Source organism: Microplitis mediator, chromosome 7 (assembly GCF_029852145.1).
Source record: "Microplitis mediator isolate UGA2020A chromosome 7, iyMicMedi2.1, whole genome shotgun sequence".
In the NCBI taxonomy this organism is placed as follows: Eukaryota; Metazoa; Arthropoda; class Insecta; order Hymenoptera; family Braconidae; genus Microplitis; species Microplitis mediator.
In genome coordinates this window covers 11,098,797-11,242,975 of record NC_079975.1, presented here as the reverse complement: position 1 = coordinate 11,242,975, position 144,179 = coordinate 11,098,797, and the positions used below count along the sequence as shown (strand labels likewise).

General features: G+C 31.2%; 4 protein-coding genes across 4 annotated transcripts; 2 read left to right on the top strand and 2 right to left on the bottom strand.

Annotated features, from left to right (window-relative positions):
• Nucleotides 1-32,734: 32,734 nt before the first annotated feature.
• Nucleotides 32,735-41,017, bottom strand: LOC130671178 (uncharacterized). The gene is made up of 4 exons (XM_057474907.1): nucleotides 40,866-41,017; nucleotides 34,202-34,792; nucleotides 33,734-34,017; nucleotides 32,735-33,649 (listed from the first exon to the last, which is right to left on the bottom strand). The coding sequence occupies exons 2-3, from the start codon at nucleotides 34,668-34,670 to the stop codon at nucleotides 33,764-33,766; spliced, it is 723 nt and encodes a 240-aa protein (XP_057330890.1). The 5' UTR covers nucleotides 34,671-34,792; nucleotides 40,866-41,017; the 3' UTR covers nucleotides 32,735-33,649; nucleotides 33,734-33,763.
• Nucleotides 41,018-41,648: 631 nt separating this feature from the next.
• LOC130671154 (choline transporter-like 1) lies at nucleotides 41,649-102,548 on the top strand. Its single transcript, XM_057474874.1, has 10 exons — nucleotides 41,649-41,915; nucleotides 43,292-43,437; nucleotides 43,535-43,923; nucleotides 81,255-81,344; nucleotides 81,440-81,766; nucleotides 81,843-81,971; nucleotides 82,044-82,188; nucleotides 82,266-82,406; nucleotides 82,487-82,646; nucleotides 102,127-102,548. Exons 1-10 carry the CDS (start codon nucleotides 41,802-41,804, stop codon nucleotides 102,496-102,498), a joined length of 2,013 nt encoding a protein of 670 aa, XP_057330857.1. The 5' UTR covers nucleotides 41,649-41,801; the 3' UTR covers nucleotides 102,499-102,548.
• Nucleotides 102,549-134,244: 31,696 nt separating this feature from the next.
• Nucleotides 134,245-135,581, bottom strand: LOC130671156 (uncharacterized). The gene is made up of 3 exons (XM_057474877.1): nucleotides 135,390-135,581; nucleotides 135,223-135,292; nucleotides 134,245-135,139 (listed from the first exon to the last, which is right to left on the bottom strand). The coding sequence occupies exons 1-3, from the start codon at nucleotides 135,479-135,481 to the stop codon at nucleotides 134,429-134,431; spliced, it is 873 nt and encodes a 290-aa protein (XP_057330860.1). The 5' UTR covers nucleotides 135,482-135,581; the 3' UTR covers nucleotides 134,245-134,428.
• LOC130671155 (uncharacterized) lies at nucleotides 135,111-138,961 on the top strand. Its single transcript, XM_057474876.1, has 6 exons — nucleotides 135,111-136,445; nucleotides 136,568-136,764; nucleotides 137,267-137,408; nucleotides 138,203-138,318; nucleotides 138,410-138,641; nucleotides 138,711-138,961. The coding sequence occupies exons 1-6, from the start codon at nucleotides 136,208-136,210 to the stop codon at nucleotides 138,830-138,832; spliced, it is 1,047 nt and encodes a 348-aa protein (XP_057330859.1). The 5' UTR covers nucleotides 135,111-136,207; the 3' UTR covers nucleotides 138,833-138,961.
• Nucleotides 138,962-144,179: the final 5,218 nt, after the last annotated feature.

Genomic DNA, 144,179 nt, shown 5'->3' with positions numbered 1-144,179 from the left:
AGTTACATCGAAAGGTAGGTGAAAGAACTATTTTTCTATCATTCATAAAATACTTTTGGCTTAAACAAGAGCACCGGTCTCTTTAAAGACGTTTGGGTTCTTAATTTTCGAGAACATCCACTATAAATAATAAATTATAGGAAGATAATTTCTTCTTCGTATTCTTTATTGTTGTCCGCACCCTCCAACCCGCTTGTCTAAAAATTACTATCGCTACCAAAGGGAGAAATCCCGGATAAATAATTAAAAATTAAGCGGCGGACATAACATTTTGAACGGATGAACCGATTTTGAACTTTAAAGTGTCATTCGACGCGGCTTAATTAATATCTTAAAGCTGTTAAAAATTTGAGCTTAATCGGTAAGGTGCGTTCGGAGATATTTCAAAATTACAATTTTTGAAAAAATGTTTTATTCGGATAACTTTTAATGTGCTCGATGGATTGATTCCGAAATTGACTGGACTCTAGAACTTTATAAGCCGCGTCGAATGCCATCCCAACCATCAAAATCGGTTCATTCGTTCAAGAGAAACCGTTGTCGAAAGAATTAAAAAAAATGTTTTTTTTATTTTTTTTTAAATATCTCAAAAATGACTCGATAAATCGAATTCAAAATTTGATCAGCTTTAGAACTTGATGAAACGCGTCGATTGCCACCTCAACCGTCTCAATCGGTTTATTCGTTTGAGAGATATCGTTGGAGAAAAAATGGTAAAAAACTATTTTTTTCAAAAAGAACGGCCTACAAAAGTATTTTCGAGCTTGAAGAGCTTTATTAAAAAAATTTTTAAAAATTAAAAAAATAAAGAACAACAAATTTTAATGAAAGAAAATTGTATATAATTTAAATTTATTCGTGCTTCCCGCCATTTTGTTATTATTATTTTATTATTTCATAATAAATGAGCATTATGAGTCATGTACTTTTGGATTTTCCAAAATTTTTTTCCTTCAATTCATAGTGCAAAATATTTTGTGCGACAAGAAATACTTTTTTTTCTGTGTGTGTTTAAGATCATCAAAAAAAATTTGTTACTTTCCAAATAAATTTATCGAAAAAGATATAAAAAAATATCAGTTGTTAATTTGAATGGAACGAAACAACAAAATTTTTGCGTTCCTTAGGTATTTGTAGTCTAGTCGAGAAGATGAAAACCTGCGAAAAATAGTTACAGGTCTCCTAAAAATATGGCTGATGGCCTAAACGATCCGGAATGGCGTCTAGCAAAAAGCGTTTTTTGGATTTTTTTAGGAGAAGAAAATTACAATTGTTATTTAAAAAAAACCGCAAAAAAAATTAGCCGTCCAGCTTTTTGGCAAAATCTCAAAAAGTATAAGTAATAGCTCAAATATTGAAAAAGTTTCTGAAAGAGCAGGAACTTTCAGTACAAGAGTTCTTGACTCCCCGAATTGTAGCTCCAATATTTATAATTTTTATTTAACGTCGAAAATCGGCTTTTGCGCGGCAGTTTCGGCATGCGCGCGCCGCCGCTCTGATGAGCGTAGTTGTTAAATAATTTTTTTATGCAACTAAATATTAATTAAAAAATTTGAAAAAATTCTGGTGTTATCTAGACACTTCAAAGAATATGATTCCGCGGTACTAAAAGTTGTATCACCATTTTTCAAAAAGTTATTCAATAGTTAATTAACATTTTGTTTACAGGTATGTGTTGTCATAAAAGGCGGTATAAAAGTTTAAATAATTAATCTATAAATTTTGTGCTTCTTGGAGCCCTTTTTATAAACATACTCAACAAGATGACGTGATAAAAGTTTTTAAAATATTTATATTTCATTAGTTATTAATTTTTGAAGTGACAAAAAAATTCAAAATTTAAATAATGTATGTTAAATAATTTTTTTTTTTAATTTTAAGCTATTACTGATTTCATATCCTTGTTAGGCATTACATTTTTAATTTTTTTATGCCATTTGTTTATAAGTTTTTTATAAACAAATGGATTAATTAAATATTTTTGAAAAATTTTTTTTCACCATATTGTTAGCGTAAGAAATTAATGATTTAAAAAAAAAATTTTTTTCTTAAAAACAATATCTTATTGTTTATAATCGTTTTTTTCATATTTGGATTATTTAAGTAAATAATAAAGGAATCGTTTTTTTTTTAAATCGTAATTTGCATTTCTGAATATAATGACAAAACGAAAATTTTTTTGTCAACAATTTATTCATTTATTTATTAGACAATTTGTTATGTTACATTCTGGCTTCTCAACATATGAGACAGAATATTTTTAAATTTACCAGGTTGACGTCGTTAGGGTGTCGATAGACCCCAGGTGCGTCAGCTGTTGACCTTCTTTTGTTTTATGCAAAAAAAAGTTTATTGACTTACCATGATGACGATTGTGGGCCCTATAGCTCGCCCCAAGTAATTCCTTTGATGCCTCCTCTGAACGCGAACAAGACGAGCCCCGAAGACTCGGTTCCTTCGTAGAGGAAAACAATTTTAATTTGTCGATCAAACCACCAGAGCTCGAAGGCTCAACAACACAAGAGCTTGAAAGCTCAACAACACAAGAGCTGGAAAGCTCGACAAGAACTTCCACCGACTTAATTTTCGGACGACCTTCGATGAGGTCCGCGATGACACCTCGAATCTCGCGACCGAGCTGTACCGCACATCCTGACCTCCTGCGTCATCAGCCTCGAAGCATGAATTTCGGATTCGGAAAGGAAGCGTTCAGGCTGCCAGTATCGGCGCCCGGAACAGGTGAGAGTATTGGGCTGCCAGTAGCGGCGCCCAATACGAGGTATGTGATTTTTGGGCTGCCCGTAGCGGCGCCCAAAGTTTAAATAGGGAGTGCGTATTTAAATAAAATACGGATAAATATTTTGCTTTAAGTCCGAGTGACAGGATCAAGCCAGCAGGTTTGTGTAGAGTTCTGGGCTCTACCAGATCTTGTGATCGACTGCCTGAAAACGACCGACTTGATTCTGTCGCTCCTTGGTATTATACATTTTCAAAAATGTTAACGTTGCATCTCAGGTTTCCTATGAGAGAATCGTCGTGGCCCGGATCTCATGCATCGTCATCTGTTTGGACTATCCGCGAGCCACGGCGACTCTCTTATCGCAAAAGATTTCCGTTACATTGTTGGCGGTGAATAAAAATAATATCGCCAACAAAGTAACGATTTATTAATTTATAAATTAATTATGATTATAAGAAGTGTCGAACCGTTTATTCGCTCACTGCGGCGAATAAATAATTCGAGACTTCAAAAAAAAAATTTCTAAAAATTTTCATTTAAATTTAATTGAAGCCAGAACGTAACAGTTATAAACAATTTTTTTTTTATTTTAATTTTTTTCTAGAACATAAAAAAAAAAAAAATCAGCAATCTGCAACAATATGGCAAAAAAAATATTTTCAATTTTTTAAAAAACAGTTGGATTTTGAAGCACGACAAAGTCCAAGCATTAACTCGATTTGTCAACAAACAAATTGCTGTAACTTTGCAACTATTGCAGATACAGTTTTCGACCTTCAAGTCGTTTTTATACAGTATGAGTTAAGCTTTCTTATCAATTTTTAACCTAATGTTTATCTGTTATAGTTCTCTAACTATACGCATTTATTTATAAAAAATTAGCATTTTCTATTTCTTACAGTGCTTATATCTCATAAACAATATTATTTATTTATTTATATATATACACTGGTCACAGAAATTAAGGGATAGAAAAAAAATCCGAAATTTTTAGGTGATTTTCAACATGCTGTAACTCGGTGAAAAATGGTCATATAAAAAATCTAAAAAAAGCAAATTGTAGCCTCAAGTTTCTAGTTTTCAGATCTGGACCTCAAAATTTTTTATCATGTACGGTTCCGGAGTAATCATAAGAAAACCAACGAAAAAAAAATTTTCAAAATTTTTGCTGGTCTTTCAATACCTCTATGGGCGACAATAAATTGTTTTGAATAATTCGACTGTCTGACTTTTCTCGGAAATTTTATGCCCTTTAATTTGGTGGCCTTAAAAAGTCTCTACGACGATTTGGCGCCGAGTTATCATTGATCAAAGCAAAAAAGTCCATTTTGGCTTTGATAATCAATAACTCCGGATGTATTGGTCGTACAGAGAATGGAAGCAAGGTTTTGAAAACTGGAAAACATTCTCTATAAGGCAAAATTAGTGGCATTTGATAGAAAAATTTTTTTTAAAGCGATATTGTTTGGTAAAAAACAGGTCGAAATTCACAGATTTAAGGATATTCGGAAATCTTGCTATACTTTTGGATATAACGGATGAACAAAGGATATCTTCGACTTTTTTTCAACCTCAAAGTATCTTGAGAAAAACCCTTAAAATTTCAAATCGCTGCGATTTTTCTTTCTTAGTGCCCCGAAGCTTTAAATTTATCGATTTTGTCAAAAATCACCATAATTGGTAGTTTCTCGGTTTTTGTTCATTTTTTCGATTTGAAAATGGTTTTTTTACCGACAATCTTCATTCCTTCAATCAAAAAGATGGATTATCGAAAAAAATTAAAAAAAAAAAAATTTTGAAAAAAATTTTTTTTTTTTTTTTCAAAATTTTTTTTTTCCAAAATTTTTTTTTTCCAAAATTTTTTTTTTGTTGTATCTGCAATGATTTATCATTGTCAAAAAAAATTCCTAAAATTTTTTTTACCGCTGTAACTGCATCTGCTTTAAATTTCAACTTAACAAACATACGCTTTGGGTAACTCTAATGCCGGCGGTAAAAAAAATTTTAGGAATTTTTTTTGACAATGATAAATCATTGCAGATACAACAAAAAAAAAATTTTGGAAAAAAAAAATTTTGGAAAAAAAAAATTTTGAAAAAAAAAAAAAAAATTTTTTTCAAAATTTTTTTTTTTCAATTTTTTTCGATAATCCATCTTTTTGATTGAAGGAATGAAGATTGTCGGTAAAAAAACCATTTTCAAATCGAAAAAATGAACAAAAACCGAGAAACTACCAATTATGGTGATTTTTGACAAAATCGATAAATTTAAAGCTTCGGGGCACTAAGAAAGAAAAATCGCAGCGATTTGAAATTTTAAGGGTTTTTCTCAAGATACTTTGAGGTTGAAAAAAAGTCGAAGATATCCTTTGTTCATCCGTTATATCCAAAAGTATAGCAAGATTTCCGAATATCCTTAAATCTGTGAATTTCGACCTGTTTTTTACCAAACAATATCGCTTTAAAAAAAATTTTTCTATCAAATGCCACTAATTTTGCCTTATAGAGAATGTTTTCCAGTTTTCAAAACCTTGCTTCCATTCTCTGTACGACCAATACATCCGGAGTTATTGATTATCAAAGCCAAAATGGACTTTTTTGCTTTGATCAATGATAACTCGGCGCCAAATCGTCGTAGAGACTTTTTAAGGCCACCAAATTAAAGGGCATAAAATTTCCGAGAAAAGTCAGACAGTCGAATTATTCAAAACAATTTATTGTCGCCCATAGAGGTATTGAAAGACCAGCAAAAATTTTGAAAATTTTTTTTTCGTTGGTTTTCTTATGATTACTCCAGAACCGTACATGATAAAAAATTTTGAGGTCCAGATCTGAAAACTAGAAACTTGAGGCTACAATTTGCTTTTTTTAGATTTTTTATACGACCATTTTTCACCGAGTTACAGCATGTTGAAAATCACCTAAAAATTTCGGATTTTTTTTCTATCCCTTAATTTCTGTGACCAGTGTATATAAACGCCAATCGGCAATATACATTAATTCACATGTTCCTTAAATTTAAATTCATAAAATATAAATTAAAAATTTATTGAATTTACAAGTTTTAGCTTGAAAATTGTACAAATATTTGACTAGTGAGAATCAATTGCAATTGACTAGTAAGAATTAGTAGCAATTGTTAGTGATATTTCAAGATATTTTTCTTGAGGTTGGAGCGAAAAGCCTGGAAGGATCCACCAAAAAAGTCCACTGAGTCATGCAGGGAGTTCACCAAGTTGGATATCCTGTTATTTGGTCCATTTATCACGTAGTTTCGATTTGAGTTAGTGGTTTTCAACAGGCGGTTATGCCTGAGCATAATGATAGGTTTCAGGTCGGTCTCTTATTATTTAAGATTTAAAATTGGCAGAGCCAGCTGACGAGCAGGCTGCGACGTAACAATTTAATCAAAACTCTCAACTTAACTGATGGAAATCTATTATCAGTTGAAGAATACTAATTGGCCAAAATTGTTTTTTATATAGTGGAAACCTAAAACATGCAAACCTCTCAATAAGACAATTTATAGATAAATTGAGAAAAATATAGATAGCCCGAACTGGGAATCGAACCCAGACCAATTCGGTAACGCGCCAAGTGCTCTACCAGTTGAGCTATCCGGCCCTATACTATATTCCGTTCAATTTGATCTATAACTTATTGAGCCACACCGTCCTTCTTACGGTAATACACCATTTTATATAGTGGAAACCTAAAACATGGTATATATGCAAAATCGGAACACAAGGAAATTACAAGTAAACTCTGATGTCAAATAAGTGAAATTCATCTTAGATATGAACACGGATTTATTTATGATAGCATTAATATCTAAAACGTTTTTGCCATCGATTGGTTAGTCGTATCCTGATATTAATAATTTAACTATCGATACAGACTAAAGCACCGCTGGTGGCGAAGAAATTAATCATTGCTGTAGAAAAATTTCAATATTTTCTGGATCGTGACATTTCTTACATCTTTTCATTCTCTGGCAATTGTGGAATTACTTCCCATGACTAAAATGGGTAAACTTTCATAATTTTAAGACGAACAATCATCTTTCGACTGAAAAAGGATTTCTTAGAAATTTTTTTTTTTTTTTTTCAAGTTCTAAAAAATTGGAGCTCAATACCGTTCGGTCTACAGTGAAGAGAAACGGTAGGCTCGCGCCATGACACTTCACACATATACATGTGTTTGAACGTGTACTTGACGCGAGACACTACCCCTAGTAGCTATCTTAGACAAGATCTTGAAATCACAAAATATACAGATATAATATTTCGCTGTATTCTCTTTGACTTGCTCAAGATTTGCTCCAGAATTGATCAATGCTGCCACTAGGGACCGTGTCTCCTGATGTGACGCCTCCATTACGTAGCCGTGTTCACTGGGATATTTTATAAAAAACCAAAATATTCAGACTTAGTATAATTTAATAGTTGAACATACACCTTGCTTAGTCAAGATGAATGTGTTAAAAACTCAAATCTAAATTTATGTTTCATTGATAATTTCAATAATTAAAAAGGGAATTCAAATAAAAAGGATTTATTATCATTCATAAATAATTTTACAATTTTTTAATTCATTATCGAGTGTTTTCTTCATTAAATTTTTATTTTTAATTGCTGGTAAATTTGCGAGCTCTAGAGTTTTTAAATTTCTGAAACAAAAATTATGAATTAATCACAACTAATAGCCTATAATTTAACCATCCCAAGCCGGAAAAAAATATGATCATATATATTATGATGAAATTATATATGATTATACTAAACAATATATGAACATACAAGACAATACATGAGCATATATAATAACATATAATCACATAAGATTCTATAGGGCCAATTTTCTTGTATTATCTGATATGAACCCTGCATGTAGATCATATGTCATTTTTTTTCTCGGGTAAATTAAAAACGCTATCTAGTAGCTAAAATGGAAGGTGGATTTATTAAGAAATATATTAAAAATTTCAACAATTTTAATGCGGCAGAAAAGAATAAAAACAGTAAAAATAAGTATAGAGTAAGATCACGTCAAGTGGACCCCCATTTTCCACTTGATCATGAAAATTAAGTCTATGTATTTTTTTCTTATGTAGTCACTATTATGACAGAGTGATTAGCTTGCCAAGTCTGGTCGCACCTAAGTATTATAGTCGAATATTAGGGCGCCACTGGAAGATGGACTCGGCCTTCCAGAACCGGATGTTAATTGTAATTTTTGATTCTCAGGGTCGTTTGTAAATTTTTATTTTGTGAGAGAGGAGAGGAATAGTGAACAGGCTGAAATAAATTTTACTTTAAACTTCACTTTTAAATTTTAACAATTTCAAGCACCTTGCTTATTATTTATTTAACCTTTAATAACAATTAATATACTTATGACAAACTATATTCTTATGACAAACTAAATATCTTATGACAAACTAATATTCTTATGACAAACTAATTTTCTTATGACAAACTAACTTATCTCGTCCCCTGGACGGTTTTCCTTATGACGAACTAACTTATCTCGTCCCCTGGACGGTTTTCCTTATGACAAACTAATTTATACCTCGTCCCCTGGACGGAATCTTATGACAAAACTAATAGCGTCCCCTGGACGTTTCCACACCCACACACTCCCGTTAAAATACCGTCCCCTGGACGTTAAACCTTATTAATTTGTCCCCTGGACATTAACTAAACTATTATAAAATCATCCCCTGGATGTATACTAAAATTTACTATAAAATCATCCCCTGGATGTATAACTAATCTAATCTTAACATGCCCACCGGACCTAAATCACAGACACAGTTTTCTTTATTCTAATTGACTCTATAACTAAGTGACTCTACTCATTAACTTTCTCACTCAATTTTTCAACACTTCATAATTTCCAATACTCAATATAAATTTTTTTCATTCTATAACTTACTGTCCTTTCCAATTAATTTATTTAATTTTTTTTTTTGTTTAATATAATTTATAAATTAATTAATCTTTTCCCCTTTATAAATTTTCCTAATTAACTTTCCCTGATTAACATTTATAATTACTTTGCCACAAATTTTATACATTTATTATTTCCAATCCCTAAATTTTTCACTAACAATTTTCACAATAGATTTATTTCACTTTAAAATAATCCGTTATACTTTTTACTCACAATTTAATTTATCCAACTCTAGTATCTTTTAATTAAATTTTAGATATTTTATTTAACTTAAAATTAATCTAATGATCACGTTCTGACTAGAATTTGTTTTCGGGTTGACTAGAATTTTTGACCGGTGAATTGGCGTCACGCGGTTCCCGATTTTATTGACGTTAATTCGAGTAGTTCGAGTAAATTAAAGAATTTTAGAATTAATGCGGCCGACGGAATAAATTCCAGCCTGTATTAATCTTAAGATCAATTAATAAATTAATTTATAACGGCTGGAGAGCCTGGAATAAATTAATAAATTAATGGTTTTAATTACCGGATTATGTACGAGATAAATTTAGTTTTATTCCGGCTAGGGAGCCTTGAATAATTATTACAGAGTTTAAACCAGATATTGACGACAAATGACGCGACGGAACTTTCGAGAACACGAGATTGAACGGCTGGAGAGCCTGAACTATCCGTTCTTTACGCGAGATCAACGGAAAGATATTAAGTAATGTTTTATAATTAATTTGCCAGATTAATAGAATTAATCAGCGGCTTGAATTAATTATAATTTACCTCCAATTTTAATTCAGCAGTCCTTGGAAATTTCAGGTGATGAATTACTTCGGGCTGCTCCCAATTTCACTGCTGTTCGTTATTTTCCAGGTTTTCCGTTGTCCTGCTTTAATTGTCCTCTTATTTCCCTTTCCGCCAATAACTATATAAGATCCTTTTTTTTTTTTTGGAATTTATAATTTATAACCTTGAATTTGTTTTGCGTCCGATCCTTTTGGTCGTCTGATCAACTCTAGAACTTAACTGATGATTCCATGTTCCGCAGTCCTTTTTATATTATCATTCCCTCTATTCTGGTTCACTCCCGAAACTTAGACTAGGGGAGTGGCGAATGTTCGGGCCTTAGCGATCGTGCGACACCCGGTGACAAGTCGCAACCCTAACTCGCAACTTACGAGGTCATTGGCCGGTTAACGGCGGGAATAATATTCAAATTCAAATATTTAATTTCTCAAAAATTTATAATTCGCCCTGTTACACTATGAAAAATTAATCCTTCAAACGATTTTTCAAAATTTTTCATTTTAACAACAATTTTTTTTACAATGAAAATTTTGAGTATTTTTAATTAAAAAATAGATTACAAAACAACCGTTAGAGATAAATTAATTAAATTTTCAGGATTTGTTGTCAAATATCTATATTTTATAAAAATGTTAATAGCTTAAAATTTTTTGTTTATTATCCTATTGTTAATGAACTTTTAAGTAAACAAATAAAAATTTCATTGATTACTCGTTAAAAAAAATGAAGTTTTTTTTTCATGAGATACATGCGTTATTTATTAAATTTTAAGATCCCGAAAGAAAATTTCACTGCTCGCGATTAGTTTAAACAATATGAATTTATTTACCACTGCGCGCCGGCTGCTAAGCGCTCTCAATACAGTGCGCGGCAGAGCGTCTGAGGCTCTATTGCAGCTTTGGTCAGTCATAATTGAAAGTAACATTTAAAAATATTATAACTAAACAATTTTTTCTTTTTTAAGCAATATCGTGAAGAATAGAATAAAATAATTTTTTATTATTAAACTAAAACAGGGAAAACTAACTAATAATTAAACTTAATAATTAGTAAATAATAATTATTATTAAATTATAATTTATAAATTATTAAGTAATTATTAATACATTAATTATTTATTAAACAATAATCAGGGAAAGCTAACTAATAATTAAACTTAATTATTAGTTAGTTTTCACTGTTTCAGTTTAATAAGAAAAAATTGTTTATTCTATTATTCATGATATTGTTTAAAAAAAAGATTTGTTTAGTTATAATATTTTTAAATGTTACTTTCAATTATGACTGACCAAAGCTGCAATAGAGCCAGAGACGCGCGGCCGCGCACTGTATTGAGAGCGCTCAGCGGCCGGCGCGCGGTGATAAATAAATTCATATTGTTTAAACTAATCCCTGTTTAAATATATTGATTGAAAAGAATTAAACGTGATGAAATTCGAATTCTTTTTAATAATTTCAATTGATTTCAATTTTTTTGTTTTTATATATAGATATACAGGTTGCATAGAGCGACCGCTTCTCAATTGTTTTCAATCAATATTTTTAATCAGGGATCGCGAGCAGTAAAATTTTCTTTCGAAATCTGAAAATTTCATAAATAACGCATGTTTCTCATGAAAAAAACTTCATTTTTTGACCGAGAAATCAAAGAAATTTTTATTGGTTTACTTAAAAGTTAATTAACAATAGGATAATAAACAGAAAATTTTAATCTATTAACATTTTTATTGAATATAGATATTTCACAATAAATCCTAAAAATTTAATTAATTTATCTTTAACGGTTGTTTTGGAATCTATTTTTTAAGTAAAAATACTCAAAATTTTTATTGTAAAAAAAATTGTTGTTAAAATGAAATTTTGAAAAATCGTTTGAGGGATTAATTTTCCATAGTGACTACATAAGAAAAAATCTGTTCATCAGTTAACCCTGCGGGCCAGCCCCAAAACTTCCCGCTGTTTTCGAGCTCAAAAAGCTCGAAAACATTATTGTAAATACATTTTCGAGTTCTGCGAGCTCGAAATACTTTTGTATGCTATTGTTTACAAAAAAACCATTTTTTAACATTTCTTTCTCTTACGATATCTCGTAAACGAATTGACCGATTAAGACGGTTGAAGTAGCAAACGATGTGTGTTATTCAGTTCTAAAGCTGATCAAATTTTGAATTCGATTTATCTAGTCGTTTTTGAGAAATTTCAAAAAACCCAAAGAAAAAATTATTTTTGAATTTTTTCGTCAACGGTTTCTCTTGAACGAATGAACCGATTTTGATGGTTGAGGTGGCATTCAACGCGGCTTATAAAGTTTTAGAGCTGATTAGATTTTGGAATCAATCCATCGAGCAAATTAAAAGTTATCCAAATAAAACATTTTTGAAAAAGTTTTATTTTTGAAATATCTCCGAACGCACCCTACTGATTAAGCTCAAATTTTTACAGCTTCAAGATATTAACAAGCCGCGTCGAATGACACCTTAAAGATCAAAATTAGTTCATCCGTTCGAGAGTTATGAATATTTGCATACATACGTACGTACGTACACACATACATACACTCGGACATCATCGTGAAATTAGTCAGGATAGCTTCCTAGAACCTCAAAACGTCAAAATCTGATAGAAATTCGGTTTTTGCAAATCGGACCAAAACCAATAACTTCCCGAATTTTTGAAAATTTTCAATTTTCTTAGCGGGAAGTTAAAAAACTTTTGCGGGAATGAATCACCCTAATATATTACTAACGCTGCTAGTTCCTTCCTCAAAGTTTGGATAAATCGTATCGGGCCCGTCAGGCTCCAACTCCACGGCATTAGTAGGCCGAGTATATCATACGAACATTGATGCTGAGTTCTACGCATCACTCCAGAGGTTCTGGCATTTAGATGAAGTACCTAGAGCTCACAACTCAGGGCTTCCGAGGACAAGGAAAAATGTGAATCTTACTTTAAAGCTACGCACTCCAGAGACGAGATAGGACAATACGTTATGCGTCTACCTTTCAAAAACCTACCTGACCAACTTGGAGAATCACAATCTAAGATCTACAAAATCCTGTGTAGCCTTTCCAGAAAATTCCCGGGCAATTCAAACTTTCAGAAGGCATACACAGCCTTCATCGATGAGTATGGCAGCCTTGACCATCTCACGCAAATTCCTAGCTCAGCTCTAAAGCCAGTCAGTAAACTACCTACCCCATCACGGCGTACTCGGAGAAAGCAGCTTGACGATTACGCTACGCGCAGTTTTCAATGGCTCTAGTCACACTAGCACCGGAAAGTCACTGAATGACCAATTAGCTTTCGAGCTAATCTTCGAATAAATCTGTTTGATGTTCTGCTGTACTTCTGGCACTCCCGAGCTGTGCTCTGTCTGTTTATGGCTTGAATAATTAGAGTGCCCTACAGCTTGGAAAGTAGAAAATTTATCAGGGAATGAACGAGCGGATAATAGCTTGTTGGGAACCCGAAAGAAAACAAGTGGAGGAAGCTGGTTATATAGGGTATGGGGTGAAGTTGGGTCCCACCACTTCTACAAGCAACCATGCTGATCAAAACTGGGAGTCTGATAACACGGGGAGCTACTTTTAAGCCTACTCCGGCCAGAGTCTCATCATTTCCTGAGATGGTAGGAATGTTCGGCCCAAAAGAGGTAGGACGTGTGGTGGATGTGGTTAAATACCACGCGCAATGAGGATTTTTGATTTTACCTACGATTAATGTCCAAATTAGTTGTCAATTGATTACATTTTTCGACTAAGAGTCGTCTGGGTAGGAAGATGGAGATGACTTCGCAGCGCGTGGATTCCCAAAAGAGTGAGGAAACGCCCTCCGGTTGGCGGAGGTGGACTGAGGTCCCGTTACATTAATTAATTATTTGTACTTCCAGCTCAACCGATATGTGTTCTCTGCTAACATAAAGAAATTTTATCGGCAGGTCAAGCTGCACCGAGATGATTGAAAATTCTAGCGTATCCTATGGTATTCAGGCGGTCACATACGAGCTTACTACCGTCACCTATGGGCAAGCGTGTGCTGCTTTCTTGTACCTACGAGCCTTCCAGCAACTTTCAGCAATAATCATGAATGAAGGAAATAAAATTCTACTGGCAATACCAGCCTTAAAGAGAGGTCGCTTCGTAAATGACATCATCAGTAAATCTGACACCATTGAAGAAACAAGATCCCAAATCGCTCGAATAATCGAGCTCTTTATCTCAGACGGCTTCCCTATTCGAAAATGGAACAGTAACTACTCTGGAGTTTTAAGTAAGGTGCCAGAGGAGAGAAAGCTCGCAGCGCTGTTGAAAGCGCTCGACAAAGACTCAGTACCTCATGCTCTTGGCCTGGAATAACAACCTGATACTAACAGCTTTCACTTCACCATCAAGCTCAGCGCTACAGTGCAAGGTAATTTCAACCATTGCTTAGGTGTTCAATCGCTGGAGGTTTATATCTGCAGTCATCATAATCACCACGGTATTCGCTCAAAACTTGTGGGTCATGAGTCTCACGTGGGATGTGGAGATATCTCAGGAGTCATCCAGCAAATAGAGCAGCTATGTACAGCAGTTCAAGGATCTTGAGTAGCTTTCAACGGCTCGCTGGACCAGCCTAACTTCAACATCGACAGCAAAAAACCATGGCTGCTGTGGTCTACATACGCGCCTGTAATCAAGATGGCGTTTCTACCAGTCTCATATGAGCCAAGACCAAGGTGGCACTACTCAAGGGGCTGACCAACCCACGTCGCGAACTCTGTGGAGCAGTGCTGTTGGTGAAACTGCTCAAGCATGTCATAAGTTCATGAGCTGGGGAGACTTACCGGTCAACTGCTGGACTGATTCAGCGATGACCCACACCTAGTCAACGCTCACCCATCTCGATGGAAGGAATATGTACACAATCGAGTCTGCTTTCTCCAGGAGTCTGTACCACAGGGGCAATGGTGATTTGTCCCAGAAAGACAAATCCTGCTGATTGCGCGACTCATGGATTAACACCTGATTAGCTGTGATCTCATCCAATCTGGTAGAGCGGACTGACCTGGCTAAACAGCCAGCTGAAGATTGGCTACAAGAGATACATGCACACTCAGAATGTCCACTGCTTTTTTGGAAATCAAGGATGAAGGATGAATAGCAAATACCAAGGACCAGTCCTTTGATACGACTGACACCTAGGGTGATCCAGAAATAACAAAATTTTTAACTTCCCGCTAAGAAAATTGAAAATTTTCAAAAATTCGGGAAGTTATTCGTTTCGGTCCGATTTGCAAAAACCGAATTTCTATGAGATTTTGACGTTTTGAGGTTCTAGGAAGCTATCCTGACTAATTTCACGATGATGTCCGAGTGTATGTATGTATGTACAGCGATTCGCGTTTGGGATACACTTCTTCCGAGCATTACATCTCTCCCTACGTTCATGGAATTTCGCAGTGCTGTATATAATTATTTTTTTGAGATAGAAAGCACGAGTTGCCGATGGAACTTATTTTTATTTTAATTTTTATTTTTATTATTTTTATTTTTCATTATATGATCGAATATTGTAATTATACATGCAAAACTAATGTAAATATTTTGTTTTTTGAGAAGCCACAGGAGATCAAGATCTCATGGTCGAATAAAATTCATTATCTATCTATCTATCTATCTATCTATCTATCTATCTATGGACGTACGTACGTATGCATGTATGTAAATATTCATAACTCTAGAACGGGTGAACCGATTTTGATCTTTGAGACGTCATTCGACGCGGCTTATTAATATCTTAAAGCTGTTAAAAATTTGAGCTTAATCGGTAAGGTGCGTTCGGAGATATTTCAAAATTAAAATTTTTTCAAAAATGTTTTATTCGGATAACTTTTAATTTGCGCGATGGATTGATTCCAAAATCTAATCAGCTCTGAAACTTTATAAGCCACGTCGAATGCCACCTCAACCATCAAAATCGGTTCATTCGTTCAAGAGAAACCATTGACGAAAGAATTAAAAAGAAATTTTTTTTTTCAGTTTTTTCGAAATTTCACAAAAACGGCTGGATAAATCAATTTCAAAATTTGATCAGCTCAAGAACTTGATAAAACACCTCAATTGCTGCCTCAATCGTCTTAATCAGTCCATTCGTTTACGAGATATCGTTGATTAAAAAAGTAGTGAAAAACTTTTTTTGTTTGGATATCTACAAAACAATTGAATCATTCGATTTCAAAATCTAATCAGCTCTAGAATTTCATAAAACGCGTCGATTGCCGCCTCAACCATCAAAATCGGTTTATTCGTTCGCGAGATATCGTGGGAGTAAGAAATGCTAAAAAATGTTTTTTTAGAAAACAATGGCATAAAAAAGTATTTTCGAGTTCGAAGAGCTTGAAAATGTATTCACAATAATGTTTTCGAGCTTAACGAGCTCGAAAACAGCGAGAAGTTTTGGGACTGGCCCGCAGGGTTAACCGATAGACCGATTTTTTTTTCTCGGAAACAGGTTCAAAAATTTCATTCAGATAAAAAAAGACGCCTGTGAAAATTATAGCTCTTAATATTAACATTAAGAGGTTCTTCATCGCACTTTTCTATTTTTCGTAAGAATAACATGGAAAACAATATTTTTACGTCTTCTGAATTTCATAAGTTGTTGCTTTATTTTGTAGGTAATTGAATGCGCTACAAAAACAGTTTCTTATCATTTTTTGATAAATCTATTTGTTCAAAAGGTTTCACCCTAAATATTTGACCCTGAATATCTAACGTCAAAAGTTTCTGAGGAATTAGATCTAATCCAAAAATGTCTTGTACCATAATATCTTATACTAAAATATTATGTACTAAAATATCTATACCAGGAATATCAACGTATAAAATATCTCTATCTAAGTGGCCGATGTAGACGAATAGATATAATCAATTAGGAATATGTGCACATTAGGGTGTCCGTTATTTACCAAATTAGATTTTTTTACTTGGGTATGATATAAATCATATATTTGTGATCCAAAAATAATAAAAAAAAATAAATAAGTTTATTCTAATCCCGTTTAACCCTGCCTAAGTAATGATACATTCTCATTTCAGTACAATGAGAAAAATGTAATTACTTGCTTAAAAATAAGTGCACAATAATGGCTAATACATGTTTTTGTAGGAAATTTCCCGCTCTTCAAAAAAGGTCTCTTATGTTTTTTTCGTGAATCCAACTGTTTAAGAGATATTGAAGGTCAAAGTTAGATTTGTTTAAAAAATTTGCGTTTTTGTTGGAAATTTTATAACTCTCTGACACCTAGACATAAAATTAAGCGCTGTAAGCTTTCTTGTAGGAAATTTATTGCTCTTCGAAAAAGGTATCTAAAACTTTTTCCCTTAATCCAACCATTTGAGTGATATCGAAGCTCAAAGTTGATAGATTTAAAAATGAATGTTTTTCGATTAAAATTTTATAACTCTCCAACAAACGAATATTTACGTAGGTTTTCAACAGTTTTTTGTCGGAAATTTACCGCTCTACAAAAAAGAATTCTTTAATTTTTTTGATAAACTCAACCGTTTAAGAAATATTTAAGCTTTAAGTTGAAAGAAAAGTTTCACAAACCAACACAAAATTTTGCTCTGATGATATGAAAAATTTCTTTTTTTTTTAGCTTAAATATCTCCTAAACGGTTGAGTTTATCGAAAAAATTAAAGAATCCTTTTTTGTGGAGCGGTAAATTTCCGATGAAAAAATGTTAAAAGTCTACGTAAATATTCGTTTGCTGGAGAGTTATAGAATTTTAATCGAATAACATTCATTTTTAAATCTATCAGTTTGGAGCTTCGATATCACTCAAATGGTTGGATTTAGGGAAAAAGTTTTGGATACCTTTTTCGAAGAGCAATAAATTTCCTACAAGAAAGTTTACAGCGCTTAATTTTATGTCTAGGTGTTAGAGTGTTATAAAATTTCCAACAAAAACGCAAATTTTTTAAACAAATCTAACTTTGACCTTCAATATCTCTTAAACAGTTGGATTCACGAAAAAAACATAAGAGACCTTTTTTGAAGAGCGGAAAATTTCCTACAAAAACATGTATTAGCCATTATTGTGCACTTATTTTTAAGCAAGTAATTACATTTTTCTCATTGTACTGAAATGAGAATGTATCATTACTTAGGCAGGGTTAAACGGGATTAGAATAAACTTATTTATTTTTTTTTATTATTTTTGGATCACAAATATATGATTTATATCATACCCAAGTAAAAAAATCTAATTTGGTAAATAACGGACACCCTAGTGCACATAGATGGCGTGGTTGGTTTATTGATTATCAATAACTCAATAAACTTAAATTTACTTAATAATTAATTTTATTTAAAACCGTAAGATGGACAGTGGCGTGATAGGTCTAACCCATTTATAATTTTATGGTAACTTCAGTGTAAGGTCTGAGGCAGGATGTGATGGAGGTGCCTCACTGACGATTCCACCATCACATCTGGAATGAAACCTAACATTGATCGGAGTCTAATGAATTTATTCGTTAAAGATTGTTATTGGTGAATTAACAGCATAGTTAACTCAAAATTTGGCGATTAATTTGTTAATTAATTTATCAATTAATTAATAGGTGTAGTGAATTTTGAGCACGTGTTGTGTGTGCGCAGGGGGTAAACGTCAAAATATCATTTTTTGTTGATTTGTTCGTAATAAAAAAAAAAAAAAATCATTTAATTGTTGCTAAAACTTTGAAATTTTTTTTTAATAATTCTGAAATTTTTATTTTTGTGAAATTAACACTTTCTTTTGAATGCGACTACAATATATTTTAATAATAATAATAATAATTATATTAATTGTAATAAAAATTTTTCATTAATTAATTTGATTTTTAAATACGTCATGGCGACGCGCGCACTTTCTCCCTACTATGGATATGCGCAGACCACGTCGGTACAAACAGCAGCTGTTAGGCTAGTATTTTTTTGTGTTGATGTAATTGAATAATTATTTCCATAATTAATAATTAACATTTTTGTTATATCCGGCTTGCCGTATATTTAAAGGGGCCTCTTTGCTGCGCTCGCTGCAAAGTGCAGCGTTAACAATTTTAAGGACAGCAACTTCGGCCAACACCTCGTTGCATGTCGTCAACGTTTCCTCCAATCAGGGAATTACACTTGACTGTATTCTAAATTCATCCAATTATATATTCTAAATGATTCCCTCGAGAACCGCGAACCGAGGTGATAAAAACAACGAACACCAAGGCGCGGCAGCCTATGACGCTTGAGAAGTTAATGTATCTTCCTTGCTGGCCCGCGTGAGTTCTAAACCGTGTTACGTTTAGGCAACCCTTTTTTCCTATTTTCTATTTCATTTAAACCGATTAGTTCATATTCGTTAAATAAATCTAAACAGTCATGTTACTACAAAATCCCACGGGAAGATCGTCTCGATATTGCACTCGAGGAGGCGTGGCAAGTTGCTTGTTACCGTTAAAGTTCTATTCAAAATTGTCTCTGTTTAAAATTATATTTTCTTTTCCAAAAATCACCACACGGGAAGTACCGCTCGCGTAAACACGAAGAGGCGTGGGTGATTTTGATAATATTGTTTAGTGTATAAACAGCGATTATCGTTCGAGTGAATTAATACCGAACTCATATGAGCTAAAGACTCAACAAATTCACAGTGCAAATCTATAAGTTAAGTTAATAGTTAAGTGCAATCTTTAGAGATTTAAGTGAAAGAAAAGAACCTTAGTGTTGAGAACAATTTAACATCTGGTGAACTGAGTACGGCGAGCCCATAGGGAAATATTGAATAAACATTCATCATTGGGAAAAACCTGCATATTAGATTATTTCTAATATCAAGAACCGCATCCCTTCTTCCTGAACCAATTCATCTTTCGACCAGAGACCAACAGAAGCCGTACCCAGGAGTTTGCAGTCCAAAGGATACAAAGACCAACTTACAAGTAAGCAGCGACCAACGAAAGGTAGGTGAAGTTACCGAATTCTTTAATACATTGCATTCAAATTCTGCATCGAATACACAGAGAGGCCCCCACGGGGTTTATCGTTCGAGTTCTCACAATAAAAATAAAACCTAGAGCTAATCCTCTAGGAAAATCACCCTGTTTGCCCGGTGCCTCCCACTTGAGGCCCACGCGACCATTTCCAATAATTAATCATTATTAATTAATTAAATCCGGACATAACATTTTCATATAAACTTTGTGACCAAATAATTCAGAAAAGATTGAATTATTTTATTTGGTACATTTAATTTACTGCATGAGAAAAATATTGATCCAGTATTCCGTTAAAGTCGACTGAGGCTTTACTTACAAAACGTTATTGTTAAAAACAAAAAAAAAAATTACAACTTCTTAACTTCCCGCTAAGAAAATCGACGATTTTCGAAAAATTGGGAAGTTATTGTTTTCACCCCGATTTTCGAAAGTCGAGTTTTCATCAGATGTCGACGTTTTGAGGTCCTAGGAAGCTATTGGCAAGGTGTAGGGTATAGGGTAGGGACAACCGAATCTACTACAGCGCCCGCAGTGGACGAAACACGCGTTAAATCGCACTTATGTTGTGAATTGTTATATGAAAGCTGTGTTAAAAAATGAGAACAAATAGTTGTTAAAAATTTTTAACACAAAGTTTTTTAAATTCTAGAGTTTCAAAATTTAAAATTACAAATAATTGAAATCATTTTGATTTCTTTACTTAATGCAAATTAATGTTTTCAAATTTAAAATAATTATAATTATTTAAACTCTTTCGTTATTATGACTATTATTGTTGTTGTTATTATTATTATCAGAAACTAACCTTATGCAGTGCGAAAGAATATTTATTTAATATTTATTAAAATTTTTTATACTTACTTTTTTTAATACAATCCTATTTATTTTTTTCCACCTTTCAAGTGTGGTATTGCACATATATTTCACGATTTTTATAAATTTTAATTATTTGTTTATATCAATTTGCCGTATTATCTCTGCGCTTTTAGAGGATGATATAATGCGGTCGACAGATGTCGTTTCCGTCGCGCACCTTGCCAATTCTGACTATTTTCAGACTGATGTCCGAGTGTATGTATGTATGTATGTGTGTGTGTGTGTGTGTGTGTGTGTGTGTGTGTGTGTGTGTGTGTGTGTGTGTGTGTGTGTGTGTGTGTGTGTGTGTGTGTGTGTGTGTGTGTGTGTGTGTGTATGTGTGTGTGTGTGAACTCTTTGTAACTTTTTAACTAATGAATCGATTTGGATGGTTGGGATGGCAATCGAAAGAGCTTGTTGGCCCTCAACTTTCCTCAAAATTTCAGATCATTTGATCGACCAGACTCGAAAATATTGGCGAATTACGAAAAAAAAAAAAATTGTTTTTTTTAGTTTTTTAGTGATTTCTCAGAAACGACTTAAACGATCGACTTCAAAATCTAATCAGCTCTAGAACTTTATAAGCCGCGTCGAATGCCACCTCAACTATCTCAATCGGTTAATTTGTTCGAGAGATATCGTTGGCGAAAGAAATGACAAAAAACGGTTTTTTTCAATTATCTTTGAAGTGACTCATCCGATCGATTTCAAATTTTAATCAGCTCTAGAATTCAAGAAAACACGCCGATTGCCCTCTCAAACGTCAAAACCGGTTGATTAGTTCAAAAGATATCGGCGCTGAAAAGTTAAAAAAATAACATTTTATGTTATTTTTTCCGGATAAATCAAAATATAATGTGCTAACATGTGTCTGAAATCATACCAACTCTTTCTCTTTATAGTCTTTTTTGATCATCAGATAATGTCATATAACTTGTTCTTTAGTATTAAACATATTGTCAGCAAAAAATTGAAAAAACCCAGTCTTTAATGTTTGTCTCGGATATTCCAGATATTATTTCTCTGACCTAAGTCAAAACTCATTCAAATCGTTATTTTGATCATTGACATTGTTTTCTGCCTCAATAAATTTATTTCAGAGAACTCAATCGAGAATAAAAATTTAAAAGCCGCTTCTTCATTAATGATTCTCGATTCTTAACTTTTCAAACTCTAGCATAAACCGTAACTTGTTAAAGCTTGAAAAGCTCATAAAAAAATGATTCTATGTAATAGCATTTTCGAGCTCGAAGAGCTCGAAAATATATTCACAGTGATGATTTGAAACTCCTTGAGCTCGAAAACAGCGGGAAGTTTTGGGGCTGGCCGGCAGGGTCAACCGACGCCCAGATTTTTTTTTTAGGTTTTTGTACCATAAGATTTGCATGATTTTTCTCTATTTTAATCAATTTTTTATTTCCGTATGACAATTTTTTGCCACTGTTTCTTAGTGGGGCAAGTAAACTATACCCCCGGAAAGAAATAATACTTCTTCTCCTGAGGCTAAGATGAGAGGTCGCATTGGGCAGCTTTCACTGACGATTGATGATCCCCGGAAACATGTCTCCCGCATTCAGTGTGTGATTGATTATGAGTAAGCACGTAAAGCCATTACATCTAAAGTCCGCCGTATTGCGGCTGGACTACGATATCAGCATCACATACTAAATAAGGAGAATCTTTTTAACATTAAAGAAAATTCCCTCAACAGGTTGCGGGCTCTGCTGACTGCTAAAAAGTCACTAGAGAAAAAGCTGAAAAGGCTTACCGATAACTCTTTGTTTCGGTTAAGTCCTTCACGCTTTCTGGCACCTAAGACACTTGTTTCCGGCGATCCCCTATTTATCGAGCGAGTAGAAGCTTTCTGGTCCGAGTTGTATATGATCAACCGAACGTGAATCGTGACACTCCAGCTCTCAACGACTTCGAGGCATTTTGTCGACAACATCACAACGACAATGCTGACGAAGAGAGCCCTGAAGTCAGCATAGAAGAAGTTCGTTCAGCTTTGAATAATGGTAAGAACTGGACTGCTCCGGGTCCGGATGGCATCAACTTATTTTAGTGGAAGAAACTAACTTCTACCCATAGCCACGTGGCCCGAATTTTTACAGCGTTTATCAGAGGCAACAAACCTATTCCGTGCTGGCTTGTAGAAGGGCGAACCGTGCTTACCCCGAAGAAAGGTGACTTGTCTGACCCGAAAAACTACAGGCCTATCACCTGTTTGAATGCGGTTTATAAGATTTTCACCAAAATCTTGAATAATCGGATTCTGCAGGAGATATATCCTGTATGGCAACAGATATACGAACAACGTGGCAGTAAAAGAGGCCTGTCAGGTTGCAAAGAGAATCTGTTGGTGGCTTGTTGTATCATTCAAGACGCGACATACTATCAGCGCAACCTGTCAATGGCCTGGATTGACTACCGTAAGGCATTTTACTCAACATCTTATGAGCCTATTCTTTTATTGCTCAAATGTCTTAGGGTCAATCGCGATACAGTAGGATGCATTCAGCGTATGATGCAACTTTGGCGAACATGGTTCCACATTCCATGTGGCAACGACAAACGTTTGACCGAAGTTGTATAGTACAAACAAGGTGTCTTCTAGGGAGATTCCCTGAGCCCTCTGCTATTTTGCATCTTACTGCTGCCGATATCTGTTGCGCTACACCGTACCCGTGGATACTCAGTGGGCCCACCGACTGATCAGAAATATTCGATCACCCACTAACTCTACATGGATGATGTGAAGGTATATGCTCCTGATGAGGAACACCTTCAGCCAGCCTTGAATATCGTAAGGGAGTGCACACCGGATGTCGGCATGGCTTTTGAGTTGGATAAGTGCGCGGTCGTTAATCTGGTAAAGGGTAAGTGCTCTGATGTGCGTGAAGATGTCCAGTTAATAGATGGGGGCGTCATTAACCACCTTGACGCCGGAGAGCCGTACAAATATCTAGGGATTGACGAGAGTCCTATGCAGGACGTGAAAATCAAAACGACACTCTGCAGCGAGTAAGGGCGGAGACTCCGGAAATCTGGTCATCAGAACTTTCCGGAATGAACAAAGTCTCCGCAACAAATATGCTTGGTGTCCCAGTGCTTCTCTACTCTTTCGGTGTCCTTAAATGGACCCAAGAACAGCTTAGAGATCTCGATATCAAGACGCGTAAAGTCATGAACATCAATTGGAGCATGCACCCCAAATCCTCAGTCACCAGATTATATCTTTCCCGGCACATCGGAGAGAGTGGTTTACAGAGCTTGGAGTGTCTACATAATCGTTTGGTTTTGGGTTCAACATACGAAGTTGTCAATTTCACAGCAGATGAAGACGACTTCCTTATGCAAATTGTTCATAGTCATGAGAATAGGCATACCCTGGTTAAAAAAGTGAATTAAAAAGGATTAAAAAAGCACACATACTTAATACTCCTTAATACTCTTTAATACTCTTAATTCTCCGGAGAATTCAGATCGAACATAAAATGAATCCTTTTTAATTCTCCATCATCTAGCGACAAAATCATTATCGTTTTAGAATTAAAAAGAATAAAAAAGGATTAAATATTTTTAATCCTAACTTATCCTTTTTAATTCTAAAATAATATTGCAATTTCTGATCGCGCGGAGGATTCAAAAGTATAAAAGAGGATTCAAAAAATTTTAATTCTAACTAATTCTTTTTAATTCTAAAAAAATATTCAATTTCTGTTCCCGTGGAGGATTCAAGAGAATAAAAGAGGATTAAAAAAAGTTTAATCCTAACTAATTTTTTTTAATTCTAAAATAATATTTAATTTCTGTTCCCGTGGAGGATTCAAGAGAATAAAAGAGGATTGGAAAAAGTTTAATTCTAACTAATCCTTTTTAAATCCAAATTAATATTAAATTTCTGTTCCCGTGGAGGATTCGAGAGAATAACAGAGAATTCAAAAAAGTTTAATCCTAACTAATTCTTTATAATTCTAAAATAACTTTGAATTTCTGTTCCCGTGGAGGATTCAAGAGAATAAAGGAGGATTGGAAAAAGTTTAATTCTAACTAATCCTTTTTAAATCCAAATTAATATTAAATTTCTGTTCCCGTGGAGGATTCAAGAGAATAAAAGAGGATTCAAAAAGTTTAATCCTAACTAATTCTTTTTAATTCTAAAATAATGTTGCAATTTCTGTTCCCGTGGAGGATTCGAGAGAATAAAAGAGAATTCAAAAAAGTTTAATCCTAACTAATTCTTTTTAATTCTAAAATAACTTTGAATTTCTGTCCTCGCGGAGGATTCAAGAGAATAAAAGAGGATTCAAAATAGTTTAATCCTAACTAATTCTTTTTAATTCTCAAATAACTTTCAATTTCTGTTCTCGCGGAGGATTCAAGAGAATAAAAGAGAATTGGAAAAAGTTTAATTCTAACTAATCCTTTTTAATTCTAAATTAATATTAAATTTTTGGTCCCGAGGAGGATTCAAGAGAATAAAAGAGTATTCAAAAAAGTTTAATCCTAACTAATTCTTTTTAATTCTAAAATAACTTTGAATTTCTGTTCTCGCGGAGGATTCAAGAGAATAAAAGAGGATTCAAAATAGTTTAATCCTAACTTATTCTTTTTAATTCTAATAGTATATTACATACCTAGGCCAGTAAAATAAGAAAAGTCTCAGAGCACATGTAATTGTTGGCCGAGGCGAAGCCGAGGCTGACAAACATGTGGTCTGAGGCTTTCTTTTTTACTGGCCAAGGTGCGTATACTATTTTTCTGCTCGACGAAGCCGGAAAGTTGCAACTTCGTTTAGGGCAGCGGCCCGAAAGTTGCCACTTTCCGGCCGGAGGGCAGAAAAATAATTTTTAATTTCTGTTCCCGTGGAGGATTCAAGAGAATAAAAGAGAATTCAAAAAAGTTTAATCCTAACTAATTCTTTTTAATTCTAAAATAACTTTGAATTTCTGTCCTCGCGGAGGATTCAAGAGAATAAAAGAGGATTCAAAATAGTTTAATCCTAACTAATTCTTTTTAATTCTCAAATAACTTTCAATTTCTGTTCTCGCGGAGGATTCAAGAGAATAAAAGAGAATTGGAAAAAGTTTAATTCTAACTAATCCTTTTTAATTCTAAATTAATATTAAATTTTTGTTCCCGAGGAGGATTCAAGAGAATAAAAGAGTATTCAAAAAAGTTTAATCCTAACTAATTCTTTTTAATTCTAAAATAACTTTGAATTTCTGTTCTCGCGGAGGATTCAAGAGAATAAAAGAGGATTCAAAATAGTTTAATCCTAACTTATTCTTTTTAATTCTAAAATAATTTTTAATTTCTGTTCCCGTGGAGGATTCAAGAGAATAAAAGAGGATTGGAAAAAGTTTAATTATAACTAATCCTTTTTAATTCTAAAATAACTCTGAATTTCTGTTCTCGCAGAGGATTCAAGAGAATAAAAGAGGATTCGGAAAAATTCAATTCTAACTAATTCTTTTTAATTCTAAAATAATGTTGCAATTTCTGTTCTTCCCGTGAATTCGAAAGAATAAAACAGGATCCGAAAAAGTTATATTCCATCTTATTATTTTTTAATTTTAAAGTCATGTTGCAATTCCTGTTCTCGCTGAGAATTCGAGAGAATTGTAACCATAACAAAAAAAATTATTTTTCTTTTAAGGACATTCTCAGACAGTGCCCCCCACTTTTTAAAAATATGCAATGACTTTCAACTATCATAACCGTATTAAAATTTTATTAATCAATTAAAAAAAAATCAAAATTTTAATTGAAAAAAGGACAACGTAGTCGTAGTTTCGTTGCGATATAGAATTTAGAAAAAATTACTTACCCAACAAAATTAAAAAATTCTAATTATAAAATTGACAGGACGATTTCACGAAAATTTATTTAACGAATTTTGTTTAACTTCGAATTGATATCAAGTGTAAATAATTTTTTTTTTATATCTATATATCGGCGAAATTACAACTACGTTGTCCTTTTTTCAATTAATGCTTCAATTTTTTTTTAATTAATTGCTAAAAATTTGAAACGCTTATAACAGTTGAAAGTCATTCAAAATTTTTAAAAAGTGGTGGGCACTGTCTGAGAATGGCCTTAAACTTTGAAAAAACAAAATAATAATGATTAGTAATTATTTATATATTAAAATTTTATTCTGGGAAAGAAAAGAAATAATAATTTTATACGTGAAATTTTATTTTTTTTTATGGAGAAATTTGTGGAAAAAAAAAGTAATTAAAAGAGAAAAAGGCAACGGGAAAAAAATGTAAGAGTGATCGTGAGACGCTCGCCGACCGACAATCTGGCGGGAGAAAGTAAGTGAGCGAAAGTTAGTTCCGCGCTCACCGCTAGAGCGTGCGGGCTTCTTGGATATGGACACTTATAGTAGAAGTGTTAAAAGCAAATGCAGCGGACGTTAATCGTCAGTCTTCACTCTACTGCTACCAAGTGAACTTTGCGTAGCAGAGTGGGAAGTACCTACTGGTAGTGGCGCAGTATACCCTGCACCACGTCCTATATATATATATATATCTGGTATAGATAATATATTATTTTTGGTATAACCAGTGGTCTTCCCCATGGACAATTCGGGATATCCATCCCAGTTCGGGCTCTCTATATTTTTCTTGAGAATAGTTCTTCATTCTTTTCGATTAATATGAAGAGAATTAAAAAGCATTACAAATTTCAAAATATGAATTCTCCTCAATTCGATTTAATTCTCTGAAGAGAATTTAAAAGAATTAAAAATTTCAAAATATGAGTTCTCCCCAATTCGATTGAATTCTCTAAAGAGAATTAAAAAGTATTAAAAATTTCAAAATATGAATTCTCCTCAATTCTATTTAATTCTCTGAAGAGAATTTAAAAGTATTAAAAATTTTAAAATATGAATTCTCCTCAATTCTATTTAATTCTCTGAAGAGAATTTAAAAGAATTAAAAATTTCAAAATATGAATTCTCCTCAATTCGATTGAATTCTCTGAAGAGAATTAAAAAGTATTAAAAATTTCAAAATATGAATTCTCCTCAATTCTATTTAATTCTCTGAAGAGAATTTAAAAGTATTAAAAATTTCAAAATATGAATTCTCCTCAATTCTATTTAATTCTCTGAAGAGAATTTAAAAGTATTAAAAATTTCAAAATATGAATTCTCCTTAATTCTAGTTAATCCTCTGAAGAGAATTTAAAAATATTAAAAATTTCAGTATATGAATTCTCCTTAATTCTATTTAATTCTCTAAAGAGAATTTAAAAGTACTAAAAATTTCAAAATATGAATTCTCCTTAATTCTATTTAATTCTCTAAAGAGAATTAAAAAGGATTCAATTCATTTTTAATCCTCTTTAATTCTCTTTTTTAACCAGGGTAAGGAGGCGTTCTTATATAAGGCAGCAATTTATGCGGCAAAATCCCTTGGTCTCGGAAGCGTTAACCGTCTTATTAAACTCCCGAAGGAGGAATTTAAGACGGTCGTCAGGAATGCTGAGCAGCAAATACTGCTCAGTACACACATGGACAAGTCCATGCACAACGTGTTCTTCGAACTCGTGCGTGATCATGGCTTGTCCACCCAGCTGACGTTTTCCTTCCTTAAGTCAGCTGGCCTGATGTCCGAGGACATATTTTTGCCTGCCAAGATGGTGTAATCAATACCCTCGAATACCGTGCTAAAGTACTTCAGATGCAGCTACCCGACACTTTGTGTAGGGTGTGTAAGCAACATCCAGAGACGCTCATGCATCTCTTATCAGCATGTCCTGTTTCGGCAAGAAGTGCATACATTCAGCGTCACAATGCTGCTCTGCGAGTACTTTATTACCACCTTAGACATACGCATGGTATCGACAAAACACCAATGCTGCCTTATCTGCCAGGAGATATACCGCAAGATGTTGAGAATGACCGTTGCCGTATTGATTGGAACGTGCCATTTGCAACAACTCGGAAAATAGATCACAACAAACCTGATATTGTGCTCTTCGATAAAACCACTCGTGACATCTATGCCATTGAGTTCTCAGCACCCGCTGAATATAACATCGCAGTTAAAGAAGAGCACAAACACCAGATATATCAGAATCTCCTGTTTGAAATTGGCAAATTTTACCCAGGCTACCGTGTCAAAATTATCGTTCTCATTGTTGGCGTCCTAGGAGGAGGAAGCAGTCATTTGTGTCTGCACTGGCTAGAATACCAACTTGTTCAGCGCAAGTTGAGTTCTTGGCATCGCGGATGCAACAGGCTGTTATCCTCGGGTCCTTCCGTCTCCTAAGGCAACGAAACTTGGCCTGCTGCGCATGCTGATCATCTTGTTGATGAAGCATCGCAGCAGTAATGATTTAGCGCTCAGGTAAGGCCCTCGGTAGAGTCGACTATCGGGGATAACCCCCTGAGCATTTAACAAAAAAACACAATAATAATAATAATCATGATGATAATAATAATAATAACAATAATGATAATAATAATAATAATCTTCAAATTCACTTCAACTTGTTTATCACCATGATCATTATTGTCACTACTATTATCGCTATCATTTTTAGTATAATCCAATTGACATTTGCCATCCCTGATTAAATAACTGAATTCAACCGAATTAAAAAATTTTATTCTGTTATATAATACTTTTAAACTTAGACTACTTAGTGAATCTAATGCCTTAGCCTAAGACTACTGTAAGGAACAAATTAATAAAAAAAAATTGATCACCAAAGGTGGTGTACGAACTAACAATAATACAGTGTTATTAAACAGTGAAAATGATTCAGGAAGTAGTTCAGTATTCAGTTACTATCGGTGTATTTTTGGAGGTAAAGTCTACGATATCAAGTTGTATACAAAGTCAATCAAAACAAATAACTCTTATGAAGTATTGCATGATAGACTGATGGTGCAAATTTTTAATTTATTTTGTAAAAATGAAGATGCACACCTGCAAGTCGAAACTTAAAATGTTACAACGGTAGCTAATCTAGAGCATATGTGGATAATTTCTAGTTATACAGAAAATATAATAGATTTTCCAGTATCGGCTATAAGAGAGAAATTAGTGTATATTAGGGTGCTTTTTTTTGCGACTATTTTTTTTTCGCTTCCATCTCGAAATTTTGTTAGAAATACCCCTAAAATAATTCCCTGAGAGTTTGAGCCCTTAATATTAATATTAAGTACTCAACCACAGCGTGGGAAGATTTCCCGTTTAAAATACACGGGAACTTTAATTTATATTTTTTAAACTTCTATAACTCCGCGGTATTTTATGATATCATTTCACCCGAAGTCTGTATTGTCTCAGAATTCAATGCTCTACAAAAGAGCCTATTGTTGCAAAGTCGTAACTCATACGGGTGGGGTAGTCCGGACCGCTAAACTGATTTTTTTCATAGGATTGTTGTTTTTTCTTTCAACAACAAGGCTTACAGAGAAAATGTGAATATCAATTTTATAGGAACTTTAATTCCCTGAAAAATAGGTCCTTAGCACCGAATCACTCAGATTGATGTTTTCCGAGATATTAGTCAAATAAAAAATTAATGTTTTATAAGATTTGATTCGACATTTTATGGGAATTCAATGCTACGTAAGCTTCTATAGTCAATATCTCAGAAAATATCAATCTTAGTAAATTGGTGCTCAGAACCTTTAATGAAGAAAATTAAATGTCCTATAAAATTGTCGTTCACATTTTTTCTGTAGGTCTTGTTGTTTATGAGATAGTAAGAGAAAAAACAAGTATTCTATGAAAAAATTCAGTTTAGCAGTCCGTACTAGCCCACCCGTATGAGTTATGACTTTGCGACAATAGTCACTTTTGTAGAGCATTGAAGTCTGAGAAAATCCCGACTTTGGGCGAGATGATATCATAAACTGCCGCGGAGTTATAGAAGTTTAAAAAATAAAAATTAAAGTTCCCGTGTATTTTAAATGGGAAATCTTCCCACGCTGTGGTCGAGTACTTAATATCAATATTAAGGGCTCAAACTCTCAGGGAATTTTTTTGGGGGTGTTTCCAACGAAATTTCGAGATGGGAGCGAAAAGATAAAAAGTCGTAAAAAAATGCACCCTAGTATATATTAGGGTGAGCCAAAAAAAACTTGTATTATTTTTTTGGATCTCATACACAAAAACTTATTGCTAGGCACCTTTAGAAAGTACTCACCCAGTATGGGCTCTTAATATTAATGGGAACATTATCCTCACCATAGTTTTCTATTTTCAATTTAGTTCGATATGAAAATGGTCATATGTCATCACCAATAGCTTGTTAAGCTTGTACCATCGTCAATATTTGTAGGGAATTGAATGCTCTACAAAAATGGTCTCATACTTTTTTGATAAATCTTACCATTTAAAAGATATTTAAGGTCAAAAATTGAAGAATTTAAAGAAAAATAACTTTTTTTTCTGAATTTTGTTAGTGACTGAGTAATAATTATTATCGAGTGAGCTGCATTGATTATTGCAGAAAATTTAACGCTCTACAAAAATGGTCTCTTATACTTTTTCGATTACTCGAACCATTTCGAAGATATTCCCATTCGAATTCCAATATGCACTGATATTCATAATTTTTTGATAATTATTTTCAATTTACACGTTTAATTTATCAATTTTTAGATAATTCATGATTCAGAAAGTTTCTTATTCAAGAATTATTATTGGGTACATGACTAGAATAACGAATTCGGTTTCATCATATGAAATTTTATATTTTAATATAATAAGGTTTTAGGGCCTTATTCCCAAAAAGAGGAAGTTTCGTTATCATCGTTCGACGCGGATGCTGTTGCGTCAGCAGTCGGACGATAATTTTCAATGTTTTCTCTTTTTCGTGAAGAAACTAATTTCACTTTTTTATTCTTTTAACAGTTATTATTTGTCGTAAAATTATTCTTATCTATTTTTATTCATTAATATTCTTTTAGAGGAATCGTCGGTGATGAATAAATATTCTAATGCATTAAAAATATCTTATCTATCTGACTATTTTTAAATGCATACTTATTAATATACGTTTTAAAGAAAATATATTATTATTCAAATATATCGATTTGGCGGATCTCAGGTCGGTCTATTATTATTTAAGATTTAAAAATTGGCTGAGCCATCTGAATGAGCAGGCTGGAACCTAACACCTCCCCACCAGGTGGACAAGCGCCCCACTTGTTTTGGGCCTTACCTCTCATTAAAAAAAGTAATTTTTTTCTGTTCTATACAATAACTTTCATTTCAAAGCTATGGAATCTATGTACCGACCGGTAGCCCATCCCTGATTAAAAAAAGCGATTTAAAACGATTTGCAATGTTAAATGCCTATAAGAAGAGGGATTCAAAAGTATTCAAGGTATTCAAAAGCATTAAAAAGTATTTAAAATTTTTTAGTTCGAATCGTTTTAAATCGCTTTTTTTTAATCAGGGATTGATCGAATGCTTATTCTACATGAAAAACATTGTATATCTATTAAGATATTAACAGTTACTGTGTTAATTTTAGCAATTAAATTGGTACTTTACACTGTGGTGGGAAATTCGATATAGTTCTGTGTCGTTGTAAAAAAAAAATTTCATAATATTTGAATTGTTGAAGTTACTTTAATTACTTCTCATATTTCTATCGTTTGCAATTTATGAATTATAAGATACAAATAAAATGATAGAGTCTTTGTTATAGCTAAAATTCAGTGGTATCTGAGTTTCGGATTTCCGAAAAAAAAATTATTTCATTCTATGTCTATATACATTAGGGTGGGCCAAAAAAAACTTGTATTATTTTTTTGGATCTCATACACAAAAACTTATTTCTAGGCACCTTTAGAAAGTACTCACCCAGTATGGGCTCTTAATATTAATGGGAACATTATTCTCATCGTAGTTTTCTATTTTCAATTTAGTTCGATATGAAAATGGTCATATGTCATCACCAATAGCTTGTTAAGCTTGTACCATCGTCAATGTTTGTAGGAAATTAAATGCTCTACAAAAATAGTCTCATACTTTTTTGATAAATCTTACCATTTAAAAGATATTTAAGGTCAAAAATTGAAGAATTTAAAGAAAAATAACTTTTTTTTCTGAATTTTGTTACTGACTGAGTAATAATTATTATCGAATGAGCTGCATTAATTATTGTAGAAAATTTAACGCTCTACAAAAATGGTCTCTTATACCTTTTCGATTACTCGAACCATTTCGAAGATATTCCCATTCGAATTCCAATATGCACTGATATTCATAATTTTTTGATAATTATTTTCAATTTACACGTTTAATTTATCAATTTTTAGATAATTCATGATTCAGAAAGTTTCTTATTCAAGAATTATTATTGGGTACATGATCAGAATAACAAATTCGGTTTCATCATATGAAATTTTATATTTTAATATAATAAAAATACAAAAATATATTAATTTTTTTAGATTTAGTTATGAAAATTGACTTTTATTACAGTTAGGGAATTTCGCTCAATGTTCTTTGACAACTTGCAGTAAATATTGAAACTGGTTTCCGTTTTTTGTCAAACATTGATTGTATTCAGATACCAACGCTACTCTACGCTCTGCAACGTCATTAACAACTTTCCATTGCTTGAAATATTCTTTATTTTCTTTATAACTCTCATCCGATGTCCATAATTCAATATCGACATCAAGAAAATCATATGGTAGATCAAAGATTTTGAACAAATTTAATGATTTTCGAGAAACGAAATCACTCAAATCTTTTTGAATAATCGAATTGATGTTCTTTCGGTCAATCTCAAATCTCTTAACTTTAGAATCCATACTATCTCGAGTTTTCACAGCGTCTACTATCCTCTTTTTCATATCGAGTGGTACAGCGTCATCAAACAGTAATAAAATAGCGAGTTCATGATTTAAATACCACAAATGTAAACCCATCTTTAGGCAAGTTGCTGAAGAAATTGATGCATCAATTTCTTTATATTCGATTAGTTGTTTTAAAAATTTTAAATCGTGATTCGGAGCTGCAATCGCAGAAGTTGATGAAAACCAAGCCTTCAAATATACTATTGTTATAAAAATGCAAATCTGTCGCAAATGAATCAATTCTTTGGCAGTGAGACCAAACTCATCTCTAAAAATAAATATTTTCAGGCTATAAATGGTTTTTGCCATCCATCTCGCATGATGGATTGCACTAGGGTACTTAAAACGAACTTTATCTTGAGGGACCACTCCAAGAAAAGTTAGTGACAATTCTAAAAACTCCTTGGAATCATCTCGTGGTTGTTTCAACTAGCAAACAAAACAAGTAAATTCATATAAAAAATGACCAATCCAATTTTATATTCATAATTTATAACTATATTTTAAACATACTTGCAAGCATTGTGTGATGAAAGATGATATTTAATTTTTTTTACTCAAAACAATATTAGCGACTTTTGGATCTTCAATACCAGCTTTATAATTGGTCTTATCAATTTTGTCCCACATTTTTTTGAATCTGCCAAATATTGGTACGTTGGGTCCTGATGATGTTGGCCAATAAACTTCAAATGCATTTCTCAGAATGAGCTCATAAATATGATGGCGACATGGCAAGTAAATTAAATCTCTCCCTAGAGCTTTTTCAATTTTTACACATGTTCCGCTATGAATTCCTGTAAGGTGATGACAGAATGTAAAATAACGGAATTTAAAAACTTTATTACTTATTTAGAAAAAACTAACGAAAAAATATAATCAATTTGTTCCTAAATTTAAACACATAACTGGATAAGAAGAATTGGATCGAGAAAAAATCTTGATATTGCTTAAACATTATAAACCTTTAATTATAATTACCCGTGTTCACAGCAGTTGTGTCAAAGCACATAGCCTTTACATAGCGACTAAGACTCCATTCATCCAAAGTCCTCAAAATAGCTGCTGTTTGATTCTCTGCTGATCTAGAGTCCATTTTTGGGACTCCTAGTAATTGTTCAACGCCAAATGCCGTAAGGAGAACTGACAGCGGATCTACGGTTTTTGATCCAACAATATCCTGCAGTAATTTTCCATCCCAGTGTATGACGTACTTATCGTGTGATTTAAAATCATTTTTCAATCCTACAGCAATGTCTTTTCGTACTATCATGCGAGCACGTTGAATTGTTCTATAACTCAGAGTTGTCTCTTTCACTTTGATGCCAACACTTGACAGAACAGCAGTTATAATAAACAGTGCATTTCTACTACTGACATTAGTTCTGTCAAGTGCAGCAATGAGTTCTGTAGTTAAAACATTAATTTTCGGTGTTTTCATTACCGACATCGGAGGTTCATACGATAAATCCGAACCAAAATTAGTAGCTAAACTTAATGATTGCTCTGACAACAATACGGGCTTTTCACTGGCAATAATCGTGGGGCAAGATGATGAAGGTTGACTTGGACCTATAAGAAAACAGTTTTAATTTTTTTTTTAAATCTATCCAATACAATTACGAACTACGATGAAGAATTATCTATGTTATGTCCAAATAATTTTTTTTTTTTATTTTTATAATTATTTAAAATAATTATTTCTGAGCTCCTCTTTGAAAAGCGCGCGAAAACGCAGCGTCAGCTTTTTCACCTTTTTATGCGGCAAAGAATAGTGGGAAGACACCTGCAATAAGTTTAACGAATAAATAATAAACTGTCGTCACTTTCCACCAATGACAATGATTATAAATTCCCCATCAAATCACCAACCAAAGTTTATAAAAAGCCTGAGCACCCATAGCTCAGGGCTAGTCGGTTCATAAAACTTACGGTCCGCGAATATTCGAACGTCGAAATTTCGTGTACTTATTGCAGGAATCCGCCCTAAGCGTTGAAAAGTCAATAAGAGGATTTTTAATAATTTTTAACTTAAACCCTATTGCAGGAATCCGCATCTGCGTTGAAAAGTCAATAGGGCACTTCTTAAATAATCTAGGCTAATTCTTATTGCAGGAATCCGCATCTGCGTCGAAAAGTCAATAAGAAATAGTCAAAGATTGCTAAATTCTATTAACCTTACTGCAGGAATCCGCCCTAGGCATCGAAAAGTCAGTAAGGGATTTAAATTTTATATTAAAAAGCCTCAAATATTGATCTAAAATTCGATCTGACGCAACTGTAGTAATCGTTCGTCTAGTACAATATTTGTCGGATTTATAAAAACCATCCGGTACGATCGAACCAGTGACGCAAATCACGTGAATTTGCGATTCCATTTCGTGCCGAGTTAATTTGCGCATAAAACCACTTTTCGGGTGTGAAAAAGGACGCATTAAATATATATTAAAATCTTAATAAAAATATCTGTTAAGGATAAATAATCCTATATTATAAATAAAATATAAAGTTGTGAAAAACTAGAGTGAACAAGTGACGTTCAGTAAAAACGTTGTAATTTGAAATAATTAATAAAAGATCAAGTTCTTCACTCCAACCTTGCGGTTTCATTCGAAAGTAGTACATAAGATATCATCCTACCAACCCAGCCGCACCCATTCTACCAACCCTCAGGAAGGTCGAGTGAGCTGTTTAGTCCTGGAGGGATAATAGCTGCCGCACTAGAAGAATTGACATCGAAAGGTAGGTGAAAGAGCTATTTTTCTATCATCATAAAATACTTTTGGCTTAAACAAGAGCACCAGTCTCTTCGAAGACGTTTGGGTTCTTAATTTTCGAAAAGATCCACTATAAATAATAAATTATAGGAAGATAATTTCTTCCTCGTATTCTTTATTGTTGTCCGCACCCTCCAACCCGCTTGTCCAAAAATTACTATCCCTACCAAAGGGAGAAATCCCGGATCCGGAGACACGGCAGTGTCTCGCGCCAAGTACACGTTCAAACACATAATATGTGTGCGTGTACATGGGCGGCGCGAGGCGACTGTGTGTGTCTCTATTCCCGAGTCAGAGGCCTGTTTAACCTCACTCGTATTTTCAATGATTTTAAATTGATAATTATCAATAAATACAGCATATTTTTATATTTTATCTATTTATTTATTAATAATTATCTTATTTCTATCGAATTTACTCATAATTTTCGTAATTTTATGATCTAATAAAAAAACAATTTTTAAAAAATTTCTCTTGCGCCGATTTAGGGATCCACAGAGAAAAATTCCGATTTTTGTCTAATTTTCGCCTTTCAGCTGACTTCATATCGTAGTATGCAATGAAAGTAGCTAACTCAAATTTTTTTTCAATAGAAATCTCTTCAGGTTAGCAACTTAACAAAATTAAATTTCTATAGTATGTGTATCTTATTGGAAACCTTATATATATATATATATATACTTAGATATCATAATAGCACAATTTGCTTTAGTAAAAGTTTACTTACAAAAATTTCGTTGAATTGTTCGTCAAATTTCCGTCAAATTTGGACTTTTCTATTTTTTATGACAATTTGAATGCAACTTGCTATTTAATTTGACGTAAATTTACTACCCGAATTAGAATGCAAATTTACTTCAAAAGTTTGACTAGAAAAAAGTTGTCGTCAATTTTCAGGCAAATTTTATGTCAATTTATTGTTAATTTGACTTGAAAGATTGTTAAGTATTTTTTTACCGTCAAATTGGAGACAATTTTATGTATAAATTCCCTTACCTTCTAAAATAGTTAGAATGAACATTACCGACTTTTTTTTTTGTAAAAAGTTTCCTTTAAATTGAAGCAAAATTAACCGTAAATTTGTATTTTCAAGTTTTGCTGTCAAATTGTCAGCAAATTTAGGCATTAAAATTCAGGTAATTTCAACACCAAATTACCGTCAATTTCAAGCTAAAATGGCTATTTGGGTAGTCAGGTTTGCCGAGTCAATGTTTGTTCAGCAAAAATTATCATTAACTTGACGACAAGCTGTTGCCAATTATATGAGATATTTCAACTTTTGACTACAATATGAAATTGAAAGGAAGTGTTGATGGAAAGTTGTGGAAAAGAATCTGAAGAAATACAGTTATTTTGATTGAGTGGAATCCCTGATAGCCAGAGTTTCTGATCAAAAAGTTGGTGTACCTGAGTTGCGACCAACTTGACGACAAGTTGTCGACAACTTTCAGCTTGTGTAACTGTTGACTACAAGTTGCTCAGAAACTTGGCGACAATCTACTGCCGCAACCTGTCACCAAGTTTCTGAGCAACTTGTAGACAAGTTGTCGGCAACAGTTACACAAGCTGAAAGTTGTCGACAAGTTTCTCGGAAAGTTGCCGTCAACTTATGGAAATGCCAACTTTTGCGGCCAACTTGGCAACAGGTTGCGGCAGTAGGTTGTTGATAAGTTGCGGCCAACTTTGCTATCAGGGATACAACTGCCAGAAATTGACGTAGAATCGACTGTAGAGAATTGTTGTTTAATTAGTTAACCATAACTTTTGAATGACTTCCTGTCAAATTGAAAACAATTGTTGTTTTTCGGTAACTTTCAGGCTACTCCTCCCATAAACTTACCTTCCAAAAGTGGCAGTTGATAATTATTGGAATTTATCTTACTTATAATTGGCAACAATTTGTCGTCAAATGAATGGAAACTTTCAGTGAGCAAAAGTATACTCAAAAAATTTGGTTATCTGCTTCAGTAACCATTTTCCCCGCATATTATTATTAACGTAAAATTTAACGACGGAAATCTACTTCTATGATTAGGCGGAAAAATATAAGTAATCTCTTGCTCAGAAATCCTGGCTATTTGATTGGGGAAAGTTGCAGGAAAGTTGGTGTCAACTATGAGAAAAGCATCAGCTCTTGGCAGTCAACTTTACGTCGAATTCTGACCGTAAGTTTCTGTCATATCGTAAATAGAAAAACAACCGAACAACAAGTTGACATATATTTGCTATCAAATTGTACAAAAATCTGATGAAATATATTTAAGTTTGACAACAACATGAGTACGAATTGAACTATTTTAATAACCTCTTTATCTGCAAATTGATGTTAAATTAGAAATTCAGCTCACTCGAAATTTACGGCTGGTATTGGACGGCAAAATGCCAGCAAAAGTTTCCTAATAGCCACTTTGCATTGAAATTACCTGAAATCTGCTGCCCGAATTTGCAGACAATTTCACAGCAAAAGTTGAAAATAAAAATTTGCGGTTAATTTTTCTCCAATTTTAAGGTAAACTTGTGCGAAAAAAAAGCGGTCGGTAATGTTCATTCCTACCATTTCAGAAGGTAAGCAAATTTATACGTAAAATTATCTACAATTTGAGCGTAAAAATATACTTAACAATTTTTCAAATCAAATTAACGATAAATTGACATAAAATTTGCCTGAAAATTAAGGACAACTTTTTTCTAGTCAACTTTTGATGTGAATTTGCATTCTAATTCTGGCAGTAAATTTACCTCAAATTCAATAGTAAATTGCATAGAACTTGTCGTAAATAATGGGAAAGTCCGAAGTTGACGGAAATTTGAAGAAAAATTCAACGAAACTTTTGTACAGTAAACTTTTGCTCAAGCAAACTGTGCTATTAGGGTTAGAGTATAATTTGCGGTTATTATTCTGTCAATTTACACTTATGTCATGGTTATATTTTAAGCAATTAAGTTTACTACCCTAATAACACAGTTTGCTTTAGCAAAAGTTTCCTTGAATTTTTGTCAAATTTCCGTTAACTTCGGACTTTTCTGTTTTTGTCGACAATGGGGTTCCGTTTTTGTCAAACTCGGCCCAGGGGGCAGCATTACCGCTAATTCGGTGGCGCGCCAAAGTTTAACGTTAAAAATAATTTCTTAACTTGTCTAACAATATAGATACAAATAATAATAAATATTCCACATGTGATGTTGCACAGTTAAAAGAAGATAACTATTTATTTACCTGTGTAATAACTTTCATTTTTTTCAACAATAACATCCTTCGCGAAATGGTTAATATTATACGAGGAGTTACCGTATGATTATTAAGATAAGAATGATTAAAAACCGTGTTTATTAAATCTTTATATATGAGCTCCTATGCCCCTAGCAATATGAATTTTTTTCACTGACAACATTCCAACTTCGAGTTCTCAGAAACGAATATAAGAAAGTTGAATACGTGTAAAGCCAAATTCTATATTTAAAAGTTATTGTCATCGTTAAAACATAGAGAAAAATTGAGTTGAAAAAATTATTTTAGTGGTTAGTGAGTTGAGGCGACATGGAGGAAAGACGTCTTGGCAACACTGTCAGAGACACCTGTTGTGTGGCGCCAATTTTAAAAACATAAAAAATGAAAAAAAAAAAAATTTTTTTGGTCTTCTCGGTAGAAACTCCAATAAGCAAACATGAAGTATAATAAAACAGTTTAAGCGATAAACATTTTTCTCCATTTTTAAATGAAGGGAAATTATTTATATTTAAATTTTTGCTAAACACCCGACTTAAGCGGTTATGTACGTTTACACACATGTTTGTATATCTCTATCAAAGAGTACTGGTGTCATATCTTATTTAAAATTTTTACTACGAAAGTATTTTTTAAATATTTTAATTTATTAAACATTAATTAATGTATGTATATAAACTACAAAATATTTTTACAATTAAAAAAAAAGAATTGTAATCATATTTTTGTCAGCTGAAGAAATGAAAAAGCTTAGATGCTTTTTTGAGTCATTTAGTAACGCTTAAACCTCCTTAACAGAGCAAAATTAGAATTATTGTATGTGTAAACAATTAACGGATTGGAACTCTTCAAAAAATAATTTGGAGCTTGAAGGAATTACTTAATTTCATTAATATTATTCCATACCAGAGAAAATTTTTTTATCGAAAGAGTAGTAAAATCAATAAAAATTATCTGTTACAAAAAAATTTGAAATCGCCCCAAAAACAGATTCTCTGTAAATGGTTGCGCCAAGTACACGTTCAACATTGATCTCAGGTTGCATAATAAATAATATTTTCACAAAAAAGGCTGAAATCATAAAACACCAAGTAACTGAGATTTTTAATAATTAAAAAAAAAAAAAATTTTTTTAATAAAAATGAAAAAAAAAATACTTGAACGTACTTGGTGTGCGTAAATGCAAAAAATTAATTATTCAGTCATGTGATATGTTTTGAATATCTTACTTTTATATCTTACTCTTAAATAATTTTTAAAATTGAGTTTAACAGCGCACACCAAGTACGTTCAAGTATTTTTTTTTTCATTTTTATTAAAAAAAATTTTTTTTTTTTTAATTATTAAAAATCTCAGTTACTTGGTGTTTTATGATTTCAGCCTTGTTTGTGAAAATATTATTTATTATGCAACCTGAGATCAATGTTGAACGTGTACTTGGCGCAACCATTTACAGAGAATCTGTTTTTGGGGCGATTATTAATTTATAGTTATATATTAAATAAAGAGCGACTCGTATAATAAATAAGTCAATAGAAATATAGAAATATAGCATTAGAATAATTATAATGATGTTTCCCGATAAATGATAATGTCAATCGTATCAATTAATTAAATATAGAATAATTATAAAAGAATATACCTCTGATAGTCTAGAATATTTAACTGGATGATTGTATCCAAATACAGGAAAATAGAATATAAATAATATAAGTAATAAGTAAAGTCATAGAATGGGTAAAGTAAAGAACGTAAATATGTAAGTTTATGTCTCGAATTAGTATTAGTAAAAAGTATAAGTATATTTGGTAAAGAACATGGATATATAAGAATATATATATATATATATATATATATATATATGTATATTGTACGAGCATGAGTGTGAACATGAGAGTAGTGGGGAGAAGTTGGAGAGTGGAGGTCAGAGATCTCTCTGCCGTCTGATGTAACTTCACTTCTCTCCGAGAACTATTGACGAGCACAACTGTTAATACTGATCAAATCTTATCTATACTTTATAATAAAAATCAGTCTTCAGATAAAAGTTATTTCTTCAATTACATCTATCCTTATCCATAACTTCATAATTTCATTAAATAATAATAATAATCACCATCATCATGGTCAACAATAAATTTATCACTGTTTTCAAATTCAAAATTGATCCCGCGTGACAACGAACTGCCCACTGTCCAGGAGGTGGCGTCAGCTCCGATCCTAGTAACCTCCCAGGACATAACACTCTAACACTTTCCTTTAAGTTGGCATCAAAATACGGCTGTAGCTTGAAGTTAACTTGTGGTTAAGGTGGCTATCAGGGCAGTTATCTCAATTTTTATTTATCCATTTTTTATTTTACCGATCTTACCGCCACCTGACAGGAATTAAGGAATAAATATCCAGAATTGTATATGTATGTATATTGTGTTGGTGTTGATGTTGATTGTTTACAAAATTTACTTGATGCTGTTTTGTCAGTATAATCCATAATTATTAAATATCTATCTCACAATATTACTGATTATTTACTAGAATTAAAGCACCTAAATATCTTAACTAACTAAAAAATAATAAAATGTCCTGTTGCGATGGAGAGGATGAAGAAGAACAACAATCTGAACCAACTAGGGTTCGAGGATGTACTGATATTTTTTGGTTGTGTTTATTTATAAGTTTTTGGTTTCTTATGGTATATAATCACAATTATTATTAATTATTACTTTGTATGATTTTAGTCTTTTAGTATAATAACGATAAATACAATTAACCTCAAGTACCTGACAAACGATGTCGAATCTGCTTTGACTGATAATTTTACTTAAATTGGAAATTATAGAAATCCATGTCGACCTTAAGTTACGATAATTAATACTCATTTACTTGCTTTAATTTTGTCATTGATTTAATTTAATTTTTCGTTATACGATCTTGTTTAATTTTAATTACTACGACGTTTCGAATATTTACATTCAATTTATTAAATTATATAATAACAGGGAGGCCACAAACCGGGAATTATCAGGGAATTAGAGGCAATCAGGAAATGTTAGGGAATTTCGAAAAGTATCCGGGAATTTTATTGCGACAATTGAAAATTTAAAAATTTTTCAAAATACACAAGTCACAAAAATTAAGGAATATTGAAAAAATTGTAAACCTTTAAGTCAATTTCAACAGTATGTAACTCGATGGAAAATGGTCTTATAGTAAAAACAAAAAAGACAAATTGTTTATAGGTTCAAGTGTTTCGTTTTTTTACCAGGTCTTGAAACTTTCTTACTATGCATAGTCCCGGAGTAATCCTTAGAAAACCATCAAAAACAAAAATTTTCCAAATTTATGCTCGTCTTAGAAACTTTCTACGGGCTTCAATGAATATTTTTCGATAATTCTGATTGACTTTATTACTCCGGGACCGTGCATATTAAAAAAATTTCAGAATCAAATCAGAAAACAACACACTTAAAGCTACACATTTTGCCTTTTTTATTTTTCTTGTACGACTATTTTCCTCAGAGTTACATCCTGTTGAAAATCACTTAAAAATTTGCAATTTTTTCAATATCCTTTAATTTTTGTAACCAGTGTATTTTGAATTTATTTTAATCATAAAATTTCTTACTAATTATTTTAACTTACATATTTTTAACATCGAATAATCAAAAGTAAGCCATATTAATTTATTTTATTGACTTTTTTTTCGTTTCTTGCATGATTTAATCATCAGATTTAACCCTAGTAGCTATTTTAGTCAAGATCTAAAAATCCCAGTTTATATAGATATAATATTTCGCTGTATTCTCGTTGACTTGCTCAAGATTTGCTCGAAAATTTATCAATATTGCCACTAGAGAATTATTGACAATGAAAGTATATTAAAAACATTAAATCTCTTAATGATACGAATAAAATTTCTGAATCGAGGAAAAAAGTACAGAAAATTTACTGGAAAACCGGGAAATATCAGGGAATTTTGAAATGAATTTTTTGTGGCCACCCTGAATAAGTCAAATTGTATTGAGATGAATAAATTTTATCTTTAATTTGACATTATTTGCTGAGTAGATTATGATTGCTGCATTTGCTTTGGTCTATGGTAATCCAATGAGACTTGTCCATGGTTACGATAGTTTTGGAAACACTTGTGGAATGAAAAATAATCCTGTATCTAAACGAGTTGATTTGTATAGCTTAGATAACAGCGATAAACCGTAAGAACTCGATAAAATTTCTATTGAACTGATTTATCAATATTGATCGTTGAGTTAAAAGAAAGCACAAGAAATCATGTTAAATTTTTTTTTTCAGATTTTTATTTTTTTTTGATATGACCGATATTAAGCAGTCATTAAAAATATGTGTGAAAAAGTGTCCGAACCGTATGATGATGACATTAAACGATATTTGTCAATTTCATAAAGATACCGGTTCAAAGTTGTGTTATGATAATCCGAAATTTGGATATAATGCATGTGACTACGGCGATAAAAGCAATTCCACAGCGTGCCCGAAACTTCCAATTTACGATAGCACTCCAATTTTAAATCGATGCGTACCAAAAATTATTAAAGATGTTACATCTGGTCTCGTTTACAATTTATATGGTTTACTTAATTCTTGGGATGTTATCGAACAAATTTTAGGAGATTTGTACAAGACATGGAGAGAAATTCTAGGCTTATCTTTTCTGGCTTTTGGTATGTATTGAAAAAAATGAGACAATAATCTGACTATTTTTATTTACTATTTGAAGCTTCGAAATATCATGCGTAGATTTTATATTTGTAGATTGCAAATTTACGTAATTTATTTTAAAATGTCCACAACCTTAAAAAAGCGAAGTTTTACTCAAAAAGTCAAAAGATTCACATGTTGTATTTGGGGCATTCCATTTCAAATCAACCACTTTTAAACTCGACCCCATTCGATTTGGCTGAAATTTTTTAACTTCCCGCTAAGAAAATCGATGATTTTTAAAAAATTCGGGGTTATTGTTTCCACCCCGATTATCGAAAATCGATCTTTCATCAGATGTCGACGTTTTGAGGCCCTAGGAAGCTATTCTATTTTCAGAATGATGTCCGAGTGTCTATGCATGTATGTATGTATGTATGTATGTATGTATGTGTGTGTGTGTGGATGTGAACGCTCTATAACTTTTTAACTAATGAACCGATTTGGATGGTTAAGGTGGCAATCGAAAGAGCTTGTTGGCCATCAACTTTCCTCAAAATTTCAGATCATTTGATCAAGTACACGAAGAGAAATGTACCGTAAATATTCCTATTGCGATGAAAAAGTATTGGTGATGTACCTTAAACAGCCTAGTAATAATTTCTATGCCGTATAGTAATGAAAATTTGTGTTTAATGGCGCTTCGAATGTACTATGAAAATGTCTGTACGAGCACAGTAAATATTACTGGGCTGCTCTAGAGTATATGAACATTGAAAAAAGTATCCGTGTCTGCTGTGATAAGTTGTAAGTTTTATTTTATTGAGTAATAAATCATAACACTCGCCACCTAATAACTGTATTAATTTTAACTAAGAAATTAAAACATTAATTAAAAAAAAAGGCAAGATATTTACAATCTCGTCAGGATATATAGATTTTAAAAAAATAACTCACAGTTATTTCGAATCACCTGTTTCACGAAATTTAATAAAAAAACTGTAGCCTTAAAAATTTGACATTTCGACTTATTATCTTGACATGAAGACTTAACTGAAATTTATTTAACGAATTTTGTTAAACAGATAACGTAAAAAAACTATAAGTAATTTTTTCAAAATATATATCCCGGTGAATTTATAATTACGTTTTTATTTTTAAATTATTGCTCGAATTTTTTTTTTAATTAATAAATGAAGTTTCTAAAATAGTTATTAAAATTCATGATCATTAAAAATTTTCAAAAAGTGGGGGGTATCGTCGAAGAATTGTTTTGAGTAATTCACCGCCATAGCTACGACTTATGACTGCTTAGCAGCGCTGGCGTCACTGTAGAGAGATAGCAGCTACTCAGCACAGTAATTCTTACCGTGCTGTTTAGGAAACTACTCTCATACAGGGAAAGTAAATCTACATAAAGCAAAAAATAAACTTTACTTGAAAATAATCTGTGACAACATAGGAGCCCTTCCTATCCGTAACGTAAATCTCACCATACAATATAGTAAAATTTCAGATGCTTTTTTTTTCGTTGACTTAGTACTAGATAGCAAAGTAATATTCACTAAATTTTTTTATCGCAATAGGAGTATTTATGATACATTTCTCTCTGTGTAGACTCGAAAATATTATGTACGTAAAGATCAAAACGGTTTTCGCTCTTTACTTAAAATTAGAAAATTTTAAGTATAATTCCAAAAATTGAAGATAAAGCCAAAAACTAAATGAACTTCAGAAGAATTTTTGATGATAATGCACTATATAGTTTGATTTGACGTTATTTAAAGATACCTATGAATATATTAAAACTATCAGACCAATGGTATTTCGGATCCTATTCGAAGAATTATGATAGATTATGGTTTCATTGCTCAAAAATTCTACCATAAGGACAAAGGCGATAATTTGCTTTCAATAAAATCCACTAATAAAATAATCTAAGATAAAAATTTGATTGTGATATATCAAAGTGACATACATGAAATTAGTACTAATATTTAAAATAAAAAGCCTATTAGAATATCAAACGATGAGTAGATATAGAAAATATTATCATCATAACTAATGTTGATCTTGTTATTGATATATCATATCATTTATTCAATGTCGATAAAACAAAATTGGAATTACCCACTGAATTGAGATGTTTGGATTTTATAAGTGTCACACTGCAATAATATAAATTTAAGTTGCTCCATAAATTTACTAAGAAGGAGGAGAACTAATGCAAAAGCAACATTTCATTAAATGAATGGTAAACTAAGTAATTTCATTAGTCTAGGCACATATATAGGCATGAAAATTAAAGCTTATTTGAAGAGCTTTCAGATGAATTTTATACAAAGTCGATAAGTTATCATATTCAAAAGATATTGAAGAAAGAATAAGTAAAAATATGAATTTTGGACATTTTGAAAATTTTGAAATGCTATAACTTCTAAACTAATCGACCGATTGAGCTCATTTTCGAACTCGAACAAGGTAGTTACCCTCAAAATACGCATACTAAGTTTCAAGGTGATCGGTTTAAAATTGTGGCTGTAATCAAAGTAAAAACCTGCATAAAATTAGTTTTGATAATATTTTGTGAATGTTCAAAACCATTTATCTGTTAGAAAAAATGGTCAAATCAATGAGCTGTATAGTCAAAGTTGTAGGCAATCGAACGAGCTTTCACATAGAATAAACAAAAATAAGCTATCTCTTTCCGTTTGAAAGTGACATCTAGTTAAATAAGTAAACACATTTTTTTTTGAAATTTTACAAAATTTCAATTAACCATAACTTCTAATCTTATTGGCCGAATTGGCTCATCTTCGAACTCATCCAAGGTAATCGTCCATAGAATGAGTATACTAAGTTTTATTAAGATCGGTGTAGAACTGCGGACGCTATCGTTGAAGAACGGCGCGTTATATTGTATATGGGGCATTCCACGCCAAATCGACCACTTTTGAACCCGACCCCTTTATATTTGGCTGAAAAATTTTTCTCTTTTTCTACCCCATCAAAAACGCTTCTCATAATTTTTTCAAATTTTTTCACCCAACCGAAAAAAAGTTATAAATTTTTGAAAAAAATGGCTTTTTTTTATTTTAAATAGCTATTACTTTTTCAAAATTCGACTGAATGGGACGTTTTTTTTTCAAAATTTTTGTTTTTACATGTGCTTTTCGAAAAAAAATACAAAAAAATTATTGCAAACTATCTTCATTGTTTTTTTGTAGATTTTTGGAAAAAATAAAAAAATTTTCGATGTTTACCATTTTTGATTTTTGATTTTTTTTTTTTATCTCAAACTTTGACATATTCTACAAATCCTCAAATTTTTTCAAAGTGATGTTTTTTCGATTTATATTTTTTTTTCCAATCGAAAGAAAAATTTTTCTTTAAAAAGCCTTATTTCTTACAACACCATGCTTAAAATTTTTGAGAGTGCTCAGAGAACATTAAATTTAGAAAAAAACAATAAATTTAAATGGTAATCATCGATATAATTTAAATTTTGTTCGAAAAATCAAGTTAAAAAATAGAAGGACTTTCTGAATAATTTTCCCTTATTTTTTTTTGAAAACTACATTCAAAAACGAAAAAAATGAAAGAAAAAAGTTTTCGTTTGGTTCCTTTTTCGACAAATGCTGGGAATTAAAAAGAAATTTCTATTGACCATAAAGCAATGAGTGTAGAAGAATTTTCACTTTGAATTCCCAGCATTTGTCGAAAAATGAACCGAACGAAAAATTTTTTTTATTATTTTTTTCGTTTTTGAATGTAGTATTCAGAAAAGAATACAAAAAAATTATTCAGAAAGTCCTTCTATTTTTTAACTTGATTATTCGAACAAAATTCTAATTATATCAATGATTACCATTTAAATTTATTGTTTTTTTCCAAATTTAATGTTCTCTGAGCACTCTCAAAAATTTTAAGCATGGTGTTATAAGATATAAGGCTAGTTAAAGAAAAATTTTTTTTTCAATTGGAACAAAAAAATATAAATCGATAAAACATCACTTTGAAAAAATTTAAGGATTTGTAGAAAATGTCAAAGTTTTATATAAAAAAAAAAAATCAAAAATCAAAAATGGTAAACATTGAAAAATTTTTGATTTTTTCCAAAAATCTACAAAAAAACAATGAAGATAGTTTGCAATAATTTTTTTAAATTTTTTTTCGAAAAGCACATTTAAAAACAAAAGTTTTGAAAAAAAAAACGTCCCATTTAGTCGAATTTTGAAAAAGTTATAGCTATTTAAAATAAAAAAAAGCCATTTTTTTTTAAATTTAGAACTTTTTTTCGGTTGGGTGAAATAATTTGAAAAAATTATGAGAAACCTTTTTGATGGGGTAGAAAAAGAGAAAAAAATTTTCAGCCAAATCTAAAGGGGTCGGGTTCAAAAGTGATCGATTTGGCGTGGAATGCTCCATATACAGGGTGATCCAGAATTACTTTCATAGCGAAAAAATTGAGATAGAGGGGGTGATTCTAAGCATGAAGTTCCTTTGTCACTTTTGAAAATTTTGAGTAGTTGTTGAGTTATTCAACATTTTAATTGACCAATCATATGTGAGGACTGGAATTTAAAAAAAAAGTAAAAAAGAATAAATATTAAGTTTGACAACGACGCAATTATTAACTTCAAGTCATACATAAAATTTTTATTTCAGAAGTTCGAATTCTGCAAAAGTTTGAAGAACGAAAACAAAACACTCAATCGCAACCTTAAATATACTCTTATCATACATTTTTTAAATTTAATTACTGAGAATTGTGAATAATAATGATGCTTTCATCATTAGAGTCAGGACCACGGACAATTAAAGCTCAATTATGTTTTTGGGGCATTCCACGCTAAATCGATCACTTTTGAAACAAACCCCTTTTGATTTCACAGATAATTTTTTTTTATTTTCTATCTCACTAAAGGCGTTTCGCATAATTTTTTAAAATTATCTTACCCAATCAAAAAAAAAAAGTTACAAATTTTTGAAAAAAATTTTTCTTTTATTTTCAAAATTAAAGCCTTATAAGAAATCAAAATTCAAGACTGAGAATAAGATGAAACTCAAGACCAGAAATAAGACAAAATTTAAGACTTATAAGAAGTCAAAATCAAAGACAAAATTCGAGGTTGAGAATAAGACAAATATCAAGACCAGAAATAAGATAAAAATCAGAACTTGAAATAAGACCAAATTCAAGACAAAAAGAAAAACGAAATTCAAGACAAAAAGTAAGACGAAATTCAAGACAAAAAGTAAGACAAGATTCAATAATAAAAGTAAGACGGAATTCAAGACAAAAAGTAAGACGAAATTCAAGACATAAAGTAAGACGAAATTCAAGACAAAAAGTAAGACGAAATTCAAGACAAAAAGTAAGACGAAATTCAAGACAAAAAGTAAGACAAGATTCAAGACTAAAAGTAAGACGAAATTCAAGACAAAAAGTAAGACAACAGTCAACACAAAAAGTAAAACGAAATTCAAGACAAAAAGTAAGACAACATTCAAGACAAAAAGTAAGGCAAAAATTAAAGACAAGTCAAAAAAAAATTACCACTGCAGATAAGATAATATTCAAGACTGACAGTAATTTAAATTCCAAGACTGAAAATAAGACAATATTTAAGACAAAATGTTAAAAAAAAAAAAAACGTCCCGATAAGTCTATTTTCGCCAAAGTAATGGAATTTTGAAAATAAAAGAAAAACTTTTTTCAAAAATTTGTAACTTTTTTTTTTTGATTGGGTAAGATAATTTTAAAAAATTATGAGAAACGCCTTCAGTGAGATAGAAAAAAAAAAAAATTATCTGTGAAATCAAAAGGGGTTTTTTTCAAAAGTGATTGATTTAGCGTGGAATGCCCCAAAAACTTAATTGTGCATTAATTGTCCGTGGTCCTGACTCTAATGATGAAAGCATAATTATTATTCACAATTCTCAGTAATTACATTTAAAAAATGTATGATAAGAGTATATTTAAGGTTGCGATTGCGTGTTTTGTTTTCGTTCTTCAAACTTTTGCAGAATTCGAACTTTTTGAAATAAAAATTTTATGTATGACTTGAAGTTAATAGTTGCGTCGTTGCCAAACTTAATATTTATTCTTTTCTAATTTTTTTTTAAATTCCAGTCCTCACATATGATTGGTCAATTAAAATGTTGAATAACTCAACAACTACTCAAAATTTTCAAAAGTGGCAAAGGAACTTCATGCTTAGAATCACCTCCTCTATCTAAATTTTTTCGCTGTGAAAGTAATTCTGGATCACCCTGTATATTAGGGTGGTCCTTAGCAGGGATATTTTCGAATTTCTTTGCTCCCAGGGGCTCTAATGGTTTCAAATAGATAAAAAAAAAATTCCCTGAAAATTTGAGTTCTTAATATTAACTCTAGAAAAGTCCGCTTTCCAACCAAAGTTTTTTATGAAAATAACATGCGAAAATTTTCTTTCGTTCTTTAAAATTCCGTAACTCGGCGACAGCTAATTCTAAAATAATAAGACATCTATGTTTTCATCGAGAATTTAGCGCTCTACAAAAAAGATATTTTATGATTTTTTGCAAAGTCTATTCGTTCAAAAGCTCAAACTGTAATTTTTATATGATTGTCAATATTGTCAAGCATATTTATAAAAGAAACGTTTGTGTTATGAAATTCGCTTATAGTTTTAATTTCTAAGCGTTCCAATTTTCCGAACGCTTGCCAAATTATCTCTGATAAAGTTTTTTCAATTTTCGCATAACTTCCTAGTTATTTCTATTTTAATGCCGAGATCTTAAAAAAATAGTGTTCTGATCGATTGCAAGAGCTGGACATTTACGTTAATGATCACTTACGTTAATGATCATTCACGTTAATGATCACAAACTCTATTACGTTAATAATAATAAAATTTTTTTCTCATTAAATTTATTTGTTTTGTCTCTGCATGGGCCAGCTCTGGCAAGCAAGCGTGGGTCAGGGCTAGCAACCAGGCTTGGCACGGTGTTATCATTCCAGACTTCTACCAAGGCTGGAAAAAGACTGGCTTACTAGCTTGGTCCACAGTTCTACATAGTTGAACCAAGCCTGGGCCCGTCGTACTTTCCTCTCTGGGTATAAATAAAAATTTAAAATACAAAATTTTGTAAAAAATTGAAGGATATCAACATTTTTAGGTAGATTTTTTTAAAAATCTAGGTATTGTATTTGTCCTCATGGTCGATTTTTCAAGGAATTTTGTCACAACCTATCATAGTTAGTTGAGTAGAGTTCGAAAATACCATTCGTTGAAAAATTTATATATGTATGTATATACATATATATATATGTAATAGAACCAAGTTTTGAGAACACGATTGCGCCTAGAATCCTTATCGGGTGCTAATGAAATTTTTTACACTTATTCTATGAGCGATTACCACGGTTAAGTTCGGAGATGGGCTAAATCGTTCAATTAGTTTAGAAAATATGGCTGTTTCAAATTCCCACGATTTTTCAAAAAAAAAACATTTTATCCACTTTCAAGTTCATATAACTTTAAAACTAAAACTCATAGATGATTTCCGTAAAAAGTATTTGAAAGCTTGTCTAATAAGCTTTAATTTATGACCTTAAACTTGATGTTTTGACCATTTCTTCAAATAATTTGATAGCCTTGAAAATTTTAATGGAATCAAAAAATGTTGAAAATATGGTGTTCATTCAACATCATTTATGCATTTCCCATTATAATCAAATTTCGTCAGTTGTATTTTATTGTGCACAAAATAACCTGTAAATTTCACAGCTATTTTATATTTTAAAAGTATTTCTTTTATTACTTATGATGTATCAAATGTACCTCTACGACGTATGATTATAACTGGTCTTGTCATTACGATTGCACCTACAGTTCTTATCGGATCTTAATGAAATTTTTCACACTTATTCTATAGGCGATTATCTAGATCAAGTTCAAAGATGGACTGAATCGTTTGAATAGTTGTGAAGTTATGGCTGTTTGAAATTTCCACGAGTTTTCGAAAAAATCAGTTTTTATTCACTGTTGAAGTTCATATAACATTAAAACTAAAACTGATAGACAACTCCAGTAAAAAGTATTTGAAAGATTGTCTAATAAGCTTTAATTAAAGACCTTAAACTTAATGTTTTGACCATTTCTTCCAATAATTTGATAGCCTTAAAAATTTTAATGGAATCAAAAAATGTTGAAAATATGGTTTTCATTTCTCATAACTTATGCATTTCCCATTATAATACAATTTTGTCAGTTGTATTATAGTGTGAACAAAATAACCTGTAAATTTCACTGCTATTTTATATTTTAAAAGTATTTTTTTTATTATTTATGCTGTTTCAATCGTACCTGTACGTCCTATAATTATAACTGATCTTGCCATCGTAATAGTAATTACAATTATGATCTCATACTAATTAAAATTTCTATACTTTGTTTACGTGAAGGTTAGTTTAGTACATTACCTATACAATGTTTTGTCAAACCAACTATCTGAAGTTCTCTATCGAAAATAGTCGTTGTCTTTTTTTACTCTCACTCTTAGAAAACGAGCCTAATTTCATATCATGACTATACACTAACATGCATCACAAGATATGTATGTATGAAACTTTTTATATAGATTAATTGGAAAATCTACCTTCCATTTCGGCTGCCGAATGGCCTTTTTTTAAAATTTTTTTTTAATTTTTAAACAGCATAATTAATAAAAAAAATACTTTTAAAATATAAAATAGCAGTGAAATTTACAGGTTATTTTGTTCACACTATAATACAACTGACAAAATTGTATTATAATGGGAAATGCATAAGTTATGTGAAATGAAAACCATATTTTCAACATTTTTTGATTCCATTAAAATTTTTAAGGCTATCAAATTATTGGAAGAAATGGTCAAAACATTAAGTTTAAGGTCTTTAATTAAAGCTTATTAGACAAGCTTTCGAATACTTTTTACTGGAATTATCTATCAGTTTTAGTTTTAATGTTATATGAACTTCAACAGTGAATAAAAACTGATTTTTTCGAAAACTCGTGGAAATTTCAAACAGCCATAACTTCACAACTATTCGAACGATTCAGCCCATCTTTGAACTTGATCTAGATAATCGCCTATAGAATAAGTGTGAAAAATTTCATTAAGATCCGATAAGAACTGTAGGTGCAATCGTAATGACAAGACCAGTTATAATCATACGTCGTAGAGGTACATTTGATACATCATAAGTAATAAAAGAAATACTTTTAAAATATAAAATAGCTGTGAAATTTACAGGTTATTTTGTGCACAATAAAATACAACTGACGAAATTTGATTATAATGGGAAATGCATAAATGATGTTGAATGAAAACCATATTTTCAACATTTTTTGATTCCATTAAAATTTTCGAGGCTCTCAAATTATTTGAAGAAATGGTCAAAACATCAAGTTTAAGGTCATAAATTAAAGCTTATTAGACAAGCTTTCAAATATTTTTTACGGAAATTATCTATGAGTTTTAGTTTTGAAGTTATATGAACTTGAAAGTGGATAAAATTTTTTTTTTTTTTGAAAAATCGTGGGAATTTGAAACAGCCATATTTTCTAAACTAATTGAACGATTTAGCCCATCTCCGAACTTAACCGTGGTAATCGCTCATAGAATAAGGGTAAAAAATTTCATTAGGATCCGATTAGGATTCTAGGCGCAATCGTGTTCTCAAAACTTGGTTCTATTACATATATATATATATATATTAGGGTGATCCAAAAAATAACAAACTTTTTTTTTTTCTTCCAAACAGGTTCAAAAGTTTCATTTAGATAAAAAAAGACGCCTGTAAAAATTAGAGCTCTTAATATTAACATTAAGAGGTTCCTCATCGCACTTTTCTATTTTCCATAAGAATAACATGGGAAAAATTTTTTTTACGTCTTTTGATTTTTATAAGTAGCTAACGATGCGTCATAGGAATAATTGGCAGGCACATTTTTGTAGGGAATTGAATGCTCTACAAAAAAAGATTCTTATCATTTTTTGAGGAATCTATTTGTTCAAAAGTTATTTGAGGTTGAAGACGAATTCATATTAAATTTTGAGATTTTCTACTTTTCCGGCGAAACTATCAGACTTATTACAAAATATCATCAGACCTTTTTTGTAGACAATTTTATTCCCTAAAAGTTATTTCGAATAAAGTTTTTTCGAATTCCGCATTGTTTTCTAGTTATTTTTATTTTAATGTCAAGCTCTTAAAATCGATCAGAAGACTATTTTTTTATGAGCTTGACATTAAAATAAAAATAACTAGAAAACAATGCGGAATTCGAAAAAACTTTATTCGAAATAACTTTTAGGGAATAAAATTGTCTACAAAAAAGGTCTGATGATATTTTGTAATAAGTCTGATAGTTTCGCCGGAAAAGTAGAAAATCTCAAAATTTAATATGAATTCGTCTTCAACCTCAAATAACTTTTGAACAAATAGATTCCTCAAAAAATGATAAGAATCTTTTTTTGTAGAGCATTCAATTCCCTACAAAAATATGCCTGCCAATTATTCCTATGACGCATCGTTAGCTACTTATAAAAATCAAAAGACGTAAAAAAAATTTTTCCTATGTTATTCTTATGGAAAATAGAAAAGTGCGATGAGGAACCTCTTAATGTTAATATTAAGAGCTCAAATTTTTACAGGCGTCTTTTTTTATCTAAATGAAACTTTTGAACCTGTTTGGAAGAAAAAAAAAAAAGTTTGTTATTTTTTGGATCACCCTAATATATATATATATATATATATATATATATATATATATATATATATATATATATATATATATATATGTCGGAAGACCAGTAACATGATGGGCATCACCCTGACCATCGGGTTTATTATTTTTGTCTGGCATTTTATTACAAATATAAACGAATAATAATTACACAGAACAGTAATTTATTATTAAAGTATTATTCACAAATAGTAGTAACTAAACAAACGGTATAACGAATATAATATCTCACAATTGTTAATACGTACAGAATTACAACTAACACAATATTTGATACACATAAAATGATAACAATAAATTAATAATAATAAATGATATTAATCGTAGTATACAATCGCCCGATAATATTAATAATTAAACTATGATTAAATAATATACGAGTACTACGGTAAACTAGGCTCGAGAACGAATCCACGGTCAACAGGAAAACTTGTACTCGCACAACGAATGCTCAATCAGAACTAACTAACTCAACTAGTACCAAACTCTGTACTTTTCGTTAAAAACCTTTTTGTCAAAATATTCAAAGAAGGACAACCGTCTCATATTATCTTACTATCTTGTCCTCTGTGTCTTACTATACCCATCCTGTGACCGTGGCTACGTTTGGTGAACATATGTCACAGCGAGCCTAAGCCTCCCGTAATAAACATAATCTGCTTAAGTTGTAAACAACTAGAACTTAAATTTTATTATTTAATTGTTACTATAAAAACTAGTTTCGACTGTTGGAAATTTCCCGTCCTATTGGAAAACCCCGTTTTATTCTTTCATCTCCGACATATATATATATATATATATATATATATATATATATATATATATATATATATATATATATATATATATATATATATATATATTAGAGTGTCTCAAAAAAATCGACTTTTTTTTTTTTCTTGAAGAACATTGAAAAATCGACAGAGTATCTCTAGACAAAGACTCTGTTAAAATATGAGACCTTAATATTAATATTTAAAGGTGGCGATTCACGATTTTCTATTTTCCATTTAAATAACATGGGAAAAAAAAAAAATTTTAATTTTGGAATTTTATACCTCGGCGATGGCTTATTGAACAGATAAGTTCAGAATATATTTTTGTAGGGAATTGAACGCTCTACAAAAAAAGTCTCTTATCATTTTTTGATAAATCCATCTGTTCAAAAGTTATTGGAGCTCGAAGTGAAGTTAGAGTAAATTTCGAGATCTTTTTACTTTTCCGGCGATACTATCGGACTTATCATAAAATGTCATGAGATCTTTTTTGTAGACAATTTTATTTCCTACAAATTATCATTGATAAATTTTTTTCAAATTCTGCATTGTTTTCTAGTTATTTCCATTTTTATGCCAAGCTTCTAAAAGAGTAGTGTTCTGATCGATTTTAAGAACTTGGCATTAAAATGGAAACAACTAGAAAACAATGCAGAATTTGAAAAAAATTTATCAATGATAATTTGTAGGAAATAAAATTGTCTACAAAAAAGATCTCATGACATTTTATGATAAGTCCGATAGTTTCGCCGGAAAAGTAAAAAGATCTCGAATTTTACTCTAACTTCACTTCGAGCTCCAATAACTTTTGAACAGATGGATTTATCAAAAAATGATAAGAGACTTTTTTTGTAGAGCGTTCAATTCCCTACAAAAATATATTCTGAACTTATCTGTTCAATAAGCCATCGCCGAGGTATAAAATTCCAAAATTAAAATTTTTTTTTTCCCATGTTATTTAAATGGAAAATAGAAAATCGTGAATCGCCACCTTTAAATATTAATATTAAGGTCTCATATTTTAACAGGGTCTTTGTCTAGAGATACTCTGTCGATTTTTCAATGTTCTTCAAGAAAAAAAAAAAGTCGATTTTTTTGAGACACTCTAATATATATATATATATATATATATATATATATATATATATATATATATATATATACATACATATATAAATTTTTCAACGAATGGTATTTTCGAACTCTACTCAACTAATTATGATAGGTTGTGACAAAATTCCTTGAAAAATCGACCATGAGGACAAATACAATACCTAGATTTTTAAAAAAATCTACCTAAAAATAAAATTCGATATAAAGTATATAAAATTCGTTTAAATTTCCAAAGCCAAGAGGGCTTATAAAAATGTGTCTTTTTGGAAATAGTAACGCAAAATATAGGTTAAATATCTTAATATATGGGGAGTTCCAAGCCATATCGGATAGTTCGACAAATTTTTTTTTTATTTCCTTAATTTTGTGATATAGTTTAGTACCCCTCAAAATAGCCTTCCTACTAAATTTTGAAATAATTTTGAATACTCGTTCGAAAGATATCGAATTTTCGAAAAAATCGTTTTTTTTTTTGTTTTTTAGTCGTAAATTCCTCAAAAATGGTTCAAATTCGACTGTTTTTTTTCTTCAAATTTCCGTTTTTAAATGGCCTTCAGAGAAAAAAATTGAAAAAAAGTATTTCAAGTTTTTTGATAAAGATTTTGGAATTTGAGATCTCGGCATTAAAATAGAAATAACTAGGAAGTTATGCGAAAATTGAAAAAACTTTATCAGAGATAATTTGGCAAGCGTTCGGAAAATTGGAACGCTTAGAAATTAAAAATGTAAGCGAATTTTATAACACAAACGTTTCTTTTATAAATATGCTTGACAATATTGACAATTGTAGGGCTTCACTCGAGCCGAGACAAGACAAGATTGGGAAAGTCTTGTCTTGATCTCGAAAGCTTTGATCTCGTCTTGATCTTGATTTCAAAATGTAAGTCTTGCATCAATCTCGAAAAATAAGTTATTAATAATATTGTCTTGTATTGTCTTGTTAAGATCTCGTCTTGGTCTTGAATAACCTGAAATTTTCTTGATATCAGTTCTAATACAACACACAGTTGAGTATTTTTTTTTCAATAAAGGAAAAATTTATTATATTTTTTAAATCTTATATAAATATATTTGATCGTTTTAAGTACTTCTAAAATGTTTTAACTTTTTAACCTAATAAACATTATTATAATTAATAAACTAAATAAAAATTACTTAGGGTTAGATTATAAATAATTAATTCTTTCCATTCAGTATAAAACATTGTCGTAAACAATTATCATTAACATTCTACAATAGTAATTAAACTTAAAAATTTTGATCACAGAGTTTAAAAGTTTATTGTTCTTAATTGTCACTTTAAGAAGTAATACTTTTAATTTTATTTTTTTAAGCTACATTTAAGCCATGAATTTAAACATATCAATGCCTGAGCTGACTCATTATTTAGGAAGTTTTTGCGTTTTGTTATAGTCAAATTGGCTTGTGAAAAAAACCTTTCACACGGGAATGACGTTGCCATTATAGAAAAAAGATCTTTTGCCATTTTAGCTAACGAAGGAAAAGTTTCATCCCAAGTTTTCCACCAATCCAATATTTTGGTGTCTCTACTCATTAATGGTAAACTTAGATATTCCATCAACTCACTATATCAGTGATTCATCGTTTTTGGTTTCTCAAAAATAGAACCAATATCAATTTCATCTTTATCAGACTCAGAATCAGACTCATTTTCAATAATATTATCATCGTCACCTATAGCAAAATATTTTTGTTTGAAAATTTTTTTGGATTCCTCTAGTGAAGTTTCTTTTATTTCTCTTCCCCATGCTGTGCAATCAAACGTTTTTGATTTGTGACGAGGATCCAATATCAGTACTGTTCAATATACCCAGTTACATTTATAATAATGCTTCAGCATTTTATCTCGTCCAGTCTAGAGTGCGACAGTTAAAATATCTTCGACTTCTGTTCGTGTTTTTTTGTCCAAAATTTCGATGTGTTGTTCAAGTTTATCGATTAACATATTAAATGCCACAACAATAATGGGTAAATTAACATATTATTTACCTTCGAGTAGAGTTGATATTTGTTTAAAATGTTTTAAATATTTGTAAACTTGTTCCAAAAGTTCCCATTCAGAGTCACTCAATTTCAGAGCAGGTAGTTCTTTTGTACAACTTACACATAATAAATTCAAGGCTTTTTTCAATTTTAATCCAATATCTATTATAACGAATGTGCTATACCATCTTGTACGAACATCTAATATTGGCTTAAAATAAGTAATATCACTAAGCTTACAAAGCTCTTGTAATGTGATTTGAAGTTTTTCCGATAGACGCAATTTTATAATCATTTTTCGTTACTTCAATATGGAATCAGTGTATTTAACAGAAGATATATAATTCTCACTATCGTAGTCATCATCAGCAAAATCATCCACTAAATTCTCTTGATATTCATCTCCAGAAGTTTCAAATTTCGGTGAATGGATAGATTCAATAAAATCTTCTGTAGATATATCTATTTTTAGATATTTTAAAATATCTTGCACTCCTAAATGTAAAATATATGCGAAACATCTAAAGTGTTGACTAACATTATCAAAATGAATGTTTTGTTTATCCATCATCTCTTTTAATTCTGCCATAAAGAGAGTATTAGCAGATACATTATTCACAGTTACACCCTGTATTTTATGTTCAATCTTGAAGATTGTAATACTCTAAGAAATATCGTAGCGATTCCCTTTCCTGTATGGTTGCTTTAAGATGGAATAAAATCTAATGCTAAGGAATGCATTTCCCAATTATCATCAATAAAATGTGCTGTAGTACCATAATAGGACTTTCCATTCAAAGGTAACCATCCATCGATTGTGAAAGATATGTTTGAGGAATTATCATGTAAAATATGAGCCACAATAAGCTTAGTTTTTTTAAATTCTTCGACTATAAGTCGCCGTGCAGTATTTCGTTACGGTAAAATAATCTTCGTATTTAATACGCTGAATAGCTTTTGGGTAAAAGCATCGTCAAAAAAACTAAATGGCAATTTTTTTATAACAATCCATTCAATCAATAAAGTATTTATATCTATATCCTCTATTTTAGCCTGAAAAAAAATAAATACAAGTCATTGAAATTTTAATAATATCGGAAGATTTACATTAAAGTTAATAATCCAAAAATGGAATTTAAATTCAATCATACTTTTCATGGGCAAAAATTATTCAATATTTGTTGTCCACTTTCACGTGTTTTCTTCGTATCACCAAACATTTTTGTATAAATTCCTGGATGGTTTTTCTCTAAGTGCTTTTTCATCGCGGTTGTATTACTATTTTTCCTTTTTAACAGGACTTTAATTCTTTTTTTTTTTTCACAATCTAAACAAATGGCTATTTTTTCATCATTATGTAATTCATAGCGAAAATAACCTGTGAATTTTGACACGCGAGAACTCACTACGGATTTTTTGGTCTCCTCATCAACACTTGATTGATCCAAAATGTCATTTTCATTACTTAATTCTGCCCTCTTCCGTTTTATTCCACTCATTTTTTTTATTGAATTTATTTCGATAACAGCACAATAATATTAATAATATTAATAAAACATTAACGTATCGAAACATTTATTAACGCAGCGATGACAAGTAATATGTTTCATTCCTTACAATTTCAAAAAGTAACTGTATAATATTTCAAATAGACAGAGATTATCGAGTATACACTATAACATATTCCATACACTACTTACATTCGTTATTACTTGGAATTTATACAAGTATATTAATATAGGTATAGATATGTATATACAGTCGTATTAAGAATAAGCTTTATCAATACCAAGAATACTGTCATTTAAAATAATTAATAAGCCAAAATAAAGTCAATAATTATAATCTTTCTAAAAAAAAAGTCTTATTACAAGTAAGTCATGGAGTCTTATTACAAGTAATTCTCATATACTCATACTTATTGTATTTTTATGTCTTGTCAAGACTTAGCGAGATGTTTTTAGTGATATTGGTCTTGGTCTTGAATTGCGATCTATAATATCGTCTTGGTCTGGTCTTGACAAATCAAGACGAGATCAAGACAAGACCAAAATAATCTAGATCTTGAGTGAAGCCCTAGACAATTGTATTAAAATTAAAGTTTGAGCTCGAATAACTTTTGAACGAATAGACTTTGCAAAAAATCATAATATACCTTTTTTGTAGAGCGCTAAATTCTCGATGAAAACATAGATGTCTTATTATTTTAGAATTAGCTGTCGCCGAGTTACGGAATTCTAAAGAACGAAAGAAATTTTTCGCATGTTATTTTCATAAAAAACTTTGGTTGGAAAGCGGACTAGTTTAGAGTTAATATTAAGAGCTCAAATTTTCAGGGAATTTTTTTTTATCTATTTGAAACCATTAGAGCCCCTGGGAGCAAAGAAATTCGAAAATATACCTGCTAAGGACCACCCTAATATACACGGAGAAATTAATTATTGCATCTACAATACAAAATTTGTAATTTTAACTATTTAAAATGGTAATAAAATTTTTCACCGGTAAAATAATTAGTATTACCATTGAAAATGATAACAGTTACAATTGATGATGGTAACGGTTACTATCGAAGATGCTAATTTTAATTATTAAAAATTATAATTGTTACAATCGAAGATGGTAACTAGTACCATTCAAAGTTGGAAAAATTCTTGACTAAGAATTTGTGTGTGCATGTGTACATGCGTGGGTATATGTGTGCGCGTGTGTGTACATGTATTCGCGCGGGTGTGTGCATGTGTACGGGTAAATGTGCGCATGTGTGTGCGGGTGTTTGTGTATATGTACGAGTAAGTGTGCGTACGTGTGTGCATGTGTGCGGGTAAGCGTGCGCATGTGTGCGAGCGAGTGTGCGCACCCGTGTGTAGGTATATGTATGCATGTGTGTGTGTGTGTGTGTGTGTGTGTGTGTGTGTGTAAAATCAATTACTTCCCCAGTTAAACAAATTACACATAGACAAGCGTCAGACTATAACGTTTATATTTTAACTTTTTATTAGCTTAGATGGTCATCATTATTTAGGCTGAGAGTAATCATTACCATCAGGTTATAAAGAATTACGATTTTTTATAATAATAGTTATTATTTAAGATAATAACAGTTATAATTTCTGGTTATCATAAATAATTGTAAACTTTACCATACAGATAGTAGATACTACCATCCAGATTGTATATTTAATCATTTAAATGATATTATCAATCATATAATTCAGTTTAAAAATTGTGCTATAACTTGATGGTAACTTTTACCATAAAATTCTCTCCGTGTATACAATATATATATTTGGGCGTGTCATTTTAAGGCTATACTTTTTTTTTTTACTGCTATACCAGAAAATCTGGTAGTATATGGAAAATAAAAAATTATGCTGCTGGGCTAAAGGGTTTAAGTCCAATAGCGGCTTAGCTCATCAAAAAATTCGATTTCCCATTTAAAAAACACGGGAAATTTTTTTTTTTAACTTTGAGTATTTTTAACTCGTGAACAAATCAATAGATCGAATTGACTAATACATATTTTTGTAGGAAATTGAACGCTCTACAAAAAAGGTTTCTTATCATTTTTCGATCAATCCATCTGTTCTAAAGTTATTAGAGCTCGAAGTCAAGTTACAGTAAATTTCGAGATCTTTTTACTTTTCCGGTGAAACTATCAGACTTATCATAAAATATCATAGGATCTTTCTTGTAGACAATTTTATTCTCTACAAATTATTATCAATAAAGTTTTTTCAAATTCCACATTGTTTCTAATTATTTTCATTTCAATGTCGAGCGCTTGAAATCGATCAGAACACTACTTTTTTAAGAGCTTGAAATTAGAATGAAAATAACTAGAAAACAATGCGGAATTTGAAAAAATTTTATTGATAATAATTTGTAGAGAATAAAATTGTCTACAAAAAAGATCCTATGATATTTTATGATAAGTCTGATAGTTTCACCGGAAAAGTAAAAAGATCTCGAAATTTACTGTAACTTGACTTCGAGCGCTAATAACTTTAGAACAGATGTATTGATCGCAAAATGATAAAAAACCTTTTTTGTAGAGCGTTCAATTTCCTATAAAAATATGTATTAGTCAATTCGATCTATTGATTTGTTCAAAAGTTAAAAATACTCAAAGTTAAAAAAAAAAATTTCCCGTGTTATTTAAATGGGAAATCGAATTTTTTGATGAGCTAAGCCGCTATTAGGCTTAAACCCTTTAGCCCAGCGGCATAATTTTTTATTTTCCATATACTACCCGATTTTCTGGTATAGCAGTAAAAAAAAATCCGTCTATCGGTTAACCCTGCGGGTCAGCCCCAAAACTTCCCGCTGTTTTCGAGCTCAACGAGCTCGAAAATACTTTGGTATGCCATTGTTTTCTAAAAAAACATTTTTTACCATTTCTTTCTCCCACGATATCTCGCGAACGAATTAACCGATTTTGATGGTTGAGGCGGCAATCGACGCGTTTTATTAAGTTCTAGATCTGATTAGATTTTGAAATTGATTTATCCAGCCGTTTTTGAGAAATTTCAAAAAAACTAAAAATAAAAATGATTTTTCAATTCTTTCGTCAACGGTTTCTCTCGAACGAATGAACCGATTTTGATGGTTGAGGTGGCATTCGACGCGGCTTATAAAGTTTTAGAGCTGATTAGATTTTGGAATCAATCCATCGAGCAAATTGAAAGTTATCCAAGTAAAACATTTTTGAAAAAATTTTATTTTTGAAATATCTCTGAACGCACCCGACCGATTAAGTTCAAATTTTTACGGCTTCAAGATATTAACAAGCCGCGTCGAATGACACCTCAAAGATCAAAATCGGTTCATCCGTTCAAGAGTTATAAATATTTACATACATACGTACGTACGTACGTACACACATACATACACTCGGACATCATCGTGAAATTAGTCAGAATAGCTTCCTAGGACCTCAAAACGTCGACATCTGATGGAAATTCGATTTTCGTAAATCGGACCGAAACCAATAACTTCCTGAATTTTTGAAAATTTTCAATTTTCTTAGCGGGAAGTTAAAAATATAGCCTTAAAATGACACACCCTAATATATATATATATAAATACATATATAAACTTTTGAACCAAATGTATTTCTTGACTCAGCTCGTCGAGCTGAGTTTAGAGGTAGCAAATTTTTCGAAAATTCCATCATGAGGACAAATACAATAGTTAGATTTTTATGAAATCTACTAAAAATTGAAAAAACCCGGTTTTTAATATTTATCTCGGATATTTCATATATTATTGCTCTGACCCAAGTCAAAACTCATTCAAAATGCATTCACGACAATATTTTAGAGCTGAAGGAGCTCGTAAACAGCGGGAAGTTTTGGGGCTGACCCGCAGAGTCAACCGATAGACCGGTTTTTTTCCGTTTTTAACCAATTAAAAACAGTTCTCAGAAAATTTTCGAATTTTTTTACCCAACCCATAAAAATAATAAATTTTTCAAAAAAATGGCTCGGGAAAAAATGATCAGGCCTGACCATGCCTGTTCATGTATGATCAGGCCTGAAATTAGACATGATCAGGCCTGATCATACTTGTCCATGCCTGTTCATGTCTGAGGCGTTAAATACACTCAAGCCTGTTCATGGCTGTTCATGTCTGTTCATGTCTGACCATGTCTGACCATGTCTGTTCATGTCTGAAGCGTTATATGCGTTCAGGCCTGATCATACCTGTCCATGCCTGGTCATGTCTGTTCATGTTTGAAGCGTTAAATACAGTCAGGTCTGATCATGCCTGTTCAGGCCTGATCATGTCTGTTCATGGCTGTTCATGGTTGTTCATGTCTGAAGCGTTAACTACGCTCAGGACTGATCATACCTGCCCATACCTGGTCATGTCTGTTCATGTCTGAAGCGTTGAATAAGCTCAGGCCTGATCAGGCCTGTTAATGCCTGGTTATGTCTGCCCGGGAAAAATGATCAGGCCTGACCATGCCTGTCCATGTATGATCAGGCCTGAAATTAGACCTGATCATGCCTGTTCATGTATGATCAGGCCTGAAATTAGACATGATCAGGCCTGATCATACCTGTTCATGTCTGAGGCGTTAAATACACTCAGGCCTGTTCATGGCTGTTCATGTCTGTTCATACCTGACCATGTCTGTTCATGTCTGAAGCGTTATATGCGTTCAGGCCTGATCATACCTGTCCATGCCTGTCCATGTCTGTTCATGCATGTTCATGTCTGAAGTGTTAAATATGCTCAGGCCTGATCATACATGTTCATGCCTGTTCATGTCTGAAGCTTTAAATACGTTCAGGCCTAATCATGTCTGTTCATGCATGTTCAGGCCTGACCATGTCTATTCATGTCTGAAGTGTTAAATGCGCTCAGGACTGATCATACCTGCCCATGCCTGGTCATGTCTGTTCATATCTGAAGCGTTGAATAAGCTCAGGCCTGATCAGGCCTGTTCATGCCTGGTTATGTCTGTTCATGTCTGTTCATAGATATAAAATTTTTTTGACCAAGAATCTATCACGTATAACCCGGGAAAAAAGGATCAGACCTGATCAGACATGAACAGGCATGAGTCTTAAGACTTTCAGTACTTGAAGTTCGTACGAGACTTACTTTTCAACTCAATCTCTTAAGTCAACAGGTAACGAGGCGAACTTTCAAGCGCAAGGTCCACGGTTCGAATCCTAGACACTCCCATATTTTTATTTTTTTTTCATTTTTATAGAAATAATTATATATAATTGTATATAGTTATGCATAATTATATATAATTTTATAGGACCATTTTTTATATATAATTGTTTTACCAGAATGGGCATGAACAGGCATGAACAGACCTGAACATGCCTGATCAGGCCTGGTCAGGCATGGTCATTTTTCATGTCTGATCAGGCCTGAAGACTCATGTCTGATCAGGCCTGAACATTTTTTCCCGGGGGGTTTTTTATTTTTAATTAGCCATAAATTTTTCAAAAATTCACTAAGAAACAATATTTCCAGCTGGGCTTATTCCACTAAATACCTCCCTGGTAATTCAAATCTAAAAAAGTAAAAAAAGAAATAGAGGACACCTATAAATAATTTTCTTTTTTTTTTAACTACATTCAAAAACGAAAAGAATGTAAAAACAGAAAAAAGCTTTTGACAAAGTGATATGCGTTGTATATCTTTTCTTTAATCTCAATTTTTCGAATAATGAAGTCCTTTACAGATTCTCAAAAATTTCCAGACTAGTGTTTTGTAAAATAAGCCCAGCTGAGAAAAATTTTTTTTTTCAATCGATAAAAAAAATCGGTCTATCGGTTAACCCTGCGGGTCAGCTCCAAAACTTCCCGCTGTTCCCGAGCTCCTTGAGCTCGAAAACATTGTTGTGAATACATTTTCGAAAAATACTTTTGTGTGCCGTTGTATTAAAAAAAAACCGTTTTTTACCATTATTTCCTGAACGACATCTCAAACGAATTGACCGATTGAGACGGTTGAGGTAACAATCGATGCGTTTAATTGAGTTCTACAGCTGATTAAATTTTTAAATTGATTTATCTACTTGTTTATAAGAAATTTCAAAAAAACAAAAAAAATTTTGTTTTTTAATTCTTTCGTTAACGGTTTCTCTTGAACGAATAAACCGATTCTGATGGTTGAGGTGGCATTCGACGTGGCTTATGAAGTTTTAGAGCTGATTAGATTTTGGAATCAATCCACTGAGCTCATTAAAAGTTATCCAAAAATCTGGGCGTCGATTGGCCCTACGGCCAGCCCCAAAACTTCCCGCTGGTTTCGAGCTCAAGGAGCTCGAAAATATTAGTATGAAAATCCTATTGCATGCAATTATTTTTTTATGAGCTTTTTAAGCTCTAACAAGTTACGTTCTATGCTGAAGTTTGAAAATTTAAGAATTGAAAATCATTAATGAAGAACGGTTTTTAAATTTTAATTCCCGATTATAATCAACAAAATAAACCTATTGAGACAGAAATCACTGTCAGTGATCAAACTCAAGATTCAAATAAGTTTTGACTCATCTCAGAGCAATAATATATAAAATATCCGCGAAAAATATTAAAAACTGTTTTTTTAATTTTTTTGTTGAGAATATGATTTAAACTAAAGAACAAGTTAAATGACATTATATGATAATCAAAAGAGACCATGAAAAGGAAAAGTTTGTATGATTACAGACACATTTTAGCACATTATATTATGATTTATGCGGAAAAAACAACGTAAAATGTTATTTTTTTTACTTTTCAACGCCAACAGCTTTTGAACTAATCAACCGATTTTGACGTTGAAGGTGGTAAACGACGCGTTTTGTTAAATTCTAGAACTGATTAAAATTTGAAATTGTTTGGGTCAGTCGTTTCGAAAATATAACACACACACACACACACACACACACACACACACACACACACACACACACACACACACACACACACACACACACACACACACACACACACAGATACATACATACATACACTCGGACATCATTCTGAAAATAGTCAGAATAGCTTCCTAGGACCTCAAAACGTCGACATCTGATGAAAACTCGATTTTCGAAAATCGGAGTGAAATCAATAACTTCCCGAAATTTTTGAAAATCATCGATTTTCTTAGCGGGAAGTTGAAAAAAGCATTTCTGAAAAAATTTTATTTTTGGAATATCTCCGAACGCACGTTATCGATGAAGCTCAATTTTTTACAGCTTTGAGATATTAACAAGCCGCGTCGAATGCCACCTTGACGATCAAAATCGGTTCATCCGTTCAAAAGTTACAGATATTTACATGCATACGTACATACACACATACATACGGTTGGACATCATGTTAAAATTAGAATAGCTTCCTAGAACCTCAAAACGTCAAGATCTGATAGAAATTCGATTTTCAAAAATCGGGCTGAAATCAATATCTTACCGAATTTTTGAAAATTTTCAATTTTCTTAGCGGGAAGTTAAAAATGGAAGAAAAAGTCGGCCCTCTCCGTGCTGGGCGGCATTCTTCTCAGAATTGAACAAAACTTTCTTGGAAAAAAAAGCTCCTTGAGCTCGAAAACTGCGGGAAGTTTTGGAGCTAGCCTGCAGGGTCAACCGTTTTTCAGATTTTTTTATGAAGGTTGCTTACCTTTGAAATAGATATTTATGTCATAAGGCCGTGAAGTGGCGGTTTTCTGACAGCGACGATATTTCGATATGAGCTTAATTTTAGTGACGCGAATGTTCAAAAACGGGCGTAATTTTAACTCGAAATTTACGCTCGTTTTCGAACATTCGCGTCACTAACATTAAGCTCATATCGAAATATCGTCGCTGTCAAAATCGCCACTAAACGGCCGAATGACATACAATTTTTTTTGTTATTATCGCTCCATAAGTTTAACTTTTGAAGGATATGAGGCAAATAATGACATTTAAATTTTATGAATTTTCACTAGGGCAAATAAACCTCAATTTCATAATAATTATTTTTTTCTTCGATGCTGGAAGTGTATTTATTGTCGCATCACGAGTTGAATTTACCAAATCTGGTGGTGTCGCAAATCTAGTCAAATCTCCCATTGTTAAAAACACAAACTTAGGTATCAAATATATTTTTTTTTTTTCAATCAATCACTTGTAGGTGAATATAGATATTTCTTAAACAAATAATTGACTAGTTTGTATTACTTGCTTTAAAAATATACGCTGATAATTTATTTGTATCGTGTATTTATGGTTAATAAAATGGCGTGGTTATTATTTTATTTACATTAGGTCTGCTTCGTAATAAACTGCCAGCAAAGAAATAATTAGCGCCACTCAATAGTAACTAAGTTTAAACTTTACTCCAATTCATTGGTCGGTACACTAGAATGCGACTTTTTTTTTACGGTCTCTCTCAATTTCGTCTGGTAGTCTAGTCAATAAGTTGAAAATGGTCGAAAATAGAGATACTGCTCTTAAAATTAGGTGAGATAGCTCATTGGATCCGGAATGACGTCTATAGTCTGGGAGCCAGCGACAGATTTACATGACCAATTTCCTCTCAAGCGATAATTAGTGGAATGCATCAGAGTGTTGTGTTATAAAGCTTCGTGAACGTCAGCTTGGGTTCCGTGGGTGGGTTGAGCGGTGATAGCCTCCCACGCACGAAAAAAAAAAAATATATTCAGTCATTTCCTCCTACCTGAAAACACGTTAAATTGTCGCTAATCCAACATCTTGACGATAGATAACAATCAGCTGACTATAGCGCGGTGGATTATACGTCAGCTGATCGCTCGAACGCGAAAAAAAAAATTTTTACTTTCAGTCATTTCCTCTCAACTAAAAATTTACCTGACGGTAGCTTATACACAACTATGAATAAATATATATGTCAGCTGCCTGTATCCCGGTGGAAAAACCGTCAGCTGATACTTTGAAAGTTATAACGCAAGCATTAGGTGGGAGCATCTAACGCCTAATTAAATGCATCAGCTGACGAGGTTTCCCTCGACTTACCGCCAGCTGATTTTTTTTATTAATTACAGCAGAGTACTAAAAATCAGCTCATAAATTTTTATATGGGAGGAAATGACGTATCTCGAATTATTGGGTGTTACAGTCTAATGAAATAAATACTCCATATAAATTAGGGTGCCCTTTTTTTTGCGACTATTTTTTTTTTCGCTACTATCTCGAAATTTTGTTGGAAATACCCCCAAAAAAATTCCCTGAGAGTTTGAGCCCTTAATATTAATATTAAGTACTCGACCACATCGTGTGAAGATTTCCCATTTAAAATACACGTTAACTTGGGTTTTTATTTTTTAAACTTCTATAATTCCGCGGCATTTTATGATATCATCTCGCCCAAAATCGCGATTTTCTCTAAATTAAATGCTCTAAAAAAGTGCCTATGGTCGCGAAGTCGTTACTCATATAGGTGGGGTAGTACGGACCGCTAAACTGAGTTTTTTTATAGAATTCTTGTTCTTTCTCTCATTATCTCATAAACAACAGGAACTACAAAAAAAAAGCAAATGCCAACTTTATATGAAATTTAATTCCCTACAAAAAAGGTCCTTAGCACCGAATCACTCACCTGAAAGTTAACATTTTTGTCTCTGTTTTCGGGAAGAATGGCGCATGCATTAATTGTCATCATTTATTTTCACATATAAGAAAAATACGACTTTCTTCCCGCTAAACAGGGCCTGAATAGAGAAGTTGCATTAACTTTTTATCATCTCAAATTTATTTTTAGATGAAAAAACAACTTTTTAAGAATACGTTTTAATCATTTTTTTTAAATCAAAAATTTTTTTTTTTTATGAATTAATTATAAAAAATAAATAAATTCTGGCGCAGAAAAAAAAAAGATTTATCATTGGCTATGACGGGTGCCACAACCTGTGCCTAACGGAGGTTACACGAAACGCATACTTGCATCAAAAGTAAAAGTGTGTAGCGACATGTATGAATAAACGAACGACAGATAAAAGTTACGTTCGGAGAAACGTCCCGATGAAAAAAGATTTTGTCTAATCATATATGATCATGCATAAATGTCTATATATGATCAGATCCAAAAATTGGCCAGGTCTGATCATACATAACGTGATCTGTTTATATATGAACAGATATGATTATATATAACCATGCATGAACGAATATAGTCATTTTTAGAATCTCATTTAGAATATCTGTAAATTATTAATTAAGTAATTTAATTAGGATTTATTGTCTTTATCAATATAAATGTCGGTTAAAATTAAATAAATAATAAAAAAAAAAAATTATTATTCGTTGACTACTATTTTTCTACGCGGTCACCCGTCCAATTAATGTCCCATGCCGATGCTGCTTAACTTTGGTAATCGATGGATTAGAGTCTGATCCTCTAGTCTGTTCTACACTTATAATTAAGAAAAGTTTATGGAATTACTTAACTCAAATAATCAAATTGATACTTTATACTTTTAAATTGCTGCCGAAACCTTTGAACATTTGTTAAGTATTGGGGATTTAAGTTTGATCAATAGTTGACAGAATAAAAATTTAATAACTTTGATATTAAAAAATCGTCATATTATTTAATATAATTATATATATATATATATCTGTATACCCGATGAAAAAAGATTTTGTCTAATTATATATGATTATATATGTTCATATATATGATCATATATGATTATATATAATGATATATAAAGTTATATATAATCATGCATGATTATATATGGGGTCATATATAATTATTTATGACCCCATACATAATTAGATCTGATCATACCTGGCTGTTATAAGCCCATATCTAAGTCTGTATATGATCAGATCTGACTATATATAAGTCTATATGTAATTAGATCTGATCAGATCTGATTATATATGAGTCTATGTATAATTAGATATGATCATATCTGGCTGTTATAACCCCATATATAATCATACATAAGTATATATATGATCAGATCTACTTATATATAAGTCTATATATAGTTAGATCGGATCATACCTGGCTGTTATGACCCCATATATAATCATATACAAGTCTATATATGATCAGGTCTGATCATATATGATTCTATATATAATTAGATCTGATTATATATAGGGTTATAACATGGCAATTTTTTAATATCAATGTTATTAAATTTTTATTCTGTCAACTATCAATCAAACTTAAATCCCCAATACTTAGAAAATATTCAAAGGTTCCGGCAGCAATTTAAAAGTATAAATCGAAATCGATTGATATACGAATATTTATAAGTTGATAGATAAATAGATTTGATTATATGTATCTGATGAATTCTATTGTATTTTATGTACAAAACCAAAGGCCGTGGGACGATAAGTATACCGAATCGGCCCCAGATAGGGATCGGGCTCATTTTTTCAGGGAATGTTTGTACCCATGAGATACTTCGATGCTGCGAATTTCAGGTCTTTATCTATAACCACTTCGGAGTAAATCGAAAAATACTGAAAATTAGAAAAAATTGATGTTCTCAGAGCGTACTTATTCGATTGATCTGAAAATTGGATATGTTTTGGGGGTTGATGGTAGCTATCTGGAAAAAAAATAAGAGCTATTTCGGCTCACAAAAACCTAAAAAAAAAACGAGTTTATATTTTTAATTTCAATTTTTAAGCATCTTACCATTACGACACAGTTATGAAAATATTTTTTTTGAATTCCTCATCCAATTTCCTATGAATCTATGGCCTTTCGAAATTTTTAAAAATGGTACTACATATTGAAAAAAAATAAAAACCATTTTTTGCCCAAAAATCGGGTTTTTCTAATAATTTTACTCTTGAACTGATAAAATACAAAACTTACTCGTTTACTAAGGTAGAGAAAACCATAAAAGAAATAAAATATCCTTACATTATTAAAATAATTTTTTTTATTTATTAATTTCAACGCTGATATTTCATTCATAAACAATTAAAACTGCAATTAAATATATTAATCTACTACACGTTGTAATCCAGAAAATATAAAAAGTTGCTCATCAGTTATTCGAAAATCATCCATTTTATCGAGAAGTGTCGAATCACATTCTACAGCCAAACTTTCCATCATTTTAGACAATTCTGAAGATCTTAAGTTACTCCAATTAGAATAAACTTTCAAGTGGTTCAAATTCTCCGTATAAAAGGGTTTTTTTATGAGATGATCACTGCAGCATCGATTCCCATTCAGAATAAAAATTCTTTTCTTTATAAAGCATTGCATACGGGCATCTTGAGGAACAACGACTAGATTTTGATTTGAGACAGAACATACACAACAATATCTATGAGTCGCAACAGTTCTCTTCATTTGAACTTCTATACATTCTTCTATTTCATCATCACAGGCAACATCTAAATGAATAGATGGATCATCAGTACTTGATTGAGATAAAGTCATCGTTGATAAACTCGATTCTGTTCTTTCTAAAAGATCACTCCTATCTGAAGGTAGTTCATCTTCTAACGATAATTCCTGATTCTCATCTTCAAGTTTGGTTTTTTTATATTTTTTTACGCGACAATTCGAACAAAGAATATCACAAACTACAATCGGACACTCAAAAACAGTTGAAAACTCTTCAGCTTCTTCGTCAGATTTTATATGTTTTGGAGTACCCGGCATTTTTTTCAGGTACTTCGAACAAATACAACACTTTGGATTATTAGCTTCAGGGGTCGACATATTTTCACTTAAATAGTTATTTAAACAATTAAAAATAATTACTAAATATAGATAATAGTACAGCCAATTCTTTGGAATGTCAACACTCAGTAATTTTTAGGTTAGATCTACAGATCTAGTGACTTTTCACAAAAAAAAAACAGTGTTACCAATTTCGAATTACAGTGCCATCTTGTGGTTGTTAAATTCATTGAATATTGGGCGGGAACGTTTAAGTTCTCTGAAACAACGTTGATTTACATAAACAATAGTAATGAATACTGATTTACTCATTACAGTTACTGATAGAGTTTTTAATAATAGTTAAGTACATTGAATGAAATTATTTTAATAATGTAAGGATATTTTATTTCTTTTATGGTTTTCTCTACCTTAGTAAACGAGTAAGTTTTGTATTTTATCAGTTCAAGAGTAAAATTATTAGAAAAACCCGATTTTTGGGCAAAAAATGGTTTTTATTTTTTTTCAATATGTAGTACCCCGGGAAAAAATGTTTTTATAAAATTTTATAAAATAATATAAAATTTTATACAATTTTATAAAATTTTGTAATATTTTATAAGATTTTACAGCAAAATTTTATAAAAATTCATACAATTTTATAAAATTTTATAATATTTTATACAATTTTATAAAATCTTCAAAAATTTTATAAAATCTTCTAAAATTTTATAAAGTAAGATCTGAGTAAGGAACGTAATAAATAAATGTAATTTTATAAAATTGTATGACATTTTATAAAATTGTATAAAATATAACAAAATTTTATAAAGTTTTATACAATTGTATAAAATTATATTAAATTTTATATAATTTTATAAGACTGTACAGCGAAATTTTATAGAATTTCATATAATTTTATATAATTTTATCAAATTTCATAGAATTTTATAAAATTTTATAAAATTTTATATGGTAAGATCTTAAAAGGGAAGTCATAATTAGATAAAATTTTATATAATTGTACGAAATTTTATAAGATTTTATGAAATTGTATAAACTTTTATACGATTTCATAAAATTATATAAATTTTTATACAATCTTATAAAATTTTATAAAGTAAGATCTTAGTGAGGGAAATAATAATTAAATGGAATTTGATATAATTGTATGAAATTTTATAAAGTTTTATACGATTTCATAAAATTATATAAAATTTTATACAATCTTATACAATTTTATATAATTTTATGAAGTAAGTTCTTAGAAGAGAAGTAATATTTAGATGAAATTTTATAAAATTTTATAAAGTTGTATACGATTTCATAAAATTATATGCGATCTTATAAAATCTTATACAAATTTATACAATTTTATAAAGTAAGATCTCAAAAGGGGAGTAATAATTAGATAAAATTTTATATAATTGTATGAAATTTTATAAAATTATATAATATTTCATAAAACTTTAGAGAACTTGATGCCACTATTGCATCTAGTGTAGGGTAGCATTTTGTAAAATTTGATAAAATGTCACACAATTTTATAACGTTTATTACAAATTATTATAAAAATTGTTAGAAATTCAAAGTAAATAAATAAAATTTTCAATGGCCATAAAAAAACAAAAATTCCATTTTTGCGGGCAAAATATGGTGATAAACAAATATGAAAATTATATTATAAAAAATATAATTGATTACCTAAATGTATGCAGGGTACCCCTAGAAAAATGTAAAAAAAAAAAAAAATTCTGAATATTGAATAAGTTTGATTTTATTAAAATTTTTTGTAAGTTATTTACATTAAGAAAAATTATATTTTACACAATTATTGGATGCAAAGGAAGATAAAAAAGTTTTTAATAGTTTTTATCATAATACAAAAGTCTTTAACATTTTTCGACCGGCACTAGATTCTTGAAAAAGTTTAACGAAAAAAATTCGAAATAATGCTCAATTATATTTACAAAAGTAATTTTGGGATGGTTATAATAGATTTAAAAAAAAAAAATTGTTTTTTATAAAATTTTAGAAGTACCTCGTTTTGCCTACCCCCGCCACCCCTTTCTCTTACATATTTATATATATATTACATAATGTGATAATTTTGAATTTAATGTTTTTAAATTTTTATTTTGTCAACTAGCAATTCAAATTAAATCGTCGTTACTCAAGAAAAAGTTCGAAGGTTTCGCCATTAATTCAAAAATAAAAATCAATAAATTTAATTAATTTTAAAATTTTATGTCCATTAAACAGTCGATAGTTGAATTATCCAAATCTTTTTTTTATATATAATTATAAATTAAACTATGAAATATGGCTGATAAGTATTCATGAGTAATCATAAATATAGCCATGAATATTTCTTAGCTACAAGTAACCAATAGACGAGCGGAGCAGACTACGATTCTTCAATAACAAAAGTTAAGCAGCATCGAGGGTGGCCATTAATTGGATGGGTGACCCGTCCCGGAAAAAAAAAATCATTTTATAAAACTTTATAAAAATTTATAAAATTTTACAAAATTTTATAAAACTTTATACTGAAAATGGCCTGGTAAAATTTTATGAAATTTTACAAAGTTTTATAAAATTTTATAAATTTTTATAAAACTTCATAAAATTTGATAAAACTTTATAAAATTTGATAAAATTTTACCAGGCCATTTTCAGTATAAAATTTTATAAAATTTTATAAAATGTTAGTACTAAAATTTTGTAAAATTTTATAAAATTTTACAAAATTTTATAAAAACATTTTTTCCCGGGACCATTTTTAAAAATTTCGAAAGGCCATAGATTCATAGGAAATTGGATGAGGAATTCAAAAAAAATATTTTCATAACTGTGTCGTAATGGTAAGATGCTTAAAAATTGAAATTAAAAATATAAACTCGTTTTTTTTTTAGGTTTTTGTGAGCCGAAATAGCTCTTATTTTTTTTCCAGATAGCTACCATCAACCCCCAAAACATATCCAATTTTCAGATCAATCGAATAAGTACACTCTGAGAACATCAATTTTTTCTAATTTTCAGTATTTTTCGATTTACTCCGAAGTGGTTATAGATAAAGACCTGAAATTCGCAGCATCGAAGTATCTCATGGGTACAAACATTCCCTGAAAAAATGAGCCCGATCCCTATCTGGGGCCGATTCGGTATACTTATCGTCCCACGGCCTTTATCATTAGGTGCATTATTTACGTAGGATGTATCAATTTGATTATTTGAGTTAAGTAATGCCATAAACGTTTCTCAATTGTAAGTGTATCACAGACTAGAGGATCAGACTACAAACCATCGATTACCAAAGTTATGATGCATCGACGTAGGACATTAATTGGACGGGTGACCTCGGAGTAAAATAATAGTCAATGGTTAATAATTTTTTTTTTTTTTTTTATTTAATTTTAACCAACATTTATGTTGATGAAGACAATAAATCCTAATTAAACTACTTAATTAATAATTTACAGATATTCTAAATGAGATTCTAAAAATGACTATATTCGTTCATGCATGGTTATATATAATCATATCTGTTCATATATAAACAGATCAAGTTATGTATGATCAGACCTGGCCAATTTTTGGATCTGATCATCTATAGACAATTATGCATGATCATATACACTGGTCACAGAAATTAAGGGATAGAAAAAAAATCCGAAATTTTTAGGTGATTTTCAACATGCTGTAACTCGGTGAAAAATGGTCGTATAAAAAAAATAAAAAAAGCAAATTGTAGCCTCAAGTTTCTAGTTTTCAGATCTGGACCTCAAAATTTTTTATCATGTACGGTTCCGGAGTAATCATAAGAAAACCAACGAAAAAAAATTTTCAAAATTTTTGCTGGTCTTTCAATACCTCTATGGGCGACAATAAATTTTTTTGAATAATCGCAAAAAAAATTTCAAATCGCTGCGATTTTTCTTTCTTAGTGCCCCGAAGCTTTAAATTTATCGATTTTGTCAAAAATCACCATAATTGGTAGTTTCTCGGTTTTTGTTCATTTTTTCGATTTGAAAATGGTTTTTTTACCGATAATCTCCATTTCTTCGATCAAAAAGATCGATTATCGAAAAAAATTGAAAAAAAAAAAATTTTGAAAAAAATTTTTTTTTTTTTCAAAATTTTTTTTTTCAAAAATTTTTTTTTTTCAAATTTTTTTTTTTGTTGTATCTGCAATGATTTATCAGGGTTTTTTCAGGACACTTTGAGGTTGAAAAAAAGTCGAAGATATCCTTTGTTCATCCTTTATATCCAAAGTTATAGCAAGATTTCCAAATATCCTTAAATTTGTGAATTTTGACCTGTTTTTTACCAAACAATGTCGCTTTAAAAAAAATTTTTCTATCAAATGCCACTAATTTTGCCTTATAGAGAATGTTTTCCAGTTTTCAAAACCCTGCTTCCATTCTCTGTACGACCAATACATCCGGAGTTATTGATTATCAAAGTCAAAATGGACTTTTTTGCTTTTGCCACCAAATTAAAGGGCATAAAATTTCCGAGAAAAGTCAGACAGTCGGATTATTCAAAAAAATTTATTGTCGCCCATAGAGGTATTGAAAGACCAGCAAAAATTTTGAAAATTTTTTTTCGTTGGTTTTCTTATGATTACTCCGGAACCGTACATGATAAAAAATTTTGAGGTCCAGATCTGAAAACTAGAAACTTGAGGCTACAATTTGCTTTTTTTATTTTTTTTATACGACCATTTTTCACCGAGTTACAGCATGTTGAAAATCACCTAAAAATTTCGGATTTTTTTTCTATCCCTTAATTTCTGTGACCAGTGTATGATTAGACAAAATCTTGTTTCATCGGGTATATAACTACATATAAGTTTAGATCAGTCATGTCTGATCAGATCCAATCATATATAAACTTATGCACGACTATACATGAATTTATATTAGACATGTCTGATCAGATCTAATCATGTATAGACTTATATATGATCAGACCTGATCATACATAAACTTATATATGATTATATATGGAGTTAAAACAGCCAGGTATGATCATATCTAAATATATATAGACTTATATATAATCAGATCTTATCATACATAGACTTATATATAGTTATAAATGGAGTTATAACAGCCAAGTATGATCATATCTAATTATACATAGACTCATATATGATCAGACCTGATCATACATAGACTTATACATAGGTTTCCACTATATAAAAATGGTGTATTACCGTACGATGGACGGTGTGGCTCAATAAGTTATAGATCAAATTGAACGGAATATAGTATAGGGCCGGATAGCTCAACTGGTAGAGCACTCGGCGCAATACCGAATTGGTCTGGGTTCGATTTCCAGTTCGGGCTATCTATATTTTTCTCAATTTATCTATAAATTTTCTTATTGAGAAGGGTATTTGCATGTTTGCATGTTTAGGTTTCCACTATATAAAAATGTATATGATTGTATATGGAGTTAAAACAGCCAGGTATGATCATATCTAATTATACATGATTAGACAAAATCTTTTTTCATCGGGGATTCAAGAAATTTTGTTTTAACGATTCGGAAAACTAAAATTTTCTTGGACCAAGTAAATAATTATCTTGAAATTTTTATCTTGAATCAAAACTTTTTTTCTTCAAGTCAACATATTTTTATGTTTAAATTGAAAAATTTTTACCAGTTTCAAGAGTTTTTATTTGTTAATGAGAGAAATTTTTTTGAAAAAAAATTTATTTTGAAAATAAAAATGAACTGTACTTTTTTATTGAAAAATTGAAAGCAGAACATGTGAAGAGATGAGTCATTTAAGAATGCAAGTACTAGTACTCTCTAAATATGAATTAGTGATTTTTCACTAATTTCAAGTGAATATTTACTAATTGTCAATGCTACAATCGTACCACGCAGAATTAGTGAATATTCACTAAATGAATATGTGAATATTGGAATTCACTGATTTGATATGTGAATATGAGAATCCACTAAATTGAAAAGTGAATATGGGAATCCACTGATTTCATCGGTGAAAAAAAATATTATATTGCGAAAAAAAATATAAGACACTTGTAATTAAATCCGAAATGTGATTAATGAATGAGAATCATTACTCAGAGGAAGTATACATGATTTTGATTGATGAAAAAATCCCGGTGACTTCTGGGCTCGAACCTGCATCCTTCCGATTCAAAGTCTTTGATGCTATCCACTGCGCTGGCTTACGCATGTGATCGCGTAAGTGTAAATAGTATATTCATTATGATACCAAACAATAACTGATGAAGAAATAAAAAATCCGTGATGTTATGATTGACGTACTCTTCATATAAATATATTATTGTTCTGTACTTCAATTTTTTTTTTATTTTGAAAGTTTTTTATTAAAATTTTTAAAAATAGCACCATAATTATTAATTATATTTATATCTCGTAAAATATTTAATTATTTGCTAGTTAAAGTTAATAGTGAAATTGTGAAATTCATAAATTAAGAAGTGAATAACAGTTTCACTTGTAGAAATTATGAAAATATTGCTAGTTCAATAGTGAAAATCACTAATTTGCTAGTAAAAATTATAGTACTAAATTTATTAGGGAGAATTCACTAATTTGTTATTTAAATACGCTGATTATGAAGTGAATGCTGCTTCACTAACGTAATTAATGAAATTTCCACTAATTCATGTTTAGAGAGTAAAACATATTGTATCTGTTATAGAATCTGAAGATTGCTTGTTAATAAATCTGAAAGATATAAAAAGTATATTTCAGCCTGTAAGAGTGAGGCGGCATAATCACTATATAAATGCAGCATAACCACCATATTTATACGGCATAAATACCGTTTAAATGAGGTATAGCAACCGTATAAATACGGTATAACCGACGTTTAAGTACAGTATAAAAACCATATTAATGGAGTATAATCATCGTACAAATACGGTATAGCGAGAGCGTAAATACGGTATAAACACAGTATAAATACGGTATAGTCCCTATATAAATTTGGTATCAACACAATATATTTACGGTATTAATACGGTAATAAAATTTCACTAACATACCGCATTTATACCGTGGGTATACTGTAATAATACTTATACCCAAAAAATACTCATAAAATACCGTAGAAATACCGTTATGGCAATTCCGCGAGGGTATTGAGTTATTAACAAAAAATCTAAGATTCTTTATTTTGTTTATGTTTTTTGTTAATAAAAAATTGAAATTTTGATAAATAAAAAAAAAACAAAAAACACATCTTGCTCAAAATTTCATTTCGCATCGAATGAGCTATCACTTATATTTTTGCCACAATTCTAAAGATTTTTTCCAGCATATACACACAGGATTTTCACAAAAATCTTCGTTCCTATGTAACATAGTAATGGTTACCATGCTAGCATAGGAATCAGAACTATTTTTTTTCTCTCCGTGTATAGAAACAGAGGAACGAATAACGTGGCATGTGGACACCGTGCGGAACGGTTAATGTAAGGTTTGTTGAAAATGACCTATGTTGAAAAAAATTATTTGACAAAACCGACCGTTACATTGACTGCATTCAGTCGGTTGATATTGTCATATAATTTTTTCTAACGTTCGTCATTGTTAACAAACCTCACGATAACCGTTCCGCACGCTGTCTCCATGTCTCGTTCTTCGTTACCCGCGTTTATTCGAACATCTCATTCTCCGTTCCTCCGTTTCTACAAATGTCTTGTTTTCCGTTCTTCCGTTTCTACAAATCTTACTTTAATCAAACGTTCGGTTTATAGAAGAGAACTTCATTCAGAGATTATGTTTATCAGAACGGACATTATACATCTATCACGTTCTTCATTCATACGTGTCGCTACACACTTTTACTTTTGATACAAATATGCGTTTTGTGTAACCTCCGTTAGGCACAGGTTGTGGCACCCGCTATGACGTCATTACATCTGTTGGAGCTGAGAACCAATGAAAGTCACGCCATTCTCTTGTATTTTCTTTTCGTCGTGATTCTGATAGGGTAAACATGGATATTTTTTCATCTCTTCGTGCGATGGCGCGTCGGAACCGATATAATGACGTCACTGGCATTTGAATTTACAGTTTTAAAAAGCAGTTTTTAATTGAAAAGTCAATTGTTATAAAACTTTTCCCTCAATTTTTCTTAACAACTTTAATCAAATTTTCAAAAAAAAAAATTTCATTACAAATCATGCGACTTCTCTATTCAAACTTTCTCCACAGGTATGGTTGAAAATAGTATACATACCACTAAGGTAGGTCGTCCTAATCCGCGTGTTTGCCACCTTGACCTTCCACTTGCGTAGGCAATTACACACGGGGGTTGAAATCCCTGGTGAAAATTTTTCTGACTTTTCTCTGAAAAACTCTGAAAAAGTCTTTAGAACTTTAGAACTGAGTTTTTCAGAGAAAAATCAGAAAAATTTTCACCAGGGATGACCTAGTTTCCTCCCTAGGTATGTAATATTTAAGTTTTATATTTATAATTTTATTATTTATCATAAGCTGTTCATATTTGTAAAAAATACGTCATGAAGTTTAACTTTTTATTTTTAGTCTTATCATTACTTATGATTGCAATCTTTCACTTACTCGCTAGTCTTGTTACATGGATCGTAATGGTATTAGTTAGTATATCGTGTATATGTACGTATCCAAGTCATTTAATTACTTAATTTTTATTTATATTTACAAGCTTCAAATGATCATTTACTAAGAACGTCTACTTCGATATTGTACAGGCGGTACTAGTTTATTGTGGTGGACTTACGCAGATATTAGAAGAACTATAGACACTACGAATCCAACTGAATTACTTGAAGAATCCGTAAGAAATGAAACTGCTTTTCTAGTATTTTCGATTATTGCTACGATTATAACAATAATTTTAATCTTACTTGTGTGTATACTTCGGAGAAGAATAAGTTTTATGACTGTTCTTTTTAAAGAAAGTGCTACATGTCTTGCAGAATTACCCGGATTATTTTTCCAACCTTTACTGACATTTTGCACTCTTTTAATATTTTATATTTTTTGGGTCACAATTGTTATATGTCTAGCTACAGCAAGTAAGTCATTTCTCATTATTTAAAATTAAATTTTATGCATAAATTATTTTATATAAAATATAAAATATTGTTTTAGATCATCCTGGTAATAAATCGATTTTTTTATTAAATACATCTGGAGATATTCAATTATTAAATCCTCATTTTGACCACAGTGCTGTGAGAGAAACGCAAAAATCCAATTTAACTATTAATGAATTCTCCAGTAATGAACAACAGTTTTTAGTATATATATTTAAAAAATAAAGTATTGTTCTTGAATAAGGTTAATTTCCAGAACTCACTCTTGTTGAATACGTTGATGCGGTTTGGGTCAAGTATATGTGGTGGGTATACATAATAGCCTTGATATGGGTATCGGAATTTATCACTGGGTGTCAAAATCTTGTAGTTGCTGGTTCAGTCGCTCATTGGTACTTTAGGTACACTTTCGTTTCTATTATAAGAATATAATAATTTAAATGAATAATTAAATAACATTAAATACTTATATTTACAGGGGCAAAGAATCTAGTCGATCACCAACCTGTTCTTCAATTGGAAAATTGGTTAGCTACCATTTAGGCTCTGTAGCTTGTGGTTCGTTTCTAATAACGATTTTTAAGCTTCCTCGTTTAATTTTAATGTTTTTACATCAGAAGTAAGTTTAGAAGTAAAGTAAAATAAAAACCAACTAAGTAATTTTTGTGAAATTATAAAACTTTACAATTTATTATGTAGGTTTGAAAAAACTAAGGAAACTTCAGTATGTTCACAATGTGGCTTAAAGAGTTGTATTTGTTGTTTTTACTGCTTGGAAAAATTTATACGATACCTGAATCACAATGCTTATACCGTCGTCGCTATTGAAGGTGCAAGTTTTTGTCGTGCTGCTAAAATTGTTAGTATCAGTTCCTATTATTTAACTATAAATATTATGAATTATCTTAGAATATGAAATAGTTACAAGTATATGGGGCATTCCACGCCAAATCGGACGGTTTCAAAAATTGTTGTTTTCGATTTTCTTATTTTTTTGGTATTTTTCAGTACCCCTGAAAAGAGGTTTCCTGATAAATTTTGAGATTCTTTTGATCAATGGTTCAAAAAATATCGAATTTAAAAAAAAAACCGCTCTTCTTATGGTTTTTTTATCATAACTTTCGTAATAATAGTTGAAATCCAATTTTTTTTTTTTCAAAATTTTCGTTTTTAGATGGCCTTTACAGAAAAAAATACAAAACAAACTTCGAAGAGTTTTTTATCGAGATTTTTGAATTTCAAGTTTTCAACCGTGTTTTTAAAAAAAGATGTATCCTTCGATTTTCTTGAAAATTTTCTATTTTAAACTTCTATCCATCTTGCAACTTTTAAGCCTCTTCCGGTAGCGGGCCTTCCATAGTTATTATTTTTTTTCGATTTTTGAAAATTGAAAAAAATTTTTTTTTTTGCGAGATTATTATCAGTACACTGATAGAAGGATTTTTTTGTATTTAAAAAGATTTGTTAATATTTAATAAATAATTTATTAGAGGATAGGTCCTTAACAAATATTTATTAACAGTTAATAAATCATTTATTAGCAGCGATTTTTTTGTGCTAACCAAATATTTATTACTATTTAACAAATGATTTATTAACATATAAAAAATGATTTATTAATATTTAATAAATCATTTATTAGTATTTACACACTGGATTATTAATATTTAAAAAATTCCTCTTATTATTTTTAGAAAAGTTTTACATTAATCTTCTCGTGATGGGAAATCTGTAAATAAAATAAAATTATTTATCGATAATAAAATTATTTGAAATAATTTTTCGAGAATAATGAATTGAATTTAAAAAAATAAATAGTTGTAAAATAAAAAAGAAACCTACATATTCATTATATTTTTTACTTAAACGAAGTCGTAAACAAACACTAGGGATTATTTCTTTTTGGGTCTCTTCTCGAGTTTTAGTAAGGAATTCACCAAGGATTTCAAAGTCAGTTATATGGTTTACTAGAGTGGGAATACAAAAGTAAATTCATAAATTTAGTGTTAACTTTAGAAACGGAATATAAAAAATAAAATAGGATGACAAGACAATGAATAGGTTGAGTACTGATGCTACTGAATATACCTTATATATAACTGTCAACTTACCACAAAAAATCGAGTATAAATCCCACGATTGTAGCAAAGCTTCCATTTTATTAATTGTTTTCCACAAAGTATAAAATAATATGCAACTTATCGTATGAAAATCATGTATATGCATATATATTTTTTTACAACTACGCGTTAAGTATAGCCATCTATCAACACCGACCACCAACAAAATATTTTTTAACTATTAACAAATCTTATTTGGTGGAAATAAATATTTTTTTCAATATATTAAAGCTTTTTAATAGCTACAAAAATTTTGTTCTCATAAAAAATAGATTTTGTTAATACTAACAAATATTGTTAATAGTAAAAAAATATTTTTTCCACCCAAAAAAATATCTGAAAAAGATTTTAATAAATTGATTTATTAAATACAAACAAATCCTTCTATCAGTGTACCGATTTTTGACACTGCAGCTTTTGTTTCTTACACATTGTAAATTGATTTCGATAATATTTTGTTCCGAGTAAATGTTTTCATGTATTCAGAAGCAACTATTTCGAAGCAGAAGAAACATTAGATTTGCCATACAATATAACTAAGAACATTACAGGAACTCAAAAATTTCATATAATTATTCAAGAAAGTGACGGAACTTTAATACAAACGTTTTTATTCAATTTTGTATTCTGTTAAAAATTTTACATTAACGATTGTTTTAGGAACTAAAGTACTCCTTAGTCAATATAGCTCCGTCACTTTTTCGAATAATTGTATGAAATTTTTAAGTAAAGGCCATCTGAAAACGAAAGTTTTGAAAAAAAAAAATTGCGTGGTGTCGTGGGACACCAGATAGGAACGAAGTTCCTTATTATAAAAATATTAATTTCAAGTTCTATTCGAAGTATAAAGAAAATAATTATTGGGGTATACATTTTTATTATGATTTTTTTCTCGATAGGTGTGTATGCTGTAAAGAATAAGCATACACAATAGACTGGGCCAAAAAAATTGATTATTTTTTTTTTTTTTTCGATACTGTAAAAATATTATTCCTGATGACCAAAAAAAATTATTGTGCAAGTTTGAGTCCTTAATATTGATATTAAGAGGTGTATCGTTACGACTATTTTTATGACAGAAATTTCATGTATTACCTCAAACTCGTAAATCATCTATCTGAAAAATTTGAGCAATGTATAGTCTTAAAGAAATTGAATTCCCTACAAAAAATCTCTTTTAGGAAATTGCCGTAAAACGAGCCGTTTCCTCGTAACCGTTCCTTAAACATTGATTTGCTTTTTTAATTCTTTGATTCTATTTCGGATTTTTGTAACTACTAGAAATATTAAAATTTTTTTTTACGCAAGATTCATATTCTAGAAGAAAATTGAATGCTCTACAAAAAAGGTCTTCTAACATTTTTTGCTAAATTCACTCCTTCGAAAGTTATTTAAGGTTGAAGTTGAGTCAAAACGAGGTCAATAACCTGAATAACGTTCGAAGGAGTGAATTTAGCAAAAAATGTTAGAAGACCTTTTTTGTAGAGCATTAAATTTTCTTCAAGAATATGAATCTTGCGTAAAAAAAAATTTTAATATTTCTAGTAGTTACAAAAATCCAAAATAAAATCAAAGAATTAAAAAAAGAAATCAATGTTGAAGGCACGGTTACACGGAAACGGCTCATTTGACGTCAATTTACTAAGAAAAATTTTTTGTAGGGAATTCAATTTCTTTTAAGAATATACATTGCTTAAATTTTTCAGATAGATGATTTACGAGTTTTGGGTAAAAAATGAAATTTCTGTCAAAAAACTAATAGTCGTAACGATACACCTCTTAATATCAATAATAAGGGCTCAAACTTGCACAGTAATTTTTTTTAGTCATCAGGAATAATATTTTCACAGTATCGAAAAAAAAAAATATAGTCGATTTTTTTGGCCCAGTCTAATACATTCCTATACATAGTGTATAGCCAGAGTTGCAAATAGCGCATTAAATTTATAATTGCATTAGTGTTTCAATTAAATTTTTTTTTATATTTCATAATCCAAAAACAACAAATTAAAAATGATTTTGTAATTTTCTAATTGAATATCTTTGAATTGAAAAAAATTTTTTCATTTTTAATCCAACATTTTTCAATTAAAAATTAAATTTCAAATTTTCAATTCGTAAAGTATCGTTGAAATGTAATGGCTTAATTTTTAAATCTACGTTTTCAAGTAAAACATTAAATAAAAAATTTCAATTCGGAAAACCAGATTGAAAATATTTTTTCTAATCTCTAATTCCATATCTAATAATTGAAAAGTCAATCAAAAATTTTAATTAGCCATAGCTAAAGGGGATTAGAAAATTACATTCTGTTTCTAAATTTTCTATTTTCGAATAAAAAAATTAAATAAAATATTTTTAATTCTGAACATCGGATTGGTGTTGCTTTAATTTTAAATTCTCTGCTTACGCTAAAAATTATTCAAAAAATTTAATGCTCAAATGTCTTAACTATGCATGATCTTCTTAATTCAAATTCTATTATATCTGACGATCAACAGTAAGTTTAAAAATATTCAAATTTGAAGATCAAGTAAAACAGTATTCTTTCCTGTTATAAGTGCTGTCAAATTTTTTGTCTTGATTACTTATTTGATTGCGTACCGAATCTGAATTAAAAAGTAATTTTCAATTTTTGATCCCATGTGTTTGAATTAATAAGTAATTTTTTAATTTTTAATCCCACGTATCTGAATTAGAATTAATTTTTGAAATTTTAGACCGATGTGTCAATTTAAAAACTACTTTTTTAAATTTCAATTTCACTTCTTTTATTAAAAATTGGTTTTTCAATTCTTAATCCCACGTGTTTATATTTAAATTAATTTTTCAATTTTTCAATTCAAGTTGTTGAATTAAAATTTAACTTTGTAATTTTAATCGATATAATTTCAATTACGGATTGAAAATTCAATTTTGGATTGCAAATATTCTCATTAAAGAATTCGCAACCCTGTGTATAGCCTCCCTGCGTTTAACGTAGTAGTAATGATCAGATGGTTCCACTTTTGACCACCAGATGGTGTAGTTATCGAATGATATAATAATAATAGCAAACGGCAATAATAATAACAGTCATCCCATAGACTATACATTAGACAGTGTATAGCCACCATACATAGACTATACATAAAAAGGTTACGATTTTTTTTCTCGCGTTGCGGACGTTTTTTGCCGGCTAGGGTACCCCTCTGCAACGCGCCATAAGGAACTTCGTTCCAAAAAAACATTAGATTTCGACCATTATTACGAACGTTATTATCAAAAAACCATAAAAGGGGCGGTTTTGTTTTAAATTTGATATTTTTTGAACCATTGATCAAAAGAATCTCAAAATTTTACCAGGAAGCCTCTTTTGAAGGGTACTGAAAAATACAAAAAAAAAACTCAGAAAATCGAAAACAACAATTTTTAAAACCGTCCGATTTGGCGTGGAATGCCCCATATGTATGTATACTAGGATCCTGGGAAAAAATGATCAGACCTGACCATGCCTGTTCATGTATGATCAGGCCTGAAATTAGACATGATCAGGCCTGTTCATGCCTGGTCATGTCTGAAGCGTTAAATACGCTCATGCCTGATCATACCTGTCCATGCCTGGTCATGTCTGTTCATGCCTGTTCATGTCTGAAGCGTTAAATACAGTCAGGTCTGATCATGCCTGTTCATACCTGTCCATGCCTGTTCATGCCTGGTCATGTCTGAAGCGTTAAATACGCTCATGCCTGGTCATGTCTGTTCATGCCTGTTTATGTCTGAAGCGTTAAATACGCTCAGGCCTGATCATACCTGTCCATGCCTGTTCATGCCTGGTCATATATGTTCATGTCTGTTCATGGCTGTTCATGTCTGCTCATAGATCTAAAATTTTGTTGACCAAGAATCTCTATCTATTAGATTTTTATTACTCGAAGTTCATACGAAACTTACTTTTCAACTAAATCTCTTAGGTCAGTGGGTAGCGAGTTACACTTTCGAGCGCAAGGTCCACGGTTCAAATCCTGCACACGCCCGAATTTTTTATTTTTTTTATTTTTATAGCAATAATTATATACATGTATAATTGAATATAGTTATACATAATTATATATAATTATATAGGGCCATTTTTTATGTAGAATTTTTTTACCCGGATGGACATGAACAGACATGAACATACCTGATCAGACCTGAGCATGCCTGATCAGGCCTGGTCAGACATGGTCATTTTTCATGTCTGATCAGGCCTGAAGACTCATGCCTGTTCATGTCTGATCAGGTCTGATCATTTTTTCCCGGGATGCTTTGAAAAAAATTTGCTTTTCGCTCTTACCTCCTGAAACGTTAGTGGTTGCCGAAAAAAAAATCTTTCCTAAAGATGGGCTCTCTACCTCAACTCTTAGAGGTCGCTATTTTATTTTTTAATTTCCGATCTAACTAACATTTCAAGATATATATTTTCATTAAAAGTTTAATTACTCGTAAATTACTGAATATTTCTTAAATTTATGCATAGGTCTTCAAAGCTGATTTCTCGAGCTTTCTGAAACCCTATGATGAGTCATAATTATCATTATTAAAACGCCAATTGAAGCTATCTGAAAAGTGTCGATTTTTAAGTAGATTTTTCTAAAATCTAACTGTTGTATTTGTCCTCATGGTCGATTTTTCGAAGAATTTTGTCACAACCTTTCATAATTGATTGAGCTCAACTCAACTCTACTAGTAGAGTTCAAAAATACCATTCGTTGATAAATTTATGTATATGTCATAGACAGATCGTGAAATTAGACAGTTCGTGAACTGTCCAGTCATTTCATGAACTGCAGCCAGATCGCGTAATGGTCGATCAGTTACACGAAGTGTCTAAATTTTTAGACAGTTTATGAAATGTCTAATAGCTGTTCTGCCGATCGTGTAATATCTAGGAATAACGGATTCCTAAAAAGGAGACAACTAAAAAAAATAAGATATTAGTTGGAGCAGCCAATGTTATTTATTTATAGATTAAATTTCCTTTTTTATTTATTTGCAAAATTTAAAATATAAAATCATTCGACTATTTTTATTTATTTACACATGGTAAACTCGAGTCACAGATTCATTTCACAGATTCTCTCAGAGAAAGGAGTTTTTCCAAGTCTATGTCATCACGTTTAAAGAACATTTACTTCTTCTTCTGAGAGCCAGCTCAGAAGAAGAAGTAAATCAGGTGGGGGTTTGAGACGGGATCATAAAAAGGTGGTTCTGGCCCGAAAATCTTTTTTCAGCTGGCTCTCGAGTTTACCATGTGTAAATAAATAAAAATAGTCGAATGATTTTATATTTTAAGTTTTGCAAATAAATAAAAAATGAAACTTAATCTATAAATAAATAACATTGGCTGCTCCAACTAATATCTTATTTTTTTTAGTTGTCTCTTTTTTAGGAATCCGTTATTCCTAGATATTACACGATCGGCAAAACAGCTATTAGACATTTCATGTGATTCTGGAACATTACACGATCTGTCTAAGGCCTAATTGCATTTCATGAACTGTCTAAAAATTTTAGACACTTCGTGTAACTGATCGACCATTACACGATCTGGCTGCAGTTCATGAAATGACTAGACAGTTCATGAACTGTCTAATTTCACGATCTGCCTATGACATATATATGTGGTATAACGCAGTTTCGAGGACACGATTGCGTCTACAATTCTTATTAGATCTTAATGAAATTTTCTACACTTATTCTATGGGCGATTATCACGTTTGAGTTCAAAGATGGGCTAAATCGTCTGATTAATTCAGAAGTTATGGCTGTTTGAAATTATTACCGGTGGCCAAGTCGCTGGGCTAGCTCCTGTCCTGGCCTAAGGTTACTTATAATTAACTTAATTCATTTATTTTGTGAGCTGGGGGGGGGGGCGGGGCTCGCCTCGTTCCCCTGAAATCTACGCTTATCAATAACGAAAGAAAAGGAGCCTGGTGGTTCATTAGGAAAAGATTTGATTTTACAATATTTTGTTTAGTTAATTTTTCCCCAATTTGTTACGTACAAAAATTCCCCAATTTTATTTTATTAGGTCAAATTTAGTATATAAGTTCTATAGAACGTGAATTTCAATGACTAATATAAGCTTAATCAGTACATTATGTTCGGAATTATTTGAAAAATAAAATTTGTGAAAAAAGTTTTTTTCGAATAACTTCGAACTTACTTCATAGATTGATTCCAAAATCTAATTAGCTCAAAAACTCTATAAGCCACGTCAAATACAACTACAACAATTAAAATTGAATCATTTGTTCAAAAGATATCGTTAACTAAAACATTTCAAGAAAGTGTTTTTTTTTTTCGAATAAAATCAAAAACGTTCAATTGATTATTTTAAAAAAACTTTAAGCTTAAGAGACTAAAAAACTGCGTCGAATGTCACATTAGACGTCAAAATCGGTCTATTAGTTCAAAAGATATCGGCGATGAAATATTTACGTAATATTATCGACAAAATATATGAAAAATCACTGTTTTTTATACCTCTTAGATATTTTGTCTATTAACGCTTTGATTTGATTCAACTCATCGAACTTTCTATTTTAATGGCATTTGGCTGTCTGAACCGGCCTGGAACCCGACTTCAACTATAAAAAAATAAAAAACTACCTTTTTTTTTTAAGTCTACAGAGCCATTAATATTCTGTTCATTCAATATTCATTACAATATTTTGAATGAACTTTATAAAGCGTATGAACTAATTTTTTACAATTTTTATTCAGTCCGTCATTATTTATTGTAGGAATTTTCATACAGAAGTATTCTACACAGAAAAAACAGTTAACTTGGTTCAATATTGTCTTCCGAATTTTCTTTCTTGATTTAATAAAAGTAAAACACTTGATTCAAAAACTTTTTTTTGGTTCAAGACAGTAAATTCTCTTGCTCCAAAAAAAATTTATTTTTGAAGCGAAATTGAAAATTTCTTGGTTTAAGAAAAAAAATGCTTGGCTAAAGAAACTAAGTCATCTCTTGCCAAAAAATCAACGTTTTCAACGAAAAAAGTTTAACTTCGGCCAAAAAACTTTTTCTTGCCCCAAGAAAAAAAATTTCTTGCTCCAAAAAATCAAAGTTTTGAACGAAAAAAAAATTAACTTGGGCTAAGGAAAAATCTCTTGGCCCAAGAAAAAAAAAATTTCTTGCTCCTAAAGTTTGCTTCTTTAATAAAGACTTAAATTTTTCTTCGTCAAAAATGTATTCTCTCTCCGACGGGTTGATGTGTTAATTCATTTTGTTTTTTTTTAATCTGAAACGTAATTTTTTGTGTTTTTTTTTCCGAGCAAAATTCTTCAAGACTTGAATTTCAAGTAGACTTTAATATTAAATATTAAAGTCATGATGTATTATAGGATATACTATAGTACAATTCAAAAGGGTACTTGTAGTTCTGTCAAATGACAGAAGAGTACCCGAACAAAATCGTAATGAAATTTGGAATATAACACTTCTGAAATAAATGTCTTACCAGGGACACTACATGTCGTAGGCGCGATCTCGTGGCGAGCACCGAACTACTCCCGCTGCTCCTGGCTAGCACCGGTGACTTTCCAATCCTCTATATCGATCTTTTCTCCCAAGAAATTTTTTCTCTTGGCTTAAGGGGGGGGGGGGGGGGGGGTAGGGTTTTAAAATTATTTAAAAAAAATTTTTTTTTAAATTTTTTTTCTGAATGAACAATATGTCAAGAATATTGTGTACAAATTTTAAATCAATCCGAGTAAAACTAACGGAGTTACAGCGTTTCAAATGACCGGCCGGTATATTTGATTCTTATACCTGCCCGACCTGCCCCTACATACCCCTAGTAGAAATCAGCTGCAATTTTCTTTGTTCTTCCGAATCCCTTTCTCCGGCTGTGTGTCTTTCAAAGGATGTAAACTGATGACTCAATATAAGTATAAAAATTCATATTCTTTGATTGATAGTTTATTTCAAATTTTCACGAATAAAAAACTTTAAGTGGATTTTCCCGAAAACGTTGTTTTTAAAGTCCGTGAACATCATAACTCAAAATGTACTGAACCGATTCCTTTGAAAATTTGAACATTACTGCTTCACATAAATCAACAGGTAACTACGAAGAGTTTTTTTTTTGTTTTTCATTTTTTTCTATTTTTTATTAACAAATTAACCGCGATTTTTTGAGCTAAAATCGCGTTTTTCACTTCCAAGTGCTGCAAAAAATCGAAAAAAAAAAAAAAAAAAACTCTTCGTGGTTACCTCGAGAAATGCATCAACTTTAAAATGCATATCAATTTTTTTTTTTCCGATGATCCGGTAACGAGTTATGATGTTCACCGCAAAACGACTTTTTTTCGAGGCGCCTCCGGAGATTCAACGTCACCAGCTTATTAATCAATATTTTTCGTTGAAAATTTTTTCTGATATTCTTTAAAAGTTGTACAATAATATGTAATTAAGTTTAATGAAATTATATTACTCATCTCGCCGGGAAAAAATCACAAAAATATGCTTTTTTTCGCCTTTAAAACCCTACCCCCCCCCCCCCTCCCTTAAGCAACTTTTGTTTTCTTGATCGGAGAATACAAAAATACTTGCGTAAAAAGAATAGTACTTGTTCCGAGAAATTTTATTTTCTTTAACCAAAAAAAATGCAATATTGCTACAAAAAAATAATGTATCTTGCTCCAAAAAAAATATCTCTTACTTTAAGAAATATAAACTCTTGAAACAAGTGAAAATTTTTTGATTTAAGCGTAAAAATATGTTGACGTGAGAAAAAAAATTTTGATTCAAGATAAAAATTTGAAGATAATTGTTTACTTGGGGCAAGTAAATTTTTATTTTCCGAATTGATCAAAAAAAAATTCTTGAATCAAGAATATTTTCCTTGATTCAAGTTAACTGTTTTTTCTGTGTATTATTGTTTTCATTTTTCCTACAAGCAAAACTACCCGGATAAAAATTATTGTTCATGAATGTATTATTAAACATGATACCGTATTTTTCGTACCATGCATGATCCCGTGGTTTTTTAATTTTTTTAAGGCTGGGCCGTACTAAACGAATTTTTGAATTTTACTTTTCTTTTAATTTATTAATCAATCGTTATCACATAGTTTTTATAGCTTCCGAAAAAATGTGAAAGACAAACTTTTTCGGAAGGTTTTCATGATTCGAGTGACGTAATTATTCAAAATGTAATTAGAAAAGTAAAATTCGAAAATTCGTTTAGTACTGCCGACCCTTAAGAATTATATGAAAGTTTTGAATACTAAAGTAACGGCATCTAACAGATGTAACAAAATTGGAGAACTGTTTACTACTATCGGTATTGAAAATCACGGAACGATCAACCATCGCTCTGAAATGTTACAGACACACACGATATTATAGTAGTGTTTTCATAGAAAAAAATGGCATGCAATAAAAAATGGGACCAGCGACACAAACTTGTCCCAACCTCCCTATTATAGTAACCTTGGGCAGATATACCTAGTAGGGTGGCCCAAAAAAACAAACTATTTTTTTTTTTTCGAGTCTCTTATGAAAATTTGTTGGTTTAAGATGTTTTAAGAGGCCACTCCAAAAATCAACTCGAATAAAAATTTTCAAGAGGTCGCTCACGAATTTTGAAAATATCGAAAATGATTGGAATTCGGATTTTTTGTTTCTAAATTTTTTCTTCCTCGTGGCAGCAATATTTTATATCTATAAAATGATGACTATGCTGAAAATTTCAGCCCAATATTTAAATATTTAAACGGCGCTCAAGAATTTTGAATATTAACCGATAATATGTAACTAATACTTTGAATTAGTTTTTATATTTTTTTATCACTTAATTATTGTCATTCCACTTAAATATAACTTTTGCATAACCGAAAATATACAGGACAGTCTTAAATAATAAAATTGGGTAAGTTTTGAATAAGCAAAAAAACCTAAAAATTGAATTAAAAAATACAAAAGTATGCAAATAACTTATTATTTCTATTTCTCGGGTTGTATTTTTATTCATTATGATACAAATTGATGGTGAAAAAATTGAGAAACTTTATTATTAACATTCAAGGGTCGCTCGAAAACATCCAAGAGACAGTACTCGGAAACATTAAAAATTCGTGAGCGACCTCTTGAAAATTTTTTATCGAGCTGATTTTCGGAGAGGCTTCTTAAAACATCTTGAACTAACAAATTTTCATAAGAGACTCAAGAAAAAAAATAGTCGGTTTTTTTGGGCCACCCTAATACCTAGTCTATCGACATCTATGTAGTTTTGCCGGTAATACGATGGTATACATTAGGCATGTTCGGCCAAACTAAGTCCTGAGTGAATTTACTTAGTAAGATTTGGTTTAGTAAATATGCTTTTCTATACTAAATCTTACTAAGTTTACTCAGGACTTAGTTCGGCTGAACACGCCCATTGATTGACACGCTAAAAATTATGGCAGAAAAAACTAATAGCATTGTGCCCTCGGCATTGTAGTATGGGTCTCAAGGCCATGCTGTTTCGCTGTGCCTGCTATGCATACGTGTGAGCAATACACTAGCTCCAGTACTACACAGTATACTAATAACACCATACTTCTGGGACTCGTTACAATACTTATTTGGAATATTTCACATATTCTTTTAGTATCTGTCTTGAGACTAATTGGACTAAAATGACTATACGGAATATCGTAAAAAAAGTTGACTATAGATAATATACACTTATCCAAAAAATTAAAGGAACAAGAAAATTTTATAAATTTTTTAGTGATTTTTGGAAGGCTGTATTTTTGTGAAAAATGATCGTATCGAAACAGTTAAAAAAGCAAATTGAAGCTTGAAATCTCTAGTTCATCAAAGATCTTCCAGCAACATATTTTTTTGAGCCACGGTTTTTGCGGAATCATAAGAAAAAGGTCGAGACAAAATTTTTCTAAAGTTTATGGTTTTGTTCTTTAGGTCTACGGGGCCGGGAAAAATTTTTTCAAAAAAACGAATTTATGTCTCGTTTAGGAAATTTATTCAGCTACAATTTACTTTTTTCTGTTTCTCTGTACGACAATTTGCTGCTGAGATATCAGCCTTCAAATGAAAAAGAATCCTTTTGTCTTTGATTATTGATATCTCAGCAAGTAATGGTCACACAGCAATTTAAAGGGCAGTTAAATAAACTTGATTAAATTCCCTACAAGCTCCATTTTCGATTTTTTCAAAAAAAAATTTTTTTTCATCCTTGATATCCAATTGAAAAACCCACAAAAAATGGCCATTTTCTGGTTTTTTAGTCAACTCATCGCTACTCTGCAAATATTGATAAAAAAATAATGTTGTCAGGTAATTTTACAGCTTAATGTACCCCCAAAAACCCTGGAAATTTTCAGATTGATCCATTGAACCGTTTGTCCAGACCGATTGCTCAAAGTTTTATAAAACAATTAAAGGAACAAGTTTTGTTCCTTAATTTGTGTACTCATTACCGAAATGAAAAAATTAATTTTTTTTTTATTTTCTTTCATTTTTGCGTTAGTTATTCAGTAAATGTAAGGTAAAGAGGAAAAAAAAACTTTTCCAAAAAACGAGACCAAAAAAGAATTTTTTTACATTTTTTTTTTTTACGTTTTATTCGGGGGGTTATTTTTTTTTTCGTTTTTCGGAAAAAAAAATTTTTTTTTTTCCTCTTTACCTTACATTTACTGAATAACTAACGCAAAAATAAAAGAAAATAAAAAAAAAATTAATTTTTCCATTTTGGTAATAATTACACAAATTAAGGAACAAAACTTGTTCCTTTAATTGTTTTGTAAAACTTTGAGCAATCGGTCTGGACAAACGGTTCAATGGATCAATCTGAAAATTTCCAGGGTTTTTGGGGGTACATTAAGCTGTAAAATTACCTGGCAACATTATTTTTTTTATCAATATTTGCAGAGTAGCGATGAGTTGACTAAAAAACCAGAAAATGGCCATTTTTTGTGGGTTTTTCAATTGGAGCTTGTAGGGAATTTATTCAAGTTTATTTAACTGCCCTTTAAATTGCTGTGTGACCATTACTTGCTGAGATATCAATAATCAAAGACAAAAAGATCCTTTTTCATTTGAAGGCTGATATCTCAGCAGCAAATTGTCATACAGAGAAACAGAAAAAAGTAAATTGTAGCTGAATAAATTTCCTAAACAAGACATGAATTCGTTTTTTTGAAAAAATTTTTCCCGGCCCCGTAGACCTAAAAAACAAAACCAAAAAATTTAGAAAATTTTTGTCTCGACCTTTTTATTATGATTCCGCAAAAACCGTGGCTCAAAAAAATATTTTGCTGGAAGATCTTTGAACTAGAGATTTCAAGCTTCAATTTGCTTTTTAATTGTTTCGATACGATCATTTTTCACGAAAATACAGCCTTCCAAAAATCACTAAAAAATTTATAAAATTTTCTTGTTCCTTTAATTTTTTGGATAAGTGTAACTACTATAGGGCCCTATAGTAGTAGTGTAGTTGTAGTAACGAAATGTTCAGTTATTTTGATGAGATTTTTCTCGCCGTGTACCTTCGAATCATTTTAATCAATGAATAATATTTTAATTTCTGGTTCATTGGGATATTTGACACGATTTAAAATAATTGAATTTCTTGAATTCCTTCGAATCCTTTTTAATCGCTGAATAATAGTTTAATTTCTGCTTTAAATGGCGATTTGAAACAATTTAAAGTGATTCGATTTTTCGAACACCTTTTAATCGCCAATTGAGGGGGAACACTATTGTGACCACTCGAAAAAAAGATTATTTTTGGGAATTTTTTTAAAGAAAGCTACAAAAAACCAAAAAGTTTATCAAACTAGCAAGTAAGGTACCCGCGGGTAATAAGGCCTGTCGGGTAATAAGGCCTAAGTGACAGAAATGATATTTAAAATAACGGCCTCCACTAAAGGCTACTCTAGTAGAAGGGTGTTGCTTAGAGATGCTACGACAAGTTAATAGAGTCCTGATACTACGTTCCCTGTCTTCTATATTTCATCATCCGTCATATGATATCGTAGCACAGAAGAAATCATAAAAAACAATCTAGTCTTCTGACTCTTAAAAAGGATACTGATAGTTTTAAGTGCTGTCGAGCAAAGCAATCTAGTCTTCTGTCTTTATAAAAGTATTGTTGCTGCATTTAAGTGATGATTCATCTCAAATACCAATTTTATTAAGTATAATTAAACTATTCCAGTTTGATTAACCCGTAGGCCTTATTACCCTACCGTAGTAAAATAAGGCCTATTCGTATGGTTTTTGTAAAAGTTGTAAAAAGTTTGATTTTTTGTTCGTTTGTGGTATAAATTACCATTACTTCATTATACTATATGGCTAATGTATTGAAATAAAGATTTATGGAACATTTTGATAATTAAATGCAATTTTCCGATTCTATTCAAAATCTCCCTTAGCTAGGCCTATTACCCGCCAGTATACCTTATTTTGCGTACCATGACCTTCGGGCTAAGAAAAAACTTTTAATTAATTAAAATGGCAAAGTTTAAAAAAAAATCTTTAATTTTGCTAAAAAAAAATTTTTTTAACTTTTTAAATTTCTCAATTCGATATCTTGAAAACAAAGCAAGATATCTGAAAGTTTTATTCCTAAAAAAAGACTTATTTCCATGTATTTAACCATGTATTTAATATTGCGGTGTTGCCAAGTATCACAACTATGATTTTTCAAAATTAAAACCACACAAGCTGATACGACTAGACAATCATAATTTTTTTTAGAATTTTTTCACTAAAATAAAAATTTTGTATTAAATAAAAATATTAACAGGGGTTATCAGATATTTCCGGCTGAGTTTTTTTCGGAAACAAAATCTCTAAATACAAAATACAGACCGCACATTGATGCACTACTGTCTAATCTAGCGAAGTGCGCTTAAATTATTTGACAATATTCGTTTGTTTAAGAAAAAAACTCTGCCAAAGTTTCAATTTACTGCACAAGTGCAACAAAGATAGTACCGTTCGTGGACTTTAGTGTAATAGAGAGAGAAGTACGAACCCCTGTTAAAGAAAGAGATGAATTAAATGAGCTGGAAAGTAGTCGCTGGTGGTAACTGGCAACACTGCGCAGAAAATCCGAACAAATTCAACGCCCGAGTTTATATACTCGCGTCAGAGGCAAATCGCCGCGTTTCTCAGGTTTTCTAACAAAAAAAAATTATTTTTTTAATATTCAAAATATCGGAAAAATAATTATCATTCATTCTGTTACGTCCTGGTTGATGTTTTGGCGCTGGCGTAGTTGAGCGGTCGATTTAAATTGGACGTGATGGAAACTTACACATAATTATAAATAATAATTAAGTATGGGTTGAACAGCCACCATTTGGTGGTTGAAATAAACTGGTTATATTTATATGTTATTAAATATATTATCTGGATCTGTTTTATTCAATGAATAAAGAGATAGTTGGAGAATTTGTGAAACGTACAATTCTGGTGTTATAATATTGTTAAGCTATTCTTAACAATAGCTTCGAGGATGTAAGAACGAAGTTGAGGTTTTAATATTGAGCCTGACTGCTCTCTATGATTCTATATCTCTGACTGACTTCTCTTGATCGAGAAAAACTAGAGTAACTCTTATCAATACGTTTGGGCATCAGACCCGCGCATCGAGTCATATGGAGGGGTCATTCGAGATAACGCATGTTCTCGAATGATCCATTCTAATATTTATTGAAAATACTTAGTTCTCACGATCTCTCCACTTTTGTTACTAACAAATGAGTCACTTATCTATTAACAAAAGCTATCTTAAACAAAATAGATATTTGTGCAGCTGCACGTCTCGAGGATTAACTCGAGGCGTCAGCGCTTATTTATATTTGATAAAATATAGAAAAATAAGTTTATCAATTATTACTCATATCCTTAACGTTCAAATGTCTTAAATAATATTATTCTATTATATTATTTTATATGATTAATTAATTATTATTGGAATTACTAGATTATCGATATTCGATATAATTAGTTAGGTTTCAGGTCGGTAATTAAGGAAGTAAAAGCCTACGTCATCTGCCATACAGGCTGGGACGTAACACATTCATTCGATACTAAAAAGTACAGTAGAAGAACTTATAGAATTTCAAAAGACTAGGAAATTTTTTTGTCTTTGTTTAAATAATCTTTTAACAAAAATTGCGGCGCTACGCTCATAGCGCGACGGGCAAAGGATTAAGCCAAAATGAAATATCCCAATATAAATATTTATTCTATCGAACTTAAAAAAATCTATTAAAAACTGTCACTAAACCTGTATTAAAATCTGATTAAATTATTAGATCTACAGGTGCCACTAATTGACTGTGAATTGAAATAAATTATTATATCCCCCAACTCAGCAGGATTGTCAGCCTAAGCTAGGATGCTCTTCTTTACTCTGTGTTTTATACTCTAAAATTTGCCATACTTGTAGCAATAAATAAGATTAAATCCATGCTATTACTTGGCAGGTCTATGCAGATCCGCATTGAATTCGTTTTCTCTACCAGAAAAAAGCTCAATTTTTACTTCTCTAAAAAAAGTAAGAATTCTTATTTCCTGCACAGATGTAGCTTTCTAACACAAAAATAGTGCAACTGAATGGCAAGTCAAAAATTTTAAACAATGTTTGAGATGCAAAAAATTTATTTAATCTACTTTCGAATATTTAGTAAATTCCCATAAATTTTTTTTTAAAGTCGGGTAATAAGGATAAAGAATTTTTCAATAAGTTTATTCTTGAGTTAATTTATGACAATCTAATATTACATGGAGAGAAATTTATGGTAACCGTTCCTAGTGAGTTTATGAAATATCATCCCATACCGTTATGGTAATGATTACTTGGAATTATGGGATATAAGCCCATGCTTTCTGGGAAAAGTTCTCATAATTATGGGAACAATTGCCATTATTATGGTAACAGTTCCCATATCGCATGTGAAAGAATTATGGTAATGATTACCAAAATATTATGGTAATCGTTACCATATCGCGTGCCAAAAGGTAAAAGCGCGCATACCAATGTATGGGCCCTTTTAGCTCTGCAAAGCTAAAAGGGCGTATAAATTTTTTTTTCATTGCCAATTGATTGGTAAACACTTTCTACGCTTAAAAATCAAACATAGATTTCCCAAAGCTAAAAGGGCATATGTCTTTAATTATGCGCCCTTTTAGCTTTAAAAATTCGAAAATTTTGTGACCTAAAGTTAAAAGGGCCAACAAATTTTTTTTTCAAAGGAATTTATTAAAAAGCTTAGCCTACGTCTAAAAATGAAAAAAATATAAAAACGTTGCAGTCAAGAAGATGTATTCTAAGTTATACGTTCTTCTAATATCAAAATTAAAAATATATTTAGAAAAATCACAAAATACGCGTGATTGTATTAATATTTTTAACTTCCCGCTAAGAAAATTGAAAATTTTCAAAAATTCGGGAAGTTATTGGTTTCGGTCCGATTTGCAAAAACCGAATTTCTATCAGATTTTGACGTTTTGAGGTTCTAGGAAGCTATCCTGACTAATTTCACGATGATGTCCGAGTGTATATATGTACGTACGTGCGTATGTATGTAAATGCCTGTATCTTTTGAACGGATGAACCGATTTTGATCTTTGAGGTGTCATTCGACGCGGCTTGTTAATATCTTGAAGCTGTAAAATTTTGAGCTAAATCGGTAGGGTGCGTTCAGAGATATTTCAAAAATAAAATTTTTTAAAAAATGTTTTATTTGGATAACTTTTAATTTGATCGATGAATTAATTCAAAAATCTAATCAGCTCTAAAACCTTATAAGCCGCGTCGAATGCCACCAAAAAAATAAAAATCGGTTCATTCGTTTAAGAGAAATGGATGACGAAAGAATTCCAAAAAATTTTTTTTTTGGTTTTTTTGAAATTTCTCAAAAACGGCTAGATGAATCAATTCCAAAATTTGATCAGCTTTAGAACTTGATAAAACACGTCGATTGCTGCCTCAACCGTCTTAATCGGTCCATTCGTTTACGAAATATCGTTGATTAAAAAAATAGTAAAAAACGTTTTTTTTCGGATATCTGCAAAACAATTGAATCATTCGATTTCAAAATCTAATCAGCTCTAGAACCTAATAAAACGCGTCGATTGCCGCCTCAACCATCAAAATCGGTTAATTCGTTCGCGAGATATCGTGGGAGAAAGAAATGCTAAAAAATGTTTTTTTAGAAAACAATGACATACAAAAGTATTTTCTAGCTCGAAGAGCTCGAAAATGTATGCACAATAATTTTTTCGAGCTCAACGAGCTCGAAAACAGCGGAAAGTTTTAGGACTGGCCCGCAGGGTTAACCGATAGACCGATTTTATATTATGGAATTAGTTACTAGAGTTTATAAAATTATTTTGAAATTTTTATACTAAAATGAAAAAAATAAAAAATTTGCAGAAATATGTAACCGGCTCATTTAGGTACAACTCCCATACCCTCCTTCATATCGGAATATTTTTTTTTTTTTTTTTTTTTTTATATCTTCGAAACAACTGAACCAAACAATTTCAAAATTTGATCAGCTCTAGAACTCAATAAAACACGCCGATTGCCGCCTCAACCATAAAATTCGGTCAATTCGTTCCTGAGATATCGTGGGGGAAAGAAATGCTAAAATCGGTTTTTTTTTAAAACAATGGCACACAAAAGTATTTTCGAGCTCGAAAATGTATTCACAACAATGTTTTCGAGCTCCAGGAGCTCGAAAATAGCGGGAAGTTTTGGGGCTGGCCCGCAGGGTTAACCGATAGACAGATTTTTTCTTACAGATCTTTGCGTTTAGAAACATTTAAAACTAATGGCAAAAAAAAATTTTTTTATGCGCCCTTTTAGCATGGATCCCTACTAACCTGTAGCAATACGCCCTTTTACCTTTTGGCACGCAATATATTATAGTTATCATTACCATAATATTATAATAATCATAATATTATGGTAATGATAACTATAATATGTATGGGTGCCGTTCCTATAATCGACATTTCAAAAAAACCGGTTTCTATGCATTATGGGAACCATTCCCATAATATATTGTACTTGTTACCATAAATTCCTCTTCGTGTAGAAACATCCATAATTTAAATTTACTTTATTCTCATAGTAGTAAGTTAACTTGAGTTATTATTTTTATAACTATTTATACAAATTAAAAACTATTGTATTTATTGTGTTTACTGTATTTCAGGCATTTTCAACTATAGTTAGTAATGCTTTACAACTTGCTGTTATTAATGGCATTGGAGATTTCATTTTATTCTTGGGGAAGATTTTTGTAACAGCAGCTACAGGAAGTATTGGACTATTGATTATGAAGCAAGATCCTAGATTACATTTTTATGCAGCACCTATTTTGTTAATATTTGTTTTCTCTTTCTTTATCGCACATTGTGTAATATCTCTATATGAGACGATAATTGATACATTATTTTTATGTATCTGTGAGGATAAGAATCTTAATGGTGACAACGGTAAATGGCGACAATCAAAGTTGGCCCAGATAGGATCTGCTAACACAAGTTCGAATGGACAGCATGAATTAGCTCCTATGAATCAATAACATTCATTTGTCATATCATTCCTAAGACTATTTTAACTGTTTCATAAACGGTAAGCTTGTATCGCAAGTATAGATAATAATCATTAATTATATTTTTTTATACAAATTACATTGAATTATATTTAAAATTTCTACTATATTTTTTTTTATTATTTCATTACACAATAAGAATTTTAACTGATACAGTGAAAGAATTAAATCAAGTGAGTGTATCAGTAGAAAATGTTCAAGTATAGGTATGGCACACTAAGAAAGTATTATATTTCTCTAATAAATATTTTATTATGAAACAAGTTAATTTTTTAATGATTGTCAAAGCATAAATATATATGTCAAGCTCTTGAAATCAATCAGAACACTACTTTTTTTAGGGTCTGGACATATAAAAGGAAATAACTAGAAAGTTATGCGGAATTTGAAAAAACTTTATTAGAAATAATTTGTAGTGAATAAAATTGTCTACAAAAAAGATCCCATTCGGAGACACGGCAGTGTCTCGCGCCAAGTACACGTTCAAACACATAATATGTGTGCGTGTACATGGGCGGCGCGAGGCGACTGTGTGTGTCTCTATTCCCGAGTCAGAGGCCTGTTTAACCTCACTCGTATTTTTAATGATTTTAAATTGATAATTATCAATAAATACAGCATTTTTATATATTTTATCTATTTATTTATTAATAATTATCTTATTTCTATCGAATTTACTCATAATTTTCGTAATTTTATGATCTAATAAAAAAACAATTTTTAAAAAATTTCTCTTGCGCCGATTTAGGGATCCACAGAGAAAAATTCCGATTTTTGTCTAATTTTCGCCTTTCAGCTGACTTCATATCGTAGTATGCAATGAAAGTAGCTAACTCAAATTTTTTTTTAATAGAAATCTCTTCAGGTTAGCAACCTAACAAAATTAAATTTCTATAGTATGTGTATCTTATTGGAAACCTTATAAATATATATATATATACTTAGATATCATAATAGCACAATTTGCTATAGTAAAAGTTTACTTACAAAAATTTTGTTGAATTGTTCGTCAAATTTCCGTCAAATTTCCGTCAAATTTGGACTTTTCTATTTTTTATGACAATTTGAATGCAACTTGCTATTTAATTTGACGTAAATTTGCTACCCGAATTAGAATGCAAATTTACTTCAAAAGTTTGACTAGAAAAAAGTTGTCGTCAATTTTCAGGCAAATTTTATGTCAATTTATTGTTAATTTGACTTGAAAGATTGTTAAGTATTTTTTTACCGTCAAATTGGAGACAATTTTATGTATGAATTCCCTTACCTTCTAAAATAGTTAGAATGAACATTACCGACTTTTTTTTTTTGTAAAAAGTTTCCTCTAAATTGAAGCAAAATTTACCGTAAATTTTTATTTTCAAGTTTTGCTGTCAAATTGTCAGCAAATTTGGGCATTAAAATTCAGGTAATTTCAACACCAACTTACCGTCAATTTCAAGCTAAAATGGCTATTTGGGTAGTCAGGTTTGCCGAGTCAATGTTTGTTCAGCAAAAATTATCATTAACTTGACGACAAGCTGTTGTCAATTATATAAGATATTTCGACTTTTGACTACAATATGAAATTGATAGGAAGTGTTGATGGAAAGTTGTGGAAAAGAATCTGAAAAAATACAGTTATTTTGATTGAGTGGAATCCCTGATAGCCAGAGTTTCTGATCAAAAAGTTGGTGTACCTGAGTTGCGACATACTTGACAACAAGTTGTCGACAACTTTGAGCTTGTGTAACTGTTGACTACAAGTTTCTCGGAAAGTTGCCGTCAACTTATGGAAATGCCAACTTTTGCGGCCAACTTGGCAACAGGTTGCGGCAGTAGGTTGTTGACAAGTTGCGGCCAACTTTGCTATCAGGGATACAACTGCCAGAAATTGACGTAGAATCGACTGTAGAGAATTGTTGTTTAATTAGTTAACCATAACTTTTGTATGACTTCCTGTCAAATTGAAAACAATTGTTGTTTTTCGGTAACTTTCTCGTAACTTTCAGGCTACTCCTCCCATAAACTTACCTTCCAAAAGTGGCAGTTGATAATTATTGAAATTTATCTTATTTATAATTGGCAACAATTTGTCGTCAAATGAATGGAAACTTTCAGTGAGCAAAAGTTTACTCAAAAAATTTGGTTATTTGCTTCAGTAACCATTTTCCCCGCATATTATTAGTAACGTAAAATTTAACGACGGAAATCTACTTCTATGATTAGGCGGCAAAATATAAGTAATCTCTTGCTCAGAAATCCTGGCTATTTGATTGGGGAAAGTTGCAGGAAAGTTGGTGTCAACTATGAGAAAAGCATCAGCTCTTGGCAGTCAACTTTACGTCGAATTCTGACCGTAAGTTTCTGTCATATCGTAAATAGAAAAACAACCGAACAACAAGTTGACATATATTTGCTATCAAATTGTACAGAAATCTGATGAAATATATTTAAGTTTGACAACAATTTGAGTACGACTTGAACTATTTTAATAACCTCTTTATCTGCAAATTGATGTTAAATCAGAAATTCAGATCACTCGAAATTTACTGCTGGTATTGGACGGCAAAATGCCAGCAAAAGTTTTCTAATAGCCACTTTGCATTGAAATTGACGGTAATTTGATGTTGAAATTACCTGAAATCTGCTGCCCGAATTTGCAGACAATTTCACAGCAAAAGTTGAAAATAAAAATTTGCGGTTAATTTTTCTTCAATTTTAAGGTAAACTTGTACGAAAAAAAAACGGTCGGTAATGTTCATTCCTACCATTTCAGAAGGTAAGCAAATTTATACGTAAAATTGTCTACAATTTGAGCGTAAAAATATACTCAACAATTTTTCAAATTAAATTAACGATAAATTGACATAAAATTTGCCTGAAAATTAAGGACAACTTTTTTCTAGTCAACTTTTGATGTGAATTTGCATTCTAATTCTGGCAGTCAATGTACCTTAAATTCAATAGTAAATTGCATACAACTTGTCGTAAAAAATGGAAAAGTCCGAAGTTGACGGAAATTTGAAGAAAAATTCAACGAAACTTTTGTACAGTAAACTTTTGCTCGAGCAAACTGTGCTATTAGGGTTAGAATATAATTTGCGGTTATTATTCTGTCAATTTACACTTATGTCGTGGTTATATTTTAAGCAATTAAGTTTACTACTCTAATAGCACGGTTTGCTTTAGCAAAAGTTTACTTACAAAAGTTTCCTTGAATTTTTGTCAAATTTCCGTTAACTTCGGACTTTTCTGTTCTTGACGACAATGGGGTTTCGTTTTTGTCAAACTCGGCCCGCCCAGCCCTATTCAAAAATTCCCATAGAATCCACTCAACTGCGACAAAAACCGCATAGAATCCTATAGACTGTATTGGTTTCTATGCGGTATTTGTCGCAGTTGAGTGGATTCTATGGGAATTTTTGGATAGGGAGGGGGCAGCATTACCGCTAATTCGGTGGCGCGCCAAAATTTAACGTTAAAAATAATTTCTTAACTTGTCTAACAATATAGATACAAATAATAATAAATATTTCACATGTGATGTTACACAGTTAAAAGAAGATAACTCAACTATCTATTTACCTGTGTAATAACTTTTATTTTTTTCAACAATAACATCCTTCGCGAAATGGTTAATATTATACGAGGAGTTACTGTATGATTATTAAGATAAAAATGATTAAAAACCGTGTTTATTAAATCTTTATATATGAGCTCCTATGCCAGAAACACTATGCCCCTAGCAATATGAATTTTTTTTGCTGACAACATACCAACTTTGAGTTCTCAAAAACGAATATAAGAAAGTTGAATACGTGTAAAGTCGAATTCTATATTTAAAAGTTATTGTCATCGTTAAAACATAGAGAAAAATTAAGTTGAAAAAATTATTTTAGTGGTTAGTGAGTTGAGGCGACATGGAGGAAAGACGTCCTGGCAACACTGTCAGAGACACCTGTTGTGTGGCGCCAATTTTGAAAACATAAAAAATGAAAATAAAAAAATTTTTTTTGGTCTTCTCGGTAGAAACTCCAATTTTTAAGCAAACATGAAGTATAATAAAACAGTTTAAGCGATAAACATTTTTCTCCATTTTTAAATGAAGGGAAATTATTTATATTTAAATTTTTGCTAAACACCCGACTTAAGCGGTTACGTACGTTTACACACATGTTTATATATCTCTATCAAAGAGTACTGGTGTCATATCTTATTTAAAATTTTTACTACGAAAGTATTTTTTAAATATTTTAATTTATTAAACATTAATGGATGTATGTATATAAACTACAAAAAATTTTTACAATTAAAAAAAAAGAATTGTAATCATATTTTTGTCAGCTGAAGAAATGAAAAAGCTTAGATGCTTTTTTGAGTCATTTAGTAACGCTTAAACCTCCTTAACAGAGCAAAATTAGAATTATTGTATGTGTATACAATTAACGGATTGGAACTCTTCAAAAAATAATTTGGAGCTTGAAGGAATTACTTAATTTCATTAATATTATTCCATACCAGAGAAAATTTTTTCATCGAAAGAGTAGTAAAATCAATAAAAATTATCTGTTACAAAAAAATTTGAAATCGCCCCAAAAACAGATTCTCTGTAAATGGTTGCGCCAAGTACACGTTCAACATTGATCTCAGGTTGTATAATAAATAATATTTTCACAAAAAAGGCTGAAATCGTAAAACACCAAGTAACTGAGATTTTTAATAATTAAAAAAAAAAAAAAAATTTTTAAATAAAAATGAAAAAAAAAAACAATACTTGAACGTACTTGGTGTGCGTAAATGCAAAAAATTAATTATTCAGTCATGTGATATGTTTTGAATATCTTACTCTTATATCTTACGCTTAAATAATTTTTGAAATTGAGTTCAACAGCGCACACCAAGTACGTTCAAGTATTGTTTTTTTTTTCATTTTTATTTAAAAATTTTTTTTTTTTTTTTAATTATTAAAAATCTCAGTTACTTGGTGTTTTACGATTTCAGCCTTTTTTGTGAAAATATTATTTATTATACAACCTGAGATCAATGTTGAACGTGTACTTGGCGCAACCATTTACAGAGAATCTGTTTTTGGGGCGATTATATTTTGTGACAAGTCTGATAGTTTCGCTGGAAAAATGAAAATACCTCGAGATTTACTATAAGTTTGACTTACGCTCCAATAACTTTTAAACAGATGGATTTGTCAAAAAATTGTAAGATATTTTTTTTGTAGAGCTTTTGATTCCCTACGAAAATAAATTCTGAACTCATCTGTTCAATGAGCCATTGCTGAAATATAAAATTCCAAACTTAGAAAATTTTTTTTCCCGTATTATTTAAATGGGAAATCAAAAATCACGGAGAGGCACCTCTTATTATTAATATTAAGAGCTCAAACTTTACCAGAATTTTTAACTTCCCGCTAAGAAAATTGTAAATTTTCAAAAATTCGGGAAGTTATTGGTTTCGGTCCGATTTACGAAAATCGAATTCCCATCAGATGTCGACGTTTTGAGGTCCTAGGAAGCTGTTCTGACTAATTTCACGATGATGTCCGAGTGTGTGTCTGAATGTACGTACGTACTTATGTAAATACCTGTATCTTTTGAACGGATGAACCGATTTTGAACTTTAAGGTGTCATTCGACGCGCCTTGTCAATATCTTGAAGCTGAAAGAAAATTTAGCTTGATCGGTAGGGCTCGTTCAGAGATATTGCAAAAATAAAATTTTTTCAAAAATGTTTTTTTTGGATAACTTTTAATGTGCTCGATAGATTAATTCCAAAATGGACTGGCTCTAGAGCTTTATAAGCCGCGTCGAATGCTACCTCAACTATCAAAATCGGTTCATTCGTTCAAGAGAAACCATTGTCGAAAGAATTAAAAAAAAAAAAATTTTTATTTTTTCTGAAATATCTCAAAAACGACTCGATAAATCGAATTCGAAATTTGATCAGCTTCAAAACTTGATAAAACGCGTCGATTGCCACCTTAACCGTCTCATTCGGTTTATTCGTTTGAGAGATATCGTTGGAGAAAAAATGGTGAAAAACGTTTTTTTTTCGAAAACAACAGCATACAAACATATTTTCGAGCTCGAAAATGTATTCACAATAATGTTTTCGAGGTTCTTGAGCTCGAAAACAGCGAGAAGTTTTGGGACTAGCCCACAGGGTCAACTGATAGACCAATTTTTTTTTATTATCTTGAAAGATATTTTCCCAGTAATTAAAGAAAGAAAAATTAGTTTTTTTTTGGCCTACCCTAATATATATAAGTACTAGCCGTTAGCCGTCCGCTTCGCTGGCCATTTTGTAATGTAAGATGACCATATATTTTGTTTAACTATCAATTAAGAGTATAACACTTTCATGAAACGGCCTTATACGTTATTGTTTAATTATTTATCTAAAGAATTAATCGTTGAAATGAGAATAATTTTTATTGTATGCGTGTCAGAAATAAAGTGACTGAATATTATGAATATAAGAGTTTTATTTTAAAAAAATTAAATATAAAAAGCATAAATCTTTAAATTATGAACCTATTCTATTTCTTGAACAGTAATTATAATTACTACTGCACTTATTAATTTAGAAGTAAATAAACTCCGTATTAAAAAGTTTTCCCGCCAAGTTATAATTCCAATTGAGTATCACTGAGCTCTGGTAACGTGATAATGAAGAGGACTTGAGACCAGGCTTAAGGTAATTGCGCAAAACTGCTCAGACCGGACAATTGTTGAATGGGTTTGTTGATTAATATGTTCAGAATCGCCGTTGTTAAAACTGTACTCTTGTAAGCTTCGCCGGAAGACATTTCGGTTATATTTCTATTACAGCCGATTCATATTTTCGCCGCCATTGATTTTGGTATGTTTACAATTATTGATTCTAATTTTTTTAATTTCTCGCTAAGAAAATTGACGATTTCCTAAAAATTCGGGAAGTTATTGTTCTCACACCAATGTTCGAAAATCGAGTTTTCATCAATGTCGACGTTTTGAGGTCCTAGGAGGATATTCTGACCATTTTCAGAATGATGTCCGAATGTGTGTATGTGTGTGCATATGTGTGTGTGTGTGTGTGTATGTATGTATGTAAACTCTATAACTGATGAATCGATTTGGATGATTAAGGCGGCAACCGAAAGAGCTTGTTAGCCATCAACATTCCTGAAAATTTCAGATCATTTGATCAAGTAGACTCAAAAAAATATTGGCGAATTACGAAAAAAAAAATCTGGGCGTCGGTTGACCCTGCGGGCCAGCCCCAAAACTTCCCGCTGTTTTCGAGCTCAAGGAGCTTGAAAACATCACTGTGAATATATTTTCGAGCTCGAAAATGCTATTACATGGAGTCATTTTTTTATGAGCTTTTCAAGCTCTAACAAGTTACGTTTTATGCTAGAATTTGAAAAGTTAAGAATCGAAAATCATTAATGAAGAAGCGGCTTTTAAATTTTTGTTATCGATTATGTTCTCTGAAATAAATGTGTTGAGGCAGAAATCAATGTCAATGATCAAAATAAAGATTTGAATGAGTTTTGACTTAGGTCAGAGCAATAATATATGGAATATCCAAGAAAAACATTAAAGACTGGATTTTTCAACTTTTTGCTGACAATATGTTTAGAACTAAGAAACAAGTTATATGAAATTATCTGACGAACGGAAGAGGCTATAAAGAGAAAGAGTTGGTATGATTTGAGACACATTTTAGCACATTATATTTTGATTTATCTCGAAAAAATAACATAAAATGTTATTTTTTTAACTTTTCAGCGCCGATATCTATTGAACCAATCAGCCGATTTTGACGTTTGAGGTGGCAATCGGCACGTTTTCTTGAATTCTAGAGCTGATTGAATTTTAGAATTGATCGATTGAGTCACTTCAAACATAATCGAAAAAGACCTTTTTTTATCATTTCTTTCGCCAACGATATCTCTCGAACAAATTAACCGATTGAGATGGTTGAGGTGGCATTCGACGCGGCTTATGAAGTTCTAGAGCTAATTAGATTTTGAAGCCGATCATTCAAGTCGTTTCTGACACACACACACACACACACACACACACACACACACACACACACACACACACACACACACATCTCATGAAATTCCAATTATCACAAATCGGGGTAAAACGCTAACTTCCTGAATTTTTCGAAAATCGTCGATTTTCTTAGCAAGAAGTTAAAAAATTTTTTATTAACAAAAAAATTTGTTTTTTTTGTAGTTATTTTATTTACACTTTTTGTAATTTTCTTATAATATCTAAAAAAATTTTTTTACAAATCTGAAAAATAATTATTGAACAAATAATAAAAAATACTAACAAATTGTATATTCGTGAAATGTACGTAAATTCGTGAAGAGAGGGCGTAATTTTTCACATTTATTTGTGTGTGAGTATATTTTCAAAATTACTCATAAAATTAGTGACAAAAGGACGTAATTTTTCACATTTATTTGTGAAAAAAAAAATTCTTAACTTCCCGTTAAGAAAATTGAAAATTTTCAAAAATTCGGGAAGTTATTTGTTTCGGTCCGATTTTCGAAAGTCGAATTTTGATCAGATGTCGACGTGATCTTCTGAACTTAGATTTTCAAAAAATTTTAGACCATTTAGTCAAATAGACTCTGAGATATTTAAGAAATATGAAAAAAAAAAAATTCTTGTTTTCGTTTTTTTTGGATATTTTGAAAACTGTCGGATCGATCAATTTCAAAATCTAATCAGCTCTAGAACTCAACAAAAGCTTTCGATTGCCACCAAGAACGACTCAATCAGATAATCCGTTCAAAAAATATCGTCGATGAAAGAAATAGTAGAAAACGGTTTTTTGCAAATATCGTTGAAACGACTAAACCAATCATTCCCAAAATTTTAACAGCTCTAGACCTTAATAAAACGCGCCGATTGCCACCTCAACCGTCTTAATCGGATAATCCGTTCGTGTGATATCGTCGACGAAATAATGAATGTTAAATCAATATCTGCTTTTTTCATTGAATAACATAATAATTACTGAACAAAGTTACTCAAAACTAATATGTTCTTCTTTATATAAGTCATTGGAAGTGATTGCCTAAAAATCGTCATGTTCGCTCGTATCAGGATATACTTACACGATATAGATATAGATACAACGTATCATGTAAATACTTATATTTGAGCTAATTATTGAACGTAATTGTGAATAAATATATAAAAAAACGCTCATTCATTAATTATTTTGGATTCTTAATTTTTAAACTTTAACATAAAACGCAACCCTTTTGAGCTTGAAAAGCTCATAAAATAGGGAAACAAAAGCTCTTTGAGCTCGAAAATGTATTTATACTAATGTTTTCGCTCTAAGAGCTCGAAAATGTATTTATACTGATGTTTTTGCTCTAAGAGCTTGAAAACTAAACAGCGGGAAGTTTGGGGGCTGGCCTGCAAGGCCAACCGATGTCCAGATTTTTTTTTAGTTTTTTTTGATTTCTCAGAAATGACTAATACGATCGACTTCAAAATCTAATCAGCTCTAAAACTTAATAAAACGCGTCGATTGCCGCCTTAGCCATGTCAATCGGATAATTCGTTCGAGAGTTATCGCGGGAGAAAGAAATGATACAAAACGGTATTTTCCGAATATCTTTCAAACAACTAAACTAAACAATTCCAAAATCTGATCAGCTTGGAATTTATTAAAACACGTCGATTTCCACTTGAACCATCAAAATCGGGTCATTTCTCTAAGAAGTATCGCGGGAGAAAGAAATGGTAAAAAACAGTTTTTTTCCAAATATCTTTGAAACGACTGAACCAATCGATTTCAAATTCCAATCAGCTCTAGAATTCAACAAAACGCGTCAATTGCAACATTAAACGCTAGAATCGGTTGATTAGTTCAAAAGACATCGGCGTCAAAATGTTTAAAAAATAGCATTTTATGTTATTTTTTCCGGATAAGTCATAATATAATATACTAAAATATGTCCAAAATCATACCAACTCTACGTCTTTATAGTCTCTTTCAATCATCATATAATGTCATCTAACTCGTTCTTTAGTTTAAATCATAGTATCAACAAAAAAATTTTAAAAACAGTTTTTAATATTTTTCGCGGATATTTTATATATTATTGCTCTGATCTGCGTCAAAACTCATTTAAATATCCGGAGACACGGCAGTGTCTCGCGCCTAGTACACGTTCAAACACATAATATGTGTGCGTGTACATGGGCGGCGCGAGGCGACTGTGTGTGTCTCTATTCCCGAGTCAGAGGCCTGTTTAACCTCACTCGTATTTTCAATGATTTTAAATTGATAATTATCAATAAATACAGCATATTTTTATATTTTATCTATTTATTTATTAATAATTATCTTATTTCTATCGAATTTACTCATAATTTTCGTAATTTTATGATCTAATAAAAAAACAATTTTTAAAAAATTTCTCTTGCGCCGATTTAGGGATCCACAGAGAAAAATTCCAATTTTTATCTAATTTTCGCCTTTCAGCTGACTTCATATCGTAGTATGCAATGAAAGTAGCTAACTCAAATTTTTTTTCAATAGAAATCTCTTCAGGTTAGCAACTTAACAAAATTAAATTTCTATAGTATGTGTATCTTATTGGAAACCTTATAAATATATATATATATATATATATATATATATATATACTTAGATATCATAATAGCACAATTTGCTTTAGTAAAAGTTTACTTACAAAAATTTCGTTGAATTGTTCGTCAAATTTCCGTCAAATTTGGACTTTTCTATTTTTTATGACAATTTGAATGCAACTTGCTATTTAATTTGACGTAAATTTACTACCCGAATTAGAATGCAAATTTACTTCAAAAGTTTGACTAGAAAAAAGTTGTCGTCAATTTTCAGGCAAATTTTATGTCAATTTATTGTTAATTTGACTTGAAAGATTGTTAAGTATTTTTTTACCGTCAAATTGGAGACAATTTTATGTATAAATTCCCTTACCTTCTAAAATAGTTAGAATGAACATTACCGACTTTTTTTTTTGTAAAAAGTTTCCTTTAAATTGAAGCAAAATTAACCGTAAATTTGTATTTTCAAGTTTTGCTGTCAAATTGTCAGCAAATTTAGGCATTAAAATTCAGGTAATTTCAACACCAAATTACCGTCAATTTCAAGCTAAAATGGCTATTTGGGTAGTCAGGTTTGCCGAGTCAATGTTTGTTCAGCAAAAATTATCATTAACTTGACGACAAGCTGTTGCCAATTATATGAGATATTTCAACTTTTGACTACAATATGAAATTGAAAGGAAGTGTTGATGGAAAGTTGTGGAAAAGAATCTGAAGAAATACAGTTATTTTGATTGAGTGGAATCCCTGATAGCCAGAGTTTCTGATCAAAAAGTTGGTGTACCTGAGTTGCGACCAACTTGACGACAAGTTGTCGACAACTTTCAGCTTGTGTAACTGTTGACTACAAGTTGCTCAGAAACTTGGCGACAATCTACTGCCGCAACCTGTCACCAAGTTTCTGAGCAACTTGTAGACAAGTTGTCGGCAACAGTTACACAAGCTGAAAGTTGTCGACAAGTTTCTCGGAAAGTTGCCGTCAACTTATGGAAATGCCAACTTTTGCGGCCAACTTGGCAACAGGTTGCGGCAGTAGGTTGTTGATAAGTTGCGGCCAACTTTGCTATCAGGGATACAACTGCCAGAAATTGACGTAGAATCGACTGTAGAGAATTGTTGTTTAATTAGTTAACCATAACTTTTGAATGACTTCCTGTCAAATTGAAAACAATTGTTGTTTTTCGGTAACTTTCAGGCTACTCCTCCCATAAACTTACCTTCCAAAAGTGGCAGTTGATAATTATTGGAATTTATGTTACTTATAATTGGCAACAATTTGTCGTCAAATGAATGGAAACTTTCAGTGAGCAAAAGTATACTCAAAAAATTTGGTTATCTGCTTCAGTAACCATTTTCCCCGCATATTATTATTAACGTAAAATTTAACGACGGAAATCTACTTCTATGATTAGGCGGAAAAATATAAGTAATCTCTTGCTCAGAAATCCTGGCTATTTGATTGGGGAAAGTTGCAGGAAAGTTGGTGTCAACTATGAGAAAAGCATCAGCTCTTGGCAGTCAACTTTACGTCGAATTCTGACCGTAAGTTTCTGTCATATCGTAAATAGAAAAACAACCGAACAACAAGTTGACATATATTTGCTATCAAATTGTACAAAAATCTGATGAAATATATTTAAGTTTGACAACAACATGAGTACGAATTGAACTATTTTAATAACCTCTTTATCTGCAAATTGATGTTAAATTAGAAATTCAGCTCACTCGAAATTTACGGCTGGTATTGGACGGCAAAATGCCAGCAAAAGTTTCCTAATAGCCACTTTGCATTGAAATTACCTGAAATCTGCTGCCCGAATTTGCAGACAATTTCACAGCAAAAGTTGAAAATAAAAATTTGCGGTTAATTTTTCTCCAATTTTAAGGTAAACTTGTGCGAAAAAAAAGCGGTCGGTAATGTTCATTCCTACCATTTCAGAAGGTAAGCAAATTTATACGTAAAATTATCTACAATTTGAGCGTAAAAATATACTTAACAATTTTTCAAATCAAATTAACGATAAATTGACATAAAATTTGCCTGAAAATTAAGGACAACTTTTTTCTAGTCAACTTTTGATGTGAATTTGCATTCTAATTCTGGCAGTAAATTTACCTCAAATTCAATAGTAAATTGCATAGAACTTGTCGTAAATAATGGGAAAGTCCGAAGTTGACGGAAATTTGAAGAAAAATTCAACGAAACTTTTGTACAGTAAACTTTTGCTCAAGCAAACTGTGCTATTAGGGTTAGAGTATAATTTGCGGTTATTATTCTGTCAATTTACACTTATGTCATGGTTATATTTTAAGCAATTAAGTTTACTACCCTAATAACACAGTTTGCTTTAGCAAAAGTTTCCTTGAATTTTTGTCAAATTTCCGTTAACTTCGGACTTTTCTGTTTTTGTCGACAATGGGGTTCCGTTTTTGTCAAACTCGGCCCAGGGGGCAGCATTACCGCTAATTCGGTGGCGCGCCAAAGTTTAACGTTAAAAATAATTTCTTAACTTGTCTAACAATATAGATACAAATAATAATAAATATTCCACATGTGATGTTGCACAGTTAAAAGAAGATAACTATTTATTTACCTGTGTAATAACTTTCATTTTTTTCAACAATAACATCCTTCGCGAAATGGTTAATATTATACGAGGAGTTACCGTATGATTATTAAGATAAGAATGATTAAAAACCGTGTTTATTAAATCTTTATATATGAGCTCCTATGCCCCTAGCAATATGAATTTTTTTCACTGACAACATTCCAACTTCGAGTTCTCAGAAACGAATATAAGAAAGTTAAATACGTGTAAAGCCAAATTCTATATTTAAAAGTTATTGTCATCGTTAAAACATAGAGAAAAATTGAGTTGAAAAAATTATTTTAGTGGTTAGTGAGTTGAGGCGACATGGAGGAAAGACGTCTTGGCAACACTGTCAGAGACACCTGTTGTGTGGCGCCAATTTTAAAAACATAAAAAATGAAAAAAAAAAAAATTTTTTTTGGTCTTTTCGGTAGAAACTCCAATAAGCAAACATGAAGTATAATAAAACAGTTTAAGCGATAAACATTTTTCTCCATTTTTAAATGAAGGGAAATTATTTATATTTAAATTTTTGCTAAACACCCGACTTAAGCGGTTATGTACGTTTACACACATGTTTGTATATCTCTATCAAAGAGTACTGGTGTCATATCTTATTTAAAATTTTTACTACGAAAGTATTTTTTAAATATTTTAATTTATTAAACATTAATTAATGTATGTATATAAACTACAAAATATTTTTACAATTAAAAAAAAAGAATTGTAATCATATTTTTGTCAGCTGAAGAAATGAAAAAGCTTAGATGCTTTTTTGAGTCATTTAGTAACGCTTAAACCTCCTTAACAGAGCAAAATTAGAATTATTGTATGTGTAAACAATTAACGGATTGGAACTCTTCAAAAAATAATTTGGAGCTTGAAGGAATTACTTAATTTCATTAATATTATTCCATACCAGAGAAAATTTTTTTATCGAAAGAGTAGTAAAATCAATAAAAATTATCTGTTACAAAAAAATTTGAAATCGCCCCAAAAACAGATTCTCTGTAAATGGTTGCGCCAAGTACACGTTCAACATTGATCTCAGGTTGCATAATAAATAATATTTTCACAAAAAAGGCTGAAATCATAAAACACCAAGTAACTGAGATTTTTAATAATTAAAAAAAAAAAAAATTTTTTTAATAAAAATGAAAAAAAAAATACTTGAACGTACTTGGTGTGCGTAAATGCAAAAAATTAATTATTCAGTCATGTGATATGTTTTGAATATCTTACTTTTATATCTTACTCTTAAATAATTTTTGAAATTGAGTTTAACAGCGCACACCAAGTACGTTCAAGTATTTTTTTTTTATTTTTATTAAAAAAATTTTTTTTTTTTTTAATTATTAAAAATCTCAGTTACTTGGTGTTTAATGATTTCAGCCTTTTTTGTGAAAATATTATTTATTATGCAACCTGAGATCAATGTTGAACGTGTACTTGGCGCAACCATTTACAGAGAATCTGTTTTTGGGGCGATTAATTTTTATTACTGACATTGATTTCTACCTCAATTTATTAATTTTATTGAACATAATCAGGACTAAAAATTTAAAAACCGCATGTTTATTAATGATTTTTTCGATTCTTAAATTTTCAAACTATGACATAAAACGTAATTTGTTAGAGCTTAAAAGGCTCATGAAAAAATAATTGCATGTAATAGCATTTTCGAGCTCATAGAGCTCGAAAATGTATTCACACTGATGTTTTCGAGCTCAAAAAGCTCGAAAACAGCGAGAAGGTTGTTGGCTGGCCCACAGGGCCAACCGACGCCCAGATTTTTTATTTTGGTAGATCCACTGTTTGTCCTTTCTTAAATCCCCGCGATTAAGATCAAGCATTTTGTTAAAGTTGTCGTATAATAAATCCAGTACATGTCCAGAAATGTTTTTAGGCTGAAAGTATTGCACCCAAATTCTCAACTTTGAACTATTTTAAATTATAAAATTATAATTTGAATATATTCCAAATAATTTGAATCTTCAATCTTGCAAATTTGCCCACATCGTTAAGTCATGCTGCTTTCAAGTGTAATTTTCAAATAAATCATTTTTAATTATATAGAATCATAAAAAAAGAAAATTTAATTTAAGAATTCATGTGATTATTTGAAATGATATGAATCATTTTAAATTGAATTGAATTAGAAAATAATATTGCAATTAATACTTTTTACAATCGAGGAAAAGTTATCTTAAAGTAGTAGTAGAATCTTAAAGTAGTCTGGTAACTCGAGCCGTTTTTCTTGCCTATTTTCAGGGGCCTTTTTTTGAGAAGGAAAAAATAAAAAGTTTTGAATTTTTAATATTTTTCCTTGCATCTTAAGGTAACAGGAAAAAATTTTTTGAAGACATTAAATATTGTTATTTCATTAATATTATTATTATCACATAAAGTTGGCAACTCAAAAAAAAGCGTGTGGATGGCTCAGGTGATTTTGACTTTTTAGGACTTCTGAAATCAAAAGTTCTTAATAACATTTAATCTATGGATATTAGTCTAGTCAACATGTGCCTTTTGGGTTAAAGTTTTTTATTCGCCTCGGAAAATTATGATCGAGGTGTCATTCGATTCGTCATCGCATCTAGAAACTTTTTGAAAAATTTGGAGTGGGGCGCGAAAAAATTACAAAAGTTATAAACAATTTAGTAAAAAAAAAAAGGGGGGTTTTGTTTTTTGCGAATATCTCAAAAAGTATTAAAAATTTTTGAAATTTGAAAAAAGATCTAAAAAGAGGAAGAAATTTCCTAAAAAAAAGTCCTACTGCCCCGAACTCTAGGACCAATATTTGTAATTTTTCTACAGGGTTGAAAATACGGCCGAAAACGGGAACTCTCGCTTGCGTAAGCTCCGTCCACTTCGGACCTTTAATAAAAAAATATTATTTAAACTAATTAAATATGAAAATTAAGAAATGAAAAAATGCAGGCACCTACAGAATAGATCAATGAACAATAATCCGGCGATGATAAATTTTTATCGCGATTTTTCAATTAGTTATCCATTCATTAATTAACAATTTTTTGTAGCATGAACATCAACATTGAAAGTGCAATAATTGTTGAACTATTAATCTGGAATTTTTTTCCTTTCATGTAGCTATTTTACAAAGGCTATAGAATAGATTTCCGCTGGAAAAATTAAAAAATTGTTAACTTTCACTTTGTTATTAACAATTTACTAAAGTAAAAAATTATCAACCTCGATTAAACATTGAAAAAAATATTTTTTTTATAATATTGCTATTGGTCGGTTTTCTTGTGATCATAAGCCACTTAAAAAAATTTTTTTTTTTATTTATTAATTTAAACTACAATCTGTTAATTAACATTAAGTAATTTTTATGGTACATATATTACAGGTTTTTAGAGATAAGCTCTATGGCTTGCGAGGTATTTAATTAGTTGAAACGGTTTTTCAGGTCTGACGGTTTATATCTTTTCAATCTTCTGCTAATTTGTTCGACGTTCAGTAGGTTTGTTGCTAGAGTGTTGGGGTGATACATTAGTCTAGTCTTAAAAATTATAAATAAATTGATGAATAAAATTTTTTTTTATTTCAACACATTTATTCATAATTTTTAAGATTATACAGTTACAGCCTCAGCTAGGAGCTTAATTTGTTTATGAACTAATGCAGAATGAAAAAGATATGAGGAACTTTTGTCGTACTTGGTATAGTTAATGAGATATTTCGATTTTAAAAACAAAAAAAAATTTTTTTTCTTCAATTTTTATAAATAATTGCAAAAAAATTATATAAATAATTAAGTTAGAGCTTTACTTTTGTTATAAATTGTTAGGTAGCTAATTTAGAAAAAAAAGTCTTGATGAATTTGTTGTATCTGCAATAGTTTATAAGTAATATTAATAATAAACAAAGAGAAGCAGGCGCGAAAGGTAAGTTTGAATATACAAAAGAACTAAAAATTAAATAAAAAATCGAAAAATCAATTTTTTTACAAAAGTTGATATTGAGCTGTTATTGTTTTATTTTTTAGAGTAAAAAAAAAATATAAATTAAAAATTCAATTGTTTACAACAAATTGTTTATTGTATAAACAATTTAAATTTGAATAAAATAAAAAAATTTTTTTCAGATATCAAAGAGCAAGATGAATAATGATTTAAAAAAAAAATTGGTTTCTTAATTTTCATAACAAGTTGTAAAAAAAAATAGTTAATTAACAAATGCGTTTTTAAGTAATAAAAAATTTTTTTTAAGAAACGGTTTTTTTTAACAAAATCATAATTTTCATCAAAGATTATGTTATGAAAAAAAAATTTTTGATTATCTTATAAACAACGCATTTGTTTATAACAATTTTTTAAACAATATGGGATAAAAATGATTAAAAATAATTTTTAAGTGGGGAATGCATCTGGACCGGAGGTTGACATGGGCTAAGCACACTAAAACGAAATGACAAGAACTCGAACTTAAAATGAGAAATATATATTGGCTCATTGGCAAAAAATCCCAACTATCACTTCACAACAAAGTAAACATATACAAGATAATCATAAAGCCGATCTGGACTTACGGCATACAGCTATGGGGCACTGCCAGCAACTCCAATATTGAAATACTTCAGCGATTCCAGTCTAAAACACTAAGAACTATAGCTAACGCACCATGGTTTGTGTCAAACAAGACAATTCACAGAGATCTCGGAATTCCATTTGTAAAATCTGAAATAAAACAATTCAGCATCAACTATGAGACTAGACTAATGTATCACCCCAACACTCTAGCAACAAACCTACTGAACGTCGAACAAATTAGCAGAAGATTGAAAAGATATAAACCGTCAGACCTGAAAAACCGTTTCAACTAATTAAATACCTCGCAAGCCATAGAGCTTATCTCTAAAAACCTGTAATATATGTACCATAAAAATTACTTAATGTTAATTAACAGATTGTAGTTTAAATTAATAAATAAAAAAAAAAATTTTTTTAAGTGGCTTATGATCACAAGAAAACCGACCAATAGCAATATTATAAAAAAAATATTTTTTTCAATGTTTAATCGAGGTTGATAATTTTTTACTTTAGTAAATTGTTAATAACAAAGTGAAAGTTAACAATTTTTTAATTTTTCCAGCGGAAATCTATTCTATAGCCTTTGTAAAATAGCTACATGAAAGGAAAAAAATTCCAGATTAATAGTTCAACAATTATTGCACTTTCAATGTTGATGTTCATGCTACAAAAAATTGTTAATTAATGAATGGATAACTAATTGAAAAATCGCGATAAAAATTTATCATCGCCGGATTATTGTTCATTGATCTATTCTGTAGGTGCCTGCATTTTTTCATTTCTTAATTTTCATATTTAATTAGTTTAAATAATATTTTTTTATTAAAGGTCCGAAGTGGACGGAGCTTACGCAAGCGAGAGTTCCCGTTTTCGGCCGTATTTTCAACCCTGTAGAAAAATTACAAATATTGGTCCTAGAGTTCGGGGCAGTAGGACTTTTTTTTAGGAAATTTCTTCCTCTTTTTAGATCTTTTTTCAAATTTCAAAAATTTTTAATACTTTTTGAGATATTCGCAAAAAACAAAACCCCCCTTTTTTTTTTTACTAAATTGTTTATAACTTTTGTAATTTTTTCGCGCCCCACTCCAAATTTTTCAAAAAGTTTCTAGATGCGATGACGAATCGAATGACACCTCGATCATAATTTTCCGAGGCGAATAAAAAACTTTAACCCAAAAGGCACATGTTGATTAGACTGTATGCCATTCTAGTCGGAATTACATTTATGAAATTTTATCAAAAAATCGGTCTATCGGTTGACCCTGCGGGCCAGCCTCAAAACTTCCCGACGTTTTCGAGTTCCTTGAGCTCGAAGGAATTGTTGTGAGTACATTTTCGAGCTCTTCGAGCTAGAAAATACTTTTGTATGCCGTTGTTTTCGAAAAAAACCGTTTTTTACCATTCTTTCTTCAACAACATCTCTTAACAAATTGACCGATTGAGAAGGTTGAGGTGGCAATCGTCGCGTTTGATTGGGTTCTAGAGCTGATCAGATTTTAACATCGAATTATTAAGACATTTTTGAAAAATTTCGAAGAACTAAAAAAAATTTTTTGTTTTATTCTTCCATTAACGGTTTCTTTTGAACGAATGAACCGATTTCGATGGTTCAGGTGGCATTCGACGCGGCTAATGAAGTTTTAGAGCCCAGTTGATTTTGGAATCAATCCATCGAGCACATTACAAGTTATTCAAAACAAAACGTTTTTAAAAAAATTTTATTTCTGGAATATCTCCGAACGCACTCTACTGATCAACGTCAATTTTTCACAGCTTTGAGATATTAACAAGCCGCGTCGAATGACACCTTGATGATCAAAATCGGTTCATCCGCTCAAAAGTTACAGATATTTACATACGTACGTAGGTACATACACACATACATACAGTCGGACATAAACTTGAAATTAGTCAGAATAGCTTCCTAGAACCTCAAAATGTCAAGATCTAATAGAAATTTGATTTTTGAAAATCGGACCGAAACCAATAACTTCCCGAATTTTTGAAAATTTTCAATTTTCTTAGTGGGAAGTTAAAAATAACAAAATGGTGGGCTTGAAAAAATATTTATTTTGAGATGCCCTCAGGAGTCAAAATTACCCCGATCATCCCCGCGCTTTTTTTTTTTGAGGTGCCAACTTCAAGTGAAAATAATAATAATAATATTAATAATAATAAAACAATATTTGATTTCTTAAAAAAAATTTTGTTTTGTTAGCTTAAGATGTAAATTAAAACATATTAAAAATTAAAAACTTTTCATTTTTTCTTTCTCAAAAAAGAAAAAAAGGCCAATCGGCAGCCGAAATGGAAGTAGATTTCTCGTAAAATATTCATTATTGAACCACTAAAAGTTTTAATAATAGTAAGCACGCTTAAAAATCCATGATATAAATTTTGAATCATAATAGTTTGAATAAGTTATTAAAATTTAAGTACTGACTTGACCGATAAGTATGCCAAGTTTCATTTTAGAGTGAAATATGAACAAAAAATGTTAATTATAGATTTGTTAATTAAAAATAGCCTTGACAATATTTCAATAGGCAATACAAATGAAATTGGTTTTTTTATAAATAATATTTGATAAAACATTCGTTTCATCTGGTAAACAGATCAATGAAGATCGATCTCTATTCGGATTTTAGGAAATGCAGTCGTGGCACGTTACTGACACTCGATATTGGGCCAGGATAGAGTGTCAAGCCTGAAGTTATCATCCCGATACTCAAACAAGCCTGGGCCCATCGTCATTTCCTACAAGGAATATGGTGCATTCTACACCAAATCGGACGGTTTAAAAAATTTTCGTTTTGATTTACTTAACTTTTTGGTAATCTTAAGTACCCCTCAAAAGAGACTTCCTGGTAGATTTGGAGACTTTTTTAATCACTGGTTCAAGAAATATTGAATTTTCAAAAAAACCGCTCTCTTTTCGTTTTTTTGCTCATAATTTTCTCAATAATGGTCGAAATTCAGTGTTTTGTTTCTCAAAATTTTCCCATAAAGTCCCATAGAGATTTGATAAGAATGAATGAGTTCTATGAGAAATGCTATAGTTAAGTATAGGGCTTTATACATACAGCTATAAGAATTTATCAGATTTTTTAAGCAGGGAGAAAAAAATTCAAAAAAAATATATAAAGTGTTTTTAATCGATATTTTTGAATTTTAAGATTTCAATCGTGTTTTTAAAACTGTGTGTATCCTTCGATTTTCTTGAAGATTTTCTAATTTAAACTTCTATCCATCTTGCCTTTTAAGCCCGGTCCGATACTGGGACTTCCATAATTATTATTTTTTCTCGATTTTTAAAAATTAAAAAATTTTTTTGTAACTATAATTATTTATTGTTACAAAAAAGACTTCAACTTAGAAACTAAGTTGCATTATTTCGCACCAGTACATAGTAAGGGGCCGTGTGATAGTATCTGAGGAACAGTTAAAAGAAAAGCAGCGACAGCAAGCCTTCAACGGTCAATTGGTGACCAACTATGTAATTGAAAAGTCGAACGTTCATTGAACGAAATGTGTTTTTAGATTTAGATCGCAACTAAAAAATTTATTTATAATTAAAAACATGAATTAACTTATTGCGGTAAATGTAATTATGTTTTCTGTTCTGGTAGCCGAACCCCACAGCAACCCTTAAACGTACACCAACCCTTCTATCAAACAATTCTTCTGCTCGCAAGATCCCCGTTCAAAAAATTATTTTTAGGTTTTAATGTATATTAAAAAATATTTCAAGGAGTCTCGGTCATGTTTCGGGAACCGGAAGCTGCCCCCGCATCAACCCTTGTATCACACGATACTTCTGCTCGCAAACTCCCCAATAAAAAAATTATTTCTAGGTTTTGATGGATTTTGAAAAATATTTCAAGAAATCTCGGTCATGTCTCGGGAACCGGAAGCCGCCCCCGCATCAACCCTTGTATCAAACGATACTTCTGCTCGCAAACTCCCCAATAAAAAAATTATTTCTAGGTTTTGATGGATTTTGAAAAATATTTCAAGAAATCTCGGTCATGTCTCGGAAACCGGAAGTCGCCCCCGCATCAACCCTTGTATCAAACGATACTTCTGCTCGCAAACTCCCCAATAAAAAAAATATTTCTAGGTTTTGATGGATTTTGAAAAATATTTCAAGAAATCTCGGTCATGTCTCGGGAACCAGAAGCCGCCCCCGCATCAACCCTTGTATCAAACGATACTTCTGCTCGCAAACTCCCCAATAAAAAAATTATTTCTAGGTTTTGATGGATTTTGAAAAATATTTCAAGAAATCTCGGTCATGTCTCGGGAACCGGAAGCCGCCCCCGCATCAACCCTTGTATCAAACGATACTTCTGCTCGCAAACTCCCCAATAAAAAAATTATTTCTAGGTTTTGATGGATTTTGAAAAATATTTCAAGAAATCTCGGTCATGTCTCGGGAACCGGAAGCCGCCCCCGCATCAACCCTTATATCAAACGATACTTCTGCACGCAAACTCCCCAATAAAAAAATTATTTTTAGGGTTTGATAAATTTTAAAAAATATTTCAAGAAATCTTGACCATGTCTCGGAAACCGGAAGCCGCCCCCGCATCAACCCTTGTATCAAACGATACTTCTGCTCGCAAACTCCCCAATAAAAAAATTATTTCTAGGTTTTGATGGATTTTGAAAAATATTTCAAGAAATCTCGGTCATGTCTCGGGAACCGGAAGCCGCCCCCGCATCAACCCTTGTATCAAACGATACTTCTGCTCGCAAACTCCCCAATAAAAAAATTATTTTTGGGTTTTAATGGATTTTCAAAAATATTTCAAGAAATCTTGGCCATGTCTCGGGAACCGGAAGCCGCCCCCGCATCAACCCTTGTATCAAACGATACTTCTGCTCGCAAACTCCCCAATAAAAAAATTATTTCTAGGTTTTGATGGATTTTGAAAAATATTTCAAGAAATCTCGGTCATGTCTCGGGAACCGGAAGCCGCCCCCGCATCAACCCTTGTATCAAACGATACTTCTGCTCGCAAACTTCCCAATAAAAAAATTATTTTTAGGGTTTGATAATTTTTAAAAAATATTTCAAGAAATCTCGGTCATGTCTCGGAAACCGGAAGTCGCCCCCGCATCAACCCTTGTATCAAACGATACTTCTGCTCGCAAACTCCCCAATAAAAAAATTATTTTTAGGGTTTGATAAATTTTAAAAAATATTTCAAGAAATCTTGACCATGTCTCGGAAACCGGAAGCCGCCCCCGCATCAACCCTTGTATCAAACGATACTTCTGCTCGCAAACTTCCCAATAAAAAAATTATTTCTAGGTTTTGATGGATTTTGAAAAATATTTCAAGAAATCTCGGTCATGTCTCGGGAACCGGAAGCCGCCCCCGCATCAACCCTTGTATCAAACGATACTTCTGCTCGCAAACTCCCCAATAAAAAAATTATTTTTAGGGTTTGATAAATTTTAAAAAATATTTCAAGAAATCTTGACCATGTCTCGGAAACCGGAAGCCGCCCCCGCATCAACCCTTGTATCAAACGATACTTCAGCTCGCAAACTCCCCAATAAAAAAATTATTTCTAGGGTTTGATAAATTTTGAAAAATATTTCAAGAAATCTCGGTCATGTCTCGGGAACCGGAAGCCGCCCCCGCATCAACCCTCGTATCAAACGATACTTCTGCTCGCAAACTCCCCAATAAAAAAATTATTTCTAGGTTTTGATGGATTTTGAAAAATGTTTCAAGAAATCTCGGTCATGTCTCGGGAACCGGAAGCCGCCCCCGCATCAACCCTTGTATCAAACGATACTTCTGCTCGCAAACTCCCCAATAAAAAAATTATTTTTAGGGTTTAATAAATTTTAAAAAATATTTCAAGAAATCTTGACCATGTCTCGGAAACCGGAAGCCGCCCCCGCATCAACCCTTGTATCAAACGATACTTCTGCTCGCAAACTCCCCAATAAAAAAATTATTTTTGGGTTTTAATGGATTTTCAAAAATATTTCAAGAAATCTTGGCCATGTCTCGGGAACCGGAAGCCGCCCCCGCATCAACCCTTGTATCAAACGATACTTCTGCTCGCAAACTCCCCAATAAAAAAATTATTTCTAGGTTTTGATGGATTTTGAAAAATATTTCAAGAAATCTCGGTCATGTCTCGGTAACCGGAAGCCGCCCCCGCATCAACCCTTGTATCAAACGATACTTCTGCTCGCAAACTCCCCAATAAAAAAATTATTTCTAGGGTTTGATAAATTTTAAAAAATATTTCAAGAAATCTTGACCATGTCTCGGAAACCGGAAGCCGCCCCCGCATCAACCCTTGTATCAAACGATACTTCTGCTCGCAAACTCCCCAATAAAAAAATTATTTTTAGGGTTTGATAAATTTTAAAAAATATTTCAAGAAATCTTGACCATGTCTCGGGAACCGGAAGCCGCCCCCGCATCAACCCTTGTATCAAACGATACTTCTGCTCGCAAACTCCCCAATAAAAAAATTATTTCTAGGTTTTGATGGATTTTGAAAAATATTTCAAGAAATCTCGGTCATGTCTCGGGAACCGGAAGCCGCCCCCGCATCAACCCTTGTATCAAACGATACTTCTGCTCGCAAACTCCCCAATAAAAAAATTATTTTTGGGTTTTAATGGATTTTCAAAAATATTTCAAGAAATCTTGGCCATGTCTCGGGAACCGGAAGCCGCCCCCGCATCAACCCTTGTATCAAACGATACTTCTGCTCGCAAACTCCCCAATAAAAAAATTATTTCTAGGTTTTGATGGATTTTGAAAAATATTTCAAGAAATCTCGGTCATGTCTCGGTAACCGGAAGCCGCCCCCGCATCAACCCTTGTATCAAACGATACTTCTGCTCGCAAACTCCCCAATAAAAAAATTATTTCTAGGGTTTGATAAATTTTGAAAAATATTTCAAGAAATCTCGGTCATGTCCCGGGAACCGGAAGCCGCCCCCGCATCAACCCTTGTATCAAACGATACTTCTGCTCGCAAACTTCCCAATAAAAAAATTATTTTTAGGGTTTGATAAATTTTAAAAAATATTTCAAGAAATCTCGGTCATGTCTCGGGAACCGGAAGCCGCCCCCGCATCAACCCTTGTATCAAACAATACTTCTGCTCGCAAACTCCCCAATAAAACAATTATTTTTAGGGTTTGATAAATTTTAAAAAATATTTCAAGAAATCTCGACCATGTCTCGGAAACCGGAAGCCGCCCCCGCATCAACCCTTGTATCAAACGATACTTCTGCTCGCAAACTCCCCAATAAAAAAATTATTTTTAGGGTTTGATAAATTTTAAAAAATATTTCAAGAAATCTTGACCATGTCTCGGGAACCGGAAGCCGCCCCCGCATCAACCCTTGTATCAAACGATACTTCTGCTCGCAAACTTCCCAATAAAAAAATTATTTTTAGGGTTTGATAAATTTTAAATAATATTTCAAGAAATCTCGGTCATGTCTCGGGAACCGGAAGCTGCCCCCGCATCAACCCTTGTATCAAACGATACTTCTGCTCGCAAACTCCCCAATAAAAAAATTATTTCTAGGTTTTGATGGATTTTGAAAAATATTTCAAGAAATCTCGGTCATGTCTCGGGAACCGGAAGCCGCCCCCGCATCAACCCTTGTATCAAACGATACTTCTGCTAGCAAACTCCCCAATAAAAAAATTATTTCTAGGGTTTGATAAATTTTGAAAAATATTTCAAGAAATCTCGGTCATGTCTCGGGAACCGGAAGCCGCCCCCGCATCAACCCTTGTATCAAACGATACTTCTGCTCGCAAACTCCCCAATAAAAAAATTATTTCTAGGTTTTGATGGATTTTGAAAAATATTTCAAGAAATCTCGGTCATGTCTCGGGAACCGGAAGCCGCCCCCGCATCAACCCTTGTATCAAACGATACTTCTGCTCGCAAACTCCCCAATAAAAAAATTATTTCTAGGTTTTGATGGATTTTGAAAAATATTTCAAGAAATCTCCGTCATGTCTCGGGAACCGGAAGCCGCCCCCGCATCAACCCTTGTATCAAACGATACTTCTGCTCGCAAACTCCCCAATAAAAAAATTATTTCTAGGGTTTGATAAATTTTAAAAAATATTTCAAGAAATCTTGACCATGTCTCGGAAACCGGAAGCCGCCCCCGCATCAACCCTTGTATCAAACGATACTTCTGCTCGCAAACTCCCCAATAAAAAAATTATTTCTAGGGTTTGATAAATTTTGAAAAATATTTCAAGAAATCTCGGTCATGTCTCGGGAACCGGAAGCCGCCCCCGCATCAACCCTTGTATCAAACGATACTTCAGCTCGCAAACTTCCCAATAAAAAAATTATTTTTAGGGTTTGATAAATTTTAAAAAATATTTCAAGAAATCTCGGTCATGTCTCGGGAACCGGAAGCTGCCCCCGCATCAACCCTTGTATCAAACGATACTTCTGCTCGCAAACTCCCCAATAAAAAAATTATTTCTAGGTTTTGATGGATTTTGAAAAATATTTCAAGAAATCTCGGTCATGTCTCGGGAACCGGAAGCCGCCCCCGCATCAACCCTTGTATCAAACGATACTTCTGCTCGCAAACTCCCCAATAAAAAAATTATTTCTAGGGTTTGATAAATTTTAAAAAATATTTCAAGAAATCTTGACCATGTCTCGGAAACCGGAAGCCGCCCCCGCATCAACCCTTGTATCAAACGATACTTCTGCTCGCAAACTCCCCAATAAAAAAATTATTTCTAGGGTTTGATAAATTTTGAAAAATATTTCAAGAAATCTCGGTCATGTCTCGGGAACCGGAAGCCGCCCCCGCATCAACCCTTGTATCAAACGATACTTCTGCTCGCAAACTTCCCAATAAAAAAATTATTTTTAGGGTTTGATAAATTTTAAAAAATATTTCAAGAAATCTCGGTCATGTCTCGGGAACCGGAAGCCGCCCCCGCATCAACCCTTGTATCAAACGATACTTCTGCTCGCAAACTCCCCAATAAAAAAATTATTTTTAGGGTTTGATAAATTTTAAAAAATATTTCAAGAAATCTCGGTCATGTCTCGGGAACCGGAAGCCGCCCCCGCATCAACCCTTGTATCAAACGATACTTCTGCTCGCAAACTCCCCAATAAAAAAATTATTTCTAGGTTTTGATGGATTTTGAAAAATATTTCAAGAAATCTCGGTCATGTCTCGGAAACCGGAAGTCGCCCCCGCATCAACCCTTGTATCAAACGATACTTCTGCTCGCAATCTCCCCAATAAAAAAATTATTTCTAGGTTTCGATAAATTTTAAAAAATATTTCAAGTAATCTTGGCCATGTCTCGGAAACCGGAAGCCGCCCCCGCATCAACCCTTGTATCAAACGATACTTCTGCTCGCAAACTCCCCAATAAAAAAATTATTTCTAGGTTTTGATGGATTTTGAAAAATATTTCAAGAAATCTCGGTCATGTCTCGGGAACCGGAAGCCGCCCCCGCATCAACCCTTGTATCAAACGATACTTCTGCTCGCAAACTCCCCAATAAAAAAATTATTTCTAGGTTTTGATGGATTTTGAAAAATATTTCAAGAAATCTCGGTCATGTCTCGGGAACCGGAAGCCGCCCCCGCATCAACCCTTGTATCAAACGATACTTCTGCTGGCAAACTCCCCAATAAAAAAATTATTTCTAGGTTTTGATGGATTTTGAAAAATATTTCAAGAAATTTTCGGCATGTCTCGGGAACCGGAAGTTGTTTCCGCATCAACTCCTGTATATAATCATTCTCTAACTCACTTACTTCTCAATAAAAAAATTCTTATGAGGAATTGATGCATTTAGAACAATTATTTGATAAATCTTGATCATGTCTCCGGATCCGGAAGTCATCCCCGCATCAACCCCTATATGAAATAATTCTCAATCTCACTTACTCTTTAATAAAAAAATTATTTGGAGGCTATAATGCATTTAGAAAAATTATCTGATGAATCTTGTTCGTGTTTCAGGATTCGGAAGTCATCCTCGCATCAACCCTTATATAAAATAATGCTCCTATTCACTTATTCCCCAATAAAAAAAATTCTTTGAGGCCTTGATTATTTCGGAAAAATAATTCGCGTATTCTTGATTTTGTTTCAGAATCTGGAATCCAACCCGGCAATAACCACTGTATAAAATAATTATTCTACTTACATACTTATTAATTTAAACATTAATTGAGGCTTCAATGCTTTTCGAAAATTAATTCGAGCAATTTTGGTCATTTTTCAGGATCTGGAAGTCACCCTCGCATTAACCCCTAGTATAAATATCTTTCTAACTCACAAAATCACCACTTAAAAAAATATTTTTAGGCTGTTGTTAATCTGAAACAGTCTTTTGTGACATTTGTGTTATTTTTCAGAGTCTTGGCGTGATCTCTGCATTGACCTCTGTATGAGTTTTATTTAATTTTTTTCACTTTTAATTATTTTATTAAACAACAACTTAGATTAAATACATTTTTTTACAGTATTAATTATAATTCTTAGCGTTTTTTAAGCATAATCGACACATCCAATCACTTTCGTTTAAATATCGATATTTCCTTTTTTTATTTTTTTTCAGCCGTGAAAATTCAAACTTTCTTTCGTCATCCGTCGTTGTTTCGTCGCCGTCAATACATTCTGTATGTACTTTACGAGTGCATATCTTACAGGTTCGTTGGTCTTCTTTCCGTAGTTTTTCCATACAGTATGTACACTTGTCAGTAGCATTGTCGGCATGTGTCAGCAACTGATTCGCAATCGTTCTTCTATAATTATATGGATCGAATTCCATATCAAAATTTTGTCCGTGATAGATACAATACATATAGTACATGCAGTACACACCGCAATTTACATTATCTGCATACTCTTGATAGGGCCTCATTAATCCTTCTTCAGTGTCCCACTTGATTGATTTGAGTTTCCCTAATGCACTACTATCCGTCGATTCACTGATGGCTTTCTCAAATGCTACTTGTACTCGTCCAATGTCACTGTTTTTATTCCGTGGATCGTAAAAGATCAATTTTTTTTCAACTAACCCGCATGGAAAAATCTATATGTCAAAATTATATGTGACATATATGTCACATATATGACATATATGTGCGCAAAAAAAAAATATTTTTATAATATTTTTATATGTATGTTTAAATAAAAGTATACATAAAAGATCACATAGTCGTTAACATATATTGTAAAAATATCAAATCTATATTTCAAATATATTTTATTATAAATTCGGAAATAAATGTCAACATATATGTAAGCATACACGTAGACATATATGCTTGCATATATGCAAGCATATATGTTGATATATATGTTGATATATGTGTTGACATATATGTTGACATATATGTCTACATATATTCAAACATATATGTCTACATATATTTAAACATATATGTCTACATATATTTAAACATATATGTCTACATATATTTAAACATATATGTCAACATATATGCTTACACATATGTACACATTTTTGTTAACATATATCTCACATATATGTCTACATCTATATTACTATATATGTTTAAATATGTGTGAGCATATATATCAACATATATGTAAGCATATATGTTGACATATGGGTAAGCATATATGTTGACATATGTGTAAGCATATATATTAACATATATTTGAGTCTGTATGTCGGCATAGATTTACACTTATAGACACATATATAGAATATTGTACACCAATTAAAGTGTTAATTATGTTATGAAATCTGATCCTAAATTATTCACGAATTTCTAAAAACTTTGATTTCTTATATAATTTTATACGCGTTAAAATAATAAAATTTTCGATTACAAATAACTATGATTTTTAATAAAAAAATAAAAATAGTTGAATATAAATACAGACCGTGAATTTTTTTTTTCAAAAATATTGGTTTAAGTTATTTATATCATTTGCTGTTGAAATTTAATTAACTACTGTAAAAAAAGATTCAATGGTTGTGAAAACAATATAATGGCATTCATTTTAAAAAATATACTAATTTTAAAAAATATACGAATTTTAATAAATATACGAATTTTAAAAAATATACTAATTTTAAAAAATATATGAATTTTAAAAAATACACGAATTTTGAAAAATATGGTAATTAATGAAATAAAATTTGTTTTATTGTTTTATTATTATTTACAAACATAGATTAACAATTAAGTAAAAAACAAAATTATTTCTGAAAAATAAATTGAAATACGAATAAGTAAATACTTGTGATAGGTACTAAGTATTCAGAATAATCATCGAAGCTATTGATACTTTTACTTTATACTTATTAAATTATTTATAGTAACTATGGAAATAAGTCAATTGATTAAATGAAATCGATTGGGATGCACACATGCTACATAGTTCGATGTATTGTGAATTGGAAGTAATGTTACTCTTTCAACAATCTCGGATGGATAAGCAATGCCCAAGCAATTAAGCCTGTCTCTTAATTTGTGCATATGTTGCAATTTTCTGTCCACAATAAAAGGTTCATTTATTTTTTCAAAATACCAACCAACAGCATAGCAACTTGTTTTATTTTCTAATGTCATCAACACAAATGATTCAATCTCAAATATTTCATCATTTGAAAGTTTGACACAACGGTTATTTCTCTTCTTGCATCTTTCATATAAATTACTATGAATTACTTGATGATCTATTATTGCACGATCGTAATGTTGAACAATACTTTTTTCTTCAATACATATTCGGCGTCGTTGGAAAGCAAGAAACTGCTCTCGAGTTAGCTGAAGAACACGAGGTGGGACTAATAATTTAACATTATCGATTATTTGTGTGTAATTCAATTTTTTTTCATTTCCTAATAGTTCGTCAATAAATTGTTTTTGTTGATGTGATAAATCTTCTGAGAGAATATTATTTAATTTCGTAACAACACATTTAGTGCGGAATCGATCATAAATTTGGTGAGCTACTCCATTGGAACTTTGTATGGATTCTAAAATTTCTTGATTGAAATTTTCAAACGTAAAACAATCATGTGCCCAAAGTGGACCCCAATTTTTGACACTTTGAGCTAAATGAGATAATGAATGAACATTGAAAGATAGTTCTTTTTCTCCGTATAAGTCATTCACACCATTTATAAATCCAATTAAACTGTCATGAGCATAATGGATATCTGAAGGCATAACAGATGTTTGTATTAAAAGAGATATGCCATCTATGAGGAGTGCCCAATGATTCAAATATTTTTTTTCAGCAACAACTTGCAGCACAGGAAGACTGTAAAACAGTAAAAAAGCGATCCACTCGTGAGCTTTCCAGTAACTACGTTCAGACATCTTACGAGTTGTTCTGGACATATCTGAAGTTGGTTTATACGATAATAGAAGATCGTCGACTATTTCAATAGCTAAGCCCAAATAAAAATCTTCATCACTGTTTGCAGAGTCGAACCATAGTTTTGCAAACTGACGGCACACCCCTAGCCCAACGCAGTGCATCCAATCAACATCAATGCCTAATATGATATCGAATCTCGGGATGTATGATAACACTGAATCACCTTTGATACCTTTCTTTCTTTGTGCAGCATGTCTGATAGTCTCGGCATATGTTCTCAAACCTTCACCATAAGCGTTATTTGCTTCAATTGGATAAATATTTACATTGCCTCGGCCTTTATCTATTCGTTTTCCAGCATTTAGACACAGCCCACATCCATACTGACCATTAAACTGCATTGAATTACGAAGTTTTGGGCGAACTAATGCATCGTTAATACTTAACACGACACAACATTTTTTTGTATATGTTTGTCCTTCATAATTATAATTAAATCCTTTCTAATATAAAATTTCTGCTTCAGAAACAAAAGGTTTAAAAAATTCTTGAAGAGATTGAGGTTTTCCAGTTCCAACCCAAAGAGCTACAAGAAGGACTTTTTTTTGCGTTTTAACGGATGTAACTCATTAATTGAACATAGTATTGGATATGCAGTACAGTTAGAACTATCAAACACAGGGACACCGTCTGTGTTAAATGTAATACTTATCATATCGCAGTCTACAATTTTTTTATACAAATTACCATCAATAATGTCTTCAAATGCGTACTTATTTTTTTTTTTCTAGAGGATGTTTTAAATCTTTGTGAAAAGTTGAATTTTCAAATAATTCTTTGAGCTGGTAACCTAATGAAAAATAGAAGAATATATTCCCAGATTGATAATTAGATTCGATGTTAATGTCTTTATTACAATTATTGCAATGGAATGTTTCAATGTTCTCTTCCGTGCTGTTATTATCGATTCGGCTTGAGACTTCTTTGGTTAAATTTAATTGACCATAATTTACATATTTTTGCTCTCCTAAGTAAGACCCACAGGTTGGACAAAGGTGATGAATAGTTATGGGGTCAGAAAAACTATCCACAATTTTTTTCCAATGATATTTAGTTGCTTTAACTACTGTTGAATCATTCAAAACTGACATACCACGAACAAAGTCTTGAGTAGCAACATATGTTAAGTTATGACGTAATTTAATAGTTAAAAAAATTAATGCCGCTATCGAATCGTCAATAGAAAATACATTTTTTTGAAGTGTTTTAGTATTATCTCTTGGTTCGGTAGAAGAACAAAGCGGTGAATTTAAATTATCAGATGAATTCTGCACTTCAACCAAATTACAAATTTGTAAAGAATTTATTTCAGTCGATTTCTCAGGATTTTTGCTGTCGCTTACGCAAGAAATCGATTTGTTCGCATCGTTGAAACACAAACTATCATTTTGTTTTGTTTCTTCAATCAAACTTTTTTGAAAAAGCTGGAAAAATACGATTGATATACAGTCATGATCTATTTTTATTATAATTAATATATTAAAATAACAATTAAAATAGATCTTACACTTTGCGACTCAATATTTTGAGATCCACTAGAATTTGGAGTTTCATATTGGAGGTTATTGTCATCGATGCTAAAAAAATATATATAATATAAAACTTCAAGTTTAATTTTTATAAATAAATTTATATATTTATTCACAAATAAATACTAATAGTTTTTTAAATTACCTCTTTTCTTTTTTTTTTTTCGCTGCCCAATACTGTTTTGTCCTTGATGGTATATGTGAAACATTATCCATATAACAATATTTTTTATACATTCCTCTTTTTTTTTGTCAATTTTTCCTCTTCGGAATTCTTATTGAGATCCATTCTAATCACTTTATATTTATCACGTTACTTATACAGTGTATCAAAATCCATGTTGTTTTTAACTAACGAAAGGTTATATATATCCACGATCAACTTTAAATCTCGAATGTCAACCAATGGAAGTACTCATGAAGTCAAAATTATTGTCACAATTATTTTGAAAATTATAATAATCGAGCTGATAATTTACAGTATTAATTTTAATGATTATATAGAAAAATTTTATTTATCTTTTTTTATAAAAAAAAACAATTTGAATAATAGTGTTACTTATATATAGACATGATTATTAACCTCTAAACTGACTAAATGCAGTAGCGTCGGTTGAGTATCAAGCCTAAGTACTTGGCAGGAAAAGACATTACAGGAATTTCTCGACGATTAAATATTTTTATGAAGTCTGGTATTGCGTTGTGTTTTATTATTTATTTTCATTTATATTTTATTCGTTTAAATTTATCAATGATAATATAATATAAATATAAGCAGCAACGAAAGTAAGTATTAAAAATTTAAATATCTTGTTTTCTTTATATAAATAAATATATGACTTTCTGTATGCTGGTATTTTAAATTTTTTATTTCATTGTGTATGATTGAAGTACATTAATTTATTATTAAACTAAAGAAATCGCATTAATAATTTTTATGTGATTTGTACTAACCCTCATAATATGGTTTTTTTCCGTAGGATGACGCAATTGTTTGCATTAGTAAAATGGGTAAGTGGTGAAGATAAAGACAAATACACTGTCGGAATACCGACTGAATGGATTATTAACTTCAATTATGAAGATTTTAAAAATGAAAAGTGTAATCCTGCAGAAAGCTATGTCATTGAATGGCGAAAAAGTAAAAAAATGCCAGCTGGTGGTTGGGAATGCTATGACGGTCTGGTTACAGAAGTATCTAGTAAGTATTATTCATTGATGAGAAATTAAATTTCTGGAATTATTAACTTTCAGAACAACAGTTAAAAATTCAAACCCTTAATTTTTTATCTAATTTAAATTTACATTAATTTATTCAAATAGGTAGTATCGCTGTGCTAGAAAAAAAATTTTCTACCTATTATAATGGCATCCAATCGCCAAAAAATATAAATGGATCAAACGAAAAACAATTTTCAAATAAAGAAAATGATGATTTAATCCTCCCCGATGACAGTACTGCTCGTGCATCAAACTTAACTTTTCAACAAAGTAATGAAAATGTTCCAAATAACAGCAAAGTATGTATCAATTATAATAATTATCACTTCAACAATATAATTTGTATTATATATTAATATAAAAGTAGAACATCGAAATATTTATTTTCACCATACCTGCACCGAAAGTTTAAATTCCTGCCCTGTTTAGAGGAAAGAAAGTCTTTTATTTCTTTTATGAGCAAATAAATGATAAAAATTAGCGCATGTGTCATTCTTCCAACAAACTGAGGCGAAAATTTAAACTTCCAGGTGCAGATTTGGTGAAAAATCGTATACATACCTAGGGAGGACAGTATGGCATCCCAATCCCAATTGCCCTCGGCTCGGGTAGGCAGTCATCCACGCGGGTCGGAATGTTGTTCTGTCCTCCCTTGGTGTGTAATATACTGGTATTTGCGTCTCGACTCTTAAATTTTCCCATAAAGTTAATTATTAAGAATAACCGTTTAAAAACAACAAATTTATTTTATTTAAAAAAAAAATATTTCAATGAAACGTAAAATATATTTTTATTTATCAGTCTAAAAAAGGAAATGTAAGGTCTTCGGGTGACGAATATCCAAGTTCAGACGATAGCGATCAAAGATCTGAAAAGACACCGGTACATGGAATGGATAATGCGGATGTATCACGGCCTAGAACTTTATTCGGTTCACGTAATGGTAAAATAAAATTTTTTCAATATATTTCCAAGCAAGATAAACATTGAATTAAAGTGTATTTTTATATGGATTATTTCTGGATTGACTATAATTTTTATACACATTTTATTTTTTTTCATTCAAATTTTGTTTTCATATGTTAATAACTGCTTCAGTTATGATGGAAATTTAAATATGGCTAAAAAGTTTTTATTTATTGGTAATAGTTGATAATTAGTCAATTTTTGTTGAAATGTACATAATATTAGAAGGTAAATTATATCAATAATAATTGTATTTGATTTTTCGTATAAAAGAATTAAATTTAATAATTTATTTACATTAATTATTGGGTTCAAAAATGTTTTAGTAATATTTATTTTCAGTGGAATTAATACTTATAAATGTAAATAAAAAAATATGGAAAAATTGTTTATCTTTTCATAAATACAGTTTTTAGTAACCATGTAACGGGGCTATGTATTGATATTATTGATCTAATATTGGTTCCCTTGTTTTGTCATTGGGTACTGGGATACTCAATTAAAAGTTTTTAAGTATTATTAATTATTTTTCGTTTTCTATTTTAAAAATTTGCAATTATATATTTAAATATATTAATTGACAAAACAAAAAATAATATATAAATCTAAAATTATCAGAAAAATTTCAAATAAATAAACTTCTTTTGACTCAACAAATTAATAATTGAACATTTTCTTTGTTATCTTGAAAAAGTTATTTAAAATTATAGTCAAATTAAAAGTTGATAATCTGATTACAAAATATTGTAATATATTCTATTTCAATTGTAGATCAAAATGATGTCGCTTTACAAATATTAGCGGAGCTTAAAAATATGAGAAATGATATCATTCAAAGTCAACGTCAAAATCAGTCTGATACTGATGATGAAAACAACCCAAAAATGGTTCGTCTTACTAATTGAAACAAAAAGTTTATATTACTTATTAAAAAAGCATTCAAATTTGAAATATATATTATTTCTACGGAATTTGTAGGTTGAAGTTGGAAGACGTGGTAGTGGTATCAAAATTACTGAAGAGCAATGGGAATGTGCCCAATCTCAAGGTCGCTGCACTGCAATGGCAGTTGTTTTGCTTACTGCGATCGTGCCAATGGATACACTGTTGCGAAGTAATCTAAAAGGAGGAAAAGCAAGAATCAGCAAGGATCCTAATAATCCGACTCAACATCAAGGTTTAGATCCTGCAATTCTCGAAGCCATCAAATGTAATATTAATTAATTTTTCAATTTAACATAAGAAAAATGTAATGTAGTATAAAAAATTATTTTTACAGATACTGTGAGAAAAAAATTTAAAAAAAACTATGACGACACAAAAATCAATACGGCTTTGAATGTTAAAATGAGCTCATTAAGACGAAAAATGAAGCCAAGAAACGAGAATGCTCAAAATTAAAACTTTTTGGATGAAAGATATTCAAAATATTATAAACAAATGATATTGATGATTTTGAAGCTCGAAACTTATTATTTTAAATTCAGAATATTTTATAATTATAATTGCTGCAATTATAACACTTTTGATAAACAGATACTTTACTTATATAATACTATATCTTATTAATAATATGTTACTTTTCTTTGTATTTTAAGTAAAAAATAACAAAATAAATAAAATTACTATTATTAAAGTTTAAATATAAATTAAAAATTATTTAACTAATAATATAAGTTAAAAACTAACAGTCATTAATTTATATATATAGACATACCTATTTATATCTACACTATATGTAAGTTTATGTATGTATTTCAATGCGTGCTTTTATGCAAAATTATAGGTGCACTTATATGCTAGCCAATAGGCAAGATTATATGCGTACTTAAATGTGAACATATAAGTTCGCATATATGTCCATTTAAATGCGTGCATATATGCGAACTTATATGCGTACTTAAATGTGAACATATACGTACACCGATATGTCTATTTAAATGCGTGCATATAGGCAAACTTATATTTGTCCATAAATGCGTGCATATATGCGAGATTATATGTGCGCATATAGGCAAACTTATATTTGTACATAAATGCGTGCATATATGCGAGATCATATGTGTGCATATAGGCAAACTTATATTTGTACATAAATGCGTGCATATATGCGAGATTATATGTATTAATATAATTATACTTATATGCACACATATAGTTAATATTAGTTGTAACATACATGTGTAAATATAATCGATAAATATTTTCGCGCAAAAAAAAAATATGTCTACATATATGTACCATATATTTGAAATATATTTTTATATATGTTAAATATATGTCACATATATTTTTGCATATATTTTCCGCATATATATATTTCCATGCGGGAAGTCAGCAATCAGTAACCGCCAGTGATCCAAATAGCAATAGGGCATGATGAGTATGTTTCCAAACTTTCCTTTCAGCTTGTTGATGTATAGTTTAGGTTTGCTGATGTCCCAATTATTTCCTAACACTTTACTCAGCAAGTCCGTTGGGATATAAGTTATTCTGCAACCATTTTCCATGAAGGTCGCTGCAAAAGCATCAATTATTTGACCGTCTACCCACCCATTCTTATCAACAATCGAATGGAGCTCTCTCGGTGATATTTTGAATATTTTTAAACCGAAAAATGTTTGTGCATCGCCAGTGAATCTTGCCATCTTCAGTGCGGCTGAATTTGACTGTATGTAGTATAAAATTGAGTTAACAATTCCATTGCTCAGTAACTCTACATTACATTGTTTATTGTTAGTTCCTAGTGTTGTTGCCGATGAAACTTCTACTTCACTGTCTTGAATTTGTTTTTTTCTGTTCGATTTGTTTGTTTGTTTTTTAATTTTTTTTTGTTTTGATTTATTATCATTTTTTTGTTTTTTAGCGGTTTTTTCTACGGAGTCAGATTGGACATCTTGTTCTATCTTTAATAATATTTTTGCCCGTCATGAACCGGTTCCGTTGTTTTTTAGGTTTTAATTTGTTAACTTCGGCTTTTGTTTTTCCCCATAAGTTAATTTCATCCGGATTCGCCGCTGGTTCTTTCATCAGTGGATATTTTTTGAATGAAACCTGGTCCTTTGTTCGAGAACTGAAAAGTTTTTCTTCTGCTAACAAGTATTCAGTATTTTTTTTCAGTGCTCTAATCGTATCACCAACAGTATTATTTTTTTTCCCATCTAAAACATTTTCTTTATAGGCCTTCATGTGTGCCTCAACAAAGGCGTTGGTCACACGAGTCACAGCAGAGTCAACTAAATCTAAGAGAATCCCACTCCATAACGGTAAATATGGCAAATATGAAACTAACATATAATCTAAAAACTCTGGTGAATAACATTTATTTGATACGTATTCAATCTCTTGTTCTGTTCCATCCAACCACGTTTGTACAGCTTCCAATCGTTCGCAAAAGTATTTGTAGAAAGGTGATTTCCTATAAATAGCATCCCTACTTTTTATTTTATTTTCATTTTCATGTCTCATATCTTCAATATCTATTTCACTCATGTTACTATTTTCTGTCAATTTTGTTATTTTTTCTACTTCTAAAGGATTCTTCACTTTCTCTGCAAGTTTTGCGATGTACTCTTCAGATGTTTCACTTTTTTTCGAAAGCAAGATTACACACATACAATCAAATATTCCATCCACTTCCTCCTTTGTTCGACATAATATTAATTGTCCCATTAAATCCATCAAGAAATATTTGATGTTCTCCAAATTTAAAACTTTTACAGCATCAGCTACTCTATGCATGATGTGAGCACAGCAACTTAACAAAAATGTTACATTTCTTGGGACCTTCTTTTTATCCTCAAAGTATAAAAAAGTAAATTCTAAATATTCACTAACATTCATCCCATTCCAGGTTTGCAATATACTGTTCATGAGTGTCCATGACCAATCAACGACAATAGCTTTAAATGGCCATGTTAAACATTTTTTTTTTACTGATTGCGCATATAAATCTAAAAATGTTGAAACTGTCGAAATATCTTGAGCACAAGTAATCATTTGAGCTAATGGTATAGTGGATTTTGTAGCACGATATACAAGAGCGTAGTTCATGATTCTCTTACAAGAAATATAGCCTGGAGTTTTTATACGAGCACCCGAAGAATCTAAGTGCACAATAACTGGTGAGTCATGATCCACAACATCAAGTGGTTTTTCTAAAAATAATATAATTCGCAGCGGCCAATGCACAGTACGAATATAGGGATCTGCGAGGTCTTGTTCATCAATATATAACTGCATAATGTCCGCTACGTCATGGGATTTGAGTGTAGATCTTTTTCTCACTCGTTCTTCAGAGCTAATTTTTTCTAAAGTCATTTGTTGGACTTCAGAAGTTGGATGTCCATCTTCTTCTAATTTTTTCTCATTGTCTTTACACCATTCTAAATAAACACTTCTTGGTGACCGATATTTTAATAGCTTTAAAACACGTTTTCGATTATCACCTTTCAGCCAAGTGAACGGAACATCCTTTTGTTTATGAGTAAACTCAATGGACCTATCGCTTGAAACATCAACTTGAATATGGAACTTATCCAGCTCAATAATATCGAATTTAAATTTAACCTGGTGACTAGAAACTTTACAAATGGCATATCCAACTATATTTACATTATTTTGCCTAAATCCACCGTAATAAGCTAGCGGACAGTTACATTTTAACTCCGTTCTAAGACATATTTGAATAATTGAACGTAAGAGATCGCGATCAACCGTATTCTCCTCTGTGGCAATTTTTTCTGTGAGAAATTCGAATTCACCTAGATGATTTTGGTATATATTTTTTGTTGAATGTTCTTCAGCTTGGCTGGATAAGACGTCATTTTTAAAAATCTCACTATCACTAGAATCAGAGTTAGACTCATACAGACATTTACGTTCTTTAGGATCGAAATTAGTTTTAATTTGATCAGTCGCTAGAACTTCCTCAACAATTGGAGTACGAGAAGAAAATTCTCTCTCATTCTCCTGTGTAAATTTAATGCCGGCGGTTGGAGGAATTTTCTTCCTGAGCAATTCGTAGTGACCTGCATCGGAGGGACCACTAAATAAAAGTAAAATTTCATCATGTTCAGAATTTTGACACTCAAAAAAAATTATAGGACGAAATTTTGAATCAATAGCATTTTCTTGACGGTAAACTCGAACAGGTCGTTTAAAAAGCTGTGAAAAAACTTTTATTTCGAAGAGTGAAGCAAGCTTGTCGTCACGGATCATTGCGTCATAGTAGTCTTGAGAATTAGAGAACTCATTTGGATCAAAACTATACCAAAGGAAATCACTTTGATACTTAGAAAAATTTTTTGAAGCGGTAATAACTACATCTTCACGGATTTCATGAAATCCAATGTCTTCATCACCATAAATTGCTTGAGAAAGTGCGCGAAATAAACAAGCACCACACCCCTTATTGACAATTCGTTCATAGTCAGAGTTGTATATAAATGTCTCATCAAATACATTAGAATTCACTGCGAGCGAAGTTTGTAACGATTCAGGCTTAACTACGGGATCCATGATTCTCATTTGGAGTGATGGGTTGACTTGTACAATGTTACATTTGGAAATAAGTCGGTCACGATAGGTATAATTTGAGCCAAAATTCTTAGATAATGAAAAAGGTTTAACTTTTTCTCGCACATCTAAATTACGAGGAGTCATGCATTGGAAGGAAATCTGTGTGGGAAGAAAACAAAACCCAATGTGACGAAGAGAATTATAGAATACAAAAAAAAAATTACATAAGTGCGGATAAAAGAAATTTTGTCACCCATACACTTAAAAGCTCCTTAGAAATAGAAAAAACATTCATAGCTAGAACTGACAACCGGGGTGGTCACTAGGAGTAAGTTCAAGTCTAATGTCATCAGTGGTTGCTTTTGAGCTCTCGAACTTAACACTGGATTTTTTTTATTCCAGAGTAAAAATTCCAGAGCTACAACTGACCAAAAAGGGTGGTTACAAGGAGTGAAGTCGAGTCCAGTGTCATCAGTGGGTGTTAACAAACTGTCAGTCTTGTGGATGGATTTTTTTTTTCCGAGATAAAAATTCCAGAGCTAACAATAACTATAAGGGTAGTTACTAGGGGTAGGTTCGAGTCTAGTGTCATCAGTGGTAGCCTTTGAGCTCTCAGTCTTGTCACTGGATTTTTTTCGTCATAAATAAAAATTCCGGAGCTAAACAGATCCACAGGGGTAGTCATGGGGGGTTGGTTCGAGCACAATGTCATCAGTACTTGTTGTCAAGCTGTCAGTCATGTCAATCAATATTTTTTTCCAAGATAAAAAATTCCGGAGCTAACAATAACTATAAGGGTAGTTACTAGGAGTAGGTTCGAGTCTAGTGTCATCAGTGGTAGCCTTTGAGCTCTCAGTCTTGTCACTGGATTTTTTTCGTCCTAAATAAAAATTCCGGAGCTAACAATAACTATAAGGGTAGTTACTAGGGGTAGGTTCGAGTCTAGTGTCATCAGTGGTAGCCTTTGAGCTCTCAGTTTTGTCACTGGATTTTTTTCGTCCTAAATAAAAATTCCGGAGCTAAACATATCCACAGGGGTAGTCATGGGGAGTTGGTTCGAGCACAATGTCATCAGTACTTGTTGTCAAGCTGTCAGTCATGTCAATCAATATTTTTTTCCAAGATAAAAAATTCCGGAGCTAACAATAACTATAAGGGTAGTTACTAGGGGTAGGTTCGAGTCTAGTGTCATCAGTGGTAGCCTTTGAGCTCTCAGTCTTGTCAATAA

Bases quoted from the DNA above. Each gene is read 5' to 3' on its own strand.
- LOC130671178 (XM_057474907.1), bottom strand. From the start codon at position 34,670: ATGTCGGTAATGAAAACACCGAAAATTAATGTTTTAACTACAGAACTC. The intron at 34,018-34,201 runs GTAATTATAATT...ATCACCTTACAG, and splicing joins CACAACTGCTGTGAACACGG to GAATTCATAGCGGAACATGT.
- LOC130671154 (XM_057474874.1), top strand. From the start codon at position 41,802: ATGTCCTGTTGCGATGGAGAGGATGAAGAAGAACAACAATCTGAACCA. The intron at 81,972-82,043 runs GTAATGAACAAC...GTTAATTTCCAG, and splicing joins AACTATTAATGAATTCTCCA to AACTCACTCTTGTTGAATAC. The intron at 82,647-102,126 runs GTTAGTATCAGT...ACTGTATTTCAG, and splicing joins TTTGTCGTGCTGCTAAAATT to GCATTTTCAACTATAGTTAG.
- LOC130671155 (XM_057474876.1), top strand. From the start codon at position 136,208: ATGGTTTTTTTCCGTAGGATGACGCAATTGTTTGCATTAGTAAAATGG. The intron at 137,409-138,202 runs GTAAAATAAAAT...TTTCAATTGTAG, and splicing joins TTTATTCGGTTCACGTAATG to ATCAAAATGATGTCGCTTTA. The intron at 138,319-138,409 runs GTTCGTCTTACT...CGGAATTTGTAG, and splicing joins ATGAAAACAACCCAAAAATG to GTTGAAGTTGGAAGACGTGG.
- LOC130671156 (XM_057474877.1), bottom strand. From the start codon at position 135,481: ATGTATAAAAAATATTGTTATATGGATAATGTTTCACATATACCATCA. The intron at 135,293-135,389 runs GTAATTTAAAAA...ATATTTTTTTAG, and splicing joins AAAAAAAAAAAAGAAAAGAG to CATCGATGACAATAACCTCC. The intron at 135,140-135,222 runs GTAAGATCTATT...GTATTTTTCCAG, and splicing joins AAAATATTGAGTCGCAAAGT to CTTTTTCAAAAAAGTTTGAT.